Source organism: Myxocyprinus asiaticus, chromosome 10, assembly GCF_019703515.2.
Source record: "Myxocyprinus asiaticus isolate MX2 ecotype Aquarium Trade chromosome 10, UBuf_Myxa_2, whole genome shotgun sequence".
Taxonomy (NCBI): domain Eukaryota; kingdom Metazoa; phylum Chordata; class Actinopteri; order Cypriniformes; family Catostomidae; genus Myxocyprinus; species Myxocyprinus asiaticus.
Window position 1 is genome coordinate 28,542,648 of NC_059353.1, and position 144,179 is coordinate 28,686,826.

The window sequence follows — 144,179 nt, forward strand, 5'->3', positions numbered from 1 at the left end:
CTGTACATTTTTATTATCTGCTGCTATCACTTCCTTAATTAAGTGACCTTTTGTTGGTTAGCATCAGTTACAGGGGTTTAGCCCTATTAAAGCAATAATCACATCAGTGGCATAATTTCCATTTAATCAACGCACTCATTTTAGTACCATTGTCTCAGCACACAAGGGCACAGGGATGCATTGCATTAATAAACTTGGCATGGATGAATGTCTTCTCCGCCACCCAGACGATTCGACCCCTGTGCCAAGAGCAGAGGGGGTGAGTGGGCTGGTGAATGAGGGGGCTGGATATGCACATTAAGACACTGACACAATTCCCAAGAGACCGAGCTGGAAATTTACAGCCTGCAGAATTCCCTTTTTTCCTTGATTAACCTAGGTGAGGTTATTCAACAGTCACTGGCACACCCATTCCTACAAATTAACAATGCAATTAAATGGATTTACTCTACATACTCCAGATGTGCTGTGTATCAGTTTGTTCCTGTTGAGATAAAAAAAAGACTGGCTTGTATTAGGAGGGGAGATGACACATGAAATTCACATTCACTGTTGGTTCGAGGCGATGACAATGTGAATTTCAATTACTAGCATCAGCTATTATAGAGCTGGGCTGATGGAGGAAATCTCACTGGAAGACATTTACAAGGACGTGAGAATGTGTTGCAGAAGTACCTTTTCTTTCACATAATTACTCTCTAATTAACCATTAGTTATTCGATTAGCCCTTTTAATCCTTGAGTCATGGGTATGAGCTTCTAAATGGTGGCTAAGTCATTGGCAGGCTTGTGACGACTAATTAAAGCATGTGATGCACAAAATGGCCCATAGAGAGAATTTTGGGAAGGTCATTAATTTGTAATAAAAGTTGGATAATTTTGGCTCTAAATTATGATGAGCCACGTTTGTAGCCATTGTAAAATTGCAAATATATGCATACCTACCTGAATTAATTTTTGCGTTCAGTCATTGGACAACATGTCATCCTCCACTGCTAGTGACTTGCAGGACAGAAGAGTATTTTGCAGAATTACAGATTCTCATGCTAAATGTCTATTATAAATCAGGTAGTTTTGATGCCATGTTTAAAGCCACTGTAACATAACTGATATACTGATATACACTCACAGAACACTTTATTAGGAACACTATGGTCCTGATAAAGTGCCCGACGTGGTCTTCAGCTGTTGTAGCCCATCTGCCACATGGTTCAAAGTGTTGTGCATTCTGCTCACTATAATTGTATAGAGTGGTTATCTGAGTTACCGTACCTTTCTGTCAGCTCGAACCAGTCTGGCCATTCAGTGGTGGTTCTGGCTTACTTGGTGCCCTAGGCGAGATCCGATGTGGTGCCCCCCTTAATGCCCCTACGATGTTGACAACTTTTTATTACAAAACTATGCTTTAACACACAAAATATGTTAAAAGGATAGTTCACCCAAAACTGAAAATGTTCTCATCATTTACTCACCCTCATGCCATCCCAGATGTGTACACATTTCTCCTTTCTGCTAAACACAAGCAAAATTTTTTTAGAAAAATATCTCAACTTTGTGGCTCCGTTCAATGCAAGATTTAACAAGATCTAACCGCCGGAGTTTTATCGATTACTGTTATCCTGCCTTTTTGTGCTTTTTGGAGCTTCAAAGTTCTGGCCACCATTTTGTGGACCTACAGAGCCGAGATATTCTTCTAAAAATCTTCATTTGTATTTTGCAAAAGAAAGAAAGCCATGTTTCTGGAATGGCATGTGTAAATAATGAGAGAAAACTATCACTTTAAATAAAAATAACCAGACAATGAACATAGAAATAAATTAAATGAAATATATACATGTATATATATATACACCGAACAGCCACAACATAAAAACCACCTGCCTAATATTGTGTAGGTCCCACTCGTGCCACCAAAACAGTGCCAACCTGTTCTTCTCACCATAACTGTACATAGCGGTTAACCGCAGAGGTGGGTAGAGTAGCCAAAAACTGTTCTCAAGTAAAAGTACAATTACTTTAAAAAAAAAAAAATTCTCAAGTAGAAGTACTAACATAAATGATTACTTGAGTAAGATTAAGAAAGTATCCAATTAAAAGAGTACTCAAGTAGTGAGTAACTCGTTACTTTCACAAATGACATATAAACGTTATCTACCCTATATTCCATTACTTAATACACATTTAACATGTATTACAGAATTATTATTATTATTATTATTATTATTATTATTAATAATGGAAATTCTGTCATCATTCACCATCATGTTGTTCCAAATCCGTATGACTTTCTGTCTTCCATGCAACACAATAAAGAGATATTAGACAGAATGTTTGCCTGAGTCACTATTTACTTTCAGTGAATGTGTTTTTTTTTCCTTCATATTTTGAAAGTGAATGGTGACTGAGACGGTCAGTCTCTAACATTCTGTCTAACATATTTTGTGTTCCACAGAATACAGATGGTCACATGGGTTTGGAACAACATGAGGGTAGGGAAATGATGACAGAATATTAAATTATGGCTGAGCTATTACTTTAAAGGGATAGTTCACCCAAAAATTAAAATTCTCTCATCATTTACTCACCTTCGTGCCATCACAGATATGTATGACTTCCTTTCTTCTGCAGAACTCAAATTAAGATTTTTAGAAAAATGTTTCAGTGGCAAAATTTTGATGCTCCAAAAAGCATATAAATGGCAGCATAAAAGTAACCTATAAGACTCCAGTTGTTAATTCCATATCTTCAGAAGTGATATGAAGGTATTGGTGAGAAACAGATCAATATTTGTCATTTTTTGCTAGACATTGTTCTCCCTGCCCAGCAAGGGGCGATATGCAGAGAAGAATGTGAATCACCAAGAAACAGATCACTTTCACATTCTTCTTCTTAATGTCCCACAGGAACAATATATATTGCTGAAATATAAACCAAAGCAAGATCATGTTTTATTAATGCCTACTTTCACTATTTCATAGCTTTTAAAGCCCTCGTGGATTCTTATTTCAGTGTAGTTACAGTTTTCAGTGTCGAAAGAATTTAGATAATTAGTTCTGTACAGCAGTACAGCCGCTCTCTAAATGCAGAGTACACAGCCAGCGTAGGGCACCAACCCTGGTCACGGAACACTCGCTGTGTCTGAAAACGCCCCTATCCACTAAATAGTGCACTACTTCTTGTGTCTGCCATTTTGTAGCAGTGTCTGAATTCTGAGTGAGCCACTCGTTCCCTACTTTTGTTCATATACTCTTGCCCACTCTGCACTCTAATTTCGAGTGTATATTTAATTGCCCATAATCCACCATGGGGAAGACGTACAAGCTGGGAGTTTACTGCTTTCTTTCACTCCTGCAATGTTTTATTTCATGCTGAATGTATTCAATTAATTTTTGACAAATCATTACTTGATTAAAATAACATAACATAGAGAGAGACAAAACATACAGATACATTTTGCCATTAAGCTGAAGAATTCTTTATTTACTAAATAATTCACTGAGGTGATATTATTTTAACTCAGGAGACTGCACACAGTGGAAATGATAATTCTGTGGATGATTTAAATTTTCGGTTATAACGTGTGGGTTATGATAACTTTGGTGCTGTTTATGGTCGGATGAGGGCACTATGCGCCCAGAAACGCTACCCAGCTTGTATTGGCGTTTAAAAATACGAAAGTATAACAAATAAATACAATAATGTACATTTGATAAAATGTGTTTACTCATTACATTAAAATGACAAACAAAATGAAGATTGATTTTATTAATATGTTATTTAATAAGAATAACAAGGCAGGCCCAAGTATTTTAAAAGTTCATATGTGATGTTGTTTCTGCGACAGCCCCATATATATATATATATATATGTATATATATATATATACAGGTGCATCTCAATAAATTAGAATGTCGTGGAAAAGTTCATTTATTTCAGTAATTCAACTCAAATTGTGAAACTCGTGTATTAAATAAATTCAGTGCACACAGACTGAAGTAGTTTAAGTCTTTGGTTCTTTTAATTGTGATGATTTTGGCTCACATTTAACAAAAACCCACCAATTCACTATCTCAAAAAATTAGAATACATCATAAGACCAATTAAAAAAACATTTTTAGTGAATTGTTGGCCTTCTGGAAAGTATGTTCATTTACTGTATATGTACTCAACACTTGGTAGGGGCTCCTTTTGCTTTAATTACTGCCTCAATTCGGCGTGGCATGGAGGTGATCAGTTTGTGGCACTGCCGAGGTGGTATGGAAGCCCAGGTTTCTTTGACAGTGGCCTTCAGCTCATCTGCATTTTTTGGTCTCTTGTTTCTCATTTTCCTCTTGACAATACCCCATAGATTCTCTATGGGGTTCAGGTCTGGTGAGTTTGCTGGCCAGTCAAGCACACCAACACCATGGTCATTTAACCAACTTTTGGTGCTTTTGGCAGTGTGGGCAGGTGCCAAATCCTGCTGGAAAATGAAATCAGCATCTTTAAAAAGCTGGTCAGCAGAAGGAAGCATGAAGTGCTCCAAAATTTCTTGGTAAATGGGTGCAGTGACTTTGGTTTTCAAAAAACACAATGGACCAACACCAGCAGATGACATTGCACCCCAAATCATCACAGACTGTGGAAACAACACTGGACTTCAAGCAACTTGGGCTATGAACTTCTCCACCCTTCCTCCAGACTCTAGGACCTTGGTTTCCAAATGAAATACAAAACTTGCTCTCATCTGAAAAGAGGACTTTGGACCACTGGGCAACAGTCCAGTTCTTCTTGTCCTTAGCCCAGGTAAGACGCCTCTGACGTTGTCTGTGGTTCAGGAGTGACTTAACAAGAGGAATATGACAACTGTAGTCAAATTCTTTGACACGTCTGTGTGTGGTGGCTCTTGATGCCTTGACCCCAGCCTCAGTCCATTCCTTGTGAAGTTCACCCAAATTCTTGAATCGATTTTGCTTGACAATCCTCATAAGGCTGCGGTTCTCTTGGTTGGTTGTGCATCTTTTTCTTCCACACTTTTTCCTTCCACTCAACTTTCTGTTAAGATGCTTTGATACAGCACTCTGTGAACAGCCAGCTTCTTTGGCAATGAATGTTAGTGGCTTACCCTCCTTGTGAAGGGTGTCAATGATCGTCTTCTGGACAACTGTCAGATCAGCAGTCTTCCCCATGATTGTGTAGCCTAGTGAACCAAACTGAGAGACCATTTTGAAGGCTCAGGAAACCTTTGCAGGTGTTTTGAGTTGATTAGCTGATTGGCATGTCACCATATTCTAATTTTTTGAGATAGTGAATTGGTGGGTTTTTGTTAAATGTGAGCCAAAATCATCACAGTTAAAAGAACCAAAGACTTAAACTACTTCAGTCTGTGTGCATTGAATTTATTTAATACATGAGTTTCACAATTTGAGTTGAATTACTGAAATAAATGAACTTTTCCATGACATTCTAATTTATTGAGATGCACCTGTATATATATGGCAAATTATATTAACATTTATATTATATAAACATAACTTAAATTGCACAATTAAATTATAGTCAAATAAATAAAGAGAAAGGCAGAATACTTACAGATTGCTGCTTGTGCTAATACACCTAATCCCTCATTTAAAATGTAACCCTCCCCTCCTAGTTTTCATTGATGCAAGATCATCAATGACTTCAGGAATCACATGGTTGATACTAATTTTCTCAAGACCACTGAGGTGATCCTGTGTCATGGTGTACCTATACTGTTGATCATGTTTATCTTGTTTGTTCAGAATGTAAGAATGCGTTATGAACATCCATAATCCTAACCATATAGAGCCTTTAAAGCTGAGTAGCCTGACAGGAACAACTCAGGGCACATTTCTCCCATCACGATCTTGTGAGCTCGGAGCGGGGTGGCACGATTTGGGGCACCATTCTTCCATTGCGATCTTGCGAGCCAGGGCTGGGGCGACACAATTTGAGGCACCTTTCTCCCATCATGGTCTTGAGAGCTCTGTGCGGGGGCAGGTATTGCTTTTTTGAGTGCAATCTCTATAAAATCATTTTGAAAAATACTTCACAAATGACTTGGAAAAACAATTCATTGGTCAAAATAAGTGGGAAACCTAGTTTGACTAATGGACTATATTGCTTGGCAGAACAATACTTTATTCTGATTATTAATTATTGTTAATAAATGTAATTATTGAACATGGGTATCATTTATCATATTGTTGTTATGTTTTGCGTCATACCTTAGAACACCCCTTAACTGTGGTAAAATCACTATAATATACACCAATATCCATTGACAAACATATTGTGATGTTCTTGGAACTTGTGAATGTTGGTGCTCAGCTTTCTAATTCCAATGAAGCCCTCAACACAAAAAAAGTCATTTTGAGCCTTTTTATACAGAGCCATTGTAACATTGTGGTGGTTTTTGTTTACTGTGGTAATGTGTCTTTGCTCTTTGAAAGCCCCCAACCAAAGGTTATAAAAATACTATGTCTCTCTCCCTCACTCTGCTGTCAAGGTAATATCTCTTCTTTATGATCACAGAAACAGAAAACGTCAGTCTGATGTGTTCAGATTCTACCATTTATTACACTTATTAATTACATTCTTAAATAAAAATGCTCCACTGAACAGTTCTTGCATAGATATCTTACAATACCAATTTAAAAAAGAATTATGAAACAGACCAGTAACAAAAATAAATTTCGTCTTCTTCCTTAATAAAGAACATTACCATACTAACATTTTATCATACAAATAATAATATTTTAAACACTTTGTACAACAAAAGAACCAAAAAAGAAAAACACACAAGGAAAGAACTGAATAGAAAAACGGAGAGGAAGATTGTGAAGATTACAGGAAGTGAGGGGGTGGAGTGTTAGTGATGTGGCGAGGGAAAGTTGTGATGGTGGATATGAGGGTCCCTGCTCTAGCAAGAAACTACACGCTTCAGCATACAAATAGCAAAACGTCATCCCACTTCCATAGATATAAATCAAGATGGCACATAACTGTTCTATTTTTTTATTTTTTTATTATTATTTTTTAGATCCGTACCTGCTCTACCAAATGGTGGTGGTCTTTGAGAGCCATGTTTGTGTAAGAGAGAGATCACCTGTAAAGCATCAAGTCACTGAGGTCTCTTGTTGGCCGGTTGCTCTCTGGTTAGTGATGTTGAGAGACATTCATAGGTAAAATATCACTCCCTGACAGCTGGTAACACACAAGCCCTCTACAACTGCAGAATGGAACTGAATTTAAGCAGAGGAGCAAGGCTGTTTTAAATAACTGATCTAGGAACAGCTGACTGTGGTTCTGCACGTGCAGGGTGGGATAGATGGGGTGGGGCGTGAGGAACGTAAAAAGCCGAAGGGAAAGTCCTGGTGAATCCCTTATTTACTGACACATCAAATTTGGACAAACACACATACAAATGCACTTCAAGATGCAGTATATCTCAAGAAATATAAAGCCTTACAAATCCACCCTTACAGATCTCACCTCTTGTTGACTTTGTGAGAGAGTGAAAACCATATGGGTGAATTTTAGACAAGATACGCAGAATAGCGGACTTTACTTTTTTGATACACTGAGTATGTGTGAAGGCAATGGACCTAAGCAGACGTAAGCAGAATGGATTTCTGTGTTAAGTGAATTGAATGCGACAGTTCATGTAAGAATGTTTTGTACGAATGATTTACACATTTGTTCTGCTCTTGGTTCCTGAATATGGCTCAATGACAATAAAACATGTTACAATTTATGTTGCGTATTGAACCTTAAAGCTTACATATTAAATAAGCTGAAAAATTAAGTGTTCACATACTTCTGATAAGTGCATCTTGAAATGCTACAAAATGTTATGCAGACAATCAACAGCTGTCATTAAACAGACTAAGCTAGCAGTAACTATGACAAGTGTTAGTTATGGAGTGAAATAATTTTCAAAAAATTACATTAAAAACTGAAAAGATGTCTTAGTTGCCTCTGACCCTTTTCATAAAATCCCCTTGTGATGTTTCAAGCATTTTTTTTGTATAAAATTTAAAAAGCTGCCATAAGCCTCTTTGAAGCTATAAAGCAAACAGCTTGGAAAGGGATATTCACTGGAAGAGTGCCCAAATCACTAGTTCACAAAATTGTTCCCTTAGAATGTTTTCAAACATTCTTAACTCTCATGTAAAACACTCCTCTACGTCATTATCTTAATTTCGTATAGATAACTCGCAGTAGATAAGGTGGTCTTCTGTACAGTTCGCAATTCAGAATTGTGTTAGGAATTGAGAATAATGTGAGCTATCACTTTAAGACAACATTTTAACCAGTGTTTCGGCGATATTCAGAATGTTGTTTCTAAAGGCATGCGTGACCTTGAAAGTACTTCTTAAGACATCCTGCACTGACTATGCAGTAAACTAGAACCGATGCGACTAATTCGCTGTTTGCAACTTCACGGCTAGGGTTCTTCGACTTAGCATTCAAACCAACATGACCATTTTTTTACAAGCACACATACTAGAGACCATCCAATGGTCACACAGACGTTCAAGAACAAATTAAGAGGAGGCTGGTGGAGGGCAGAATCGGAGATATATACTGAGTTTAGAATAGAATCTAAAGTAAAATTTCTCTTTCTCTCTTTCAACACCCAGCAGTTTATTTGCAAATGCGTAAATCTTTGGGCAAAGTCTAAGTATGCATTGGATGCCTGTGCGATAGATGGCGTGTGGACCACTGCTGTTCATCTGAGAGTGAGAGAATGGGGTTTTCAAATGGCACTTGATATGTGAAGGGATTGTATGGCATGCTGCCTGCTAATGAATTTGATTTGCCAGTTCCATATTCATTTGGTTACGTGTGGAACATCTTGGCAAAAAAAGAGAAGGGATCTTCATTTGTAATTTTGCATTCAACATGGCTTTGAGCTGTATTTAAATATATGATATTTATATGTATATTTTCAATGTTTATTTGAAGACTGTGTTCAGTGGCTTCATTGTTCATCAGTGTCAGGGAAATGATATGATGCTATTTTTTGGTCTCTGCTTTCCTGCTGTTGTGTCCATATGGTGACTGTAGGAAGAAGCAGAATCTTCATTTTCTTAGGGAGCAAAAACTCATTAGAGTCACAGGAGGCCAGATCAGCGAGAAATAAATGTTGCTTTTCATCACAGCAATCTTTGAGTAAAATGGAAATGTAACCCTTTTGCTAAATTCAAAGCTGTTTTTCTAGATATCAGTCTTTCTAAATTGGTTTGACACATGAAGAATGCTGTACACTGTCCCACAGATTCCATTAATGTGGCAAGTTATTGACAATGTAATTATGATACTGTAGCAAAATGTCCTGCTGGCTGACTTTGCAGAAACTCATACATACAATCGTCACATACACATGCCGCTCCTCGTGGAAAGTGCCAAAAACCACAACTGATTGTACATTAGTGGAGATAAACCAATTCATCCCCCATTTCATCGAAGGTTTGGCATGACTTTGCAGTTCACTGGACAAAATAACAATTAGCTCGAGAAAACAAACCAAACCTAGGTTAAAAGAAATAAAAAATGGGCAAATCAATTGGATGGTTCAGAGTAAAATGCATTGACGGTGAGTGTGTGTGTTTGTATATGTGACAGAAGAGCTGCCTTCAGCAGGCCTCAAACCAAGAGAAAGACACCAACACTTCACTCTTAAGCAGTTCTGCACTAAGAGTTTTGGTATTGATTGTGTAGCTCCAGTCCCCTAAGGTATACTCTGGGAACGTTTAGTAGAGTCTGCGATGACTTCAAACATGTAACTGCTGAATCATAATGGCTTTCAATCTCCTCTCCACCCTCAGCAGCCAATAAATCAGTGGAGAAGAGGAGGGTCAGTGGAGAAACGCCCTGACTGCAGTGCCATGGCAGGCTTCACAACCTTGGGAACAATGATATATATTTTGTACCCATGATTTAGAAGCTGATTGTTAACACAGAGCTAGACCTAGGCCCGGTTTGACATAATTTACCAGAATACATCAACAAGCTCTCATTTTAAAGTCTGACGTCTGGATGGAATGCAATCCTACAAAACAACAATTGCTAAAACCCTGCTGTGAAGATTTTGGTGAAAAACAAATAATGCTGAGAGGCAAGCTGTGCATGTATGTGTGCAAGTGTGTGTATCTGTCTGAAAGAGGCTGCCATGCAGTGTTTTGTTTTAACGCTGTTCATTATCTTGGTAATTATTCTTCTACATTTTTTTGTTGTTGAGATTTTAGTTTTTTTCTCAGGAAAAGCCAGGAGCAAAAACACCATTCTATGTACTGTGTGTGTGTGTGTGTGTGAAAGAGTTTTTTAGTTTTTTTCTGAATTTTTTTTGTTTGCGGATTTTTTTCCCTCCTAGTTGTTTTTATTTTTTTTTTATTTTTTTTTTGTGTTGTTTTTGAGATTTTCTTTACTGTATGAAAAAAAGCACAGAGAACATTGAAAAAATCAGTGCAGACAATGGATACAAAACAGGCAAAGTTTGTCTGGGCTGATGCCACCAAGTTCTTTTGGATCCTGATCCCAGCATGTGCTCCACAATCTGAGAGTCAAACGTCCTGCTATCCATCCCCCCAAAGCCCTGGTTCAACACAGGGCTACACAGGTGCCAGTATCAACACAAAACCAAAGAGCTTTTCCAGTGTCAAGAGCATCACACAAGGTCCGTGCTGATGCCATGTTGCATTTGGTTTGCTTTTCCCAGATCAAATCAGAGCAAAGCAAAATGAAAAACAGAAGACATCTGTCCTTTCATACCAAGCCAACAATCCCGATCTTTTGGGGGTTTCTGTTTCTGTCTTTTTCAAACTTTTTCGCTTTCAGTGCCAAATAGCAGCCACTGAGTCGAACCTTGTGCATACTGAGAAGGGCTTACAATTCCCCCCATGGCCCATATGTGCACATTTATGCTTGTGTATGCAAAGCGAGTTTTTTTACTTTTCACAAGTTTAAGACAATTCAGCTCAGAAGGAAAACAAACCATCTTTTTAACACTGTCTTAAAAAAAAAAAACAAAGGCAAGAAAGTGTCGCTGCGCATCGTTTCAGTCACCAGTGAGGTGACAGATGTGAAGAGCAGAGAAGAGTTCGCTCCTGAGCGAAGAGTACAAGAAATCAGCACACATCCTGAGCATTGCCGATGCTGCATTTTCTTTTGTTTTGTTTTTTAAAGCAGAGCCTGCTTTTGGGGGTCAGGCGTTATGTTTGGCCGCTAGTTCCATTAGTAAATCCTCAGAATGTATTGGCAATGTTGTTTTCCGAGTTTGGTTGCTTGCTGTATACGACATAGCTGCAGGTTGGTTATTGTGATGTGGCCTTGATTGAAAAAGAAACAGAAGGAAGTTCCAGAATGTACAATGAGCAGGATTATCTAGTAGAACGCTCCTCTTATGTAATGAATGAGATGTACGTTTGGATTTTGTACATGATGTGTTGTTCACAAGTTTTTTTTATCCCATGCTTGTGGTGTTTTACTGTACAAAAGAGAATGAAGGAAAAAAAAAAGTGGTGTTTGGCAGTGTCTGACCTCCATGCTATGGCTTGGTAAGGCATGGCTAATCGCTGATGAAAAGGCTGGACTGTATTGAGAGCGTGTAGATTCCAACAACGTTTGCCCACACTGCCTCGCATATTCCTTGTGGTGAAGTTTGCGGCCAGACCCCTTGTGTGCACCCAGTGTCTGTTGTGAATGTTCTCATCTGGGTGGTGCACACCTGTTCTTCTCTTCGATCTCACTCTTTTAGTCTTTGTTTCTCTCTCTCTCTCTCTCTCTCTCTCTCTCTCTTCTCCCTCAGTCTTAGATATGTCGCTTCATGTGCAGAGCCAAGTGGTCAGACCTGGAGAAACATCTGTACAGAGAGAGAGAGAAAGAGAGAGTAAAAAACTGTTAGTTTCAAATCATTGATGGACATAGTTTACCTGATGGAAATAAAAACAGCTTAAACCAGTCAGAGATGGTAGTGAGACTCTTAGCTGGTCTCCCAGTGTAGCCAAGCTGGTGTTCACTGTTTGGACAGCTTGTCTCCAAAACCTGGTTCAAAGACAAGCTTGACCAGGTTGGAAGACCAGCAAACCAGCCTAAACAGTTTTATGTCCTGCAGGGTAGGAAACAGTTATCAGTGCACTAAAGAGGGCTGAAGAATTTCTTGGGAAGACGTGTGGCAGTCAGCACAGGCTTTGCAGATGGAACAGAGAAAACAACATTTGGCGTTTGAAAAAAATAAAAAAATAATTAAGCATAGCCAGCTTCTTGCTGTAAAACTGAAGACATATAGTTTCAAACTCATTTCTTGCCAATGCAGTTAGTAAGAAGGTCTGTGCCTAGACTTTGCTTGTGATAGAAATCATTTTGGGGAGTGTTGTTTGCATTAGGAAATAATTTCAAAGCTGGAGGTGAAATGGTATTTTTTAAACTGTACGGCTGCATTAGTTATGTAGCACTTGAGACATAGCGGTTGGTTTCTCGAAGTGGGCTGTGGGCTTTTTTGTGTCATAATCAATTGAGCTCACAAGCAACTCCTGCTGGTAGGTGCAATACATAACAGTGTTTAGAAAATATGGAGTTGTGATGCCATGTCTGCTTAATATTTATAGGCCTACAAGAATTACTATATTACATTCATATATTTGAATGTGAATCTTAACTTGAATGAATAAAACTCTGCAAAAACTGAGAGTGAGGGTGTAAGGAAAGGATAATTATAGTTTCAATTTGCCTCTAGCTGTATCCATTATTAATTAGTCAAAGAGCCACAGTGTTAGCTCCTCTGCTGCTTTTGGATGGGAAGCAGCCAAGATGGAAATTGGGGTAGGAGGAATATATATATATATATATATATATACATATATATATATATATATATATATATATATATATATATATATATACACACACAAACACACACACACACACACACACACACACACACACAGGTAGAGGTTTTTTAAATAAATCTTGAAGGTTCTCTACACAACATTATAGTGTCCAATATTTGAATTAACATCATAATCTCACACTTTCTTTCTCAGTATGCCCATTTCAAGGAAAATCCTTCGATCTTAATTCCAATTATCAGTCTTTACTGAATGTTTGTCCAATGAAAGCCTAAGGCATATTCACAGAGAGTGCCAGTTTTAGGTCCAACAAACCTCTAAATGAGCGAATCTCACAAAACCTGTCAAGAGCATGTCCAGGTCATATTTCACTCCAAAATCAGAACTAAATATTACTTAAAGGAAATGAAACCTATTTTTATGACCTATTTTAGATATATAAGATATTTTGCATTGTTTTCACAGTTCATGTCATGCTCCTATTTTATATTTGTTCGTGATTTGTGTATACAGCCTTTTAGGTATGTGTGTGGGGCAGGCTTTATGATCATTGTGGGGACCAAATGTCCCCAAAAGGATAGGTAAACCTGAAATCACCTACATTGTCAGGACAGTCCTCATGAGGAAATTGGCTTAATAAACCTACTAAATAATGTTTTAATATCTAAAATAGCTAAAAGGTTTCTGTAAGGGTTACGTTTAGAGGTAGGTATAGGGTTATGGGATAAAAAAATATCATTAGCTTAAATTAAAAACAAAAGTCAATAGTAAGTCCTCACCATGATAGAAAAACAAACGCGTGTGTGTGTGTGTGTGTGTGTGTGTGTGTGTGCGCGTGTGTAGAGGTAGAGCAGAGTGACTGGACAGATGGTCCTATGACTCACTGTAAGTGGCTGCTACACCAGCTGGCACACCCTTAGATCTCATATCCCCTCCCCCCACCTCTCACTCAACCCCTCTCGACACCCATCAGGGGGCTGGGCTTGATTAGGCAGGATTAATGATGGCCAATACACTGGTGTATGTGACTGTGAGACTGTATGACTGTATGTGTTGGCTGACTGTATTTACTGATAGACTGTCCATGACTGCCACTCCTTATAACCTATTGTGATAGTAATGCAAATAGTTATGCAATCAGTAATTACACTGAGAAGCTAGAAACAGTTTAGAGGTTGAACACTAAGAACTAAAGAATAGTTCACTCAGAAATAAAAATTGTCGTCATTTACTCTCCCTCATGTCATTCCACACCCATATGATCTTTGGTCTGTGGAACACAAAATTATATTTTAAATAATGTCAGCATCATCAAAAATGATTGGTTCTTGTGTCATGACGTTTGGTCATGAGACGAGCAAGAACCAATGAGGTGTGTGCTATTGACCTGTCACCATATTTGATTGGGGCTCTCTATACATGAGTTGATCAATGATATGATTTGAGAGCGAATAAATGACTGAATAATGATACATTTCGATCACTTCATCATCCAGAGTGATCAAATGTCTTCAAAACATTTGGAATATGGACAAGTCTGATGGACTACTTTTATGACACTTTAGAGAACTTTAAACTTTAAAGTGAGTAACTATTAACTGCTATTGTATGGAAATCAGTGATTGCGTGGGGCATTTTTAAAAAATGTATACTTTTGTGTTCCACAAAAGAAAGGAAGTCATATGGGTTTGAAACAACACGAGGGTGAGTAAAAAAAGGACTTTTCATATAAAGAGTTCCTACAACCATCTCCTAAAATCAGAGTAAAATTATAGGTTCATAAGAATAAAACCTAAACCCACCCCTTTTTGATTGGAAATCTTATTGGTTCATAGGAATGTTGTTCTAGGCCTAACAAGGATGTTGATCCAGGAACATGTCTTACTTGGCAAAATCAAGGTAATGGACAATTCTGCACATACTTTCAACAATGTGGATCTTGAAGCACCTTAAGCCAATGGTTTCTTCCATAATTAATTTAAAAGAAATGCTATTGGGCACCCTTCCTGCCTTCAGACTGTACAATACTGTCATCTTCCAACTTGCTAACACATTACTCTTGGCCGTTACCCCAGTGTAGAACCAGGGTTCCAGCGAATCCTTAAAATGTTAAGTTTCAGTTTCAGTTTCCCCAAATTTAAGGTCAGAAAAAGTCTTAACTATCTTAAATGATACAACAAAAGTCTTAATATAGTCATATAGTGATCGCTTGTCATAAATTTCCGATATATCCTAACATTTCCGATATATCCCAACTGTTGGTGATTATGACATAGTGTTGATGAAATATAACAATGTTTACTTTTAATTGTTTATATTGTAATATGTTGTAGATCATTGTAGGAATGCACATTTTATTTCCCTTATCTGTTTGAATGAGCAACTGGAAGCAATGAAGCGCAAACATTTCAAAAGTCCCCGGTGTATTTCAGCCTTTAAAATTAAAAGTTCCGCACTCTGAATCAATCTTTTTTTTTTTTTTTCTCCTAGTCATTGGCCTCTGTCTGGCTCTCCCCATCACAAGAAGGAAAGACTAAGAACGTTTAATATAGGCTACCAATTTTAAAAACTATTAGCAGATTAATTGCTTTTCTTTCAACACAGTATCGTATCAGTAAAATCCAATATTTGTCGACCTCTAATTTGTATTTATTTATATAATGGTACTTAAACCTAAAATTTTAATGTGATATAAATGTGGAAAATGTCTTAAATATTTTAAACTTGCATATAGCCTACCCTGTTTTACTGATAAGCACTGTTAAGGCAATGTTGAATGAGTGCCCCTGCCTGTTTAAGTAAGAGTCTGTGATACATGATTTATTTTGAAATTGGGTGGGTTTGTTTTGGGATGGGGATACAGTATTATTTGTATTTGTTCAGGTCTTAAAAAGTCTTAAATTTGATTTTAAAAACTCTGCAGCAACCCTGAGAATAATTGTAACACTGCACATGGACACTTTCACAACCCTACAACATTGCCATTCTCTCTTGTAATACTACTTCTATTGTTTCATTCTATTACTTTTCATGGACATACACCCATAATGCAATTCGGAACAGAAACTGTATTTGCGCACCCAAGAGGTTCTACAAGGTTTGGTATTAAGCCCAAATAAAAGCGAGAACCACAAGGCTTAAATTTATAAAGGCTACCCAGGGAATGATGGGGTCTATGTGTGGGATTCTGCAGCAGAGCTAAATTGCTTAGGCTACACTCCAAATTCGGAAGATGCACTTGTTTAAACCTGGCATCAGGGAGGGTGAACTGCCAATGTAGCTTTCTGTATCCAAGCCGGCTTCTCCTCCTTTTGTCATGCAATAGCTGCCAAACACTGAGTAATGAGTGTAGGGACACAGATTTCCCCATGCCTTCCCCCAGAGAGTTCACGTGCTCAGCTGCGCTCAAGGGAAAACAACGCTGTTCAGGTGTCAGCAGCAGTCTGCAGAACAGAGGCTGTCCCAGCAGCGACTCATCCACTGGGATCGGTGGAGATTCATTGTGATGGAGTAGCAAAGAAACATTCAATGGACAACTTTCAAAAGGCTGCGGCAAGGTTGGTTTGATGCCGCCGGTAAGACAGGGAGCCGTGTCTAATTGTGCTTCCACATGGAGCTGGCTCAGTAGGCATGCGGCCTCCACTGTGTAATTGCTGCCCGCATGCCAGACCTGGGTGACAGCTTTCTAATACTGTCACCTGACAGGCTATCACTCTTCCTCCCCATGCTAATGCAAATCTCTCTTTTTCTCTGCAGTCTCTGTGTCTCTGCACCTCTTTATCACCAACATGCACACAAACATGTTCGCCGCACTGCCTTGCAATCCATATCACACGTTTGTGTGTACCTTAAAATATTGGCCTTTAGATTGAAATAACTTGAGGTGAGAAGGCTGTTTCCCAATTTTCATACTTCTATGCACTAAAAGTATGCATAGTGTTATACTTCACTAGTGACTGGAAATCACATACTTTTTGAATATGTAGCCAGACAGTATGCCGGTATTGGGACATACTACAATGTCCACAGACCCCTTTGTCAATTATTGTTTGCATTGGAATGCAAGCATTAGCATCTAGCATCCATTACTTTAAAGTTAATTATTATCATTAAAGGTGAACAGTGTAGTTTCTGCGCCACTAGTGTCACCAAATGGAATTGCAAAAAAATGTACCTTTATAATGGTTTTCAAACAGGTTTCCTTAACGCTCCCCCATCTGCCATTGGTTGGGCAAACTTATAGTCCCATCCCAAACTCCAAAGGATATTTGGTTGACTGTGACAGGCTGGTTGGGACGCCCAAACAGAGCAATTTGATAGCTTCACAGTGTTTACAATTTTTGGGGGAATTAAACTATGAATGGATTACTTATCTAGCTTGTTAAGTTGGGATAGAGAAAAGGTGTGTTCTATATTAGCCCAAAAAGCACGCACAGATTTGCACTTCAAAAACCCACCACAAACAGTATTTCATCCAGGCACATTCGGAATATTTATTTTCAACATTTTATGATTTGGGACATACTAATCTCGCATACTATTTGGATACTATGCAAATTGGGATTAACTCTGCATTACTTCCTACAAAAATCACTTGCTAGCATATCTTTCTGTATGCAGTCAAACAAACTAATCAAATATGTTGTGTCTTTACTCAAAGATCTTTGTGCATCCATTTTGTCCTGTGTGTCTCCCCAGCTCTTTTATATTGCTATGCAACTCTCTTACCTTGGAATACACACCCATGTTTTTAACTTCTATTTCTCCCTGCACTCAAGCCAGAATGTGGGCACACACTGCACCAATGGGAGGATGGAGGAAAGTGGAACAGAATGTGAAAATGAGATGTTCGCAGTATTTCGGTAATGGGTATCACAGGACCAGACTGTGAATGAGTTATTCAGCTGGGAACTGGGCCTGTGCTAACTTACAATAAGCACAGTGCAGTACTGCTATGTGTGTGCAATCAGAGAGAAAAAAAATGGAAAACAAGGGAGAGAGAGAGAGAGGGATCAAGGGAGGGAGGAGACAATGTTTTTGTGGGAGAGAGTCTTGTAGTCTCATAACTGAAGGAATTTGTTTATGGGCTACTAGTGTTTAAAAGTGTATACTAGCAGTGTTAGGGAATTTAAAAAAAGGATTAAACGGTAAAATCTGTGCAGAAATATAGAGTGAGCAGGCTTTGCAGTTTAAGCAGTGTGTCACTTACCTGTCACAGTGGTTGCACTTGAAAGGTTTGGCACCGGTGTGTTTGCGGTAGTGCCTCGTCAGTTCGTCGCTTCGTGCAAAACGCCATTCACAGCCCTCCCAGGAACATTTGTAAGGCTTCTCACCTGCACACATAAACACATAATTTAATACCTGCCCCTGCCACTTACACACACCTGTACACAGATGGTGCACCTCTGGAGCGAGGCAGCAACTGTGCCACTGTAAGCACTGTCAGCAGTTCCATAATAAACATCATTCATTACTGTTTCTCTCAATCATGTATCCCTACTACCCAGCCAACCAATCAGATATTTCTCTTTATTTCCCACTCGACCAATCACATCTCCTGGGGTCTCCATGGCTGTGTTTGAAACTTGAAAAATGCTGCCTTCTTAGGCAGTATACAGAGGTGGGAAGGCATTAAGTCATGTCCGAATTCAATGTTTGTATAATGTCCTGTCAATTAAGGCCACATCCACACTAATACGTTTTTATTTGAAAAGCATATTTTTCTCTACGTTTTGGCCTTCTGTCCACACTCTCCTAAGTGGATACATTTGTAAATGCAGTCTTCGTGTTGTAGTGTGGACAGAAAAAATGGTGATATCTGAAAACAATTACGATTTGTTGTCATGTGATCCATTCAATCCAAAACAATCAAGATCAAGATGTAGCGGCATTGTTGTGCCTGCTTGTTAAAGATAAATGTTACTTTGTAAAACCTTCACAATGCATTCCTTCGAAGGTGACTCAGAATTGCTGTCCAGCGATGGAATACGAGAACAGCTGCGGTTCAGTCCGTACATGGAACGGTGACTTTTTGCATGCGCAGTAAGGGGATTTAAGAGTTTTCATATGTTTTAGTGTGGACGGGCAAATTTTGGAAAATGCTTGAAAACGGCAGTGTGGATGGAGAGTGTTTCGAAAACGAAAACGCATTTTTTAAATGTAGCCGGATTAATGTGGACGTAGCCTAAGGCCACAACCACACTAATCTGTTTTCGTTTGAAACGCATTGATTTTGCTACATTTACTCTTCACATCCACATTAGAACAGTGTTTTTCTCCACTAAAAATGTAGACTTTCGAAAATGCTCTCCGTTACCTGCATTTAGAAAAAGACGATGTTAGGAAACTGAATGGAGGTTTCAAATGGATTGGTGTGGCCGTGGCCCAAGATGCCTCCATCAGGTCTATTTTTGAAGGCAGCATAGATGTTTCCTTCACTGCCAATTCTGTGTGTGCAGTTTGCAGTTGGTTAAATAAAAATATCTGATGGATTGGTTGAAAGATGTAAATAAATTCATAAATGTCAATTTTTTTAAAACGTATAATTCCATTTCTATTAAAAATAAATAAGCATTGTATTCATTGATTTTTTGCTTTATTATGTTTAAAGCTCACTTTACATTGTTTTTGAACATTATGTTGAACATAATGTTTTTGAAAATGATGTGTGCCTGTTATGTTATTTACTGACAGGGCAGCAAAGTGGTGCCTTCGATTTCTGACACAGCCAGTGATTAAATCAAAGGGTCATTTGCTAGCTTTTTTTAAATTGAAGGGGGGCTGCCTTAATGTGTTCAGTCACCATAACAGAACTAATCTCTAACCCAAAGTCAAGCATCCAGAATGAAACAATTTCCACTAAATGTCCTCTACCTTCCAGATGAGCTCTGAAATTCAAATGAAGTTAAACAGATGGGGAAGGATACAGCAATTGTTCCACATGCTGTACTTTTAAGTCTACTGTTTAAATAAGGCCTTGAGTGAGGAGAAAAAGGGGGGAACTCAGTGCCTGCAGAGAGAGTCCTGGCACAGTGGCACTGTTTCTGGGGAACAGAACAGCTGCAGCCTGGGGCCTGGGTGGGAATGGGGAGGGTGTCAATGGCACTGATTCAGATCCGGAGGAGGTAAAGATAATTGGGGTCTTAATGACGCTTAATGGGAAACAATGCCATATTCACAGCACAAGAGCTGCCAGCTTCTACTGCTAACATTGTGTCCACCAATCTTCCTAACTAGAGCAAAGCCCTTTGCACACCTAACACAAATTTTAAATGCCACAATTAACATTTTGAATAGAAACAACGGATTCCTATGAAGCCAATTTACACTTAGAGCGAACATTTGCACACATTTGCATGCATTTGCATTTGCACGAGCGAAGGTTTTTTTTATAGAGAGTGTTTTTTTTTTTCTTTGCCCAGCGATGAAATGTCCTGACCAACAAAATATGAGCTTTGGATCATGTGTCAGGAGCTGCTGCACTAACCAAAACCAATGCAACTGGTGGCACCAAACCACAGAAAGCTATTTTGACCACTGAAATTAAATGCTGAAGTAACTCGATGAAGAAATCCAGAACCAGCAGTGAGGATGTGTATTTCATTTGCACCAAATGCCTTAAAAACTGAAAATAAATAAATAAATAAATAAATGAAAAATAAAATAAAAGAAAATTATATATATATATATATATATATATATATATATATATATATATATATATATATATATATATATATTATTTAAATAAATATCATATGGATTCTCTTAACATGTAAATGATATTGTAACATAACTGTCTTGCATTGCCTTTAAAAAAAACTCTCTGATCTTACATGGATTGTTTCATAATGTATTCCATATCGCTGCATTTTTTTGCTTTTTGCATTTGAGTTCTTTTATAATATTTTGTAGCATATTTGTCTTTGTATCACTTTGTTAAATAAACAACTTTACGGATCTTAAGTGTTTTTCTTTGCCAAATATTAATAATATTAATACGATTGCTGTGACTTGCAGTGTACTGTGTGCCTTTATATTCCAAAAACGTGGTGGTTTCTCCACAAAATTATGTAATCATTATTGCTGTGCTATCGTTAACGATTGTTAACAGCTGTGCTGTCGTTAACAGTAAATTATCTAAAGTTTTGTTGGTTGGGATTTTTGTTTTATTGCTTGCATTATACACACTACACTTCGTGCTCCTTTCCCATGCATCCGAATGTGGGAGACCGAAAACGCACACTGACCTCTTGGCTTAATTCAAAGAATACATATTTCAAAGCTGTGTGTTTTTATTGTTGCTGGCAAGTAAGTGAGACAGTATTTTCTAACATTTTGAACATTATTTGTTTTTTGGGAAATGTTTTTACTAAAACCAGACCCCTCCAGCATGACATCAGATCCTGGTCCGTTGCGTTGTTCAAAGCCTAGTGTGACCGCCCTTTAATTCGCAACATGCAGGGTTTTGAGCATATGTATAACAAGTAGGTATACGTGGCAATAATATACAATCGGTATTGTTCCAATTGACAACTTTTGTTTTAAAAGTCATTATGCGAGTGCATTACACAGTGATTTTAAACAAATGTCTTGTGTGCATTATATAGACTCTTGGAGCATTTAGATGTCGTTATGTTTAATTCATAACATGCAGGGTTTTGAACAAATGTATAATACAGGTAGATGTACATGGCAAAAAGATATACCATAATAAGTATTGTTCCAATTGACAAGGTTTGTTTTAACGGTCACTGTGTGCATTATGCAGTGATTTTATACCCTCAGACTGTGTCTACATGATAATACTGTCTGTCAACTTGTCCAGCAGGTGAATTGCAATAGTTTGTGAAACTGTCTTGAATTTTTTCTTCCTCATTGACCAAATCAACAACACACTTGTCATCACTGCTGTAGATTGTAGAGTGAAGTGTTTTCTTTTTTCGATCATCTCGCAAGAGAAATCGCTTGCTTGTCTTTCGTATCGTGATTCCTTGGTTGTTTACTTGTCAAGTTCTTCTTCTCATCCATCATAGGCGAAGGGCTGAAAGGTTATTTGCGGCACCTACCATACCGGGGTAAAATTGCTTGTTGATTAGCATCATCTATTGTAAAGGTGTGAATGTGCTTACAGCGATCATTCACCTCATTTTAATGTGAAAGTGCCATTCGTCTGCAATTGGTTTCTCATAATCGTATTGCGTTTGGTGTGCAAAGGCCTTAAAGCTCCGTTAAAGCTGCTCAATTGGAAATAGTCATTTACTAAATTGATGCCGACTGCACAGTGCAAGTTCATGGGACATCCCTGCTGAAAAGACAAATTTACATCTTTGTGAGAACTAAGTCTTTAAATAGCTTGACCAGCAAGGTCAACCAGCTTCACCAAAATGAATAAGATTTGCTGGTAAACATCTTGGTTATGCTAGTCCACTGCTAGACCAGCATAAACCAGTCTGGACTAGCATGGAAATAATAGCTGGCCTAAGATGGTCTTTTTAGCAGGGATGTGTCTGGTTCTCCAAGGCTGACTCTGGATACTGAAATAGAAAGACCAAAGAGATGGATAGAAATGATTACAGGCCATATGACACTATTTTCCTTTTCTTTTCTTTTTTAAAGAAAATATGAGCCAATTAGATGTGGAGAAAATGGAAGGTATTAGCTTTTGCTGTATTTTTTTTTATTGCAAAAATGTATGCAGTTGATATGAGTGCACATATTGCAGTTATGAAATCAAAATCTCTTCATCTTATTGTTTTTATCTAGTTTTTTTAAACTAGGGTTCTAGGTTTATGATGCAAGATTAGGTAAATTATGACAAGGATTACATAATTTCGGTTTTACCGCTATATTGCTCACTTGGTTCTCAAAGTCTCTAATGATGCAACACAAAGGAAAGAATGACATGGCAGCAGTGACAAGGAAAATTGTTGTGAAGCATCTGACCATTTCCTCTTTCCATCCCTTCATCCATATTTTTCTTTCATTAATTCTGATGACAAAGACAAGAGGATTTTCAAGTATAATGCAATTTACTTGCCCTTTTTTCCTTGCACTATTTCACCTTTGGGAATACTGCAAACAAGCAGTGGGCCAGATCACTTTTCTTTTACATCCCTCATCCTTCTCTACCACGTAAGATGCACACAAACAAACAGTGGGTCAAAGTGCCTTGAGGTTTATTTTATTATGTTTGCCTGTCCTTGAGCTTGTCCAATTTATAAAATCAGTTGGAGAAAATATTGCTGTGTCTGCTCTTGTGTCTGTGACTGCTACAAGTGCACAGGAAGAACGTCTCTGTGTCATTTGGAAAGTGACGGGGCCGCAGGTGTGAGATGGCAAACGTTTCACACTACACTCACAATAATTGGCCAAAGACCCCCTCAAACTCTCTCCCTCCTTATGCCATTACCCCCCTTATTTCTTTCCCTCTTTTGCTGTCTGACAGCAGTGAGGCAGGCTTGGACCTGCAACCACGGCAACAACAACACAGGCCAATTATAACTTGGAGAATCATGGATGCATGATGGAGTCGCCTAGCAACCGGCTGAGAGAAAGAGACAGTTAAAAGGATCCACAGAGAAAGAGTTATCCAGTTGGTCTCCAACCTATGGACACTCCGCAATACCAACCAATTATTGTTTGCTTTAGATATGCATGATGTAGTTGCCTGGCAACCTCAACCATACCCAAAGAGCTGAGGTTGTGGGGAAAGGTTGGATTGATTTGGCATATTGGAGCCTCAATTGGCATCTAGAGCTGCGAATAATCAACCTATTCGTTCTCTCTTCAGCTTTTAATGCTGTCTCCTAGCAACATACCCCTCCAAAATAGCAAACCCCTTCTCTTACGCCAATGTCCTAGGTGCAAATGCTGCAGTTAATTACATTTCCTCAGTCACCTCAAGACATTGTGAGCTATTACATTCTCTAAAGTTTAGCTTTCAGAGGTAGGGCCCAATCATCATCCATTAATTCTTCTCTAGTGGCTCATGTTGCATTTTAAAATGAGCTCTCTCAGATTCTAACCCACTTTCACCATCCAAATCCCATTCAGGGATGTACCATTAACTTCTGCAAACATTGTTGACAAAGCATAGCAGGACCATGTCATTACCACAGGGCTCTACAGTGCGAGCAGTTCACTCACATTTCTGAGTGAATTCTGAATGTGAATTGTTTTTGGCCGCACTAGTGACTTTTGACACCCGAACAAACTCTTGAACATAGGCTATGTATTTTATGTTCAGAATAAAAAAACTACCTTTTAGGAAAATTATGTTTCACATGGCGAATGATTGCTTTTCATTGCTTTTCTAAGACAAAAGAGAAAGTGTGTAAAATTTGTCCAAAATGGACGTGTTCATGGATTCCATCTACACTTTTTAATAGTTAGTCTATGTACACGTACATGGATGTCTTCTGAAATTCTGTCATATCTTGCTGTTTTTTTTAGCATTTCGTGCCATGAGCTTTGCATTTGTAAGATGGTGTGTCAAGTTAAAAATAGTTAAACTTTTAACAAAATTTCGAGATCCCTGTGTTCTATTCCAATCCATTGCCCTTTTTCAATGCATCCCAATGTGATATTAATTGAGATTATAATTGAGTCATGCAGATGTTGCTCGGTTATCTTGCAGGAGTGTCCAGTCAAGTAACTTAATGAATATTCATGAGCAATGCCTTCATCATAGTAGGATTTGTTAATTTGACAGCTAATTAACACACATTTAACGTCTACCTTTCAGCCAAAAAGATACGTGGCGAACAAAACATAACACAGCTAATTTTCATGGATAATGTCTTCACTTTAGATTGATTTGTAAATTACATTATACAAAAATGTGAGGTAATTCATGTGTGCTTTAGAGAAGATATACTGTCAAATTTATAACTTTCAACAATAAAAACATTAACAAATATTAAAGTATAATGATTAAGATCATCATATACAATTTGCTCAAACAGTTATGAATGTCAGTTATGAAAGTTTGATTCATATATTTTAATACATATATATTTTTATGTAAAAACTACTATTTGTATGTAATTTAAATAATGTTTTCATGTAATAACTACTGATTTATAATTATGATCTGCATTATACAATGACTAATGAAGGTTTTTATAAAGTGTTACCAATATCAAGTATATTCCTAATTTAACATTCGTTAAAAAACTGAACTTCGACTGTGGGCATGGAGTGCTCCTAAACACAAAGGTAGCAATGTTACCCTAGAGTTCTGTACCATGTAAGGTTCTCTTAAACCCTGTTGTAATCTTAATCTCCATGTTTCACTAATCTATGGAAATAATAACAGAATAAAGAGGATTAAGCTAATTAAATGAATTAATCCATCTCGTAATAAACACATTATGTAATAAGCCAGCAATCCAAAATGTCTCTTCTTGGTTTTGTTTTATTTTCCCCCTTTTCTTGCTGAATCTTATTTTCCCACCTTTCTTCAAAAGCAAGAGCGCCGTCTATATGCTAGAATCAGCCTGAAAGCAATTAGCATCACTAGCGTTCCCTGGAACCTGCCGAGTCAACAGCTGGCCACATGGGCCAGATACGCTGCATTGAGGCCACCGTCACAGTAGGTTTCAGGGGCATGGCAGAGTGAAACACACTCTCAAGTTCAGAAAGAGGGCAGAAACAGTGGCACCAGAGCGTGCAAGCCTGAATTATCTGGGAAACAAGATTAAGCCCAGTCGGTCTATCAACACCTTGCAATTACTGACTGCACTGGCAGGTTTTGAATGGTGTGGCTGGGCTCATTTTAGTTTGAGATTAAGGTGTAGAAGAGAGAAAGGTGAAATCTGCTTTAGGGCTGTGCTGCAAAAATCAAGTTATCTTTACAAGATCTCTTGTGACCCTTCCATAGTATCAGAACCTTGGCAAAGATGATTTTTGAACTCTGCAACTTCATATCATTACATGCAAAATTGCTACAAAGTACACAGCAGAGTTAGGTTTGGTATACCAGGAATGTTTGGTTTGGTTTCTCCAGAAAAGCTACCAAATACTACTAGACATGGACAAATACACATGATACGGTGTCTTTGGTGCAGTTTTAGTCACCTGTATGTGTCCTCTGGTGTGCCTTTAGATGGGAGCTTTTTGTGTAAACCTTCCTACAGCCATTAAACTGGCAACGATGGACCCTTTTTTTGTTCTCAGGGATGTCCCCTCCGCCTGCTGTCCCCAGTCCTCCTTCTCCATCACTCTGTGCTCGGCGGTTTGATGGTGAAGGTAGCGAATGTGTTGCCACTAGCTTTGCTGCCCCAAGACCCACTTTCTTGGCCACCAGTTTGAGTGTGAGTGTGCCATCGGCTGTGGCGGTAAGAGTCTGAGTGGGCTTAAAGAGGTGACGTCCCAACTCGGGTGAGGAAGGTGGTGTGAGGGATGTAACAGCGTTTAGCTGGGCAGGATTCACCCCTCCACTGGTCTCTTTCACCCCTGCCTCAGTGCTCTTGATACCGGCCGGGGCGTGGAGATTCTTTGGAAGGGACACAAGCAGAGGTGGCGGACTGGCTTCGTTAACTAAGGTGGGCAGCAAAGGGTCTATCAGGTCCTCGTCACTGTCTCCTTTTATAAAGGCTGGTGTAAGGAGGCAGTCGAGCTCCTCGTCAAAGAGTTCTGAAAGCCTTTTGGGCTCCGTCTGCAGGTACCTCTCCAGCTCCAAACATGTCTGCAAGGAAAAAGTGAAATTAAAAATGAGACCTAAACTTAGAATACTCAGAAGTCTAGTGATGTTTACTGATGTGTAATTTACAAAACACAGTAACTACACATTCTGTCTAAATCGAGTTAAGACTGAAATTAGGTCTCTTAAGGCCAGTTCACACTGCCCCAACAAACGCCAACAGACACCAACACTTTCAACATTCTAAAGTTGGCTGTTGTATTTAAAATGTTGGGAAACAAAACTGTCATGCTCACACTGATCCAACAAACTTGTGTCTTTGCATGTCGTTGTTGGACAAGGAAGAGGTTGCGAATGAAGCCAAACATGCGTGATTTAATACATACATATTAGGTGCAATTAATTAAAAGGGTCATGAAATGGAGAATCAAATTTTCCTTGATATTTAGACATATAAAAGGTAACTGTACTATAAAAACATACTGTACATTTCAGGACTCAAAACATCCTCCTCAGTCTAAAAAGATAATTTATAGTTGCCACCCTGCTGAAACGTCTCGTTTTGAAATCTGTCTGTTCGTGACATCATGAAACATTGCCCATTTGTATTTCCACATCAAACAACATGCATCATCGCACCCTTGACCCCACCCACTAGCGTGCAATTCAAGTGAAGAGAGCAGGCCTTCCGTGGCTAACTATTCCTAACATAACCCATCTGGACTATTTTGGATTATCTTGGAATATATTTATGCACTAGACAGACATCTTTGACCACTTGATACATATCTTGTGCCGCTTTTAAAAGATGCAGTGTCAAGTTACAACTCTGGACGGTAGAAGCAATTCTCTTTCATTTTGCTGCTACTTGTGTTGCTTTGAGCACAAACACATCATGGACACGTTCTTTCGCACATCTGCACTATTTTTAATTGTTGGTGTATGTAAACATAGGATGTCTTTGACGATGGACGTCTTCGACTGTTTCGGTGTGTTTCCGCCTCAGTGCGCCTCAGTGCAATTCAAGCTTTGCAAAGGAACTGTTACTGAATGAGGGGGCATCTAAAAACACTTCAAAAACCTAAGTAAACCGTTTCATGTATATTTCAAATGTCATGACTATTTGATAGTTTATGGTGCTGAGTGTTGACAGTTGTGCTTGAGATGAACAGTTTAATATATTCAGCTGCAATATGTTAGATGTGATTTGTGTAAACCCAGCAATTTTGTTTTATAATGTTCTTCTGATTAAGTTAGCTGGATTTGAGGGGTTGCATGATGTTAGCCAATCAGAACAGTGTACATTGAAGTTTTAAGGAGGCACTTAGGGCAAAACCGAGTGTTTCAGACATAGGGCCAAAAACAGGGTGGAAAATGATCATGTATTACTAATTTGTGACTGTTTTGATACAAAAAAAAACTTTCATAACATTATCAGTGGACCTCAGGGAAGATAATACAATTATAAAAAATAGCACTTCATGACCCCTTTAAACATGTTTAGCATGTAGAGACATTAAGCTATAAACTATTAAACACAACTACGTTTTGAGTTTTCTGGGAACTAATTCATTCTGAGAGACAGCAATTATAAAAAACATTATAAAAAATTAAATTTTATACAAGGTTTGTCCACAAAATGTGGGGAAAGTGAATATTTTATAATATTGCAGATATAAGTTAATATTATTGCAGATTTGCATTTAGTCCAGTGTTTGCAGTTTTTGTGTGATTTGACACCGTTTGAGAAATAAAGCTCAAACAATTTAGCTACAAAAATTGTATTAATCGTGACTGACAGTTGCGGCCACGCACGTTCATTTTCTATGAGCAGGCATTTACCTAATTTTAATGGCAACGGTTCGCGCTGAAGTCAGATTACGTCAGAGTGTGTTGGAAAATCATACCAGACTGCTCAAACATTCAAAGACACGACAAACGCAGATTGAACATGTTAAATCTGTGAAATCAGACATCAACGAATGGCAACAAATGCCAACAGGGTGAACACACTGATCCAACAAAACTTAACAAACGTGTTTGTTGGTGTTTGTTGGGGCAGTGTGAACTGGCCTTTAGGCCACATTCACCCTAACTTGTTTTAGTTTGAAAAGGCATGGATTTTGCTACATTTATGCCTCTCATCCACACTGGAACAGCGTTTTCTTCCATACCCCAATAAAAGAAAACCATTAAAGGTGTTTAAATGACCTTACATGTTTTTGGCTTATCAAGCATAATCACTGACCACGTTTACATGCACTTAAGAAAACTGTTTATTCCTGGGTCTTTGCACTAAATGGCATTCTGAAACGTCATGAAAACAAGAACACTGATTTCCTTATGCCTTTTAAGGGATTAAACCCAGGGACCCAGGTTTCTCCCGAAGAACGCAGCTTAATGTGGCCATGTAAACACAAAAGTGCCATTCTAACAGGTTTTTGATGAGTGCGCATTTGTGTGAACAGACCGGATAACAAATGTCATAGGATGGAGTCCAACAACAAGTTAACAAAGTGGAAAGAATTCAACATTTCTGGGAGTACAGTGGGAAAAGCACATTCACTATAAACTATACCCATTTATACACACCAATGGAAAATATAGACAGTCCCACACATTCAAGTATGGTACGCTGGGGGAATCCCAGTGTTTTACATAAGGGAAACCCCACTATTGAAGCGCAATTCTAATAAAAATTCAAGAAAAAGTTGGGTTACAAACTCAGCAACAACTCTGGATACCATATTTGTTATTTACACAAGCATTGCTGGGAACATACGTTGCTGTGGAGAAATCTGCATATTGACCTAGCTGCATGTATGTGGAAGTAAAGAGATTGCCGCTTATAAAGTGCATGTAAACCGGAACTCTGCTTTTTTGCAATAACTCGCTTTCTGGTGTTCATGTAAACATAGTCACTGTAAGATCAGGCATGATCATGCTCAATGTTGCCGTAGCTACTGCGTTTTGCCTTTGTTGGGCAGTTTATAAAGTACATGTTAAAGATATGTTCCGAGTTCAATACAAGTTAAGCTAAATCGACTGCATTTGTGGTATAATGTTGACTACCACAAAAATTCATTTCGATTCGTTCCTCCTTAAAAAAAGAACGAAAAATCAAGGTTACAGCGAGGCCCTTACAATGGAAGTGAATGAGGACAATTAAAGTGAACGTGGCCAATTTTTGGAGGGTTTAAACACAGAAATGTGAAGCTTATAATTTTCTAAAAACACTTGCATTAATTCTTCTGTTAAAACTTGTGTATTTTTTGAGCTGTAAATTTGTTTAAATTGTCATTTTTACAGTCATTTTAGGGTTTGTTGACATAACACTGTCATGATAATGAAGTTGTAAAATTGGCTATAACTTAACAGGAAAGGTTTGTAAGAAAAGGTTTGTAAGTGATTGTATCACACTAAAATCATGTTAACAGACACATCCTTTATGTCTTGTGGTTATACCTTTGAAAAAGTGAGTATTTTAACGTAAAAAATACTTCCATTGTAAATGCCTCACTGGAATCTCGATTTTTGCCTTTTTTTCTTTTTTTTTTAAAGAAAAGGAGGAACGAGTCAAAAATAAATTTTTGTGGTAATCATCATTATGCCACAAATGCTTTAGATTGAGCTTAACTTGTATTGAACCCTGAACAAAGTCTGAATCAACACTGTCAGCTACAGATGAATGTTCTACAATGAAACACACTTGCCACATCAACACGTTTCTGGTTAACTGCTTGGGGTTGGTTCAGTTGGTCACACTTTGGAAGGTGTAAATGATTACACCTGCTACATGGAGACTTTTGCACAGAAAAATTTGTGCAGCTGGGGGGCAGGATTTTCTAGGAGAGAAACTGAGCATTCATGGAATTTGTATTACTCTTGCTGCGGTTGAGGGAATAGTATTTACGTATCTGTGTGGCATAGCGTAATTCGTAAGGTGCTTTACTCCACCTTATTGTGCAAGAAATGACTGTATTATTTAAGATACATCTTTCCCTCACTTTGGTTTTTCCTCTGATGAATACTTTGGCAGACAGAGGGTGGATGGAAGAGAGAGAAAGACAGCACAATCATGGCTCATTGACTGCCTACTCAGCAGTTTCTTTTTCAGCGGTTTAACAACATTGTTCCCCAGTCACAGTGGCCAGTTTGAATATCAGAGACTTCTGTTTGGTGTGTTGCATAAAAGCACTTCAGCAGTCAAATGACAGTATAAATGTCAGGTGTAAATTACCGATGGCTTAAATGCACTACCTCAAAGGAATAGTTAACATTTTTTTTTTTTAATTATGTCCTAATTTACTCACCCTTTCATTGTATGGAAAAAAGATTAAATGAAAGTGAATGGTGACTGAAACTAACATCTCCTTTCGCGTTCTTCAGAAGAAATAAGGCAAATGGGTTTGGACCATAAATCAGAAGGCTTTCTTTAAGGTTACTCTTTCAAACAAAACCTCCAAAAGACCTTTCAGTTGCATTTCTAATGCAACACAATTCCAGCTACTGCTTCAGTCAAATATTGACCATTAAATTAAGCTGAAGCCAAATGGTTGCTGTGCACTTTCCTTGACCTTGCTGGTGACACTGAAAGAATGATACTGCTAATACTGTTGCTACAATTTGACTCATGTTATGCAACACAGATTGACTTCAACATATATTAAAATAACAAAAAATAGAAAAAAGTCCACTGCACCAGCTATAATTTACCCCTGCAATCTCTCCATGTGAGCTGTACGTTAATTTATGATTCTGCTCGGTACCTGCAAAGTACATTAATTATCCATACAGACAGAGGCTTTTTATCCATGTGTTAGACAGAGATCCTGGCTGCACTACTGGAATTATTCAATTCTGGTGCATTTTGTAGGGCTTATTACTCTAATAGATGCTCTGAGGACATGCCCAACACATATCAAACAGCTTAAAGAGATAGTTCACCCAAAAATAAAAATTCTGTCATCATATACTCACTCTCATGTTGTTCCAAATCTATATAACCTTCTTTCTTCCATGGAACAAAATAAATGTTAAGCATAATGTTAGCCTCAGTCACCATTCACTTTCAGTGCATCTTTTTTCTTCTTCCATACAATAAAAATTCTGACTGAGGCTAATATTTAGCCAGACAGCTCATTTTGTGTTCTACAGAAGAAAGAAAGTCATACCGAGGGTGAGTAAATTTTGACAGTTTAATTTTTTTTGGTGAATTATCTCTTTAAAGTAACATGCTATGGAGAGATGGTGAGAGGAAGACAGAAGTGTCAAAGAACTTACTGGCATAAGCGCTTTTAAGACAAATCTCAGTTATCTGAGCAACTACATGATATCAGTGCATTGCTGTAGCACAGAAACTAAAAGAAAATGGATGGATTAAGGTGGATCAACTCCATTCTGATCTGGTGTTCACTGATCTTTGCACTAGCTGCTACTATTGAGAGCCCCTTCGTATCCTGCTCACTACGCTCCATCTATTATAAATGTGGTGCCAGGGGGTTCACAGGCAGAGCTACGAGGCAATGTCAGACAAAGACGGGCAGAAAGAGAGGCGAGGGGGAGAATCGCAAAACTGTTATTAGCAAATGTGGCTGCAGTCCAAGCTAGACACAAAGAGGAAATTATCGCCAATCTCTGAGTCAGTTCCTCTCCCTGTCTCCGCTCCCTGCTTGGATAATAAAGTCGGCATATTATCTTAACTAATGTGTTTATTTCTCCACCCGCATCTAACAAACAGTTTTCTTCCCCTCACCCTCTATTTTTGGGGTTGAAATTATGATGATTTTTCTCTCATTCAAATAGATTTTAATTAAAGCATTTTGGCTTTCATCAGATGTCGTTTGAAGTTCTACCTCTTGATGCAAAACCGATCTCTCTCCTGCACTTCTCTTTCTCTCTCTCTCTCTCTCTCTCTCTCTCTCTCTCTCTCTCTCCCTACACAGCATGCGCTGATGACTAATTAGCCACTCAAACGACCCAGTAAAGAGAGGCTCTTTATTCAGTTAATTTGCTGATGGGAAACCTAAGTGTGTGTGTGTGTGTGTGTGTGTGTGTGCATCTGTGTATTTGTATGTGTGTAAGATGTAGTGATTAACCACTTCGCACGTACAATCAAACCAGTGAGATTACACTAGGCTGGGCTCAGAGACGTGCGATCAAACTGTTGTGATCTGCATTTGCACTGCTGTTTACTAGGAGAGAACGACTGAAGCGGGTGTCATAATGAAATAACTGCTCAAATATTATTTTCAACATCACAATATCATAATTTTTTTATGTTACATTCAAATAATCACAAAATACACGTTTAAAGCCGCTACCACTGTTACTGCTGTTTTCTGACGTCAAAAAAGAAGGTATAAATTAGTTAGTCCACTTGAGCTTTCTCCCAGTTCTCCAGTCACTCCACTTCCACTTCTCACCACTTCCAGTGCAACAAAGTGGAAGGGATAGCTTTTGAGAACCATCTTTACTGTGACTCAGAATCCCATGCAGCATTGCAATGTAAACAACATGGCAGCGCAAATATCTGCAATCACATTCGTAATCGCAAATTATCTATCATAATCGATCATTATAAACATCTTAACACCACATTATATGTTTAAAAATATTAAATTCCTTCCTTCAGTATTGCTGCTGTGAAGTGTAAGGCCACATTTTATTTTAATACAGAACGCATTAAATAACTCTTTCTGGAGGACTAATCAGTACAGTAGGAACTCACATGCGAAGAGGTTAAGAACAAGACTGTTGATTTAGTATTTATAGGGAAGACCGGGGCTAGTTGTCTCAAGGGCTATATCTCCATAACGATAAGATTTGGAGTCAAAAGTCGAATTGTGCAAAAATGTGTTTTCTCTAGCAGAGGTTTAGTATGTTGGTTTCAAACACCTAGTTTAAAACCTTAAATTAGAAAATAAATGTTTGTGTGAATTCTACCATCCAAAGCAAATTTTCACTATCATCATATTTTTGTTTTAGCTCTTGGGTAAACAATCGAATATTATCAAACACACTGGCATAGATTAAGGTAGGGTTCAACTTCAGGGTTTAATAAAAGGTCAATGTGTGTTTAATAAACTGTATATTTGGGGCTTGGTTAGCTCAGAATGTAAAGACACTGACTACCATACCTGGAGTCACAAGTTAGAATCCAGGGCGTGGTGAGTGACTCCAGTCAGGCTTCTTAAGCAACCAATTGGCCCGGTTGCTAGGATGGGTAGAGTCACGTTGGGTTAACCTCCTTGTCGCTATAATGTGGTTCTCGCTCTCGGTGGGGCGTGTGGTGAGCTGTGCGTGGATGCCGCGGAGAATAGCGCGGGCCTCCACACGCGCTACATCTCCGCGGAAATGTGCTCAACAAGCCATATGATATGATGCACGAATTGACGGTCTCAGACACAGAGGCTACTGAGATTCATCCTCTGCCTCCTGGATTCACTACACCACCACAAGGTCTTAGAGCGCATTGGGATTTGGGCATTCCAAATTGGGGAGAAAAGGGGATTAAAAAAATAAAAAAATAAACTGTATATTTTTTCCAAGGCATTTCAGTTAAAATGTTTAATAGCTTTTTTGTAGCCAAGACAAGTCATATGGCTATACAGAAATTGACTAACCTGAGAAATATTTACTGGAATTAAAAGTGTGACAACTAGTCTAGTTTTCTGCTATATTCATTAGGGGTGTAATGTAACAAATTTCTCACGGTTCGGTTTGTATCATGGTTGTAGGGTCACGGTTTCAGTACGGTTTGGTATTTGTTATGTTAAAAAAAAAAATTTGCTGCCAAATCCAAAGTAAAAATATTCTATTTGGTAACAAACACTTACAGAGATTTGCCCTCACTACAAATCGCCATGGTTTTACTACAGTAACCATAGTTTAACCATGGTATTTGTAGTAAAATCACAGTAACCACAAAATTAACATGGTTACTGTCATGGTTACAATACTATAGTAAAATCATGGTTACTATATGGAAACTACAGTATTACTGTTGTAAAACAATGGTTTATTGTATCAAAACTATGATTTCTGCCAAGAAATCAATGGTGACAGCAGTCCTTGTTACTTCAGTCATGGCTACTAAAATATTACTATAGTAAATTACTGAATAAAACCATGGTTAATTTTCATTAGTGTCCTTAACTAAAAAAACTTTTCTCTTTCAGAAGTAAAAAACTTTACTAACTCAACATTGAACTTAACACCTACATTTATGCTACATGCATCAACATAAAGTGCATTTCATACTCAACTCAACATATTCAACATTCAACATTCGGAAACCTTTACATCACTATAGAAGGAAAAACCTTGCTGTTAAAATGGATGCTAGAAGGGATATCGTAACGTAATACGAGTGTTTTAATCATACGCGGAAATCACACATCTTCATCAATGGAGTAGTGCAACACAACTTTGGCAATGAACACTCCAAGTGCTTTAGTTTAGTTGTCCGAACGAGTTCCTTAAAGACTGAAGGGAGTGTGTCTGTATGCAGTTTCGGGCTCACCTGCGGCTCTGTGTGTGCCGCATGCTATCTTTCCTCGGGTGATGTCGGCATAAATAATTAATCAAACATTGATGTATTACCAGTATACGGTATTCGCGTTGAGCAATGTCTGCAAACAGTGTCTGTTTTGTAAAGGTTTTATGACCATCGCTGTTGTGATTGACTGCAAAAAGAAAAAGTTCCCAGACAGGAGACATGAATGACGCAGGGGCTTCTCTATCTTGTGGATTGTTTTCTCAGCTTGCCATTTTCAACTTCACACTAACGTGTGCTGAACTGTGATGTCATCAACTGATGTAACATACTTACAGTTAATAGGACAGCTTCTCTCTGTAGAAAGTTGACCCACCTGAAACAGGCAGAGCGTGTCTACAGAGCAATACTGGTGCATTAGCGGAGGTTATAACTGTACATGTCTATTTGGCACTTCATTTTCTTTGCCAAACTGTATGATCCAGATGCGTCATTAAACTTGAGATGAACCGCGGTGCAAATGCCTACCGAACCATTGGTGGCAAACCATACAGTTTGTTTTTTTACCGAGAACCGTTACACCCCTAATATTTATGTTTGTTTTTGGGGGGGGGGGGGGGGAATGTAGGAACCACTGCTGCTATATATTGCATAAAAGGCTATACCTTTTAAGTTCCTGTAATATTTCTATAGTTCTATAGTTCCATCCATGTACCCAGGAGAGCTTTACCTTTCCTCTGGTAACGGATGATACCTAAAACCAATATTCTGATATAATAAACCTACAATGTGTAACATCCAGATTTTTTTTACTCTCCAAAGAATTTTACCCAGCTCAAGAACCCTGTATAGTGAAAATATTTATTGACAAGAAGAGTGTTCTTTGATGAGCCTAAGGTATAAATAATAAATGTTTTCAAACACATTAAATAAAAATTGTGTGCACAAAAATGAAGTCCTTTCCCATAAACCTGCCCCAAGCTCGAGCATTGCTACGCTGAATAGAGCACAAGTATCGTCAGTGATATGGCAATGAAATCTGTCTATAATGTTGCATTATTCCCTCCCCTGCAGTGTTTGTAACAATATCCCAGGGTGTCGATTAGCTCTTATACACCGATCAGCCACAACATTAAAACCACCTGCCTAATATTGTGTAGGTCCCCCTCGTGCCGCTAAAACAGCGCCACTTCTCACCACAATTGTACAGAGCAGTTATCTGAGTTACTGTAGACAGAACCGCCACTCACTGGATGTTTTTTGTTTTGGCACCATTCGGAGTATTCTACATACTGTTGTGTGTGAAAATCCGAGGAGATCAGCAGTTACAGAAATACTCAAACCAGCCCATCTGGCATCAACAATCATTCATGCGATTATCTAATCAGCCAATCATGTGGCAGCAGTGCAGTGCATAACATCATCCAGATACAGGTCAGGAGCTTCAGTTAATGCTCACATCAGCCATCAGAATGTGGAAAAAATGTGATCTCAGTGATTTGGAGCATGGCATGATTGCTGGTGCCAGATAGGCTGGTTTGAGTATTTCTGTAACTGCTGATCTGCTGGGATTTTCACACACAACAGTCTCTAGAACTACTAATGGTGCCAAAACAAAAAACATCCAGTGCGTGGCAGTTGTGTGGACGGAAATGCCTTGTTGATGAGAGAGGTCAACAGAGAATGGCCAGACTGGTTCAAACTGACAAAGTCTATGGTAACTTAGATAACCGCTCTGTACAATTGTGGTGAGAAGAATTTCATCTCAAAATGCTATTCTGAGATGCGGGTTGGCGCTGTTTTGGGGCACGAGGGGAACCTACACAATATTAGGCAGATGGCTTTAATGTTGTGGCTGATCGGTGTATATTCCCCAGACTATTAACCATTCTCCTTTAAGATTGGTATCTTTCTTTCATTTGTTGAAGGGCTTTTTGGCCTTTTTGCACACCAGAACATTAATTTATCTATATTATTTTATTTGGAGAATCTTTTAAGATGCCAGGAGAAACCTACAGTGGCTGCTGCACAATTACCTCAGTAATGGCACAACAATTACCCAGGAACCCTAAGAGATTTCTTGGCCCAAGTGACATGCACTCACCATCAACCTCAGGAAGTGTTGCAAAACACTATAGCCCATAAAGACCTCCCTCCAGGATCTGTCTGTCCATACACAGAAATGTGTATAGAGTGAGACTGAGCTGTAGTCAGGGGCATATCCTATCTGTACTGATGACATATAAACCATCATCACAGCAGGGTGGACATCAGATTCATCTGAGGCCCACATCATCTTGGATAGGATTTCATGGATATTGCACACCTTTTCCTGTTTGGTCCCTGCACCTGACCAGCTCAGCTCATGGAAGGGAGCTGTCACTGCTGTCCTGGTGCTGGAGTGTGGGGGTGACTAATGGTGGGGAGGCTGTGACGGGGTCTAGGGAGGGGGAAGTAAGTGTGGAAGAAAACAGCTGTCACACACACACTCGGCCGAAGGCTGAGTCTCTTCACTTCATCTACCATCATCGTCCCATTCCCCTTGCACCCCCGCTCCAGGACTGCTGACATTTAGACAATACAGTTACAGAATGGAACAATGCACAGTTTGTGATTTTCTGGGGACCTCAGTGCGTGTATGTCTGTTTTTGCAAGGACTTGCTTGGTATGTAGTTGATAACTGGCCATAAAGCCAATGAACTACAATCACTTACAAGCTTATTCCCATCAAAAGCCCCAACAAAGCATGAGAAAGAGTTCCAATAAAACAGTTAATAGCCAACAGAAAAGCTCTTATGTGAAAAGTAAACATGACTGTGATACAATACTGAGCGGCTGCCACACCTCCCTTTGATCTCGCTTGGGATGCTCCCCATCAAAGTGAGCCCAGTCAATAAACGACCGCTTCCATCGCAATCTCCTGTCTCACAAAAGAGATGTCAGCAACTTGCTTAGAGTCTATAGAGACATTATTGCATCTGGAAATGCTATCCAATCCTTCCCACTACCCGTCAGTCTCGCTAAACTGCAACATTTGGACAACAAACGATCGCTGCCAAAGTATTTGTGTGCCACTCACCACAAAGTGCAATCAAGGTAGGAAAACACTGGCCCCTCCGAGTACTCAATCCATTTCTCGCGTTTATACCACTACCTACAGCAGATTTGCCCCCCAGCCCCCTCCTATGAAATTTTAATCAGCAGTCTGTGATGGAGTGACTTTTTGCAGACTCTCCTGCTGTGTAATAGCCCTCCTCTTTCCCTATTTGTGCACCTGTGACATCCCTCCGACCCCCTCCTACACTTCAACCTCCTCCTGTCTTGTATTCTTGTATTTGCCAAAACACTGTGTTTCTCTGGAACACACACACACTCTCTAGGACGGCAAGGCAATTAGCGCCCCGGCGCCACTCTTTGGTCCCCTCTGCCCCACTTCAGGCCAGTCAGTCTGATAAACACAGATTATAAAAATTAATGAATGGCACAGACACATGCGAGAGATAAATGCTAACAGCTGTTAGCAGGGAAAGGACAGATTTGCTCTTTTAATTTGGGTGGATAATTTAATCCCGCTTCCCTTGGCCCTTGGCCACTGTTGCAGTGGATGAACCGAGTGGTTGGCAGCTCATTGCAGGTCATTTGTCAAGTCAGGGGCCCGTCCTCCAAGATGCAGCATTTGTTTTGCTGAGGAAAAATAAAACCTTGTCTTTATACTGTCGCTACACCAGCTAAAATGTAAAAGATGAAACCTGCAATCTGGTATGCTGAAATCAAAGGACACGAGGAAAATGTTTTACTCTAAGCAGACTGAGAATCAAATGTCTTGCCAGTGAGCATGAAGTTTGAGGATGTATTTACGCATTTAAGATCAGATGCTTTTAGCATATCTTTGTGTTTGAGCAGCAGAGAACGATCCTGAAAATTGTGTAATTTAAGTAAAAAACATGATGCTAGAACACCATTTGTCATTCTTCGGTGACACGCTAATGACCACCTGTCACAGATTTCTTCACTGCTGCTTTTGCTGCATCGCTGCAGAGGAAGCAGATATGTGTTGTATGGATTCAAGCTGAATATCTGTCATTAGGAGAGCCTAAGTAACATGTCCAAAAATTATCCATTTAAAGATCTCTGTAATATCCTTCCTCTGCCAAAACAGACACCAAAGCCCCATTGCAAAAAAATGCAGCGCTTGCCATGCTTTGCATGGTGAAATAAAAATGTGCCTCTCCAGGGCTGCAGTATAATGATGGAAAAATAAAAAAGGCCAATTACTCACTGAGGATGGTGTCCTATTAGCAAGCTGTCAAAACTGGACACTCAGTGACGAATGAGTGACTACAAATAAGCCCAAGGCTCTGGCAGCCCTACTGCCTAAATGTTTTTAGGGCCAGATTTACTGAGCAGCTATTTAGTGGAAGAAACCTCTGCCCCAGATTTCTCTGGAGAGAATACAAGACTTGGTTTTGTGTCCTGCATTTACATATAGGTTTTTTTATTGTTGTGGTTGCCTGGGAACCAGGCAATATTTAAATCCCTTGTGTACATCTGCAAATGTAACTAGCATTGCTTGTGAGGGAAGCATTCTGCACAAACAAAAAGCCCAGATTCAGGAGGCTTACACTTCAAATGCATTCACAGGCTTGTCATCAACTTCAAAATCACACCTGCATTCCACAGGTTCATTCTACTAGAAACAACACAACTTGATTGCAAACAAGTCAAGTTTTATATCATGAAGAGCAGTTTGAAATATTTTATTGTGGCATCTCAAACTGTTCATTATAATCAGAAATAAATTCTTAAGGCTAATTTATACTTAATGGGTGAACAGGCTTCTTTTTGTTAATCTAAAAATTTGACGAAATGCTGACATGCAAAATGTGCAAATTCCTGAAATTGTTGAACTTTGAAAGCTTGGCTATTTGCAGATTGTTGATGATTGGTTCAAATGAATGGAGATGACTTTGGACATGACATTATATATTTTCCTCAACAAACTCATTTTAAAACAATATGGCATAGTTTAAATGGGTTGCGTTAACCGACAATTATTTTTTTAAACATTGTTAAATATTGTTAAATATTTTGACAGATAAAAAAACAAAAAACAAAAAAAAAACAAGAAAACCATCTTAACCTAGTACATCAGTTTTGACTTTACTCTCTCGCTCACTCTCCCGCTATCCCACAAGTGGATATGCACAAGCGCCAGTCTGTACCTGGTAATATGCATCTCTTTTGACCAACTGTGTTCAGATTTCGAGGAGAGGGTCTGTGATTTCATGAATGCATGCATTAATAATTATGTCAATGTGTTACTGCATGATAATAAAGTGAAAAAAGTATAAGAACAAAAAGAAAGGCTTGAAAAGAAACACCTTGGTTTCACCACACTCACTTGGCCAGTCAAAAATCTATTATATATCTACTGTCATCTACAGTATATACCATTATAAAGGATGCTTTGCCCCTGAATGTAGCCCTAGTACTTATTAAATGTAAACAAGTATTAAGGATAAAAATAAATCATGATGGAAATTTTACAACTCAGTCCGCCAGAGTGACAGATAAATATTTTTTCCTAGCACAGCCTTTGTGTACAAATACAGGCTTCAATCCCCTAGGGTGTTTTAGATCCTTAAGAAGAAAAAAGTTAAATGGCTTTGGCCATTGTAAAATTAGGCTTTACAGTGAACATATTCAACATCTCAATTCCGCATACTCCGATCAGCCACAACATTAAAACCACCTGCCTAATATTGTGTAGTTCCCCCTCATGCCGCCAAAACAGCACCAACCCTCATCTCAGAATAGCATTCTGAGATGATATTATTCTCACCACAATTGTACAGAGCGGTTATCTGAGTTACCGTAGACTTTGTCCGTTCGAACCAATCTGGCCATTCTCTGCTGTCCTCTCTCATCAACAAGGCATTTTCGTCCACAGAACTGCCACTCACTGGATGTTTTTTGTTTTTGGCACCATTCGGAGGAAATTCTACAGACTCTTGTGCGACGGAAATGCCTTGTTGATGAGAGAGGTCAGCAGAGAATGGCCATTCTGGTTTGAACTGACAAAGTCTACAGTAACTCAGATAACTGCTCTGTACAATTGTGTTGAGAAGAATAGCATCTCAGAATGCTATTCTGAGATATGGGTTGGAGCTGTTTTGGCGGCACGAAGGGGGCCTACACAATATTAGGCAGGTGGTTTTAATGTTGTGGCTGATGAGTAAAGCTTGGCTTCATTTTTTTTTTCTATGATATTAATGCATTAGCCCATGGAGCACAGCCCCTTCAGGGTAGCAAGTCCTCTGTGCTATAGAGAGATCTTTTTTTATTTATTTTTTTATGTCTAGTGGCCTGTCTGCCTGCCAAACCTGTGAATAAGGGAGTGTCTGAGTGCTCTGTTATGTAATGACTGCCATGCCTAATATGAAGACATTAGCTGCAGTTTAAACCATAATGTCTTGAATATCTGTGTACTAAACTTGACCTTGCTCAAATATGTACTTGGAGTAATTGAATCACTGGCCCAGTCCCAATGCCCAGAGAAGGATCTTTTTTATTTGCATTCTTTAAGACACAACAAATCTGACAAGGGCAGTCAAGTCAAAGTCATACTTTAGGAAGTTAAACATGCTTTTCTGGAACTGTGGATCTGAAGGCAAAAGAACGTGCCACCCAAGAGTAATGATACTGAGATTTTCATTTTACCTCTCATTATTGCTCTCTGACCCAGAACAAAACATGTGGTAACTGGCTACTTAATGCTCTGTTCATGAGGAGCAATTAATCTGTCTGCCTGATATCTATCATGTTTCTAATCATGGAGTATTATATATCGATGAGGATAATGCCTGGATTCGTTCTCCTGATGTGGCTTCTCTTCGTAACTTCCGTTGAGTGCTTTCTATTTATTTTTTTTGTCATCCCAGCTTTGTTCAGATCTGTTCAGAATGAATATTACGTGACTCCACCGAGGCATCAGATACTTCACACAAGATGGCTTCTAAGTAGGGCTGGGTATTGATACAGATTTCCTGATTCGATTCAGATTCACAAGCTTTTGATTCAATTTGATTCCGATCTCGATTATATTTGATATTGATTCATATGGGTACATTTCTATTACAATGTCCAAGTTGCTTACATATAAAAGAAATTCTCTCTCAGCTAATGCTCTTAATTATAAAGGAACCTTCTAGGCAACCCTTCTTGGTACAATTAGAAAATATCAATTTTACAAATTATATTTTATCATTAGTTTTTCATCATATTGGTCACATTTTAGCTTTTGAAATTGCATATATTGTGTTACATTTTTGTTGTTTACTTGCATAATTTGTACTATTTACAAGTATTTATATTGATATTTAGAATACATGCTTAATTGGTACTGTCCCTTTAAGACTAGCGGCATCAGCCAGTAAGCGCATATAACAAGAGAAGACGTGCGCAATTTTTGTAGCACATCCATGTGTGATTAGAATTAAATGTTTCATTTTTTGTTGTTTTTAATCAACAATTGACTATAAAATACAGAAAGGATATTAAAAGAGACATTATTCAATGATGTATGGATCCGTCGATTTCGTCTTTGGACACACACAGAACGAGTTAAACCACACTTTTACTCTCAACACACAGTGAAATGACCTCTGTGCTAATGACTTCTTTTCCACTATACTGCTCAGTTACTGGTGAGTGAAATCTGAACATTTACTAGCCAGTGGATAATCATAGACCTTTTAAGTGGCATAGTGTGAGATTTGGTTGCACATGCGAGTGATTTACTTGCATTATAGAGGGTTGCCATGTAGAGCATGGGATTTAAGAATTGATATTGAGATTGCTCAAATGAAGATCGCGATCAGTCGGAAATTCGATATTTTTACCTACTACTGTAAGTGCTTGTAATGTCCCTCTTCTAGATGGCCATGAAAAGTACCATGCACATATAATTAAATGCACCATGAAAATATGAATTCTTAAATATAAAAATATTTTTAATTACAATTTCTAATTTAATATCTAATTTAATCACAGCCGTATTTTTCTGGCACAAAAACATTAAGGGTTTTTGAAGAAAATTAGGGTGACAACATCTAATTTGAACAGATAAATTGACACTAAATATGACTAAACAACTTTAAAACATAGTCGAGAGACAAAAAAAAAAAAAAAAAAAAAAAAACAATAATGAACAACAGCATTTGACTAAATATTCTGCTATTTAAAAAAAGAAGGTAGAGGGCCGTTGAGGATGAACAGTTTCACTAGCATGAATCAGACTTTCCAACACTACATATGAGAGTGAGGACCGTTTAGGAGAGTGTGTTTATTTATAGCCTCCGCTCGCTCAGTAATAAAGCTGCCTGCGCAATACAAAAGCTGCGTTATGTGATGAAAAGTAGCTTGTTACTGGAAAAGCTACACTATCATGTAAACACCTACGGTCATGCTACTAGTAGCACTAGTACTTCTTGTAAGTAAACCCCCAACTCCTGTACAGAGCACACTCTAGAAAGGCTAAGCTTGGCTTTGGGTTTCAGATTAGTGTAAACTCCATGTACTCATTACTGTGTCAATATTTACACTCACATAAAGCTAATTACATGTTGACCGTGTAATGCGATTTGCAAATTTGTTTTGAAATCCTCATCCTTTCCCTGCCCTCCATTTTCCTTCCCAGTCTTGCTTCTTGTTTTTTCCAGCTGCGCCTTGTGAGAGAGGGCCTCTCCAGTGCAGTTCCTGTTCCTGTGTCTCTCTCTGGCTGGTAAACACAGACCAGCTCCACTGGGAAATGAGAGGAAACAGACAGACAGGAACTCGGCCAGAGATGAGCACAACAGGCTTGGCAGCTGTTTCCATGGCAGGCACATTGTTGGGTTTTGAATTTTGAAAAGACAGCAGGACACAGGCTTGGGTCGTAATTGTGCGCTCTCTGTATCAGAAAGATACATTTGCCTGTTTCATTATCAAGTGAGCACAAGAGCAGTGAGACCGGAGTCTGTGGAAGCAATTCAGTTTGAAAATGTCCAAGTAACTGGTCAAATATTTTGTTTTATTCAACTCAGGTAGCCAATGGAAGTCATCTAACCATTTTTGGTGAGAAAATAAAAGCTAATGAAAATATTTGGCAGATTCGTCACTCAGTGGAGGAGTGCAGGGGCAGGAAAGCATTCATTAGCCATGGGTGTAAAAGTTTATGCATGTTGACAGCTCTTGAAGGAACATTAGGGACCCTTTTCAGTTCATTACATAAATGAGAGGTTTATTATGACAAGAACATTTGTGAGGTCAGCTTAAGTATGCCTCCTTAGAAAAAAAAGGAAATATGCACCCGTAGACTTTGGAATATTACAAAGACATTTATTTATGGACACATGTCCCATTTTTCTACAACATATCGAGTGTGCATGTAATGCGGAGCAAAAAGCAGTGCTAATCATGCAAGATGATAACAAAACTTTATCTGTACACTACCCTTAGAGGCAGGATTACTTAAAAGATGGATGTAACAGCTGGTAAAGAACAAACAATAAAACCTTACTGAGAACATTCACAAACTTGGCACCAAAGATCACCAGGCCAGTAATAATGCAAATATATGGAGTTGTGGGATATGTATTCATTTCACAGCCAAGTGTTGTCCACTGCAAACCCACTGTTAATCACACTTAGAGCACTAGCAAAGTAAATATTTACATATGACACTGCATTTCTGTTAGGGGTCTGGATTCTGTCATCATTCACTCACCCTCATATTTACATGTCTGCAGATTTGGGTGAACTATCCTCTTAATTCAAGTGTTATATATCTCAGAAGTTGTTTTTTTATTTTAGTTGTTCTGTAGCCCTTATAGGACAGACTCTTTACTAGCAGGCATGGCACGGTATCAGTACCATGATTCATCAAAGCTTATGAGAGAGTAAATCGTGACATTTACTTAAAGATATGCAAGGGACGCCTTCAATAATTTAGGACTGACAGTGAAATACCCTGTCTACAGACTTCTCCATCTGCATTCAGCCGCACAAGGAGACTTTAAGTCTGACATAGTGCAGCTGCAGCTAATGAATACCTCCATTTAAAGATGGAGGCGGCTTGGGCACCAACCAGCCTTTGGGTTTGCTTGTATGAGGCTGCTGAGAGCTATGTGTGTACACAAACACTGCTTTAACTCTAAGTATTGTGAGACTTCAGTAACAGAGGTCACAAAAGGGACAAAGAAGATGTGACAGAACAGAAAAGGCACTATGGTGTCTCTCAATAACTTCATAAGTAAATGTTTGTGAAGGACATAATCAGGGCTCCAGACTGTGACTAAAACTGTCGCATATGCGACCAAAAATAATTGATTGCGACAATAATTTAAAATCTAGTCGCCATTGGTGACAGTCGGGTTGTGTGCGTTCATATGCGGTTTCGTCAGATATTATCTTACATATTTAGAGCGTGCACCACCAGTGTGTCTCGAGCCACTTTTCACCCGTTCTGTTGTGATGAGCTCACTGAACGCGACAACAAACCCAGTGCGAGAGAGTCATGACCAATAGACTCTTTTGAACCGGGTCTTTTTCATGAATCACCTGAAAAGAACTGAGGGTTTGAACTCAGGAGCTCAGATTAGCAGTTTGAATCAGTCACTTTCTCAGCAAATCATCCGTCAGTGTGTTCACAACTGGAAGCGCAGACATTTCAAAATAGAAGTCCCATGTGTATTTCAGGCTTCTTTATAATTAAAAGTCCTGCACCACTATATATATATATATAGATAGATAGATAGATAGATAGATAGATAGATAGATAGATAGATCCAGCTTTTGACACTTAGGACCATTGAGGGACTCATACACAACTATTACACAAGGTGCAAACATTCATTGATGCTCAAGAAGGCAACATACTACTATATGCATACTATGTTTTATTTAAATATCTGCTTATGTAGATTCTGAAGGGCAGTTCAAAATAAAAAAAAAGTTTTATCTCTTATATTTGTATGAATTATGAAAGGGGTGTGAACATTTATGAGACAAAAGGGGAATCCAAACTTACGTATCATCTCAACTATATATACTGTTTATTAAACCTCTGATTAATGCGTTATCAGCTGTCTTCCTTATCTTCTGCTTTCTATCTTGTTTCTGAACAACAGTTTATATCAAGCAATTATATGATTTGGTGACTAAAAACAGCTATTTGGCTCCTTAATGTTTCAGTTAAGGAGCCAGTGGCTCCTAAGTCATTTTTTTAGTCTGGAGCCCTGATAATGCATTGTTGATAGTTTTCCCAGATGAACACAGTCACTATTAACCCTGATTAAACTCAATCAAGAACACCTGATGAATTTTCAGAGGGCACACAGATAAACTTGTTTTGGGAGGCAGTTGTGATTTGACAGACAAAGTGAGGTCTTTGAGATGCCAAATTACAATTAGCTTAAACAAGATTGGGTACATGATGACAAGCATTTTTATTGCTTCACTCACTATGACCCCACCTTGGTATTACGATGCATCTCGGGTGATCCGATCACATGTGGTCAGGTGAGACACATTGCTGTTTACACCTGGTCGCTTAAATGTGTCTCCTGTGACCACCTGTGTTCGGATTTGGAGGGGAGGGTCTCTGTTTCATGACGACATACATCAATCACTATGTCAGTGTCTTACTGCATGATATTAAAGCACGACAAAGTCAGAAAAGACAAAGAAAGTGTGAAAAATTGGCACGCTGTTTCTCCCAGATGTGGTTTAAATTTAATCTAAGATGAACCGCAACATGTCAAGCAAAATTATCTGTTATTTTAGTGGACTACCTGTATTAAAAGAGCTTCAGGTGTTCGTTCTTCTCATCTGTGTTGATATCCGACACACTAAAGAAGATCCGTGAAGTTCTGGTAATTGTGTATGTATTAGTTTTTTAATTTTCAGATTGGATGTTATTTCCTCATAAAGTTTAAAATCTTGTCTGAGTGAGGGGTGGCACTTCACTGCTCCAGGGATGCATACAGGACGGATTAGCGTTAACACCTCAAATGCAATGTGGTCAGGCGTTTTTGAACACATTTGTATGTTTTTTTTTATATCCAATCACAAAATGATTTTGACACTATTTAGACCTATATTTATTGCTGACCACATCTGATCGGATCACCCGAAATGCATCTTTATACCAGGTGGAAACGGGCTCTATTTAATATTAACCACTATTCATTTTTATCACATCTTTTTTTCCATACAGTGAAAGTGAATGGTGACTGAGGCTGAACATCTCGTTTGTGTTCCACAGAAGAGAAAAAGTCATAGGGGTTTCAAACAACATGAAGGTGAGCAAATTATGACAGATTTTTTTTTATTTTAGTTTTGTGTGTACTATCACTTTAATGCTTTTTACTAATCATATCTTAAATATTCCTCCCAAATATGCCAAAGAAAATTGTGCTTGGTGATATGATAATAATGGATAAAGTGGGTAAAGCAAGATGTGAATGAGTCCTCACCATAGATGTGCCAAATGGGGGATAATCCCACTGACAAAGGCAGTAAGACTGCAAGCTGGTAAGAGGCAAGCTGAGCCTCAGAAAACCGCTCTCCGTCTTCCTTTAACTGGATTTGCGGAGCGGGGCTGCTGTTTATCTGTGTACGGGGTCGGCTAATGGCCACTGGCTGGTGGCACTGGGGTAATCTAATCAGGATACAGTGATTTTCATTAAACCGCTCGGGCAGGATTATTCCCCGTCACAAGCCGATTGAAAGGGGACATTTTTAAATGGGGTTAACAGCTTGTTATAAGATTGGGAGCCTAAGAAAGGGATAGTAGTGATTGGGGGGGGGGGGGGGGGTCCTAATGTGCTGGATGAGAGGCTATTCTTCATTACTCAATGCAAAGAGAATGCATGGGGGGGGGTACAACAAATGGAAACAAAACAGAACAAGAGGAAGAACAGGAGGAAACAAAAGGGAGCTGGCAGTCAAGTAGCGAGCTGGAAGTGGGGGGCTGAGCTGGAGGGTGTTTTGTTTCATAAGATACATGGACCTCTGGGTATTATATAGGGCTCCAGTTACCATACTGTAACAGAGAAACATGACTAATAGGCCAAGTTCTCAGAGGGAGTCAGTTTCAGCTGCAGTGCCATTATCAGGCATCTGTAAAGGTCCATAATCCTAGGAGGCATAAAGAGGAGTCTTTATTTCACCAAGATGGAATGGTGGATTGTGGAACGGTTAAGAAGTCTCACCACTAGGCTGTCTGTGCCCAGCTAAAATCCAGCAATGTGTTTGAAGTTCTGTCAAAGATTCTGCTTGTTAAATAACTTTGACATATCAGGTCACACCGACCTCATATTAAAAGCAAGACTTCTCAAGGGAAGCTGATTGAGTTTCAGTTGTGCATATTACTGGACTACAATAGTCTTAATCTATGTATTTGTTAGGGATGTATCTGGATCAGTATCGGCTCCGATACTGAAGCTTTTAGACGGATCGGGTATCAGTCCGACGAGCCCGATCCAAATCCGATACTGTGTGTTAGTCATGTTCGTGACTGTCAAGCTCCAAAAATGACATAAAAGAACCATTAAAACACCATTAAAGCAGTTCATATGACTCATGAATTTTATTCAAAGCCACTTGAAGATGTGCAGTAGCTCTGTGAATCACAAATGGCTGTGTTTAATAAGTAAATATATAAAATGCACGCGCAGTGCCAGCGCGTTAGTGAATGGTGCTGCTCTGTTTACACACACACTCGCGGCTATTTTTAGCCTTCACGCGGTGCGCAGTATTTGAGCGCTTCTCAAGAACGACATCTCAGATGTAGATGCTCAATAGTTCGGTTCACTTGTAATATGCATTTAGAATGGCACCGGAGGTTGAGAATTTGAATAAAAAGCTAATTAAACTACTGTGAACTTGCCTACAAACAGACACATACAGGACTTCCTGGAGAGTTTAGAATGTCAAAATAAAATCGTGAGGGTTTAAAAATTGCACGATTTAAATATTACTGTTGTATTTAAAATTAAAATTAAGTCAATAATAATAATAATAATAATAATAACAATTTATTATTATTATTATTATTATTATTATTATTATTATTATTTTCATCATTAGTATTTGTTTACAGTTTATAACAATATTTAAGTTGAATGGGTTTCAAAAAATAAATGTGTAAATGAAAAGTGGACTGATGTCTTACAACTAAATTGAACAAAAAAGAGATCTCAATCCTTTAAAGTCCAGATGCAAGTTGAAACATTAAAAAAACAAAAAAAACAAAACACTTGTTTCTTTTCTACTGAAGACTTGAAGACTGGAATTACTGTTAATTTTGCTGCTACATTATCCAGTATACTAGTTAATAATAAAGTGTTTCTTAATAAGCTATAAATTTATATTGAAATAATGTGTAGTTAGAGGTTTGTTTTTCTTTACATATTAAAGAGTACTCCCAATTAGTTCCACACAATAATGTAAAGATATTCTAAACTATATGTGCATCCCTAGTATTTGTTATAATTATTAAGCAGACTTAAGTAGGATAATGCTAAATGTTTGAGTACTTGAGATCTACTTACATTTCCCTCAGTCTTTCTGGGCCTCCCTCAGCACTTGTGCACTATGCATTACAAGCGGGAAGCCACATGGAGAGAAGCTAAAATTAGCCTGGTTTGACAACTCTAGCACTGATGTGAAAGGGTAGTGTTCTGTTCTGTTATGTCACTGCAATTGCTTCAGATACCAGGGACCTTAAGGTTCACTGTGTTAGCCCTCTTTACATTGTCTGCCTCACTCTGCAGTATGGAGCCCCAGCCAAGGACTCAGAAGGTGTGCTCATTACCCCTATCCCACTGTGGGGACTATCAGTCAGGCTTCTCTGCTTTCTCTTTTCTGCTGTGTGGTATTAAAACCATGGGAACTGCCCATCTCGACAAGGAAGTGCAGGGGAGAAGTGAAGAGGCCAATCTTATTCAATGGCCTTAGAGTCCGTAGTAGGGACTCTCTGATTAATGGACTGTTCTTCTTTGCTAAATAAGATGCAATAGCAGTACTGTTAAATACAGTACAGGTTCTTTAGATGTTGCAATTCACTGTAGTCACCTCAATGTGCTCACAGTAGGGTTGTCACAATACCAACATTTCTGTAGTCAATATCAATACACTCAAAAAAATATATAATTTTAAGATGCATTCATTTGAATGTTTTTTTTTTTAAATTCTATCAAATTGATTTGAGTAATTTTTAAAAAAATAAAATAAACAAACCTTAATATTTAAAGTTATATTTATTTAATTTTGCTAAAAATTTCTGTTCCATTTGATGGAATTTTGTTATGAAATTGAAATGTGTAAATCTTAAAAATATGCTTAAATAGGGGCCTGGGTAGCTTAGTGGTAAAGACGCTGGCTACCACCCCTGGAGCTTGCTAGTTCAAATCCCAGGGCGTGCTGAGTGACTCCAGCCAGGTCTCCTAAGCAACTGAATTGGCCTGGTTGCTAGGGAGGGTAGAGTCACTTGGGGTAACCTCCTCGTGATCACTATAATGTGGTTCGTTAACAGTGGGGTATGTGGTGAGTTGAGCGTGGTTGCCACAGTGGATGGCGTGAAGCCGCCACACGTGCTATGTCTCCATGGCAGCACACTCAACAAGCCACGTGATAAGATGCACGGGTTGACGGTCTCAGACACGGATGCAACTGGGATTCTTCCTCCACCACCCAGACTGAGACAAATCACTACACAACCACGAGGACTTAAAAGCACATTGGGAACTGGCCATTCCAAATTGGGAGAAAAAGGAAAAAAATGTAAAAATAAAATATGCTTAAATATTTTTATTTTATTTTATCAGTGTTGTTTTACGATTCTTGATACCAATTTCAATACCACAGCAAAAATGAATATTTTTTAATAGTTTTATATATGTCTTATTAGAACGCACTCCTTTATAGTCTAAAATTAATGGAAATATCAACAAATTTCAATTAAAACAATAGAATGAATTTCTTTCAGTTCTTTTAGGTATCTATCAGCAGTAAAAAGTCTTCAGTTACCCATCAGAAAGTGAAAAGAGTAATCAAATGTAAAATTAAACTAGGCTACTTGAATTACTAGCAGTCATCACTGCATGATTATTAGATATACTACATGAATTTCAATGCCAATATACACATCATTAATATATATTATAATACACATTAATATTATAGCTAAGAGTGAGTGGTTCACTCTTTTTCTTGTCAATATTGTTGTGATATTTTTTTTTTATTATTATTTTTTAAAGTGCATTGATTGCTCGTCACAGAGCATTAGCACACATAATAGTGTTTGAAAGCAGCTGCACTTTCAGTAAGAATTGATCCATAACCTATACTACCAGTACTGTAGAAAGACTGGTATCATAATTTTTGTTTTTATTTAGGTATGGACTTCATTCCAAAGTACCTGTACTTTTGTCATCCCTAATTCATAGCTTGAAACCTTAAAACCGGTATGGCTACTGTTTGGTCAACAGTGTTTCCTCGTGCTATACATAACCCTGGGTGATTCTTTGTACTAAACCACAGGATGAGAGCATCAGGGAGAATGCGACAACAATTGACATGGAGCCCTCACAGAGAGGAAACACACTACACGTATCTGAGCTTCCTGTCCCATGCGAGTAGCAGGCATGATGACTCGGCCAGCCAGCTGAAAGGAAATGGAAAAGGAAATTGCATACGTGGGATACAGTGGTCCATGCCTTGATGAAAATGCTATGACTGTGCCTTGACTTGGAGCAGAGAGAAGTTATGTAACCCCACTAGGCCTTCGTGCTCTGTCTGCAATCGTGCTGATAAGCACATATAAAAAGATCGGCCCGGACAAATATTCTGGCCAGAGTCAGTGTGGACTAGTGTGAGCACGCTACCCTGAGGGGCATGGATATGGTAACCTGTCCAATCTCCAACTTAGCTACTGGATCAGGCTGCAGTGATGGACAAAGGCAGTTATGATAACAGGAATTCAAGACCCCCTCCCAATCCGGCAGCTGCCCTACCAGTCTTTGTGCTGCAGGGATTTTTCACGCACGAAAGGCTCCAAAACAAAATGAAGAATGCAGATTAGCAAAGCCGCTTAAAAAATTAAACAACTTGCTCGAGCCTGTTCGCAAGGCTCACCTCCAAGAGATAGGAGAAGGCTGACCGTTTCTGGTTTGTGTGATAACTGACTGTGAGGATTTCCAGCCCAATTTCTCAGTGCCAGTATAGACATCCCAGTTAATTGCCATCACTCACTTAAGTGCACGTAAATGGCTTTTTCATCCCTGCATCTGTCCTCTTTATAATTATCCTGCAGTGTGGTAATTACACACACTCTGCACAACTGGTATTTAATGGGACAACAAACTCCTTTGCTCTTTTCTAGTCTCCATTCCATTCTGCTTATATGTGAGAGCAAGGTAATCACAAATTCTGTTTTTGAAAGCCTGGCTCTGGGCCTATTTACAGAAATCACAGTTTTGCTACTTGCTGAAGGCTTCGCAAGAATATAAGTCAGAGTGATGAGGATGTTGTCTATCTTGAGTAGCGAGTTAGGGCTTTGACTACTGAAATAAAAAAATAGCAAAAGCAATCTCTCAGCCTTTGTTGATCTAGATGTCTGGAACTTCAAGGATTATTAATTGTTGACGTGAACATGAGAATCTACAATGAAACAATAGCCTCATGTAACTGTTAAAACACTGGCAAAAAGTGTACGTGTGTCATAGACACCTCAAATCAGATGTTTGCTTCACCGATATCTCCAATGATCGGATACTGCTCCAGTACATGCTTAGAATAAGTAGTCAGGAGCCGCTGCTGTGTTGTGAAGTCTCAATCTTTCTGGGCTGTCCTGTTTTCTCCACGTGGCTTTCAGCCCAGCTCATCTCTCTAACAACAGACACAAAGCCCTGCCACTCTACCAGTCAGCCATAAATGGAGTGATGTGGGCGAAGTGGGAGGGAGTATTTGATCATGAGCTGATGCATAAAAGCTTTTTTACATAAAACCACAGACCACTAGCTGGCGATTCTTAGTGATGACAAGACTATGTCTGGGTGAAATTCCTCTGTTTGAGTGAGACCAGTGTTGTACGCTTTGTTAAACAATAGAGGTCTTAGAACCAATATACTGTTTATCGATCACGAATCTCGGCAAAGATTCATGTTATATCAGTGTCACCTTCAAAAATGTAGACTCAAAAATCTCATGCACATGCATACACGCACACAAAGACACCTACGCAAATCCTGCCCACACACTCCCAGCGAAAGAATGACCTCATCCCCCACCTCCTCCCTCTACTCTGGAGCAGCTGGGCCAAGAGTGAGGTCACCTGAGACGGCGAGGGCCCGCCCCATCTGACTCACTCCCACACAGCTTTTTACTGTGATGGCACTTTGATCCCAATTACCAGCATCTGACAAGGCTGCTACGGTGACAGAGAAGGAAACCTAACTGGGACTTGATGAATGTTTTTGCAGTCTATTAATTCCCGACTACAATGGAAGCTGCGTAGAGGGAGACTTTTGCCAAGTGTGCATGCTGAATGTGGGCATCTAAAGTTGCGCTTGACTGCGTCGAACTCTGATGCAAGTTTTCCCTCTCTGGAGCTGCCGAGCTCACTCAAGAGTTTGGCTTTTTGAAGCCACAATGCTCACAGCTGGGGTGGGATAGCTGAACGGCAGGTGCCCCTGCTGCCATCACACCTGTTTGCACCACAGGGGGCCCCGTGCGGGAGCTTCGGCAATACACCTTGCCAAAATTCCTCAGCCCTCTCTGTCATTTCCCCTGATTATCACAAGGTCACAAAAGCAATGACAGCATAGTTGCTAGGACGAGGTAGTGACTCTGTGATGGATCGCATGCATTACCTCATAATTTTACTGGAATCTAGAGTGCAGTCGGGTGCATTTAGCACATTGCATCTGACAAAGTGGGTGATCTCATCCTGAATATCATAGAGCACGAGATGAGTCACAGGCACTCAAAATGTAGAATTGAGCTGTTGGCCTGTCTGAGGATTGCCTGAGGGGGAGGGTGGTGAAAGAGTGCAAGTGTCAGCATGATGCGCACATGTGTGCAGAGAAGTCTTGTCGAGGGGGTGCAGAGAGTCGTCTAGTCTCTGCTGGGTTTGCTCAGTGCAGTGGCCCTTGCTTAAAAGAACACACACACTGCTTGCTCCACTAAACCTAAGAGGATAAAAGAGGTACCCAGAAGGCATGTCTTAAAGTGGAGGGTCGCTGTGTAGACACATACTAAAACAAATCTTTAAACAACCATTCTGAAATGTGCGCTTACCTATGCACTTACCTATGCATTTACATTTCAGCACACACACACACAAACTGGCACTGGCGCACAGACAAGCCCCCATTCCAACAGAGCCTGGCTATTCCCCCAGGTATTCCCAGCAACATCACAGATTAAAATAGCAGCCGACCCACATAGCTGTACACTGGCTCATCCTCCCCTTCAGAGAAGGCAGACTTGTGTTCCAAAACTCTTAGCTATCTTGACTGCATACACCTTGCAAATGCTGTCATTTTTGTACCCTGATTCCACAGCTTTCACGGTGATGGTGAGAGTGCTGTCATACCAGACAGGTGCTTCGAGCAAATGGTGCTAAAAGAACACAATAACACTGCAGAAACACCAAGAAAATGAATAGTGCAGTTGTCTCATTTTTGTAAAGGCTAAATTATGTCAAGATGATAAAGACTTGAGAGTTGGGTGCAAATATTGGAAAGTGGGTCTCTGTTTCTGTGCAAAGGAAACTGAATGTCCCAATAAGCAGGACAAGTACTCCAAGGTCGCCAATCCTCAGCAGATGACCCATTTAACAGAGCCATAACAAACTAGAAGGACTAAGAGCAGCACGCTTGTTCTATCTCCTTCCCAAAAGCCCCCAGCAGGACTCGCAGAGCACAACCTTCAGGACAAAAGTGCATTTATAGTTTAGTGTGGATGTTTTGGGGAGATTATGTTTGTAGGGCAGCTCCAGATTCTGCTGCTCAACATAAAGTAAGATCTCACTATAACTCTTTTTAAGATGAAAAAGATTATTTTTCCTATCAGTGATTCTGTGATATGAATTGGACTTCATTTGTGTTTGATGGAAAAGTGGAGCATGCCAGCAATGTTAAACAGGTGGGTCTCACAGCAGAGCAAATCATAATTGCCAGAAAGGGAGACAGCAGTGCCTGTAGATTCTCAGCCAGAGCTATATCAGGCATACAGTATGGCACATGGCACAATTTACAGAGGGTCTGTTCGGCCTAAAATAAAAGGCTTAAAACAAAGCAATATGGTGCTTGTCCCAGCTTAGCAGCCATCACCAGTGGCTGTAACTACAGTAACTGTAACAGTAAGGCTGTTTGGTTGATAAATGGGGAGGATGTTGGCAGTTGTCCATGTGGCAGTAGTGATGTTTGGGGAAGAGGGGAAGCAAAGGCAGGTCTGCAGTGGGGAGTAGTGGAGAACCCCATTGGTAAACAAGGGCTTGGTTTCCTCCACCGAGTTGGCAGCGGATGAGGAGGGAGTGGTTAGTGCCAGAAGCCGCATGGACACCCTTTTAGGGATGCCGTGATTATGCGGTTTTACTATTAACCGTGATTATATATGTCAAGGTTAATTTAACCGTAAGAATTTAGGATCAACGGTTAAAACCCGTGAAATGCTTTATTTACACATGGCAATAATATTATATATAATGAATAAATATATAATATAAAAGTGTTATTCATAAGATTTTGTAAGACTAAATGTGAAAAACTCTTGTGAATGTGTAGGTACTGGAGCTGTAGCTATGGTGACAGACGGTGGCCGAGTGGTGCTTGATGACCAGGAGTCGCGGGCTGAACATGAACTTTCAATTCACGTGAAACTGGGGCTACACTCAAACTCTAAAATATAAAAGAGGAATCCGATCTACCAGACTCATATCCACCAAAAAAGTGGCTGTTTGGGAGCATTTAACTAACTGACTGAACACGACAGGTGTAAAAAATGCAGACAGAAGTCACAGAAAGATAAACAATCTACAAATGGGACAGGATACTCGACTAGTTGTCCAACAACAAACTAGTAAGTTTAATAATTTTTTGCTGTGATGATTTTAAAGTGATGAATTAAAAGATGCAACTTTGTAATGTTTAAGCGTGCTGACAACGCACGGTGCATTGCGTGTAGTTACTATCAGCGAGTAAACTTTGAAAAGTTGTGTCTTAAATCATCCTCATTATTTAAAGCATTGCTTGTGTATATTCACCATATTAAAAAATAAATGTCAATTTTAGTCGGACTTTAAATTGCCTGCTGTATGCAATTTTCCAGTTATTATGCATAGTCCACAGGTTTATTTGTAAGGTGTTGTGGACAGTATTTTTATGGTGTCTGTTGCCGATTCTTTATGTTGGGGTGTCTGACAGACAATGGATTGCTTTACTAAACTGTTGCAGAAGAAAAAAACTGTTGGATGTTGTAAACTACATGTTGCGCACCCACAAAAATCTTACACGTACACTTTTGAAGCACTCCGGTTACATTAGCACATCACTGAGCTCGGGATGCACATAAGTGGTGTTGTGCCCTAGATTGGAGCTTCCCTTATTACACACCTCCTATATATTTTTTGTGTATTTATCAGTTTCCTTATCATAGGGCTGCCCTTAGCGTCCAAATATCCCCCAGAAATATGTCCACTAAGACGTTCAGTTGTGATATGATATGCATTTTTTGCATCAGTGCTAATCTGCAAATAATTGTAAAACCGGTTAACCACTTTTAAAATTTGTCTCAGACGGTAATCTAACCGTGAAAATCTCATAACCGCGGCATCCCTACACCCTTTAGCGCCACATTTAGAAACTAGCTTTCGAAAAGCAAAACCGCCAACATTTGCTAACTCATCCTGCTTAAAGTCAACTCAAAGTGTGTTTGAGTGATGCTTCTCTTCTTATTGGAGCAAAGTGCCAGGCTTGTACAGTCTTCCACACCGCCAGGTTGTACACATACCGGTACTGTGTCTGGGTACCAGGTGGGCATCTGCCCTTTTTATGTTCTTCCCATGTAATTACTGAGCAGAGCTGTTTGTTAGGTGGAGGGCTTTGCAAGGGTGATATTCACCAATCATGCCTGCAGTTTTAGAGTCCTTTCACATGACTCGTGTCATGATGTCAACGCATCTCTCAACACAAACATTATACACTACTTTTACCTCCACATGAAAGTACAGCCAATAGTGTCAAGAAAGTGACAGAAAGTCATACGGGTTTGAAACAGAATGAGTAAATTATAAGAATTTAATTTTTGAGTGAACAATCCCTTTAATTTGCATAGAATATATAATGTGTATAATATAATGGTTGTTCTCTGAATGTAATGATATGCCTAATGATGTATCTAAATACTGTATGTACAGAATCTTTTGATTTTCCCAGGTCATGTAATGTTAGGCCTATGTGATTGAAACTGTAATCACTGGCTGAACTTCAAAAGGTCAGTGGCAAAGAGGGCCAAAGTTAAAATTGTTTGAACTTTAAGTTACTACGTTTGACTGTAAGCAACATAACGCTTAAGCGGCAAATTTCGCACCATTGAGTTCAGTGCATAGTATAAAGAAGTCATGTCATATGAGAGGGGCCTTTAGAGTATGGGAGAAAAGGAGAGAGAGAGAGAGAGAGAGAGAGAGAGAGAGAGAGAGAGAGAGAGAGAGAGAGAGAGAGAGAGAGAGAGAGAGAGAAAAAATGAGCAAGTGGAAATGAGCAAGCATAGTGAAACTGGTCTGGCACAACAGGAGTCTGGAGTGATGCCAGGGCATGTGGCCACAGGAGACAGAGACACAGATGACATGCAAATATATAAACACAAACGCTCTACACTCTACACATTAAAAACCATCCAAAAGGATACAGTTCAGTCCAGATCAAAAAGCAAATGGGGCATAATAATTAGGCTAATATATTTACATAATACATCTAAAACAAACCCTGCTATTTTTTGTAAACAATCCCAGTTTAGTTAACATCCCATTCTTAACTAGCCAAGTCAATGTGTCTTAAATCCCTCATTTCACATGGAGTTGTTTTAAGGTTTTCTTTAAGTCACAAAACATGCCCTAAAGGCAACTGTTGTAGGTCACTGTATTTGAATGGGTATTATTCATTGTATGTCACCATCACCAAAACAAACAATGAGCTCACCACTCCTGTTTGGCAGCTTGACAACAGGTGTTGGGTGATCCAGACCTGAGCTGCTTGCCACCCTGAAGTACAATCTGAAATCACAATCTCTATTAAACAAAAGACTCCAGATTCCTCTAGAGGAATTGGATTGCAATTCTGGAGGAATACTGTTGCTACAATCTCAGCATGTAAACAGTATTGACATTGATTATTTGAAAGTGATGGAAAGATATTGTTTTTTTGGTAACATTTTACAATAAGGTTGTATTTGTTAACTACGTTAGTTAACATGAACTGACAATAAACAATACTTTTAAAGCAATTGTTAATCTTAATTTCAACATTCAGAATACTTATAATTTTTTTTAATTAAGTTGTATACACACACTGAGCACTTCATTTACTGTACACACCTGTACACCTACTTATTCATGTGATTACCTGATCAGCCAATCATGTGGCAGCAGTGCAATGCATAAAATCAAGCAGATACTGGTCAGGAACTTCAGTTAATGTTCACGTCAACCATCAGAATGGTGGAAAACATTTGATCTCAATGATTTTGACCGTGGCATGATTGTTGGTGCCAGACGGGCTGGTTTGAGTATTTCTGTAACTACTGATCTCCTGGTATTTTCAAGCACAACAGTCTCTAGAGTTTACTCAGAATGGTGCAAAAACAAAAAACATCCAGTGAGCGGCAGTTCTGTGGATGGAAATGCCTTGCTGATAGAGGTCAACGGAGAATGGCCAGACTGGTTCGAGCTGACAGAAAGGCTATGGTAACTCAGATAACCACTCTGTACAATTGCAGTGAGCAGAATACACGCCAAACCTTGAGGCGGATGGGCTACAAAAGCAGAAGACTATGTCTGGCAGTTTATTTGGACCATAGTGTTCCTAATTATTTATTCGTATGACATTAAGCAGTTTGTAAAAGAACACAGCCAGCATTACATGGAAAGTTGTTTTAAGTTAAATATTGCACTGCCTCAGGAGTTGCTTCATGTAGCGCCTAAAGAATACCAATAAAGCATCTTATTGTATACTGATAAAGCATCTTTATCAGTGTTCCTAATAAAGTGCTCAGTGAGTTTGTAAACATTACATAATTCATTATAAACTAACAATTAACAGCTGTATTTTAGTAAATTAACATTAACCATGATTAATAAATGCTGTATAAAAGATATTGTTTATTCTTACAGTTGCTCATGATACCTAATAGATTTAATTGTTAACATATAGAAACTTATTGTAAAGTGTTACCTTGAGATTTACATGCAAGAGTAAGTCATGTACTTTAAGTGCTGTGATTTCAAACAATTTCATAGGCTATCTGCAACATATAAACATTTAGACAATCTGACAGCAGTCTTGGATATGCCTTATTCACATTCCCATCTGGACTGTGTCCGAGCAGGGAATTTCCAGAAGGCCAAACAGAGGCTAGAGAGAGTGTGGAAATGTCAGCACCCCTCCCCTCCTCAGGAGCACTTGAATAAACATGAGAGACATCCTTCACCTCTTCACATGAATCCCTCCTCTGCCTTCCTCTCTCGCACTTTCCTCTGTCTTGCTTCTCTCCATTTCTTTATCTCTACCATGGCAGTATGCAGGGCTACTTATAGCTGGTTAGTAATACACAAAATGCATTTATTTATTATTCATATGCCCTCTTGGTTTATGTAACATACTTTTGCAGAATACTGAGTAGCTCATTCTCAAACAGTGTTGAGGTACCATTTGCAATAAGGAAGTATTGATTTCCAATTTTCTGTATTTTCAGGGGTGTGTGAAAGAGATCATCAAGCTGTTAGTCTGAGTTTGTATGCGCGTGTGTGCACTTGCACTTAGAGAAAAATGGCTGGTTCCTCTTGGCCTGTTAATCAAATCCTTGAGTGGCTAAACTGCCTCTCCATCGAGAGGGCTCATGCATAAAGATGCATTCCAAACACACATCTTTCTCTTATCTTTTACTCTCTCTGTCTATCCCTGTGCTGCTTCTCTACTCCATAGGTTGATAGATTCTTGAGAAGCAGGCAGACAAATGACCCTCACCGTCCCCACCATCCACCAGATCCTCAATCATGGCCCCAGAAAAGCTCTTGATCCCTAAATAACAAGACCACCTCCATCAGCAATCACTCGCAGGCATGGGGATAATTAGCATGTCGCTCCCTGTCTGCAAACTGAAAGGGTGTCACGGTACGTGGTGTTGAGAGAATGACCAAAACGCAGATTGGCAACAATGATCTTTTTTTAAATAAACAGAAAAATCACCCCTGGAGTTGCGAGTTCAAATCCAGGGCATGCTGAGTGACTCCAGCCAGGTCTCCTAAGCAACCAAATTGGCCCGGTTGCTAGGGAGGGTAGAGTCACATGGGGTAACCTCCTCGTGGTCGCTACAATGTGTGGTTCTCGCTCTCGGTGGGGCGCATGGTGAGTTGTGAGTGGATGCACAACTCATCAAGCCACGTCATAAGATGTGCGGATTGACTGTCTCAGATGCGGAAGCAACTGAGATTTGTCCTCCGCCACCCGGATTGAGGCAAGTCACTATGCCACCACGAGGGCTTAGAGCGCATTGGGAACTGGGCATTCCAAATTGGGGAGAAAAGGGGAGAAGATAATAATAATAATAATAATAATAATAATAATAATAAACAGAAAACTAACATAACCAAAAACTCTCATGATGGAGAAAGAAGAAAAACAAATCCAAACTAGAATAACACTTGAATTTCTTGAACTTGACAGGGAAGGCAGACAGAAAACACAAGCACATGATGACAGGAGCAAATGAAACAATCCAGCACAGGACAGCATACAAGAGGAGATAATATAAGGAGAGAAATCAAACGAGTTAACAAGGAAGGCAGGTGAAACAAATTAACTAATAATATGCAGACAAGGAGGCGGGGTATGAGGCAAGACTGAGAGACACGTGGCAATATGGAACCAAAAAAAAGCCACGCGCTCTCACAGACACAAACACAAGAATGACACGAGCGCATATCGCCAGAAACTACAAGGAAACATGCACTCATGCCAAACGACAGATGAGACAAGAGAATGCACGGCAACGCCAACAAACGATGCCATGCACTCTCATACTAGACAAAACCTGAGCGTACACCGTGAAGCAAATACCATGTGATGCATGTAACAGGCGAAAAAACGAGATGGGACATCTGTGCGAGAGTTCAGCCACAAATAAACAGGCACCGGAGACATAAGCGGCCAAACCTCAGAACAACATGAAGACGGATGGCAACCCGGACGCGCAACGCAAAGCGAGCCCAACGTGAAGCGCACCCGAGATCGCGAGAGATTGACACAAACAACTGACACAAATGCATGCTACAAGGATGACATAAGTGCAATGCACTGATGCCAACAAACAAGACAAGAGTACGCATGACAATGCCAATAAGTCAAGCCATGTTCACACAAGACACAGACTATACAAGATATTAAACATGAGTGTCAGAGCTCAGCCACAAAGACAATAAAAACTCTGACCCCAGCTTAAGTGGGATATGTGAAAAAAAGAATTTCACTGTATATGTGCAAATGTATAATGTGTGATAAATAAATAAAATAAAAAAAAAATTAAAAAAACACAACCAAAATAAGTGGCTGAACCCTGACAAATGGTGGATGAGGGTAGGTCTGTTTAATTTAGCACGAACCATAACCTTTTAACTCAAAAACAATAGGAAAGATTCCTGCAATAACATTTCTACGATTTCTGGATTGTATTGTGTATCAGTGGCATTCTGTGAATCAAATGCACCCTGTGAATCATCTGCAGTTCTTCAGGCAGTATACAGTATGTGAACACGTTTCCTTGTGCCCCCAGCTATATAATGTATGTGACAATTGTAGGCTAACAATGAACACTCTCAGTGAAGATAAGCATGACACATTAGTGCTTCAGTGCTTGTGTGGCCTGTTTGTACTTCCAATCAAGAGCGAGATCACTTTCAGTGCTGATGATGTGAACTCTGAATTCAGAATTAGGACTGGCCCCTTCTGCCTTGCTGGAAATGGACAGGGAGTTTAACATCATCAGTGAATATTTATGCAAAAGCCTCAGCAAATCAGCATTTCTCGTCCCATCATTACTAATCTATAACATTAGTATATACAGTACATTTTCATGTATGATGTCATTATTAATATATTGGTTTTGGCTGGTCAGGGATATATAAGCTTGACTGAAACTACAGTGATTTCTTTAAATGCAGTCACACAAGCTTAATATTCAACTACTCCAGCTTATAAGAGTCTGGTATATTTCCTTTACATGGACATTCTTCACTATTGCACTCTTGTTATCATACTCGGTTCCTCACTTCTTTAAAATTACCTGGCTACGTTTGCATAATAAATACGAATTCTGACGGTTTCTTCTCTCATGAAATTTTAAAGGGAGAAATTTTAACACAAAAAACATCCCATACTACCATTAATTAAAAACAAAAAACATATAAAGGCAACAAGTGTTTGTTTAAATATGACATTATATATGAAAATGCATTTTTAGAGATTTTTCAGCACTTTGTTCAGCTCGTTTTCTCTGGAGATGCCAATTATCCTCAGTTTCTCATTTCACAAACCTTTGTTTGACTGTTCAAAATCCTACCAACTGCCAGTTTGATGTAATCTTTGATCTACCTCTAGCACTCAGAATAAATTATAGTGCAATTGCCAAATATCATGGTGAAATATATTTGGTAAACCTAGCACATAGTGTATATGAGGGAGAGCTAAGATTGTGCTTCAGATGCTAATTATCTTGTGAAAGCCATTTCACTTAAAAACGGATAATAACTAAAATCTCTGAATTATCATTGAGATGAGAATTGCCTTGTTTCCTCTATTTTTGTCACAGCTAGTTGTTTATCAGGTTGCCCAGACCTGTTGTGTAAGCTTGTGTTTACAGCTGTTTTAAACAAAGAGATGGAATTCTATATGTCAACATAAAATTGCTGGGTTGCATCAGAAGCAGCCTGTGCAAACGCTGTAGTCTGAGCCTTACTCAAATTTAACAGCAGAGTGTGACTGAAAGGTCCCTACTTCAAAGAGAGACCTGGTTCAGCCCTATACATGAAAGACCCTGCTGCACCTCACTACTGCCTAATTACTGTCAGCTGTCTGGGGGCTGACTGATCCACTGTGTCTGGGGCTCCGATAGAGAAACTCAGCCTTGCTTTTGCTGCAGTTACTGGCTTTCAACCAGTGCACACACCACATTCAATCTGAATCAAAAGAATAAGTAGACACTTCTGTTGTAATCTCAGACGATGACTTTACAGTTATTCAAACTGTCCAGAAAATCTAGACAGTGCTTTATTTTGATCTGTCCAGTCACTACACTGCAAAAAATAAGTTTGGAACAGACTCAATATCTTATGTCATTTTGGTTCTGGAGATGTATTTTGTATCTGAAAACAGGTAAGAATGTTTACATATTTTTACTGAGAAACAAGACCAAAATACTGAGTAAAAAAATTTTTTTTAGTGTAACAGGAAATAACCAGAACAATGGGCTTGTTTATGATGTCACATTGAAACCAACATACCGTAGGAGTTGACTCGTGTGTTGCCTGTACGCTGATCCCTGCCATTGTACAGGTCAATCAATGATCCAAAAGGAACCAAACAGCTTACAAGAGGTCAATAAAGTTGTAAAAAGTTCAAATAAATTGTAACTCACTAATAGGATTAGAAAGAGTGACAAGCACTTTCCATTGTGGGTCAACAGTATATAGCACTGCCATTGTGACTAATGGAGTCTGGTTCAGCAGGGGCAATTAAGGTCAAAGCTAAAGGAGGGACAGGAGTTGTCAGTGTAATTAAGCCTCCACAGATGCACTGTATATATGGATAAGATAACATTTGTGACCACTTATTTATCTTTAAGTGGGAGGCCTTATATTTTAACACATGCCTGAGCATCAACATGTGCTGAGAAACCTGTTATCACTTCATAGAGGGACCGGTTTGAGATAAAATGTCAAGGTGTTTCCTTCAATGTAAGGTCATCAAGTGAGGACACCACCACTGGAAAAAGTTTGTATGTTGAATCTAAAACGCAGCACAAGGCTTTGAGGCAATACAAGGAACCATCTTTGCCCGAACCCATACGTATGTTTCTTGTGTATGCTAAGTACCTTAGTATAGTATCTTGGTCTCTGAAGCCATCTTGGTTAGGAATGCACCGATACCATTTTTTCTCTCACGATCCAATTCCGATACCTGAACTCTCAGTATTGGCCGATACAGATCCTGCTCCAAAACCAGTGTTGTTTTTTTTCCTGATCGGGGGTACTCTTTTATATGTCAAGAGGCAAAAAACATCTAACTACACATTATTTAATTATAAAATAGAGAGAGAGAAAAAAACAAACAAACAAACAAAAAAAAAAACGATTACATAAAATATGTGTAGCCTATTAAGAAAAAACTTTTTCAGAATAGTCTAATGGATAGTGCTGCAGCAAAATGAATGGTCATTCCAGTGAATGTCTTCAGTATAAAAGAAGCCACTTCTCTTTTTTTCCAACTTGTATCTGAACCTCTTTTTTGTTAATAATAATAATAATAAATATGATTAGTGTTAATAATAACAACAACAGTAATCATAATAAATATTAGAATTTTATTATACAATAGTAATGTATTTCAGTCACAGTTTCTTAACTTTAAAGCCCTAGGGCTTTTATTTTGATGGAACATTCCAGGGAAACAGTGATCATAGAGTTTCTGTTTGTGGCATAGTTCACAATAGTTTAATATGCTTTTCATTAAAAATCTAGTGAATTGCTCCTCCTGATCCGATCTCAATGCATGTTATAAGTGAACCAAACTACTGAGCATCTACATGCATGTTATAAGCGTGTTATAAGCTAACCAAACTACTGAACATCTACATGAATGTTGTTCATGTGGAGCGCTGACATATTGTGTGCCGCTCTGAGAGCTAAAAACAGCAGCATGTCATGAGCCTGCGCAAGCTATGTGTGTGTGACACAACAGAGCACTGCTTATTTACTGAAGCGCGCTGCGCATGCAGACTATATATTTATTTATTAAACACAGCCTTTTGAGATCCACAAAGCTATCGTATGTCTTCAGGAGACTTGAAATAAAATACACGATTCATATGGACTACTTTAATGGTGCTTTTATGGTTCTTTTATTCCATTTTTGGAGCTTGACTGTAACGACCATGACTAACACACAGTTTCGGATTTAGATTGGGCTCGTCGGACCGATACCCGATCTGGTTAAAAACGGCAGGTATCGTAAAATGCATCCCTAATCATGGTGCTATTAACTCTGTGTTGAAACTTGGTAATGAAGTTTGCCCATCACCTTGGTTTCCAGGAGGTTCCCCAATCGCAAAATGAGACCAAAGAAGGGGTTTGGGAATTCTCTGAGCTGTCAGAAGATATACTGTGAGAAAGCAGCTGTGTTCTGTAGAGTATTACATAATGCACATTTCAGTGTTTGCGGCCAAGAGAAAGCTTGATTGCCTTCAGCTGGAGCGAGTTCAGTGTGGACAGTGAAGGAACATGAAAAAGGATATAAAGAAAGCAAAAGCAGGCCAACTGCCTGGTCTATTGGCTACATTGTGGAAATTAGAATGAAAGTAAAAGGGTTAGCTAGTGAGGGTGGTGGACTCCTGTGGTCAATTGTGGAGCCTCCATGGGCCTTTGGAACACTAGGCAGACTCAATGGAAATATATTTTTAATGGTCTCTTGTACATATACTGCCTCTACCCCAGCCTTCTCCTACTGACCCAACTATCCACACCTTTGTTTCTCAAAGTTACTGGGCTGTGAAATGTAAAAACTCACAGCACAGAATATGCAAGCAGTGTGATTCATTATCTTGTCAAACTGGGCTTCTCTGGGACAGACCGGGATCAACATTTGAGAGCTGCACTGCCTTCGCCTAAGATCTCTCTGGGGCTTACACGACCCTGCTCAGACGTGTTCCAGTTCTACTGACTGTGATGTGTTTCTGTGGGTCAGTCGTCTGCCCTCCAGCTGCCAGTCTTGAGAGTATAAGTTTACTACATGTTACATTCGATTTCTCAACCCCTAAGGATATGCAACAAAAACTATTGATAGAACAACTTGAATGAAAAAAAAAAAGAAAAAAGACAAGAGCACTGTAAGGACAGGTGTGCCAGGTTTGGTAGACACAGAAAGTGACCCATTTTCACTGTGGCCCAAAAAAAGCCCTGTCAGAGAACTACACACCAACAAAGGCCCATGTGGCACACTGGCTGATGGAGGACAGATGGATAGATTGAGACAAACAGACTCAGCCCCCCAATCCGTTTCTTAGGTGATCCATTCTAATTGGCCAGGCTGCCTTGACTGCCTCTAATGGTGTTGTTTACTGCCTCAGTCTCATTTCCCAGGCCACTCCACCTGCTCTTCCAACCTCCAGTGAGGAGCTCTGAGAGTCGTAATGGGTGGTACTGCTCAAGGGAGGGGGGCAACAGGGGCTCTGTTGTTGCACAAACAGCCGCTCTTTGAATTAACCTCGCTTGTGGGTCACTGGCGAAATAATACCTCCCTTCTCTGCCCCAAGAAAGGTTGGCGAGCTGTGATTACAGCGTGCCGCCCGTTTTGTCTTTTCCTCTGTGTTCTCTTCTCAGGCTCTTATTGACAGTGAGAAATAGCATCTTTGTTCAAGTTGGGAGAGATGGTGCCAGCGTCCGTTGTCCCTTGTGGGGAATGGGTGCGGTGCAAGTTGGGCCCTGAGAAGACTTCATTGCGGTTTGGCAGACAACCTCTCGTCATCCCCAAGAACATCACCTCATTCACCCTCCCCTCCGCGGCCAATTCGCCCCATCCCTGGTCACGGCCTGAGCTCTGAAACTCAATTCGCCAATATCGCATCCATTAAGGGCTGATTCATGCTCCACTCGCAAGGGGCCGAACACAGCTATCCGTCTTGTCTCCTGCTCAAATGGTGCTGTTTACCTTCCACTGTCAGATCTAGGGCTACTCTTTCAAACCATCCCAACCTGTAAAAGCATCAAGCTTTAACTGTGATGTCACTCATGGTAAAAAGCTTTTTTTTTTTTTTTTCATTCACTCATTTTAATCATCTTCAACTTTCTTCTGAGCAAGGCCTTTTCTCTTTTTTTCAAGGCAATACTTACTTTCTTGCCATCAAGTCTGACTTTTATTTTTTCCCATTCCATGTGATTGTCCCTCTCCTCAACTGATGCTAGCTTAGACTGTCTGTTGTCTTTGCCAGTGGTGTAAAAACACATCTGCAGGTTGCACAATCTCACATGAGCTTATTTCTTTTCAATCACTCCAAGGCCAGTAAACCAATCTTACCTCTGTCTCAGAATTTTACGTAAAAGAGTAGTAAGCAATCAAAAGTAAAATAAAATAAATAAATAAATAACAGCTCTCTCACTTTCTCTTGGGTTTTCTCTCACACTTGGCCAAATAAATGTAAAACAGCAGGCAAAACTGCAATCCAATGTGTACTTGGACTGCCAGTTCACCATGATGTCGAGAATGAACACCAGCTTAACCCATTGTTTGATATGACCATGATGCATTCATTAAAACCAGAATTAGCAGATGAACCAGACCTAATGTTCTAAGCACTGAGATGATATCGCCAGACCTGCATTTTCCTTTTATACTAGTGCCAATGTGCATGTATTTGCATTCTGACCAGATAATCTCTGTGTTGGTTTAGAAGTATCGGCTTAAGTGCTAGTCTGTTTCAGGTTCACACACCAGCGATAAATAACCACTCGCTGCATTTCCCTGCAGTTGAGCACATGGAATTGCAATGAGCTGAACACAGTCTGTGCGTGCGCGCAGAGGCGTGCGTCGCACATCTATTAACACAAGTCCTTCTTATCGTAGCTCCCAAATCATAAATCTAGGCATTAATTTACAGCATGTCCAAATCCCTATTATTTTAATCTGCAACTAGAAAACCAGTTGCTGTCCAACAACACGATGGATGCAATCTCCTGGTTTACATTGCTTTTATAAATAACCACACTTTAAAACGTGACCCTGGCACAGGTACGTGTCAATGCGCGTCTGTTTAAAAAACAAAACAAAAAGCGACATTCTCGCCTACGATTGAAGTGTGTTGATAACGTAGAGAATATACTACATATCATAAACATGTAAAACACCAATATTATCAGAGATTACTTTTACCCCCTTAAAAACCAGCAAATTATCACACATAAGTACACCAGCTTTGCTCAGAAGGAGAGATTGATTTTTTGGATGCATCTTCCTCACGTCCGCTCTGTCCTCACGCGCGCACCCTCGCGGCGGAGGTAATACATAATACATGACGATCGGGGACTGCATATCGTCGGGTTGAAATACACGAAGTAATCTGACAGATGCAAATGCATTATTTAATGACAAGTCGCTTATTGTTAGTCAAGCGCATGTTTTCTCTAACCAAATTATGTGCGCCTTAATAAATCACAAATTAGTTAATTACAAGAAGTGTAGGCTAAGCATACACATGAATCAAATCTTGGTATGTAAATAAACACATCTGATTCTGTCAGTGGCACCTATCTTAAGTATTCCTTTTTCATTATTTAAAGCATATTATAAAACTATTTCTTACAGTATAGAAAAAAAAAAGAAAAAAATAAGAAAAAGAAAGAAATAATCACATAAAAAATGGTTTTATCCACGAGCATTGCTAATGACTTCAATATGAAAGCAGAAAAAAAAAAAAAAAAAAAAAAAAAAAAAACTTGCATCATTGAGATGGTTGTAAGAGCCAGTAAGAGGAATCATTTGCAGAAGAAAGCCAGCGTGTTTAGGCATCTCTTATCTGCGCACGCTTTCAGTAAAGTTGTAAATGTCTCCATAAGATCCATGTGCGCACAAACACACGCCTTATTTATGAAATCTGCAGTGCAACTAACTAGCATGCACAAACTCTATCTCTCACCTGCTGCCAGTTCTCCTCCAGCGACGGCATCGCCGAGAAGTAGCCCGTGTCATGCACAAGCTGAAGTTCCTGAAAAATACTGTAATTCGCCAACACGTCCATGTTGATGCTCGCAAAAAAGAAAGCAACTTGCTTTGATCCCCAAGTGTGTTTTTTCTTTCTTTCTTAGCCCAGGGTCAAAAACAGAGAAAGCAAATGAATTCTTCAAATCTTCCGTGAAGTGTACTTTACAGTAGGTAATCTTAGGAATACAAGAGCGCAATAATAAAAAGGAAGGGGGTGGGGGGGAAATAGTTGTCACTTAATTGCAATCCCTGCGAGCTCTCAGATCCTCAGCCTGGGAGAGGGATGCAAACTCGGTGACATGAACTGTCCACCTATTTCCGCATTGCCCGATTGCTCTAGCTCTTTTGCGCTATAAATTCCAGGTAGCCTTTCTCTTGAATGCCGCTGATCACCAAGGAAAGTTGCTGGGTTCGCGCTGTCTCGCGAGCGAGAAGAAGCCGAGGGAGCTGAGGGGGGAGTGGCTTGTTGTCAATCAATTCCGTGCGTGACCATATAAGGCAACTAGAGTTGATGATCTCACTGGCGTGCAAGGAAGGCGTCGCTTAAATGGCCAAAGAGGAGGGTCCAAATTGGAATATTATAGCGCGATTGGCTCGTGACAGTTGTCAATCGGGTCGTAAATGGCAGTGAAAGGTGAGCTATTTTTAGAGAGCTATATAGCAGCGGCAGAGCGTTGGCGGCTCTCAGACTCATAGAGCCGGAGAGAACGCAACAAACAGAAGTGGAAGTTCAAGCGTTGCAGTTTGTAACGTGGGGTAATTCTGGGTTCTGTATGAAGTCATAGCAGTTGGGAAGGCAACATTAATGGTTACACCACAGAACCGTAAATAAAGTTGCACACTGTAGTTCAGAAAATAAGTCTTGTTTTGTTATGTAATATAGGCTACAGGCACAGGCAAATGCTTAAAAAAAAGTCTGCACACTAGGATTATGGGGTTCACAGACATTATAAGATCAGGACTACTTTAAACACTGTAATTCTGAAATAAGAGGCTTAGCACTTAGAAATAATAATTTTAGCACTTTTGATTGTGTTGCCAGTTGCCACAAAACGAAGCATCTATAATTGCAACTGTTTCAGCTGGCACTGATTTACTGGACTGATCTGGTTATTGTTGTGTAAAGGGTAATTGACTTATTGGGATACTTTTCACCCCTGTGTGGGAGCTAGAAACAGTTTTAAAAACGGTTTATTTCCTGAAATCCACATCAAAGCCAAAACCTTTAAGAATCCAGGCAAATGTTTTCATATCACTGACAGAACCTGTGTAGGTGGTATACTTACATATAGCAGTTGTGAACTATGGATACACCCGTTTAAATAAAAAGCACAAGCTTATAGAGTTTATTTCTAATGTTTTCTTGTCTTGTTGTAATTGTTATTTTCCTCACAGAAGTCTAATTTCATTTGCACCTCTGTTTTAACAGGTGAACCATTGATTATAAGAGTATGAGAATCATTGTAAAACCCAGCAAACAACCCAGATAGCACGTACAGATGTCTGTTTTAGAACTTTTCATCTGGAAAGCATTGCATTCTAATTAACCCTTAAATGCACAGTAATGTTCCCAAACACTCTTACATATTCAGGTCTTTAGAGACCCAGCACTTATATCTATCAAAAATTGATGTACAAAATGCCCAGATAGTGTACAATTAAATATATATATATATATATATATATATATATATATATATATATATATATATATATATATATTTCAAGACAATTAGAAAACAATAAAATAAATATATTTTGATGTTTTGTTTTTCATAAATTAAAGAGATAATGTAACAAATCAGGACAATACTAGAACAGGATTCATTATTTTCACAATGAACTTTCATGAGATGCAACTGGCTGTCAAACACATATTGAGCTACACATTAACACATAATCTACACATGTTTATGACTTATGTTTAGCTTATGTGGCTCTTATGTGTATTTTCTCAGGCAGTTGTTGAGTCTAAGTAGATGCACAACTTACATTATTTAAGTAGTACACCCAAATGACAATCATTTCATACTCATACACATAAGTTTACTTCGATACACTTTACATACTCATACACTTTCTCCGTCAAATAGCAATATAAAATTTAAATCAAGTCAATCACTGAAACATCTGTGCCACCTTGAGTAAGAAATAATATGTATATTATGTATGTGTAAACACATATAAAATACAAATAATTCACCATTGTTGATAATTCATTGTTGCACAGAAAGTCAACGTGATATAGTTTTTATGTATTTGTTTGAATATAGTACTAATTTCTCTTGTAATACACACACAAAAAAAGATAACCTGTGATAGTAAACTAAAATAGATATGAAATAATTATAAAAAAATATATAATTTATTGAAGTGCAAAAAAAAAAAAAAAAAAAAAAACCTCTTACATACCTCAGGTCTCTAGAGACCCTACACTCTTTTAGTACTTAAACCATTATAATTGTATTATTTATTTATTTATTTATTATTATTATTATTATTATTATTATTTAGCAATTTTGCCAGTTTTTATGTGTCACACTATTTATAAGAGATAGATTGAGGAATACTAAAGAGGTGTGGGCACAACTCCAAAAAATGGATGAAGTACAGGGGGTGGAATGAGGTCCCGGCTATCTAAAGACCCGAGGTATGCGTTTAAGGGTTAACATCTGCTAAACATCTTAAAGAGATCAGATTTACAAACATTCTAAATCATGAAAATCTCAAAAACATCAGCTGAATGTCTTATTGACATCTGAGAGGAAACGTCTTATAGATGTATTGCAGATGAGCAAACAACATAAAAAAAATACGTCTTCCAGATGTAAACACACACATCAAATTGACATCTGGGTGATGTATGTGTGCTATCAGGGAATCCAGCCAAGAACCAAAAACTGAATTAAAACAATACCTGATGATTCATAACATAAACAGACCTTATGTTATTCTATAAGTCACAATACAAGTGTGTGAGATGAGCTTTACAGGTGAAAAAAAAAAAAATATTATCAAGCAGTTTTTTCGTGCTCTGCATGTTCACTTTATATATGGGCTATAGACAAATGCTCTGTGTCCCATTCAAAACACACTTTAAACTACCAGATAAAGACACCCAGTAAAATTAAGTCACCTAATTTTCTTTCAGTAGACCTCTTCAAGCCATATATTTTTATATGTGTGTTCTCAAGGTAATAATTCAACAGTGCTGACTTAGAAGATTTGTTTTCCTATTTACTCTGTTATTAGTTTGGTAAGGTTCTGTTTAAAATTAGTTCCACGAGGCATTCAATTAATAAAAAATATTAAAGTACATGTTTGGTGTAATTTTAAAAGCAGAGAAAAAAGGAAAGCAAATGTTATTGTCAATAATTTATTAAATCATCTTTTTTGTTGTAATTTCTCATAGTATAACTGCAGCCAATACAGGTTAATTGTTCACTCTTAAATTATGAGTAAATAAAATTAATTCTGGCATGATGTTAGCTAGTAAGTTGAAAGTCAGCTTGAAATTTGCATTCACAATTATACTGAGCCTGTTGTTTTGATTGAAATTTACATTACTGAAATGACACCAAAAATAAAATGTTTATGTAAATGTAACTGGTGACAGGCAGTAGAAGTGTAAGCCTGTTTGTGCTACGTGAAAGAGTGTTTTAGTTGCAGTGAGTAATTGAGTTTGTATGTGCATTGTGCTTTCTGTCTCTTCCGTCCCTTTCCCAGGGGGACATTGGTCTTTGTCTCAGAGGAGTAGCGGGGCAGATGGTTGTTAGATTGGCTTTTTCAGGATATTTTCGCTATTGATTTTTACAGGTCTCCCTGCCAGAGAGAATTATTAGTGGGGGTAGAGGGGTTTGTGGATGGATGGAGGGGTGGAGGCTGTTCTGTAAGACACGATAGCCTCTCTGTCTCTAACAGAAGATACAAGGTGTTTGCAACCGAACGTCAACATGTATGCGATTTCGTATGTTGCAGACTCACGCAGCATAAGAGGGTCAGATGCTGGGAGACACAACTGCCTCTTGCTCATTGGCCAGAGAGCTCTGTTTAGGGACCGAGGATGCTGGAAAGCAGAGGCAGGTGTGTGCTTTGGCGTTATTGCACGGTGGATTAAGGGCAGGTGCAAGTCTGCCAGGCTCAGTGGCACAGCTGGGCAGTGTAAGCCCTGATGACTGGCTCATAACTCCCTCCTGTGGCTAACCCTCTGTCCCACCAAGTCTGAAACAGCTGGCTCCCACAGAGCCTAGCCCTGACCAGGGCAAAACCAACACCTTACAAACTGGGCCATGGTCACAGAACACAACACTAATAGGCTGCCCTGTGGTTCCTGCATCGCAGGTTCACAATTGAGGCTGAAGAGTTACATTTTACAGACACTTAAAGGGGGAAAAAAAAAGAGAAAATTGTCATAATTTATGATACTTCTGTCATTCCTAATTTGTGTAACTTTCTTTCTTCCATGGAACATGAAATGAGGTTTGGCAGAATGTTCACACTGCTCTTTTAAATCATTATTCATTGAACATCTTTACCTCTGGCATATTTGTGCATGCGCATATTCAAACTTGACTAGTCACAAAGTATTGTGCCTTGTCAATGAGACCAAACGGCACTGGTTCTCATGTGTCTTGCAAGCGAATACAATGCAGACACAAGCTACACTGCCCTAAATTACCAACCTTGTCTCATAGAATCAAGTTACTATACCAGAATATTTGTAAAATGAATTTTACATGGCTTATTGTATGTATTGCTGAGCAAACGAGTAAAAGGCATATTGTCAGTTCATAAACATTTACTTTTCACCCTGTTCCTCACACAATGCTATCTTCAACACAATCAAACGGAAAGTCAGCATGTTATTTCCAAAAGTTCCAGTACCCTAGGATCGCACACATTATTGCAACTTACTGACAAGCATCATCTCCACTCAGACATTTTCGCATCGGCTCAAGCATGTTTACCTTCCCTTGTGGTGCGACCGAAGCATGTTGCATTAGCAGAGTGGGAAACTTGAGTTCACATACAGCAATGAAACCAGGAAGTAATGCCGTTCGCGTAATAGGTTATGAGTGCGACTCGAAGGTTAAATGTTTCCCCCTAACATTACAGTTTTAGTCCACTGATGGTTAGGTTTAGGGTTTGAGTTGGGAGGTTCAGTTTATAAAATATGCATTCCTCTTCACTGTATTACATCCTGTACAACTGAAACAGCTCTTTTTTTGGTGCTCCTTTGTGGACATTTCACCTGGAAAATGGACTTCACATGTGCCCATACACCCAACAACACTTACCGCTTTGACCACTGAGGGCAGTGTCTCGAATTTCAGTAAGCACACCCAAAATTTAGCCAGGGTTCGACATAGAGCATTGTCATATGCTTGTCCCTTCGACAAGTAAATTGGTCATTCACTTGTCCAAGTAAAAAAGTTACTTGTCCGGAGAGAAAAAAGGACGAAAAGAAGAACAAAAGAAAAGCCTCCATCGCCATCATTTACAGCTAGTAGGGATCACATTAAGATCATAGTGCAGAAAGACGGTTTAACCTAGCGAATATAGGCCCACTGTGCCCCAAGCTCCGCAACATTTAACCGGACAATGTAGCTAGCTGCCACAGTTTCAATATGATTAATGACGTTAGCTAGAGTAAACGTGTTATTCCTGTCTCAATAGTCAGTTAGCCACTTATTTCCCAAGTTGAGAACATAGTCTAGACTAGTCAATCAGCTAGTCAACACAACTAAAATTAAAAGGATAGCAAATTACTTCCATTTAACTCCGTTTTCCTCCTCATACCACACCCAGTCAAATTCATCCTTCCAGGTAGGGATGAATTTCCTCTCCCTTTTAGAATCGTTACCTGCTGTGTTCGATTCAGTTGTCCACTTTTGGGATTTTGTCTTTTTACTATGTGCTTGCCTATTACTAGATTGATAACTAATTATTCTGATTGGTCAAGCATTGTTGTTTCTAAGCGACTGCTAGTTCTAACATGAGCATTTGTAAGACACCTCTGGCTTCCATTCTATGCAGCAGCCTACACACTTTTGATTATTTTCAACAGCAGAATAAGAATATGAAATTTGTAACAAGTGACACAGGCCTAGTCTATATCATACATATAGCTGGTTATTTTTTCTTTATTAATGTTTTAATGAGATTACTTATCCTTCGGCCAAGTAAAATTCTCTTCCACTTGCTCCTTCAAAAACCCACAAGAGTTTATGTTGAGCCCTGTTTTAGCCAAAGAAAAGTCAACCTACTGTTAACCAATTTCACTGTGAGATCATTGAAATCATATCTTATGACATCTAATCACTTTTACTATTGCGTATGACTTATAAGACGATACAGTTTAACATTTGCATTGCATAACCATCTACATTTACAAGCTTGTTTGAGTGCAGTGAAATTGCGTGTTAGCTCAACTGATAGAGCATTGCAATTGCGATGCAAAATACTGGGATAAGAGTCCTGAGGAGCACGAGAGTCATGAGATCAGGCTGCTAATTATGGTGGGGGTTTTTCTGTTTTGTTTTTTTAGCAGCATTCTTCAAAAATTCCACGAAAGAAAAGTCTAAAATAATGTTTAAAATAATATAAGGGTGATTAAATTATGACAGAATTTTCATTTTTGGGTGTACTACTATTTTAAACAGGGTGTTCAATCTATACGTTACTACTGTTTCCGATATTTGGGTGTCATGTAGATAATCCTGCTCTGTTTCATCCTTAATTAGTCATGTTTACAGTTATTGTTTTTCCCTCTTGGTGCCAAGGTGACATCATGTGAAACTGCTGCTGCTTGGATAGTCATGGCAACTGATCTGTTTGAGTAAACATGTGGCTGACTCTCCTCCCCTGTGGTTCATTGTGTCACTGGGATTCTCACAGATCGTAGCAGCTACAGGGTTGTACCATTACTGCACCCTGCTGCTCCACACACACAGGGGAGAACCTGGCGCCACTCCTGCTCACCCGGTCCAACTCCCTGGGCAACCCCTACAAACTAACCCCGGGGCGCTCTTCACCCAGCACCCCTCATCTGATGTTCTTCCCCCTGCCTCCAGTGTTTACATCACAGCCCTTCACCCTCTCATCTGTGACCTGTGATCACACTAGACTCTCTGACATCCTTTTCAGTGTTCTTGCACAGTGGGAGGTTATGGTTGTGAGCTCACAACACAGGAGAGTGTAGTCACTCACAGCGAGCAGAACATAAATGTTGGTGAGATGAAAAGGGAAGCCAAAGACAGACTCATTTTTAGTGATGATGAATTCTGCTCGCTCAGTTTGCAAACACAAGCTCGCTATGATAAGGCAATCCAAAAAGTTGTATTTCATGCACTGTGCAGTGTTTTACAGGCACATTAATTTGTCATCACTGATTTCATGCTAGACGCTGGACTTTCGTTTGGTTATAGATCAAACCCTAGTTGGCAGTGCAGTTGTTGCATACGTGGCAGAGTGTGGGAAGAGGAATCAGAGGATAAGTAAGAGGTTGCAGCATGAGATCATAGCACTCACACTGAGGTAGGAATGAAATTATGTCACTAGTGGGAATTGTCCCAATTAGGTTGGACTGGAGCTCTGCCACAGAGATGAAAACGTCCACTCGCATTAGATTGCCACTCCTGTAGACGCGTAGCGAGACTTCCCTTCTATCTCTCGCTTTCATGCTGTACCTCTTTTGCTTTCCTTCTCTCTCTTTCTAGTTCTCTGTGACTGTGTTGTTCTGTCCCATCTCATTCAGCTTTATTCGCTCCACTCTCTCTCTCTTTCTGTTTATGCTTGTGTACTAAGATGACCCTGACCTACAGCACCCTTTGCTCTCGCATAAGAGAACACCATTTATGAGGCTTTTGATTGAGGGAGGTAGAGGTGGGGATGTAAAAAGAAGAAGATGTAGCCCCCCCCCCCCACAACATTATTCTAATTTTTTTTGGAGGGGGCTCTGCTATGGCACAAAAAATGGTCCTCTTTGAAAAGAAGGTTTTTAGATTTGGAACCCTTGAAAACAGAATGATTAATTTAGCACAAGGAATAATACTTTGGAAGATAAAGGGAATACATTTATCTCCTCTCTCTCTTCCAGTCCCTCTGACTGCGTGCGGGAGAGCCAGGGAACCCTGAGGTACGGAGAATCGCGTAAATTCTGTCACAGTTAGAATCAGGGCGCATTGCTGCTCATCTACATCTCATCCAGAAACTCCTGACGAGAGTGTTACATATCTTTGCCTACATACCTTGCTTCCCTTACCTGATTTGTGAGCTAAATACACTTACTGAGAACTTTATTATGGTCCTAATAAAGTGCCCGACGTGGTCTTCTGCTGTTGTAGCTTAATGGACTCAAGGTTGTGCACTATATATATATATATATATATATATATATATATATATATACACACTGATCAGCCACAACATTAAAACCTTTGATAGGTGAAGAGAATTACATTTATTATCTCTTTACAATGACATCTGTCAAGGGGTGGAATATATTAGGCAGCAAGTGAACAGTCAGTTCTTGAATTTCATGTGTTGGAAGCAGGAAAAATTGGCAATCGTAAGGATTTGAACGACTTTGACAAGGGCCAAATTGTGATGGCTAGACGACTTGGTCAAATCATCTCCAAAACGGCAAGTCTTGTGGGGTGTTCCTGGTATGCAGTGGTTAGTACCTACCAAAAGTGGTCCAAGGAAGGAAAATTGGTGAACCGGCAACAGGGTCATGGGCGCCCAAGGCTCAATGATGTGTGTGGGGAGCGAAGGCTAGCCCGTCTGGTCCAATTCCACAGAAGAGTTACTGTAGCACAGATTGCTGAAAAACTTAATGCTGGCCATAATAGAAAGGTGTCATAACACACAGTGTATCGCAGCTGACCACAGACTGGTCAGAGTGCCCATGCTGACCCCTGTCCACCACTGAAAGCTCCTACAATGGGCACATGAGCGTCAGAACTAGACCATGGAGCAATGGAAGAAGGTGCCCTGGTCTGATGAATCACGTTTTCTTTTAGATCATGTGGACGGTCTCCAAATTCCCCAGATCTCAATCCGATTGAGCATCTATGGGATGTGCTGAACCAATAAGTCCGAACCATGGAGGCCCCACTTCGCAACTTACAGGACTTGAAGGATCTGCTACTAACATCTTGGTGCCAGATACCACAGGACACCTTCAGAGGTTTAGTGGAGTCCATGCCTTGATGGGTCAGAGCTGTTTTGGCGGCATGAGGGGGACCTACACAATATTAGGCAGGTGGTTTTAATGTTGTGACTGATACCGATCAGGTATATACAGTACTGTGCAAAAGTTTTAGGCACTTGTGAACAACTTTCAAAGTGAGGATTTTAAAAAATAATGACCAATTCTCCTTCTTACATCTGGACACAGTTTTTCTTGGTTGTTGGCACACAGCATGTTCCAAGCTTCTTGGAGAATTCGCCACAGTTCTTCTATCTATTTAGGCTGTCTCAATTGCTCTGTCTCTTCGTGTAATCCCAGACTGACACGATGTTCAGTGGGGGGCTCTGTGAGGGCTATGCCATCTGTTGCAGGGCTCCCTGTTCTTCTATTCTAATCTTTTCTATTTGCAAAAGTAATGTTTGGGAGTCTAACATTTATATTTCTTATTGACACACTAAAGTAGCAGGTATAAATAACCATCTTAAGACAAATGTTTTTGTGAAACATCTTATGTGCCTAAGACTTTTGCACAGTACCGTATATTTTAAGAAGTTTTGTTCAAAATCCAATTTGCTCAAAACTCTGAGGAGGCATGTGCAGTTCCAATATGTATAACGCTCTGCTATACTTAGACAGCATGCTGGAATATCCTGCTTCTTTTTGGTTTAGCATGTATGGAGTTAGGTTCTTTCAGTGCAGCTCCATTGATGTGGCACACTGGGCTGTAATCTTAGTAGTATGCTCTTTGAGGCTGACCGGTCAGTGTTTGTCATGCTCATGGCATTATGGGGGAGAGAAGAGTGGGCTGCACAGCCCAGCATCACATCCATCCATTTGACACATTTAGAACTCCCTCACACTGTCACCCCAAACACTCTCCTCCTCTTTTCTTTTATATCAAGCCCTTAATCACATTTTCAGACTGTTAGACTTCTCATCTAGTTCTGTTTTATAGCAAATTTTCTATTCTTTTTCTTTTGTGTTTTTTCATTGCACTCTTTTTTATAATTTATTTGCATCTATTCTCACTGTATTCTCTCACTCTTTTATCCCCCGTTTCACTGTACTTCCTCAATCATTGTCACTCAGAGCGTTTATGCCTATAAACGTTTGGTGTGCTTTCTTTCTCTCTGTCTCTCACCTCTTCTCTTTCTCGCTGTTTCTATCTCACAACTTTTATCCTGATCTGTCTCTGACTCAATGTTACCATGTGAGAATCTCAAGATAAAAACACACACACAGCAACACACTGACAATGAATTTCCCTCTATATACACATTTGCTATACCATGTGGAGGTGGCCGTCTTCTCCATTGCGTCGTCTCTGTGCATTATCTCTGCTCTACTGAGTGTAAATATTTAAATTAGCCTCCAGGAGCAGCGCTGGTAGCATCTCTGCAGACACCCCCACCCCACATCCCAACTTGCTTCACAACTGCCCACACTATCCATCCACCATGCAAATTATACAATTCGACTTTCAGGGGATTGTACATTTTTAAAAGGATTCTTTAGAGATAATGTTCCTTTTCTGTATCTGTTGAGGTTCATCTAGCATTACCAACATTGTCTTTTGGTGTCCCAAGTACAATTAGCCAAATGGCAATAAAAAAATAAATAAAAACATTTGTGAATGATATGTGAATCTGTAATAATGTGATAATGACAAAATTGATGTTTTGTCAGTGTTCCAGTAATAACCCTAATAAAAGTGTTCAAGCATCCTTCTGTTGCATTGATTACTACCTCAGGATGCTCACAACCCAATTTTTTGTTTGCGAGCAACTATATTTTCAATTTGTCTGTGTAACATTTGTGTTTTTTTAAATGTGTATATATTTATATGTAAAAAGAGTATGTTGTTTTGTTTCCCTGTAGAAGGATAGAAAACTCAAAATGAAAAACTTAAAATGAAAACTCTGTCATCATTTATAACATCATGAGATGTTAGGCAGAATGTTAGCCTCAGTCACCATTCATTTTCATTGTATGACAAAAAGATGCAATAAAAGTGAATGGTGAAAGGCTCCTTTTGTGTTCCATGGAAGAAATTCATACAGATTTGGAACAAAGGGTGGGTTAGTAAATTATGACAGAATTTTATTTTATTTATTTTTTTGGTAAACTATCCCTTTAATAAGAGCCCCTTCAAACCCCCAAATCATTTCTACAGAGGGAGAACCCCAATCTCACCATCATCATCATCATGATTAAAATGGGTAGAATGTATAGGGTGGGATATGGGCTGTTCAAAGCAGTCGTAACAACACCCCCCTTTTCTCACCATTCCTATTTGTGCGTTTACCAATGGGAGGACCACACTGAGCCTCAAGATATGAGTCCGGACACTTGCCTCAAACACACACACACACACACACACACACACATACACATTCTTTAAAGCAATATAGCACTCATCCAGCCAACAGCCACTGATATTGCTCCCCAGCCCCCCTGTGCTTGTGATTTTATTAATAATGGAGAAGGGGCAATATATCCTTCTGCCGTGGAAGGTATATGAGGTTAAGCATATTCTCTCGCTAATTCTACAATGAGATCTTAATAAAGAAAAGATGCACTTCAGTGCAAATAGCACGAGGCGAAGGCGCTTCGGCTGAATAGTTATAATAATGGTGTCTGTTAATTCTGATATTTACATAGAATTATAATGGATGGCTAACATCCCAAGAACATGCAAGCATTAAAGGAATAGTTCACTCAAAAATAATTTTTCTCATAATTTACTCGCCTTTATGCTCTCAAACTCATATGCCTTTCTTTCTTCTGCAGAACACAAACATTAAAAATATATTTTGAAGGAATTATGATGTCTGTTTGTCAGTGGGGTCCAAAAACCTTAAAGCTCCAAAAAGGACATAAAGGCAGCATAAAGGTAATCCATACGAATCGAGTGGTTTAATCCATGTTTTTTTTTTTGAAGACATACGATTGGTTTTGAGTGAGAAACAGACCAAAATGTGACTCCTTTTCACTATAAATCTTGACATCTGCAGTCTCCTTGGTGCGTTCATGAGAGAAACTGATTACATTTGCTAGCATTTGACACATGCGCAGAGCAGTCCATTTTTTTGCTTGAAAGTAGGAGTGTGCAGCGAAACCATTATCTGTATCTGTGTCTGTATTTGTAGCTATGGCAATATTATCTGTATCTGTATTTGGATGTTACCGGATGAGGGTGGGGCTTAAACAGGAAGTGTCTCAAAACTAAACGAAAAACCTATTTCTGTTTGCTCAGACTGTTTGCCTGTGTATGTTTGTGCTTGTTAATCAACAGATGTTTGAGTGTGTGTTAGTGTTAGTGTGTGGGAGCATGTCATCTGGGGGCACTGATACACACACACACACACACACACGCACACACATACTCACTCTGCTTTGGCACCCTGTGCTTGCAGTCGGATGGTGTTTGAGCCGGGGCCAAGACAAAGCTGTGCACTGGTGGACTGTCACTCCAGCTTGAATCTGTTCCTTGATCAAAGCCCTCCCCCCTCGGAGCTGGTCGGTCATACTCCGTCTCGCCTCTCTCCTCTCCCCAACCTTGACTCTTGACTCCAAGCCAGACGCATGGACACTGGGTCGCTGCACCACCATGCGGCCTGACACTTCCGAAAAGAGGGCGAGAGATTGCATTGTGAGATAGATGGAATACTGTTGGTCCCATTGAGACATGTTCTTTATGAAGTCATAAAAGCAGAAGCTATGGGCAGACTGTTCATCTATTAGAATGACCTTCCTTTTGATGATCAGCCCTTGTCAGCTGTGATTTTTATTGCCCAGGTAATAGCTGTTTATACATACACTGTATATATGGTCAATATAACCATGTAATTCCACATAACCATATAATTAGAATTATGCGGCCGTGTAGCGTAATCCCTCTGGTGGGCTGGGTTTTACAACGTGATTGACATTTTAAAATAAATCTTCTTGTTGGGTGTACTCACAGGAATTAATTATGTGCCAATTGTGTCTAACATTTTAATTTGGTGAGATTATACGAAGCATTAACCAGACCTTTATTAGTCATGGTTATTCAGTCATTTTCAGCCTAGAAATCTCATTTAAGTAAAGCCATTTTTGTTTCTTGCATTTTCTTTGACTTTTTTTTTTTTTTTTTTTTTGTGCTATTTTTCCAGGATTAGCCTGCAGTATTTACTCACACAGCATCCCCAAACTCCCATTAGAGGTTGGAGGAATCCCATCACGCTTTGCTTCTTTTCAGTCACTCAGCAAGATGCTCACCACATGACAGACTTGTGCACCATTACGTTAAGAGTGCTGTGAATGTTTGTCATAAAATAAATCCCAAATAAATGAATTCATAATTGGACATGGGGCTCACGCTGGGAAACAAACCCTGCACCAATGGTTACATTTGGTTTTGTGGGTTTGTCGCTTTGTGATGCCGTACATGTCAGTGTTTGTTGGGTGGGATGCTGAAGTGTTGCAGTTGGAAGTCCCAAGTGCCTAGGGAAAACATAGCATGTAGCTTTAGCACACTTGTTTCTCATTAGTAAGTGAGTTGTGTGGTTTGCTCTTGATGCTAGGCTGTATATTTGGCTCTAGCATTTAAAAAATTTTTTTTTAGTGTATTTAGTGTGTAACAGTATGGGTGTTGTCTGGTATGTCCGAGGCTGCAGGAGGGCTTCCTCAAAGGGTTCTTGGAGAGATCATGAACTGTATTTAAGCTTCTAGAGACAGGACACAGTGGTGTGCTCCTTCTCTTCTAGATAACACTTATTGTAACAACAGCTTACTAATGCCCTATGATGCCACCAACAAATCAACTTGTGCCATTGGCACTATTTTGCCCATTGGAGAAAGGTGCCTGACAATCTGACAAGCCCCTAAACCTACCTCTAATTCTACATTTATACTGCATTCTACTTAGTAAGTCTGAATTTCCATCTTCCTATTTGGAAAATTTAAATATAATGCCAGTTGAAGTTGGACTGAGAGATGGATTACATGAACATGGTGGTACCAATGGATATGTACAAAGTTAATGATAAACTTCCACTTTTAAGCAAATAGAATACATAAAGCTCCTACATGACAGTGCTCAACGGTAAGAAACACACACAATCGATTTATGATTGAAAGATTTATGTAATATTTTAGCAATGCATTTTTTGTAGAATGATCCCTTATGATGCAAAACATTACTGACTGATTTGTCATTTTTTAACCCATTTTAATGATAAAAGACATTCTCTCAATTTCAACAAAACCTCATGTTAGCTGGCTAGAAACTGTTGCCTTGGTGACAAGTTTAAATCAGCAGAATATTATCCAAGAAATTAAATTGTTTAAGTTTGCAAGGCATTAAAACACATTTAAAAGACTAATAGGTAAATTATATTAAGATACTGTATATTAAGAACAGCAGTGACCCGATGGGGCAAGTGACAGTTTTGTGATCTGGGCTGAACATGTTTGCCGAAATAGGTGTGAAAAATATGGTAAACTATTTTTTTCTGTTGATATTTGTATACTTACAAAATAAATGCTAGCATTGCCATTTTCTTTCTTTTTATGTCATTTTACAAGCATTGGACAACAGAAAACTATATGGTCGGAAGCCAGAGATATCAAGTAGGAATATCGCACATCCATCTTTGAATGGAATTCAGTTCACTCAATGCATTACCCCTAAGGCCTGTCAGGCAATACATGTGACACCTGTTTATTTGTAATATTGTTTTTGGTGGATCAAAAAATCGTTGTTTTTGGGAGTGGCCATTCTGATCACTGTTGTTCTTCACTGGAAGAAAAGAAACTTGAATTTGTTTTAATGTGAGTGGAGGGGGGAAGTCTTTGAGCAAATAGCGGCGCAGACGGGGTGTGCGTGGGTCGATAAGGCCTATATTTACTGATGGAGACAGGGCTACAAATCATTCATAGGAGGAGTTCATCAGAGCATTATAGATACACTCACTGATTCTCAGCTGGAGGGATTTAGGGGCCAGTCATTTTCTCAGCTCCCAGGGGTAAAAGGGAAGGTCACGGGCTACAGACTAGATAGCAAAAGGCTGCCTGGTTTTAGAATGAAGTTGAGAGGAGAAGAGAGAAAGTGAGAGAAAGACAGACAGTCAGAAAGTGCATTCTCAGCGGGGTCAGCATTAGTGCTGTGTTGGTGCTTCTTGTGCCAAGAAAAAGAATAAACAGCAGAAACAGAGAGGAAAGTGGAAACGTGGAAAAACCGGCTATGGAATACACACAGGGGGCCAAGAAGGGCATACATTTACAGTGAATTAAGCAGGAATGGAGGGAGGGGATGGACAGATAGAGAAAGTCAGCACAAGACAAGATTGTGAGTTTGAACATTTCTCCTCTAACCTCAGCTTGTCACTTGAAGGTTAATTTGATCACTTTAATTTTTCCGGTACTTGCTGCTATGATAAAGAAAAGAAACACCTGTTCAATCATGACTGAGGCATGACATTAAATAAATACATTGAAAACAAAATATTTGTCAGTTGTACAGCCAAACCATTATTTTCTTTAAAGCTTATACAATATGAAGCATCTTGTCATTTCTCATTTGAACATATGACGACTTTATTCCTCAGAAGAATTTTTTTTTTCAGAGGTTGCTCTTTCATAGCTCAAGAGAATTAATGGAGATCTCAGTTATGTTTCCATTAAGTTTCAGCTTCGTTTCTCCTACAGTTCCTTACAATTCTTCACATTCTGTACAGTAAGATTATAGACCTATAAAAGTCATGTGGATAGCATAGCACAGAAAATTTGTTTTTGAAAATATTTGGTGAGATATGTTCGCAGTCATATTTTCTGAATTTTAATTACAGACTTTGATATCTTATTAAATCTGAGCACAATCTCTTTCTAGAGAAAACGTGAAATTTCTGGAGAAGCAAAAGACTTAAATTGCTCTTAAATTGATTTGTCTTTCCTACAGGTCCATCTGTACTGAGGTTACCAGGGGTCAGTAGCTTAGGGATTGGTCTTTCAACAAGGGAGCCATGGCAACAACACCCAGCATGTTAGCTGCCAGGTATTGACCTCAATAACTGGTGGAGCACCTTTAAAAGCTGCCAGAGTCCTGACCCAGGAGCGGCCCAGATCAAAGGAGCAGTCCATCAATATCATCTTGACTGTCAGCCCACAGGAAACTTTTCAACATCACACTCAAACTCACCCACTGATCAGAGACAAAACCATTGTCAGATCATACCTGAATCTACTTTAATTTGTCATTGCACCCTTATTTTTTACCCTAGAGCACTAAGATACTTTGTAGAGTCAGATGTACCAAAGAAATGGAGAAGAAATGAGTGAAGATCTATGGAAAATGTAAGAACAAGAATATATTTTGGACTTCTTCACATTTTCACAGATCAAAGAATGCTAGTTTCAACTGGTGACGTTTTTCCTGTCATTTTGACCAAATGTAACTGAAACTTAAAGTTGAGAAGTATGAAATGGTAAATGTAAAGTTAAAGTTCAGTTCAAATGAGACTCTTGTGACTAGATTTAAGGCTCTTTTTGTTTAATCACCACCTTAACCTGCAACCCACCAGCCATATCGTTGTTACACGAGTCGGTAGAGAGCGCTTCTGAATGTATCGACCAAACACTGCTGTCCACATCGATAACCACTGCAGTCCAGCCGAGTATCTCTAGAGAAGCACAAACGTGGCAGATAAAGAGCTGCTTTTGCTCAACCAAGCTCACCTGAGCTTGTTTCCTTCCATTAAACAATTTGCAAGCATTATTGCCGTTTCTCAGGAACGTCACTCTAGCATTGTGTTTGAAGGTGATAAATGGATATTTCTAAAGTATAATTTACAGTGCTGATTTGTTGTTTTCAAACAAGTCTGAGTAAGGCTGACTCATTACAATGCTGCAAGAAAGGCTGCTGCAAACATTCAACATACATTTCATGTTATTTTAAAATAACATGTTCTTGTAGCTCAACTAGTAGAGCATGGTGCTATCAATGCCAAGGACATGGATTTGGTTCCCAGGGAACAACCATGCTGATAAAATGTATGCCTTGGATGCACTGCATAAATATGAATTTAATGTAAATTGGGTAGTAATAGTGAGGGAAAAGGTTGAGCAACATTGTAGGAAAATTGTACAGTGTTTGGTTAATCAAGGAGGAGAGGTTTTATTTGCAGCCATCAAAACCAAATTAACTTGTGTTTCAATGATTATCACATACATATCACATGCAATATGTCCAGTCAATCAACCAAATCTTGTCACTAAAATGGCTTGTAGCATTAGAGTTATTGGAGTTTGCATGAGAGATACCATCTAATCGCCTGGTATAATCCTCTCCTTTCAGGTCAATTCCATCTTCCTCCATATCTGTAATGCCTGAAAGTTTCTAATTAACATGTTCCAGTGTGTTGTTTTGCTCCTTCATCGTGTTCTAATTTGCCTAATGCTATGATCTCCCATTTGTTTTTTTTTTGTGGGCAAGCTAATTGAATCGCTTTTGATGTGTTTATATTTTTAGGGAGGGAGACCTGTAGTTACGTTCATTGTGCAAACTGGTGCTAATTTCTAAATGGAGCCAGTTAGCACCAGCTGCTTATTCAGAGCAACACAGCTCAAATAGGCAAATTGTATGCAATGGTGAAAACATGAGGGATGCACTTGAGAACTGAAACTAAGGGTTGATTGAGAGGAAGGAGGCTTAATAAAAAGGCTTCTTCCTCCTGGGGCTGGAGAGGCTAGTGTTGCTTTCAGCTGGCATTTGCTTCTTTCCAGTCCAAAGAAAAGTACTTCAGATGCATGACAAAAATAACGATTCTCGAGTGGGGATGGCAAGACCTGCTGATTTTCTCTTCATTCAGCGGGAGATCATCTGGAATGCTTTGCTGACATTACTTAACTCTTTTGTACCTTGGTTCATTCTATGCCACAAAATCGTTCAGTGGACCTGCACCTCAGTGCCCGGGGCCCAGCAAGTGTGCGTCACATTAGGCCTCTTCTGAGCTCCTGGATGAAAGCAAAAGCCAGGCTTATTTCTTTAATTCTTCATTTCATCATTTTGTTCCTTGCAGCCGTGTTCAGGAAGAAAGGCTTTCCAGTACTCTCCCAAGGGACGCTCATCGCCTAGCTTCTTTGCTAATGTGGTGCCGTCAATTGAAATGGTTTCCGCACCAATCTCAGACTTGGCAACTCTTGTGGTACTTTTTTGCCTTTTTGGGGGCCTTTGTTTTCTCTTGTGCATGAATGCATTCATAAATAAATTCAGAGATCCTACCCAAAATAAAATTGTGCTCCCCGCGTGCCCCCCTGTTTTTTTTTTTTCTGTTCTTTTTAAGTGTGTCGACAGGCAGGGGAACGGGGCTCATTTCATTAGCATTGACATTAGCAGATGCCACCGCAAGCCTCAGAACTACAAAGGCTCCAGGGTTCAAAGCTACTCTGCCTGGATAAACAGATCCACTGGAAAGAGAGAGAGAAAGAGAGAGAGAGAGAGAGAGAGAGAGAGAGGATAGGGAGAAAACCATCATAGTTCCAGCATGGAAGGGTTGCCACACGTTCTGATCATTTAGTGGTTCGTTGCTCTGCGTTCGCCCCCTTCACACTCTCCCTCCAGCAGAGAGTTTATTCATTTAAATAAACCCCCCTACTAATGTTCTATTTATTTTGGTACACCTTGGCCTTTGTTTTCTATTAAGAGTCTCAATCAATGTTGCTTAAATTGTGTGAAATTCATAGAGATACAGTGAGGACATAGGGTCATATCTGACAAGAGCTGTGCGTGAGAAAGAAATGACTGCAATTTATAGGGTCTATATGCACGCTTTTGAGAAAGGTTCTGAGAGTGCATGATTGTGTGTGTCTCTGTGGGGGCATGAGCTGTGGCTCTAATATTATAGTATTGTAGAGTTAATAAAGTGGTCTCCCTGATTTCCATACACAGTGTTTGCAGTGATTTGAGAGATGATTAGGTGACAGGATTATAATGAATTAGGGTGACCATATTCTGGTTTTCCATTTTTAACATGCGTGCACACACAATGAAGTATTAGACCAGATGCACATCATAATGCAACTAAAGCCGTAATCCCGGACATTTTCGCAAATTTATAAATCCCGGCCAGACGCTTTTTTAAGGTCCGAAAAAGAGGATATATCCGGGAAAAAGAGGACGTATGGTCATCCTAAATGAATAACTGTGCGCAAGAGGGCCACGGAGGAGAAAGCATTGCTCCTCTCCCTACTGTTTACAGGACCTATGAGACTGCAATCTAATATGTGATTAGCCCCTCTTGTTATTTATTCTCCGATTTTGAGTGGATTTCTATGTTTTGATAATATAATGTGAATTATTTATAGGCTTAATCTTTGCATTTCCTCTCCCTTTGCATGTCATTTCACAGTTTTCTCCAAAAGACAAAGATGTGTCATCAAGAATGCAAACTCGAATTTGTCAATAAAAAGTAGAGAAAATAATTTTTAAATAAAATGGATTCCACAAATAATGGACCCTTCTCACATTTCTGTGTTTGGAATGCTGAGGTAAATTATAACGGAGTAAACTTCTATAGCAGTGATTTGGAAACCACAGCAAAAAGTATTTTTGTGTTCCAATTTTCTCCAAATATTTCCACAACTTTCAAAGGAGGGGAAAAAATAGAGAGGGGTGGATTACAGAAGAGACGTTGCTACAATTATGGTCACTCCCTGAGCAATTGTATTAGAAACCTCATCAAATAGTTGTGACTAGTTTTGTAACTAGTTTTTACAATACGTATAATATTATATACACACACACACACACACACACACACACACACAAGGAAATGTAAAAACTTTTCTAGATTTACCTTGCTAAAAAAAGGCAGAAATCCAGAGCAAACTGCTCTCAGTTAGAAAAATCAATACCAAAATTAAATGTATGTTTTCAACTCTTCGAATTATTAAATAGAACACCTGTTTCATCAGACTCGTGCTTCCTACACACTGTCATTTTAAATAACTGAAAATATTGACTATATAGAGCCAAATATCATATCAGGAAAATTAAAACTAATATAACGGATAAAAATAGACCATGATGGACCATGATTGCCCAACCTCTGTATGTGACCTGTAAAGCTTGCACTTACTACAGTACGTGTCAGTGGCATTAAAGTCAGAAAATACAAAGAACAAGAAAACAGGTCAGGCCATGTGAGGTGAGAAACAAGCCACGCATCTCTATTCACATAATATCCATTCTAAATATCATGTGACAAGCACAAAACTCCAGCCAAATGAGAAAGTTTGTCATACAAATTTGATATTCAGCGAAGTACACCTGGACACAACAGGACTGAATAGTGTGAAGTATAGAAGTTTAAGAATTATTGTTTTTATGGCATCTGAACTTTTATGTTGTTATTTTATGTTATTGTATTTTATTTCTATGGCCATTAATTTAATACTAAAGGTAAAATTTTGGAGTCACCCTAGTCGAAGCCAGCCATGAGAGCAAGAGTGTCATCCTTTCAGCCACTTTAATGCCCCATCTGACCCGGTCTTAAATTAAAATCGTTACTGTGTAGCCTTGGAAATTTGTGATAATCGGACCTATTTGACGGAGGTTAATAACAGTTGATATGAGCAGATGAAAGGCGAATAGAAAGCACTGCTAATGCAGCTGATGACCTGCTGAACTACAGTGCTGATCTTAGTGAGTAATTTTGTTCGCTCAGTCCAAAACTTAACTCATGTACTGCTTCTACATGATAGTGATGCATAGAAAAACATACGTGATCTACAGTCACAGGATGTTGCTTTATGAATATTGCTCTGTTAAGTTGTTTTGTTTGCTGTCCCTTGTATACAGTATGTTTATTTATTTATTTATTTTTGTCTTTGTGCAGTAAGAGGAAAAGGAATTGTATTGTACTATATATAGACATGAATGTGGGTCTGCATTACAGTATATAAACTATTTTGATTTGTAGTGTAACACACACAAAAAAGCTTTTTGGATGAACTTGATTCAGTCATGGACAGTGGTTCCACATGTTTGAAATTAGTTTTCTTAACTTAATATTTCTATGCAATCTCAACACAAACACTTTACAACCCAACAAAATTAGATGTGTCAATTTTATTTCTTTATATACTAACTAGTGAATATAAATGTTACTGTAGTATGCTAAATACATGCTGGTTGGAAGCACTACAGAGTGGAGTTTAGTAACTATGCTATGATTAGCACAGCATTTGCTCAATGAAGCAAGCAGTCAATTTCAGGTCTGACACTACCTGTCCTCATCGTTAGCTCAAGCTAACCCACAAAGCTCCAACAATAACAGAAACTCAGAAACATTAAACACTAACAAGTATCCCCGTTTAATTTTATCTTGCAAAAAAAAAAAAAAAAAAAAAAAAACAATAACACTAAATTAACATTTTCTCTCCCTATTGAGTACCATGCAAAGCATGCTGGGAAATGGAATTCCCCTGCCCAGTGTCATCAATGCTACATTAACACCACAAAAAGTATTTATGTAATCCCAACTCAAATGAATTAAGTAAACTTTATTTTACAAATTTAAATGGATAATGCAATGAAATCAAGTTGTGAAATTTTATTCTAGAATTGTGTTGCTTTCATTTTTTCATTTTAATTAAGTAATATCACGAACTGTTCTGTGTTTCCCCTGTCTTCTAGAAACTTTTATTTTGAAATCTCCTTCTTCTCTACGCTTCCCAAGATGCACCATTATCATCCTCACCATCATCATTGTGTTCAGCTGTTTTGTGTTTACCTGCATTTGTGCTCCTGTTTAGACCGTCATGTTCAGTTATTCCTTGTCTAGTCTTGTCCATAGTAGCACAGAAGCTAAGTAGTTCTTTTGTTCATCAAGCCTTGTGTTATTTGTATTGGTATATTCATCTTCTCCATTAAATACTGCATTTGGGTTCACTAAATTCTCTCTCTCCTGGCTCATTGCTGACAGAAGACTAGATCCAACATGAACCCAGCAGTAAGACTTCTCCAGCTGCATCAGGGGAATCGTTCGCTGGAGGAATGTGTAGTGGAATTCTGTAAGTTGGCTAATGTGGTTGACTTAATTGATGTGGCTTTGAAGGACCTCTTTCGGGTTGGATTGAACGGGCCAGTGAAGTCCTTCATGACTTTATGGCATAAGCCCCTGGACCCTGGCCCAATTTGTTGATATGGCTTTGTTACTGAGTGGATCAGCCTTCAGTGTTAGAGCGATGGAGGAGGCCCCTTCCTCCAAGCCTTCCACGGCCTTGCCCGCCACGGCCAACGAGCCAATGCCCACGCCTGCCATGGTCAATGAGCCAGTTCTTGAAGCCTCATCCATCCCAGAGCCAGCTTTCATGCCAGCTTTTCGGGGGGGGGGGATTATGTCTCCAGTGGTCTCTGAGCTCCCTTCAACGGAGACCACTTTCGTCCCCAGCCTCGGTGGTTCTAGAGATCTCCATCATCGAGCCTCCCATGGCTCCATCTTCTGAGTCTCCCACAGCTGTGCTCATAGCCATCCAGAAGAGGAGAAAGGCTCGTACTCCCCTATCACTGCCCATGCTCATGACCATGGAGGTTGTTCCCCTATCACTGTCCATGCGCTTCCTCCAGCAGCTCCGCCCGCTCCTCCGCCTGAAATGCAAACATCTGAACTGCCCACTCCACCTTCGACTCCACCTCCTGAGACTCAACTCCCCGAGCCCCGTGTGGCAGCCTCTCCAGGCCTCCTGCCCCTGCCCCGTGGCAGCCTCCCCAGGCCTCCTGATCGTTCGCTGGCTCCTCCTTGGCCTCTTGACCATCTGACGGACTTCCATGGTGCCCCGGCTATCCGCCTGAGATCTCTTCCTCAGTATCGTCCTCATTTTGTGCGTCAGGATCCTGGTCATGAACTGTTCTGTTTCCCCTATCTTCTAGAGACTCTTTTTTTAAATCACCTTCAGTACATTTCCCAAGATGCACCATTATCATCCTCACCTGTCCTCCATTGTGTTTAGATGTTTCAGACTGTACTTCACAATCAAAGTATTGGCTTTTCAGCTTGCAGCTTCAGGTGTGTGTTTGTCTCTGACTCTATCTCTCTCACTGGCATTCTCGGCAGCCTTTTCAAGCCCATCTCCGTTGTCACTGTAACGAGACACAGGTATTACGTATCATTAATCAACAGGTGATGGCCCTTACCGCTTCCTCTCTCCCCAGTGACAGACATATGACCACGTCCCGCTCCACAGCAAATTAATCTCTTCAGTAATCAAAATACTTTTTGAATGTAACTGTATTCTAATTACAAATGATTTAAATTGTAACTGTAGTGGAATACAGTTACTTATATTTTGTATTTTAAATACGTAATCCCGTTACAGGTATTCCGTTTCTATTAGTAGCATAGAAGCTAAGTAGTTCTTTTGTTCATCAAGCCTTGTGTTATTTGTACTTGTATATTCATCTTCATTAAATACTGCATTTGGGTTCACTAACTTCTCTCTCTCCTGGCTCATTGCTGACACATAAATTGAACAAGCAGCAAAAATTATTTTTTTTTGAGTGGTAGTGGATCTGTAAAGTGTAGTGGATCTTTTGTTTTGCCAACCATACAAATACAATTGATTCAAACTGTAGAATGCAGTATTTTAAAATGTAACCCTTTCATACGTAACGTCACACATACAGTATTAAAGGAATAGTTCACCCAAAAATGAAAATTTGCTGATAATTTACTCACCCTCAGGCCATCCAAGATATATCTGAGTTTCTTTCTTCATCAAAACAGAATTTAAGACTTTTAGGATTTCATTTCAGGCCTCCTCCTCTAAACAATACAAGTGAATGTCCTCCATTTTTTGACGGTCCAAATTGCATATTTAGGGTGCATCAAAATAATCCACATGACTCCAGTTGACAAATAAAGTTCTTCTGAACCCAAACGATTGATTATTTTTAGAAACAAAACAATACTTATATACTTTTTAACTACAATTGTTCACTTCCCTACATCTCTGTGACGTGCGCTCATGAGAGGGATGACGTAAGCTCGTTGGTAAGGTCACGCATAACGTGGAGGAGGAGTCAGGAAGCGCTTCTCAGGAAGAGAAACTTGTGTTGTTCACAAACCAAAACAGTCCAAAACAATTTCAAAACAATATAAAATAATACAAACATTTTTTCCAAACAATATAAACAATGACGCGCTTCCTGACTCCTCCTCCACGTGACGCGTGTCCTTACCAACGAGCTTACGTCATCCCTCTCATGAGCGCACGTCACAGAGATGTACGGAAGCGAACATTTGTAGTTAAAAAGTCTGAGGGTGAGTAAATTATCAATAAATTTTCATTTTTGGGTGAACTATTCCTTTAATAACTGGGCCCTGCAGAGTAGCATCACACATATGTGTTTCTGCAACAGCTAGTTATGTTACAAGCTGCCAGATTCAAATCAGCTTTTGCGCTGTTTTTTTTTACACAGGCTGTGCTGGTCTAGCATCTCTAATTTATATTTGCTCAGTTACTCGAACAGTCTTTTAAACCACAGAAAGTTTATTTTATATTCATACATGCAACTCGTCACCAAAGTACCACAAAAAGTTTACAGCTCTTATACTCACAGTAAAATATCAAACGCGATCTTCCTCCAATGCGTGCTGTCATTTGTTTACATTAGTAGCGGTGGTCATTCGTCAAACAAACAGCTGCTCAAACAGTCTTTTCAAGCACAATATGTTTATTTTATGTAACAAACAGCCTAACTGTCACCAAAATACCATGATAACAGTTCACAGCTTTTATATGCACAGCCATCATATCTAAACACGATCTTCCCATGCACCCTGCCACGTCTGCTTTTTAGGTACAGATGCGGTTTTCATTCACGCAAACAGCAACTCAAACAGTCTTTTCAGACATATAATACATTTGTTTTCTGAAGCAGACAGCCAAACTGTTAGAAAAGCACTGCGATAAAAATTTAAAACTTGTATACTCGCAGTGAAAACATGCTGATCGTGCGTGCTTATCCGATGCATGCAGCCAAGTCTGTTTACATTAGCACTTGTCAAACACACACACATTTTGGTGCGGCTATCCTTATGATGACTCTCCATAGACATAATGATTTTTATACTGTACAAACTACAGATTCTATCCCTTAACCCTACCCCTAAACATAACCCTCACAAAAAACTCTGCATTTTTACATAAAAAAAAAAAAAACACACACAAAAAAAAACAACAACAACATAATTTAGTATGTTTTTAAGTGATTTGAATTATGGGGACACTAGAAATGTCCTCATAAATCACATTTATAGCATAATACCCTTGTAATTACCAGGTTGTAACCTAAAAAAAATTCCTCATATAATAATAAATAAATACTCCTCTACACTCTGCCCACCCCTACCAGCTGTGCAGTGTCACATGCAAAAATAATTCACTCCAGGGGGCACTGCAGGGGAATTTAGATCCAACTCATGAAAAGGTTAAGCTCTCTGTTTCAGTTAAATTTATGTGTATTGGACCCATAAATAAACTTTTGATGGCCTATTGCTACTCAAAAATGAAAATTAATTTGGCCAATGGGACATTCTATAAATTATTTTCTTTTGTGTTCTTCAGAAGAATGAAAATCATATGGGTTTGGAATGACACGAGGGTGATTAAATTGACAGAATTAAAAACTTTGGCTGAAATATTCCTTTATACACAACTTATCCAGACCTCAGCTATTGGACTTCACATTCACTTTGAAATTGATTTTGGGGTACTGGAGATTCTCCTCTAACATCACAAAAAGCCATCTGAGACCTAATGATCTGCAGCCATGTACACAGTTTATCTTCAGTCCATCAGTGTAATGAGTGGGAAGAGCTCCACGGAGTCAGCCCGCTGGGCCAAGGGATTCCATTAACAGGAAAATGGTGTGGCCATTGGAACTTTGTTCATAGCTCGGCAAACAGGTGTTTTCTTCTGTATTCATCAAGTTGTCCAGCTGCATGAGGTTAATGCTGCCAGATACAAGGTCATGCAGAAATGCATGCCTCTGGGTTATAGACTGTGTCATCAGACTTCTTGTCTGTGACCTGAGTAAAAACTGCCTTCAAAACCAAAAAGCACTAGGGTACTATCTGTTCGGTGATTAGTGAGCCCTAAATAAACCCTCAGATACAACCACGGTTGGGGAGTTACAGAATACATGTAACAGGATTACATATTTAAAATACAAAATATTTGTAACTGTATTCCACCAGAGTTACAATTTAAATTGTTGGTAATCAGAATACAGTTACATTCAAAGAGTATTTTAATTACTGAAGAGATTGCTTTGCATTTTATTGCCATTTTATTTCTTTATTTAATATGTAGTCTATTCAGATGGAAAACATGTATCCATATAAATGATACAATCCAAAGAGCATTTGAACAGCGGTGTAACACTTTCTTAAGATGTGTTACATTCATACAAGCAGACAGAGAAGTAAGTTTGAAGTAAGTTTGGAGCAGCAGAAATAGAAATAAACCTTGTGTAAAAAGTCATGTGAACATTTAGCTTTATGCTATTTCTATCCATTTTACATGCACCTGTTACCATGAGGCACAGTCATATTTTTTTATCAAGAAAATCCACGTCACATCATAAACTTTTTCCTCTAGTAAGACATTTGATATTAGGGCAAAAATCTTACTCTTGATAATATAATTTTTTTATTATTGTTTTCCTGTACAAATAGCTAAAAATCCCTAAAACAAGATCAGTTTGCATTATCTTGTTTTAGAAGAAACACTGCATAAGATGTTTAGGTTTTTCAGAGAATGTATTTTTAACATGTATATTTTGTCTTACTGTACTGGCAGATTTTTTATAGTCAAAACAAGTGAAAAAATCTACCAGTGCTGAAGAAGTAATCCAAAGTATTTAGATTACATTACTGACCTTAAATAATTTAATGGAATACATTATAAATTACATTTTACAGCATGTGTTCTGTAATCTTTTGTGGAATACATTTTAAAAGTAACCCTCCCAACCCTGGATAAAACATCTGTTTTATTGGCATTAGGGTTCATTATGTGATGAGCAGCAGCCTTTCTATCAGCATTGCTCTGGTCTGAAAGCATATTCAGACAGTCATCATAGACTCCAGCTCAGCCTAAACAGGGATACACCATCTCTGTTACCTCTGCTGAAGCTGTAACATACTAGCATTGTACTCCTGAAGGCCTGTGATAGGGTAAACCATGTTGGAGCTAATATTGTGTTATGTGTCAAACTGCAGGGAATGAGTTATTGATAAGAGTTTGCTTGAATTAAGAATCGTTTGGACCATTTAACTGGCTATGGAACACAAAGGAAAATATGTCTAACCTTGAGTTAGGAAAAGCTGAAATAGGGAGACAAATACACTTTATAATAATATCAGTTGGTATAATAGATACTGCAGGCCTACAGTGAGTACTACATTGCAGTAGAGAAAAAGTGGATGGCAAAACAGCAAGTGAAGCTAACTAATTCATAATGTGTTTTCCCCTATTTAATGGCCATGAGGGTCCCACCATGTGCATATATTGATGAGTTTAAAATGCATTCTAATGCCATGTCTGGGCTGTCAACACTTGTTGTTGTGGTTTGGTGGTAGTTCCCCTTGTGTAGTGCTAATGGAGGATGCTAAAAAAGAGATACAGTAATTAGGGGACCAAATAATGCTGCACTTAGACAACCACTGGGGGGTACAAAGGAAGGCTGGGTTGTGTGTTTTTGTGTGTGTTGGAGGAAGAAGCAGTGGCTAGGAAAGTGGAAGAGGGATTAACGGAGCTGATTTAAAGGGATTAGCAAATCCCACCGAATCCAAGGAGCCGCCACAGCCTCCTACCACACGCTCTCAACCCGTAATCCTTTTCAAGTGTGCCACAGAATTGGTGTTCCCTGTAATCTGCCTAATTCAAATCATGAAACCCAATACAGTTGACAACCTCTGTGAATGGGGGAAGATGGAAACAATGACTGTAAAATGCTCCTCAGCCAAAAATGGATTAGAACAGAAAGCAAGTGTTCCACTGTATCACTTTTCACAGATGGACCTCATGGAGATACTGGCTCCTTGAACCTCTCTAAGGAGACACTGTCATTTTCACAATTGAGACTGCTTGTCACTAAATGTCCTGGATCCATGAAACATGTCTCTGATTGCATTCATACCTTCTTGTCTCGTGCCCATACTAAAAGGGAGGGTGTGGATCTATGGTAATGTTCCCGATCCATCATTCAGATATCAAATCGCAGATAGCAATCGCTGCTGATAAGAGGGGCCTCAATGTGACTGCAGCCACTTAGAGAACAAAGGGAATGTGTGGCCATCAAAAATAATGGACCATGGGATACATATTCAGAATCGCAAGTACAAAAGATACATTAGCTCCTCAAATGGGGCTCGGAGGAGGCCGTCCTTGCTATTTGAGCAAAATGGGAAATTGAATTACATGAGCATTTGGCACATGCATTGGTAACATCACTTGAGGCACTGCCAAGTCCCACCCTCCTTCCGTTGGCCAAAGAGAAGCTTTTCGAGAGGAATGATTGGATGGCTTGAAGACCAATGGAGTCTCAGGTATCCCTTTAATGTGATGCACTGGAGGACTCGTGGTGCCTGTGGTAATTATTTTGATGGCCTTCTACTGGGAGTTGGGTGGTGGGGCAGCAGTAATTAATGTTGGGTTGATGGATCTGATGACTTCCTGCTCCAGGCATACTTTAGGGATTGCACAAGAATAAGAAAAAGCATCATCTCCAGAGGGAAAACCTTCCATAAGGTTAAATTATTGCAGAGAGGTGAGTGATAGCTCATATCCAAATAACAGGTGAATGTGAAATCAAGTGAAATCTCCAACTCAATTTTGGCTTTGTTTTTCTTTCAGCCCAGCTGAAAACCAGTAACGTTTTCAGAAAATAATAGCACAAAAGTTCATTTTGTTTTTTAAAATGGTAAATGGTCTGCACTTATATAGCACCTTTTTTAACCTTAGCAGTTCCAAAGTGCTATACACTGTGACTCATTCATACACATACACTCACACACCAATGACGACAGAGCTGCCTTGCAAGGCACTAGCCTGCCAATGGGAGCAACTTGGGGTTCAGTGTCTTGCCCAAGGACACTTTGGCATGTGGAGTTATGTGGGCCAGGAATTTAACTGCTAACCCTGTGATTAGTGGCCAACCTGCTCTACCACCTGAGCCACAGCTGCCCCATTATAGTTAGTTCACCCATAAATTAAAATTCTGTAATCATTTACTTACCCTTATGCGTTCCAATCCGGTATGACATCAAATGTTATGCAGAATGATAGTGCTGGGCTTTTTCATACAACGAAAGTGAATGGGGACGAATGATGTCAAACTCCAAAAATGACAACAAGCTTAACCCGTATGATCAAACAGGTGTAATTACATTATTCTGGGCTCAGAGGCATACGATCAAACCGGTGCGATCTGCATTCTTGCTGCAGTATACCAGTAGAGAGAGACTGAAGCGGTGAACCAGCTGCTCAAATAGTCTTTTCAACATCACAGTATCTTTCTTTTTTATGTTACAAACATTCAAACAATCACTAAATAAAAGTTAAAGCAGCGATGTGGCCATGTTTTCTGATGTAAAACAAATAATGCAAAAAGTAGTTAGTCCACTCGAGCCTTCTCCCATTCCACCTGTCACTCATTCTTATCACTTCCAGTGCAAAAAAATGTGGAAAGGCTAGGTTTTCAGAACCTTCTATGCTTCTATGCTTTACGAACTCAGAATCCCATGCTGCATTGCAGTGTAAACAATATGGCAATGCGTATAGTTGGCAAATGTGTTCGCAATCGCATCTTAACTATCATAATAAATCATCTAAAAATCATATTATATATTTGATAACATATAATCTTTCCTACTGTGAAGTGTAAGGTAAGATTTTTTTTTTTATAACAGCATGCATTAAAGTACTCACGATGGGGGATCCGTCAGTACATGATATGATACCACTGTGTGAGGAACAGACCGACATTTAAATTTTTATTCACTGATAATCTTTCCCTCCACTACAGTTCTCAGATCTCATTTGTGTGTATAAAAGTAGTAAGTGCATTCTCATACGCAGTGAGAATGTTTACTCCACTGATGGTTAGGTTTAGGGTTGGGCTTTGAGGAAAGTGATCACACTGTCATTCATATTTGTTTTGTCTTAAAAAAAATAACAACCAGTTGTAATTTAAAGACATTCCACACTGATCTCCTGATGAAAAAATATGCCAACTGCCTACAAAAACTGAACAATGAGATGTTTAATTGATTTGGAGATTAACGATCCAGGCCCTGCACTATTAGTTTTTAAATGTCACATCTCTCAAACCCTGCCCTTTGTGTCAGCAGCAAAGAATGAGAGCATGTTCATGTATGTGCACAGGTTAAGTTGTAACTATCTTCAAAGGTCTGTTATAGAGCACATTGTTACAAAACCAGTCACTGGTTCAGCCCAATCATGCTATTTATAGACCCTAATTCATGTATGAAATCAAAGGGATGCCAAGATTTTAAGCATTACCTCTAACAATGAGAAAGTCTTTGGGTGTCACAGTCTGTCTCCCTCATGTTCTTCAAGGACTCTTATTTTGAAGTTTTCCCCTGGACGACATCTCCCATAGTTCACTTCCCTCTTCACTTCCATCTGCTCCTCATCATCCTCACCTGTATTCCATTCCCTCATTTAGTTCCTTGTGTATAAATACCCTCTAGTTTTGTTCATCCATTGCCAGTCCTTGAAGTGTTACATTGTGTTGTTAGTTTGTGATGTATAGCTTTATAGTTTGTTCCACTCCAGCATTTGTTCCACTCCTGTGATTACTATTGTTGAGCTTTATTGTTTGTTCCACTCCAGCGTTTGTTCCACTCCAGCGTTTGTTTCACTGCAGTGTTTATTAGTATTTACTCATTCGTCTCCTCTCTTCCTCTCCAAGAACCAGCGTTACATTGGGCTTTGCTCTGTGTCCTCAAAATGTCAGATTCATCTATCTGTGGATGTCACCTAACTCTGCAGAGAGTGTCAGGGCATGCTGAAAAGAAAGTTTCTGTGGTTAAATGCACTCCTTTGCTTTAAGGCTTCCTAGTAAAAATGCATTTAGTGACCTGTGAAGGGGGTTAGAATTTTTTTTTCCAAGTGATCAGATAATATTCTCAGCAGGCTGGTTGAAAGCTTTGCCACAGTCAAATTCCTTTTGGCCTCAAACCCATGTTATAAAATGTTTGTGTCCAATCAATGCACACTGAGGCTTTGGAAATTCATCATAGGAGAGCATCAAGGGTCCTTCGCTGGTTTTACCTTACCCCTGTCTGGTGTTCAAAGGCCAGTCTTGAGAGGCTTACTTGGCCATTTCTCTGAAAGTCTGAATGGAGCATTGGCCACTGTTAGCTAATGAGCGCTTATTTAAACCACTCATGCATGCTTAGAACATTTGAAGGAGAGATATCCAACAGCTTTATGGGCACACAATGTCCTGGGAATAAACAAAGTCTTACTCTGACTTCATAGTGTTATAGAATATCTGGTCTACAGTCTAGATACAGTCTTCAGTCTAGAATCTTCAACATTGGGGTCTATATCATATGTATAAACAGAACTAATTGCATTATTGTCATAGCCTGTGCAAAATTGCCATGTAAATCTGCAATTGCAATAATCCACTCCTAAATTGTAGTGCTGTTAAAATGCTGAGCATGGTCAGAGTGATCTACAGTAGTAGAGGCAACTAAAGTGGCTATACTGTATGTTATAGTAAACATTACTTTCTTCGACACAACAATTATGGAGATGGGATTGTCATCTGTGTGTTTCCAATTGCTTGTCTGTGTTTTCATATTAACAGCATATTGATCTCAAGTTGCTGGAGCATGTAATGGAACCAGATACATAATGGCCATCATTGCTCCAATTCTATCGTGATGGTGTCATGTGCCTTCTGGGATCACAAGGTTGAAATATGCGGGACAGCTATAGGTTTTGTATTTGTACTGATCTCACTTTTAAGCTCTATCTCATATAAGGTCTGACAAGGTTTGCTTGGTACAAGACCGGGAAAAGGAGAACAAAACATTACGTTATGATGCTTGGTCTGCAGTTTTATTTTGTTTTTTAATCGTGGTAGTTTTGTTGATTATAATGGGAGCGATCTATTTTCAGGGTAGACATGGTGTCACATACATGCATAGGATATTTCTGAGTAAATAAATTCACAAATGGAAAAAGTATTTTAATTAAGCAACTCACATATTACAGTGTAAATTCAACAGTTAACACGATAATGTCATGCACATTACTTGTAATATATTAACCCAACACTAATGATAGCTTTATTTTAAAACCTTGTGAACTGCCTGTGGAGTCATCATTTTAAGGCATCATAAGTGCTCCCGATGCAAAGGCTATTTCGAAAGGTAGGTGTGACAAGGTTCTTTGTCTCTCTCAAGGAGGAAGCAGAAGCTGAATAACAATTGTACACACAAACCTCTTGTTTTATAGCAGAATGCTCCCCCTCACACAAACACACACACTTGTTGGAAGCTCAGCTCTCTCCTCCAGTGATCTGGATCGCCTTTAAATCACTCTCCGCTCTCACTGCAAATACAAAACAGCTGTTAGAGGTGATTTCCCACAGGTATCAACCCTTACTGCACTCACTCTCTCGGCCTCGCTCTCCACTGACGTCGCTAGGCCATGCCCCCATCACCACACACCCCCATCGCCTGACTCAGGCCAGGGAGCCATGCGGCCTGTCACTTATCCCCTCCCCCCCCATTTCTGGAGAGGAAATCCGCAACAGCCATCTGTGCCCCCGTCCTGTGGATCACCTTGAACTTAAAAGCCTGGAGAGCTAGATACCAACGGATGATTCACGCATTGGCATCTTTCATACGATGGGGCCACTGGAGCGGGCCGTGGTCCGAACAGTGGGTGAAAGCATGTCCCAACAGATAGTACCGAAGTGTCTGATGGCCAAACACTCCTTCTCGATTGTGCTGTACACTCAAGAGAGCTTGCAACTAATGTACAGCACAGGGCGTTCCTCCCTCTCCACAATCTGGGACAGTACCGCTCCCTACCCCTTATCCGATGCGTCCGTCTGCAAGATAATGGGAAGAGAGAAGTCAGGAGAGTGCAATAACTGTCCACTGCAAAGCACAGCTTTCACTTGCGTAAACGCCTGCTGACATGGCTCCGTCCACTGGACCAGATCTGGTGCCCCATTTTTAGTGAGATCAGTCAGTGGGCTGGTGACGATCGAATAATTAGGCACAAACCTACGATAATAGCCAGCTCCAGGAACTGTCTCACCTCCTTTTTGGTCTTAGGTCTCGGACAGGCTGCAATCACTGCGGTCTTATCAATTTGGGGCCGCACCTATCCATGACCCAAGTGGAAGCCCAGATACCATACTTCCACCCGTCCAATTGCACACTTCTTAGGGTTTGCCTTGAGTCCCGCCCATCTCAATGACTTCAGGACAGCCCTCAGATGCTGCAGGTGCCACTGCCAATCATTACTGAAAATTATGATGTCATCCAGATAGACAGCGGAGTAAGCAGCGTGCAGTCTGAGGATTTTGTCCATGAGCCGCTGAAACGTAGCTAGGGCCCCGAACAAAACCAAAAGGAAGGGTGACAAATTGGTGTAAGCCGAACGTTGAGGAAAATGCAGTTTTTTCACGGGACATGGGAGTTAAGGGGATCTGCCAATATCCCTTTTTCAAATCCAGTGTTCAAATAAAAGTGAGCCGCACCTAACCGCATTGTCTTTTCTATAATCCACACAGAACCAGACTGAGCCATCACTCTTCGGAACCAACACCACCGGGCTGGCCCAGTCACTGTGGGATTCTTCTATTACCACCATATCCAGCATGGCCTTTAATTCATCCCGAACCACTTTTTTTTGTGTTTGGGTAATCAATAGGGATGACTGCGTACCACTAACCTTGGAGGCATTTCGATATGGTGCTCTGTTAGATTCGTACGACCGGGAAGAGGTGTCACGTCGGAGAATTCTCTTTGCAACCTGGCAACCTCCGTGACTTGTGATGGTGAGAGGTGGTCTCTACATGTGACCAGTGTGACTCGATCGGTGGCTTTTAAGTTCACCTCCAGTCCGAGCTCCTCCCTCTCTGGAATCACCATCGCCAACATCATGGGAACTGCCTCCATCCATGGTTTTAAGATATTGAGTTGGTACATCTTTTACGCTCCACATCTATCTGTTTGTTTATCCTCATAATCGAGAGCGAGAAATCGCTGTGTGACCTCAAAGGGTCCTTGCCACTTGGCATTAATTTAGAGCTCGATGTGGGGAGTAATACGAAGACTTTATCTCCCAGTGCAAATTTCCATAGTCGAGTACCCCTATTATACAGCCGGCTTTGACATTCTTGAGCCTGGAGCAAATTCTCCGGTGTTTTTTGTCCCAGTGTGTGGAGTTTTGCTCTCAAGTCAAGAATGTATTGAATTTCATTTTTGCTGTTTGAAGGTCCCTCCTCCCAATTTTCCCATAGGACATCGAGCACGCTGTGCGATCAACACCCGACAATAATTCAAATGGGGAGAACCCCATGGAGGCTTGTGGGACCTCTCGTACTGCAAATAACAGGGTCTCGAGCCACTTGGTCCAATTTCGAGCATCTTTTTGCATGAACTCAAGAATCATATTGTTTAGTGTCTGATTAAATCATTTGACCAAGCCATCCATTTGGGGGTGGTAAACCCTCTTTTGTCTGCGCATCCTGCATCACTCGATACAACCGATCTTTAATAATGGCAAAGTACAGATATGTGAGTGCAATATCTGGCTGGAGGCATTGACCATCAATCACTTTCACTTGGTCAAAGGCATCCTCTGCGGGGAAACCTCTAAGTGCTGGGGAAGCCGGCAACTCCCCCTCCCTTACATCCTCCTGACATGAAGCTGATGTAGACTCCCTGGCTCCACCTCCCCAGCCAGTGAATCGCAAACCACACACCGATGCACTTCGTTACAGGACCCATCCACACAAAAGCAATAAATGCCAGCCAATTCATACCAAAGATTAGTGGATGGGTGAGGTGGGAACTAACCGCAGCCTCGACTATATGCTTTTTTCTCTGAAATTTAATGATGACCGTCACCAACAGGTAATCGTGAATATCCCCATGCACACACTTTACTCCTGCATCTGCCGGCTTGTATCCAACGCCTCGGATTGATTCAAGCTTTGGTGAATGGAGGTTTTATTACAACCTGAATCCACCAAGGCTTGACATATACCCCCCTTTATACTCACAGGCATCCGGTATGTTCCTGCTCAATTGGGGAGGCCTGTGGTGCGTGGGGGACCCGGACCACTGTCTCCACCTCCATCGTGGGGCATCGGTTCTGGAAATGCCTAGGTTCCCCGCAGCTCCAGCCGACTGGCCCAGACTTCATGCCCACATCCGCGGCAATGGATTCACCAGCCTGTAGAGGAGAACAGAGAGGAATAGATGAAGCCGTCGGGATGACTGGCCCCCGGAACCGGGAAGCCGGTTTTGGGACAAGAATTCCCTGTTGACGGGGAACAGGAACAGGTTGAGGGGAAGGAGAGGGGGATGGAAGAGAGATAGAGAGAGAGAAGAAGAAGGCTCGCCGACCCCCAAATACGCAGACATATGGTCCTCAGCCAGCTGAACCACCTCATCCAGCAATGCCGGTCGGTGGCACTGGACACACTCCGCTGTCCCTTCTGGTAGTTGGGCGATGAACTGCTCCATTACCACCAGATCGAGTAAATCTTCTGCGTCAAGATCTTCAGCCAGCATCCACCCTCGGCAGGCGTCATGGAGCTGTTGGGAGAAGGCAAACGGGCGGCCGTGCTCACCCAACGTCAGTGACCTGAAGTGCTGGCGATGCTGCTCTGGGCTACGACCAACCCATTGCAAGATGGCTCTTTTCAGATCCTCATACATCAGGAGGTTGTTGACCGGAAGTTGATGGACCGCGAGTTGGGCTCCCTCGGTTAACAGCGGAAGTAGGCGGACCACCCACTGGGTGCTCGGCCACTTCCATGCTTCGGCCGTTCATTGAAGAGCTCGATGAATGCCTCAGGGTCGTCTTGAGGTCCCATCTTGGTCAGCGTGACCTGTGGTACGGCCATTGGTGTGTCCGGGGTTGCGGCTAAAGACACCCCCTGGTGTACAAAGCTCGGTAGCACCTGCCGGTCCTCTGCTTGGGCTTGGAACAGTGCCTGGTACTGCTGTTCCTGTTCCATGCGTAGCTTGAGCAGAGTCTGATGTTGGGCTTTGTGAATGCTGGCGAGGGTCTTGATTACTTTGGCCAGCGGCAAGGACTCCATGACTGCATTTCTTCCTCCTAATTCCTGGGTTTTGGCACCACTATGACAAGGTTCTTTGTCTCTTTCAAGGAAGATGCGGAAGCTGGATAACAATTCAGTGTGAGTCTTTTATTTGTACACACAAATCTCTTGTTTTATAGCAGAATGCCCCCCTCACACATACACACACACACACTCGTTGGAAGCTCAGCTCTCTCTTTCCCCCGGCGGTCTGGATTGGCCTTTAAATCACTGTCCACTCTCACTACAAAAACAAAACCGCTGCTAGTGGTGATTTCCCACAGGTGCCAACCCTTACTGCACTCACTCTCTCTGCCTCGCTCTCCACAGACATCGCTCAGCCACGCCCCCATCACCACAGTAGACAACTTAATAATGCTGTCTCCTAAAATACCTTGTTTTAGCAAAATTCTAAGGCTGCTTCGTATGTATTGTTTACAGTGAAAGCTATCTAAGCACGAAGAGCTCAGTGAAAAAAGAAATCCAAGATGGCTCGACAGAGTGAGCAAAATGTTGATTATAAATCTATTTATTTTAGGGCCTGGTTAGCTCAGCGAGTATTGATGCTGAATACCACTCCTGGAGTCACGAGTTCGAATCCAGGTTGTGCTGAGTGACTCCAGCCAGGTCTCCTAAGCAGACAAATTGGCCCGGTTGCAGGGGGGGTAGAGTCACATGGGGTAACTTCCTTTTGGTCACGATTAGTGGTTCTCGCTCTCAGTGGGGTGCGTGGTAAGTTGTGCGTGGATCGCGGAGAGTAGCATGAGCCTCCACATGCTGGGGGTTGCTGCAGTGTCATGCACAACAAGCCATGTGATAAGATGCGTGGATTGACGGTCTCAGAAGTGGAGGCAACTGAGACTTGTCCTTCACCACCTGGATTGAGGTGAGTAACCGCACCACCACGAGGACCTACTAAGGCATTCCAAATTGGGGAGAAAAGGGGATAAAAAAATGAACATATAAAATAAAAAAAAAAAAAAAAAAAAAATCTATTTATTGCAGTACTGAAAACTATCAATAAAATAGTTCAATCTAAGTAGAATTTCACATATTTCTACTTACATATTTGTGTTTGCTATGTAAAAAGAAAGTGTCGAGTCTCCCATGCGGAGTGCTATTTGGGAATTGCTAACTAATGACCCGATGTGTCAGATAAATTCCATGTGTAACACTTTATAATAAGGATCCATTTGTTAATGAACTAACAATGAACAATACTTTTACAGCATTTGCTAATTTTAGTTAGTTAGTTTTAACATATACTAATACATTTTTAGTGTTGTATCAAAAGTTGCATTAGTTAACATTAGTTAATCCACAATGAACTAACATGAACTAACAATGAACAATTGTAACTTTTATCAACTAACATTAATTAATATTAATAAATGCTGTAAAAAATATATTGTTCATTGTTTGTTCATGATACCTAATACATTTACTAATGTTAACAAATGGAAACTTATTGTAAAGTGTTACGTTTCCACTTTGTCTTGATGTAGTTTGGTTAGTTAAAATAGCTTAGAGGTCAATGCATGTAACATCGGTAATTATAAAACATCAGTTAGCAGAATGTTAGGTTTGCAAGGATGGATCAGTCATCCTCTCCACAAAAAGTGAATGAGGTAGGGCAAATTAATTGATACAGCAAGAGATTGGTGCAATTGCTTAGGCTCCAGAGCAATTGGCCAAATTTTAGTCAGATACTATTTAAGAATATGTGCAGCCTAATTATTCTAGGATTCATATGTGTTTGTGTGTCTCAGTTGCTTCTTCTGTCTTTTCAGTGTAGTGAACCTTGTTCTGGAGAATCCACCCACTCACTACACACACAGTAATGAGAGGCATTCTGTGAGGAATAAAATTTGCAGTAAACTACCCACAGCCGCTGCAACTTTCCACACTGTTCATCGGCAGAACACTTCCAAACTGTATTCTGCCTCCACACCTTGTTTCTCTTTGCACTGCCTGTCTTCCCATGATCCCTCAGTCCTCCCCAACCCACCACCCCCATCTCACACCCTACCCTGTGCAGCACTGATGTTTCCAGCATAGGTTTTGAAAACTGGAAGTTGTGAAATCCTCCCGATTGGCCTTGCAGAATGGAGAGACAAACAAAAGGGGAGCTGAGAGTTGTTTTGAAGCCTGTTGAGATGAGAGTTGGCAGAGATTGAGGGAGCTATAGAGCAGGGGCTCAGCTGCTCCCTGGAGGTCTGGCAGAGAGATTTTTTGGGAGAAGGAGAAGGAGAGATCTGAATTGAGATCAAATGAGAGAGGAAAAGAGCGGAAGAAAAGCATAGCTTCGCCCTCAGTGACTGGCAGCAAAAATTGACAGAACTCTGTCATAGCCACGTTCTCTGTTTAAGGCTGGGATGAATTTCTGTCGTCCACTCTCACGCTCTTGTTAGTAAGCCTCCAGAGGGAACGGCTCCACCATGGCTAAGAAAAGCGAAGAGAGCTCAAACTCTACTACATCTAAAACCCTGTCTGAGCTACACAGAAAAATGCTGACTTTCTCATCAAGCAGTTTGAAGTAGGATTGTCACAATACCTTAATAATGTCTTACGGTACGATACCAGCTAAAGTATCACAATAGATTTGCAGGATTAGCATGCATAATGGCATAGCTATTCTGTTGTTATATTAATCCTTTACAGTTTCATAAAGATACTTTGTAATGTGGGCTGGCAACAAGGTAAATGAAGAGACGATGATGAAGTGTGATGATCCCAAGTGCAGTTTATTTACAGTGCTTTCAAACGTGAAACAAAACATAAACTTGACTTGACTTGACTACCAAACAACATTACATTAACAATACTCGACAATGGACAATGGCGAACATGAGGGTTAAATACTTGGACAAGGGAGAACACATGACAATGAAAACCAATGAACACTTACAACTCTAAACAAGATAACAAGACTGCTAACAACCTAATGAAACAATGAACCAATGAGGGCAAGACACAAGAACATAGGAAACACATGACAAGATCACATGACAAGGAAACAGGAACTATCATGGCATGGAACAAAAACACATACAACCCTGATATATCCCCACCTCTAGGGGTGGCTCCCAACACCCCAAAACAAAAACACATAGTTCAAGAGTGAGCTGGGGGGTGGGGGGGCGACTTGACGTGGTTATGTGGCATGACATGGAAACATGGTGAAACAAGGTGTGGGGCATGGCCTGGTGAGACAGGGCATGGAGCATGAGACCAGGGTGGAGCCCATGGGGGGTGGAGCCATGAGAGGCTCGAGGGGCGGAGCCATGGAAGGTGGAGCTGTGAGAGGCTCGAGGGGTGAAACCATGGAGAACTGGATACCCGGAGAGTAGCCGAAGACTCGAAGGGCCAGGGTGGGGCTGGAGGCAGGGTGGACCAAGGCAGCACTGGAGGCTCCGGGGAGCAAGGTGGAGTGGAGGATCGGAAGACTGAGGCGGAGCCGGTGGGGCTAAGGACCAAGTTGGAGCCGTAGGCATGGAGGTCCCCGGTGGAGCTGAAGGATCGGAGAGACGAGGTGTAGCCAGAGGATTGGAAAGCCAAGGCGGATCCAGGTGACCGACAGACCAAGGAGGAGCTGGAGGGATGAGGGACCCTGGTAAAGCCGACAGTAAAGGACCGGTAAAGGACCATGGTGGAGCCGAGGTGATATCGAGGGATCGACAGGCCAAGGCAGAGTCCAGGGCTCGGAGGGTCTAGGTGGAGTCGGAGGTTCGAAAGTTCTCCTTGTCTGGGATATCTCAGAGAGCGATGATCGAGCCGGTGGCTTGGGGGGAACCGGCTGATCAGGAGAACTCAGGATGGGCACAAGGGCGGGAACCAATTCAAACTCAAATAGCCGAGTGAGAGATGGCTCTGGAATGGACGAGGCTTGCAGCACTGGCTCTGGGATGGATGAGGAACTATCATGGCATGGAACAAAAACACATACAACCCCGACACACTTTACAATAAGGTTCCATTCATAAACATAAATAAATGCATAAATACATAAAAAAATGAAAAAAAAAAATACAATTGTTCATTGTTAGTTCATGTTAGTTCATAGTGCATTAACTATTGTTAACATATTCAACTTTTGATTTTAAAAATGAATTACTAAATGTTGAAATTAACATGGTAACACTTTACAATAAGGTTCCATTCATTAACATTAGTTAATGCATTAGGTATCATGAACTAACATTTAACAATACATTGTTTACAGTATTTATTAATCTTTGTTAATGTTAGTTAATAAAATTACTATTGTTCATTGTTAGTTCATGTTAGTTCATAGTGCATTAACTAATGTTAACATATACAAAATGTGATTTTAAAAATGTACTAGAATAGGTTGAAATTAACATTAACAAAGATTAATAAATGCTATAAAAGTATTGTTCAGTGTTAGGTTGTTAACTAATGTTAACAAATGGAACCTTATTGTAAAGTGTTACCATTAACCAAGATTAATAAATGCTGTTAAAGTATTGTTCATTGTTAGTTCATGTTAAAGCTGATGTAATTTCTACTAGCACCACCAAAGGGAGTTGTGCAGACTTAAGACTTTGCAAACTGAAATTTTGTTGGTCTATGCACACATGTATGAGATGGGGGTCTCTGGCCATTGTGTCTTGCCCTTGTATCAGCATTTTGAACCATGACGATTGCGTTTTTAAAACTATGTGTCAAGTTGAAAGTAGTTGCCTAAGAATGTGTAGTCACATTGGCTGCATTATCAATTTTTCCTTATTGGGAATATAATCAGAGTTTGCATAATTGGCTGCATTATCAATTTTTCCTTATTGGGAATATAATCAGAGTTTGCGTAAGTAGATGTGTTGGGGGGATTTGGCTATTGTAAATGTAACATTTTAATTTAATTCTGCTCAAATGAACAAAATGAACAAAATGACTTGAATAAAGATTCGTTCATTTTGCTGAACGAGACTCAAAGATTCAAGTCAGTAAAATGATCCGATCTTCCCATCACTACTATATAGGAATATTAACTTCCGTACATAAAACAGTAATCATGGTATCACCATAAATATGGTACTGCCTTTTGAAAAAAATTATTTTGAAGCTTAGGTACTGCAGCAGTACCTTGTTACTGGTATACCATGCAAAACTATTTTAAAAGAAACATTGGAGCATTTACTACACTTGGATTTAGCTTTGGGTCAAGCCTTGATCATAGGTTTAATATTTTCTCAAAGAAAAAGAACCCCTAGATCCCCAGGTCTATGCTACTGCAAACCCATTGTTTCTTGGTGTATTACAAAGCCCTTTTAGCCTCCACTTCCCCTGGGCCGTGTCACCTTGTCTACTTCTGTGCCCTTAACTCATGCTATGGCAGAGGTTGACTGCTGTGAGCATCTTATCTATTGATCCCGCCGGAAATCCAGCCGTGTTCGAGAAATATGTTACAAATTGCATTACGATGATGAACATTTTCCTCTGTAATGCTAATGCTGTTATGCAGGCAGCTTCATCAGATTCAATCAGCGGATACACAAGTCTAAAGCAAGACTGCTTTTTAAGCAGAAATCTAGGCAAATAGATTAAATTGCTTTCTGCGTACAATGGATCCATAATAAAGCTGATAATAAATAATATTAGAATGATTGTTAACGATGTTGTTACAACCATCAAAACACTTAATTCTGAGTCAATCCACCTTGGAGGCAGCCTGTCTCTAGGTATTGTTTATCATCCAACAAAACTGATACTATGGAAAGATGAAGGTATTACCATTTTTTGACTCTACTGTGATAGTAAGACCATGGAATCCTTAGAAGTACCTTACAGCAAGCTCAAATATCATAGTATATGAATATGGTAATAAAACAGTACCATGGAATTTCCACCTGATACCATTGCTTAACCATGGTGCCACCACTGTACCACAGTTTTGTTAGCTCAATGGGATTACTTGTCCTGCTCATTCACGAAATCCTGTAAATCTAACAGAATGTTCCTATCACATATTTCACCCTGCAACCGACTTTTCACATCCACCAAGACCGTCTTCTGTCGGACAAATTCCCCACATGTAGTCCATTCTCTACATCTTCCTCACCCTACTGGATTTGCTCTTATCTCCTCAGTGTAATATATATTCAGGCAGGAAGCTGCAGCCTCTGAGATTCTATCGCTTCCTGTGTGCCTTGTTTGAGTGAGTGACTGAACCTTCGTCCTATAAAGAAAAATTAGATCTGGGACTGGACCAGAGAATGAGAAATGTTATCTCAGAGATGGAGGGCCCAATCCGCCACCCTGTCGGTGTTTACCTGCCAGGTGACAACATGATAAGGCACTCAAAGCTGAAGAACAGTCCATCTCACTTCTGCTATCACTCTCCAATCGACACTGATACGACTTATTGTATTATACGAGCATTTAACAATTAGCTAATCATTAGTTCATTAGTAATTTATAGTGTGGCATGAGATGTTAAAAGGGATGGTTTTGCCTTGCTTTGATTAGAGGTGGCATTATGCTTACCATGTTATGTGCTACTGTTAATTTCCTCTGTAGATCTCTGATTGTTTGAAAACGTTTTTAACAATTTTCAAGGTTAAATTATGAGACACTTTTTCAAACAGACGAGGAATATGATGTTAAAAAAATATTAATGTCTGTAGTAATTAAGACAAATTGAGCCTTTAAGTCTTAATGTAGAAAGTGTTCCATTTAAATTTGATATCAATAAAGAAATGCATGCTCAGATTGCTTTTTGTTAATTTTCAACAATAAACAGAATTCAAATAGAGAGGGAAAGTAGTGTGATTAGCATAGTCCCACTTGATATCGACTAAAACACAAAGAGAGGGAATGAACCACAAAAAATGCTTTGTTTTCAACATAATTACAAATCAGTCTGTGTAAAAGGAAGCCTCTGTTTTATTTATGCTCATTCAGTTGTTGTCTCCTTTTTTTCACCCTGCTGAACAGTACCAGTCATGTTATTGTCAGCTTGTGTCTTCTGGATGTCTCTATTGATCTGAGATGTGGAGTTACTGGAATTCTGTTGTGGCCCCAAGCAGATACATGCTGAATTGGCTGTGACCAACCATTGGCTCAAAAATCTGGATGGATGAAAAAGGGCCAGAAGCTAGTGAAAAAACATAGGGTGGAGGATCACATACACTTTTAATTACGCACAGTCTTCAGGGACTTTTTTTAGCATCTGTGCTTATTAAGCCCAGAAGAGAACATTGTAAGATTACCTGCAGGTTGTCATCCGAGCTAGGCAGAAATCTGCTGTCGATGCTCAGGGACACAGTCTGCAAAATCTCGCTTTAGGGGACAACTTACACCAAATTATCAGGGCTTCTCTAGTGACAGAGGCCCCACTGGGGACACCAGAGTTAAAAGTGAGGGGGTGACATATGCAAAAAGAAAAGGGATGCAGAAAGAAAGAGGAATCATTATAAACAGGAAAAAGAAGCAATCTTAAAAGTATATACAGTAAGTAAATCTTATGAGTCATTAATATTACTTCGTCAAGTGTTCGCCCACTAGTCCTTTGCTGTAAGGCAGTTAAGTGGGTGCTAGCCATAGTAGATTACTGCTTACTGTTTGTGCATTTGTTCCAGACTGATCTCACAGTGAAATTGGGAACAGCAGGTTGACTTGTTTTTGACTAAAATTGGTCTGTGCTTACTGAAATGTGAAACACTGCCCCCAGTGGCCAAATCGGTAACTGTTGTTCTGCGTATGAGTACATGTGAGCTTCTTTTTCTGGGTGAAATGTCCATGGAGGGGCACCAAAGTTGTGTGCATATTTTACAAACTGAACCCCCTAACCCAACCCCCAAACCTAAACCTAACCATCAGTGGAGTAAAAAGTTTATTGTTTAATTTTATTATTTTAATTTAAGTGCTTGTCACTGATTATGCAAACACAGTTACTTCCTGGTTTCAATGTGGGATCCAAACTTGGGTCTCCCACACTGCTGACACAACATGCTTACGGTCGCACCACAGGGAAAGATGAACACACTGGGGCTGATGCAAAAATGTCTGATAGGAGATAGTGCTTGTCTGTGAGTCAGCATAATGTGGCCGATCCTAAGATATCGGAACTCTCGGAAACAGTCAAAGTGAATGATTGTCAGAATCTTCTGCTTGGTCTTAAAAGGATAGTCATGTCAAGACAAGTCATTTTTATTTGTATAGCACTTTTCACAACACACATCATTTCAAAGCAGCTTTACAGAAAATCATGCATTAACAGAATATGAAACTGTAATATCTATAAAGTCTTAGAGTCATCATTGTGTAGTTTGATTAAATATGATTATAAATTGTGTATAAAAATAAATAATTAAATAATAATTGTATTTAGAGCCCCAGTAAGCAAGCCGAAGGCGATTGTGGCAAGGAAAACAAAACTCCATAAGATGCTGGCTAATGGAGAAAAATAACCATGGGAGAAACCAGGCTCACTGTGGTGGCCAGTTCCCTTCTGGCTAAACAGCATGAATATAATGCCAATATTAGTTATTTATGTGAAGTGCAAGTCATGGTTTAAAATGAGTCAACTAAGTAAGTGTTAAGGGCCAGTGTTTAAACAAAGATTTTGTATGAACTAAGATTAATGACTAATGTCTTTGAAGTTCATCCTGGATTAACTGCAGAAGTTCACATAGATGCATTGTCCTTTGTTAGTTGGCTGATGAAGGCTTTTGTTGGCTATTAATTGATAGTCTATGTATTCTATTTTAAGAGTGTAGTCCATCATTAGGCCAAGGTGTTGCAGGCAGAGATCAGTGAGGTGCATTGCAATTCAACCGGCAGTACATTTTGGTGAGGTCTATTCTAAATCCAAGGTTCAGGCAGTGGCATATGAAATATCCCATGTTCAGGGTTGAGGAGTAATGGAATACATGTAACGGGAATATTTGTTCAAAATACAAATTATAAGTAACTGTATTCCACTACAGTTACAATTTAAATCATTGGTAATTAGAATACAGTTACATTCAAAAAGTATGGGTTTGATTACTGAAGAGATTACTTTGCATTTTATTGTCATTTGTTTCATTTAATATTTAGTCCTTTCAGATGGAAAACATTTATACATATAAATGATGCAATCCAAAGTGCATTTGAACAGCGGTGAAACAATTTCTTATGATGTGTTACATTCATACGAGCAGACAGAGAATTACGTTTGAAGTAAGTTTGGAGCAGAAGAAATATAAATAAACCTTGTGTAAATTGCCAGCTTTACACAAAGCTAAAATGCTATTTCTAGCCATTTTACATGCACAATACCAGGCACGATCATATTTTTTTATCATGAAAATTCACGTTGGATCATAATTACTTTTTTCTAGTAAGACCTTTGATATTAGGGCAAAAAGCATATTCTTGATAATAATTTGTATTGTTTTCCTGTAAAAATATCGAAAAATCCTTAAAACAAGATAAATTAGATTCATCTTGTTTTAGAAACAACATTGCATAAGATATTTAGGTTTTTCAGAGAATGTATTTTTAACATGTGTATTTTGTCTTACTGTACTGAGTTTTTATAGTCAAAACAAGTGAAAAAATCTACCAGTGCTGAAGAAGTAATCCAAAGTATTTAGAATATGTTACTGACCTTGAGTAATCTAACAAAATATGTTACAAATTTCATTTTACAGCATGTATTCTGTAATCTGTTGTGGAATAGTTTCAAAAGTAACCCTCCCAACCTTGCCCATGTCTTATGGTTGGAGTTGGCATCAGTTCATCCCCTGAAGTCCATTGTAATAAACTGAAGTGATGTCTGGCTGGCACCAGCTGCATTTAGTTGTCATCATTCAGAGACATGTAGCAGCGACACCAAGCATGAACGGAGCTGGATCTGGCCAGCTCTGGTAACCATGGGATATAAATCCCGAGGTTGAGAGAGGAAAACAAGTAGAATAATATTAGCGTAGATGCCATTCAATTTTTTGCAGCGTTATAGATCATGAGAAATGTTTCTGGTTCCGGCAGACCTAACTAAAGCAGCCTAATTGTGAGTTTTTGAATAAATTAGGTGTATGCCTGGCTAAATAGATGAGTCTTTAGTCTAGACTTAAACTGAGTGAGTGTGTCTGCGTGCCTTAACAGTGTTAGTGAGACTATTCCATAGTTTAGGAGCCAAATAGGAAAAGGATCTACCTCCTTTTGTGGATTTTGATATTCTATGAACTATTAACATACCAGAATTTTGCGATCAAAATGAATGTGATGGAATATAGCGTGATAGAAGGTCACTTAAGTATTGCAGAGATAGACCATTCAAAGCTTTGTACGTAGTCAACAAAATGTTACAATTAATACAAAATTTAATAGGAAGCCAATGTAACGATGATAAAATGGGGCTAATATGATCATATTCCTTTTTTCTTGTCAGCACTCTGGCTGTTGCATTTTGAATCAATTGAAGTTTATTCATTGAACTTGCTGGACATCTGTCACGTTTATGTGTTTGTTCTTGTTTTCATGTCTTTTATTTTAAAGTTTAGTTCCTGTTCCTGTTCAGGTCATGTGGTTTCATGTAATGTGATTTCTTAGCCAAGTCAAGTCAAGTTCAAGTTCATGTTTTTGTATTTTGTTCACGTTGGGAGTTACAGTTTTTGAATTTCATTATTGATAATAAACTGCACTTGGGTTCATCACATATCATCATCTTCATCGTCTTTGTCATTGCCAGCGACAACGTTACAGAATACCTGACCCACCAAAATGAATCCAGCAATCCAGCTTCTTCATTTACACCAGGGGAAACGATCCCTGGAAAATTATGTGGAGGACTTTTGCGCTCTGGCCTGCCGGGTGGACTTTAATGAAGTTGCCCTCGAGGACATTTTCCGGGTAGGATTGAATGAGCCAATCTCTTCCCTGATGCCTGGCGGTCGCAGTCCCCTCAATCTGGGTCAGTATATCGACCTTGCCCTGCAGATAAGTGGTTCTACGTTCACTGTGGGGGAGACGGATGCCAAGCCGGAGTTCCACGTCATGGCCGCCAAGCCCGAGTCCCACGTCATGGCTGCCGAGCCCGAGTCCCACGTCATGGCTGCCAAGCCCGAGTCCCACGTCATGGCCGCTGAGCCCTAGTCCCACGTCATGGCTGCCGAGCCAGGGTCCCACGTCATGGCCGCCGAGCCAGGGTCCCACGTCATGGTCGCAGAGCTTGTGCCACCTGCTGCCCCGGATCCTGAGTCTGCTCCATGCCATGTCACAGCCACTCCAGAGTCAGCTCCATGCCGTGTCACAGCCATGCCAGAGTCAGCTCCATGCCATGTCACAGCCATGCCAGAGTCAGCTCCATGCCGTGTCACAGCCACGCCAGAGTCAGCTCCATGCCATGTCACAGCCATGCCAGAGTCAGCTCCATGTCGTGTCACAGCCACACCAGAGTCAGCTCCATGCCGTATCACAGCCACGCCAGAGTCATTGCCATGTCACAGCCATGCCTGAGCCTGCTCCATGCCATGTCACAGCCACGCCTGAGCCTGCTCCATGCCATGTCACAGCAACGCCTGAGCCTGTCACAATAACGCCTCAGTCTGCTTCACGCCATGTCACAGCCGAACCTCAGTCTGCTCCATGCATGTCACAGCCAAGCCGCAGACTGCTCCATGCCATGACTCAGCCAAGCCCCAGATTGCTCCATGCCATGTCACAAGCAAGCCTTTGCTCCATGGTCCAGGCCCACCTCTGTTCCAAGGTCCAGGCCCGCCTCCGCTCCACGGACCAGGCCCGCCTCTGCTCTACGAGCCAGCGCTCATGCCTGCCACGGCCAATGAGTCATGTTTGCCATTGTCGCTTGTCAGGTATTGTGAATGTAACTTTGTTGGATTTTTCATGTCATGTCAAGTCAATTTTAGCCAAGTCAAGTCAAGTTAAAATCAAGTTCATGTTTTTGTATTTTGTTCACGTTGGGAGTTACGGTTTTTGGATTTCACGATTGTAAATAAACTGCACTTGGGTTCATTACACATCATCATCTTCATCATCTTTGTCATTGCCAGCGACAACGTTACAACATCCTCCCAGCAATGCATTACAATAATCTATTCTTGAGGTCACAAACGCATTAATTAGTTTTTCAGCATCAGCAACAGAGAGCTTGTGTCGTAACAGCAATATTTCTGAGGTGGAAGAATGCTGTTCTACACACATTGGAAATTTGATTTTCAAAGGAAAGATTGGTATCAAATATAACACCTAATTTCTTTGCTGTAGAAGATGGTGTAACAGTATATCCATTGAGAGTCAAATTCTATTTTAGCAGCTTATTTATAGAGGTTTTTGGTTAAATAATTAGTATCTCTGTTTTGACAGAATTGAGTAGAAGGAAATTTCTGGCCATCCAATCTTTGATTTCATTGATACACTCTGCTAATTTGGGAATTGTGAAATTTAGTTGGGTTTCGAAGAAATATAAAGTTGGGTATCGTCGGCATAACAGTGGAAACTTATTCCACGATTCCTGATAATATCTCCCAGGGGAAGGATAAAGTATATACAGTATATAAAAGGAGAAAAGCAGAGGCCCTAAAACTGATCCCTGTGGCATTTCATACTTAACTTTTGTTTGATTTGACAATTCCTCATTTACACAGACAAAGTGGTAGCGGCCTGCTAAATAGGACCTAAACCAAGCTAATGCAAGTCCACAAATACCAACATAATTTTCAAGCCTATTCAAGAGAATGTCGTGATCTATGGTGTTGAAGGCAGCACTAAGATCTAAAAGCACTAGAAAAGAAATGCAGACGCTATCAGATGATAATATCAAGTAATTTGTAACTCTGATAAGTGCAGTCTCTGTACTGTGATGGGGCCTAAATCCTGACTGAAATTGTTCATATATACTATTTCTCTGTAGAAATGAACATAGTTGGGAGGACACTGCCTTTTCTTGTAGTTTCGACATAAATGGTAGATTTGAAATTGGTCTGTAATTAGCCAGTTCTCTAGGACCAAGCTGTGACTTCTTAATAAGTGGTTTAATAACTGCCATTTTAAAGTTTCTTGGGATATATCCTAAGGATAGCGAGGAGTTAATAATATTAAGAAGAGGTTCTGAGATTACAGGGAATATCTCTTTTAAGAGCTTAGTTGGTATTGGATCTAACATACATGTTGTGGCTTTTGATTTTTTTGATAAGTTTTGTTAGTTTTTCATGACCTATGACAGCAAAGGACTGAAGTTGCTTGTGAGGAAAATTACGAGGTACTGTGACAGATGATTGCATAATTTCAATTTTATTTCTGATGATTTCGATTTTATCAGTAAATAAATTCATGAAGTCATTATTATTGTGCTGCGACGGAATATCTGGTTCAGTCGAGGCTTTATTCCAAACCAATTTAGCCACAGTAATGAATAAACACCTAGGATCATTATGGTTATTTTCTATGAATTTGCTAAAATATGTTGACTTGGCAGCTTTTAGTGCCTGTCTGTAGCTACAGACACTATCCTTCCATGCACTGCGAAATACCTCTAAATTTGTATTCTTCCACTTGCGCTCCATTTTCCAAGCTGCTCTCTTGAGAGCATAAGTGTGATCATTGTTCCATGGTACGGGGCTTTTTCTTTAATTTTCTTTCATCAATGGGGGGGTGACACTATCAAGAGTGCTAGAGAAGACTGTATTTATATTTTCTGTTATTACATCAAGTTCTTCTAGACTTTTTGGCTTATTGAGTATATGAGATAAATCTGGAAGATTATTATTGAAGCTATCTTTAGTGGTTGAAAGAATAGTTCTACCTGAATGATAGCGTGGTGTAGATTGAGTAACGTTAGCTGATCGCAGCATACAAGAAACAAGGTAATGATCTGAGATGTCATCGCTCTGCAGCAGAATTTCTATAGTATCAACATAAACTCCATATGGAAGAATTAAATCTAGTGTATGATTATGGCAATGAGTTTGTCCTGTCACATTTTGTCTGACTCCAAGAGAGTTGAGAATATCGATAAATGCTAATCCCAATGTGCCATTTTCATTATTTATGTGAATGTTGAAGTCACCAACAATTAAAGCTCTATCCACAGTAACTACTAGATCTGATAGAAAAATTGCAAATTCACCAAGGATATCAGAACACGGCCCGGGTGATCTATATAATGTAGCAAGAGCAAAAGACGACAGAGATTTTTTATTTGCATCTGACGGTCACATTAAGCATTATTAGTTCAATAGACTTAAACTTATATCCTGTCCTCTGAGTAATACCAAAAACTTCACTGTAAATTGCAGCAACACCTCCTCCTCCTGGATCCTTCAGACAAGGCTCATGTTTATAACAATAACCTGGGGGAGTAGATTCATTTAAACTAATATATTCTTCTGGTTTAAGCCAGGTTTTATTCAAACAGAGTGCATCCAAACTTTGATCTGGGGGCCAGAGCATATTACAGTGTCTGACATCGTTTTTGCAAGTTCACACACCTCTTTAACATTATCTCTAATGATCTCCGACTGGCAAAGCCAGACATCGTTAGTGCTGACATGAATAACAATTTTAAAAAATCTACGTTTAGCATTAGCCAGCACTTGTAAATTTGATCTGATGTCAGACACCTGAGCCCTGAAATGCATTTAACAAAAGTGGCAGTAGTCTCTATTTCCACGTTCCTTACAATAGAATCTCCTATAACAAGGGTGCTTTCAACATGATTCTTAGTGGGTGCATCACTGAGTGGGGTGAATCGATTGGAATCCTTAACAGGAACGGGAGAGTGGTGTCGCTTTGCTGAGCAAGTTTGCTGCCGAGACGTCACCCAAACGCCTGCTATGGGGACTCTACAGCCAGAACCAAAGTGTGTGTGTTGCTCGGTGTTCTACCCGCATCTGAAACAGTATCTACTGGCTTTTTTTCTCACTGACCTCCACTAGTGTTCAGATGCGTGTCTCTAACTCATTAACCTTCTCTGTCAGCCTGACTAATTCCTTGCATTTATCACATGTAAATCCCTCACTGCTGACGGAAGAAGCTATAGTAAACAAGTGGCATGCAATGCAGGAAGCAATAACATGAGCGGATGCCATGACTTACTGCAATTGTTTGTTGTTATTGTTATGGTTGTTCTTGAGGGGCAAGGGTTTGAGATCGATGTGAATCCCTCACACGACTGTTTTCTTTTGTTGTGGAGGTTCCTGATCAGCAGATGTTTGAGACTGATGCAATAATCTGTGTAAAACACAGAGCAGAAAACGAATGCACGCAGTTGAAAAGTGAGATGTTGACAAGGGGGAAAAAAGAAAAGAAAAAGAAAAGAAAACGGGTGCATGCAGTAGTATACATGCAGTTGAAATTATCCCCTGCATAGTTCACCCAAAAAATGACAATTGTGTAATAATTTACTCACCCTCATGTTGTTTCAAACCCGTATGACTTTCTTTCTTCCATGCACTTTCATTGTATGGAACAATTATGCAATGAAAGTGACTGAGGTTTGCCTAACATCTCCTTTTGTGTTCCACAGAAGAAAGAAAGTCATCCATTTGGAACAACATGGGGGTAAGTAAATGATGACAGAATTTTACTTTATGGGGGAAATCTTGCTGCTGCTGTTATCAGTGGTGCTAAGTGACAGCGATGTTCTCTCCTGCATCCAGATGCATGATCTATTTGCTCCGCTGTTGCAAAGCCCGTGCTCCTTTCTGGACAAATAGCAAAGTAAAATGCAAATAGATGTGTGCCCGCTAATGATTTACATCCACTGACTTGTTTATTAAATTAAAAAGTTATCTTTAACTCCCCCCTCCCCCCCCACCCCCAAATGTCCCCACCACTTTTTAAAACAAAGTGACAACCCCACCCCAGTCAAACTATTAAAATGATTGCTTGACATGATTTCTTACCAAAAAAAAAACAAACAAACAAAAAAAAAAAAAACAAACAAAAAAACTTGTCACTCACAATTACTTGTTCTATGACATGCAGGCACAACTGTATGCTAAAAACAGCTCTGCTTTAGAATGGGTGCCCTCAAAATAAAGGTATCCACATAACACAGACTTCAACAATGGAGGAGGACTTTGGGATGCGTGGAGAACTGTACTCTGCTGTAGCCAGGACTGTTCTCCTGCTGAGCTGTAGGCTCTGGTACTGGTGTATTCCCACCCCTGGTCCCCACCTCCTCCACCCGATCAGCCCATCCTGCAGACAGAAGAAGAAAGGGAGGAGGGATGAACTCTTTGTGAATAATTTATTCCACTCCTGTGCATGGCTGCTAGTGTATAGCCAGGCAGAAAGAGGACAAAACAGTTGGGGCAGTACCAGCTTCTACTAACCATTCCACACAGAATGACCCACTAGACTCGCACAAAGTATATGTATGAGAAAGTATATTGTGTATTTCGGTTTTCCTTTCCTATCATTGCCTAAATGGCATGTAAACTAATTCTAGGGCCGTAAGGCACTTATTTCATACCTTAATCCTGCACAGTTCCTTTCTGTGAGTCTGCAGAGAAATCAAGGTCAACTTGGACCTCCTACTGGGTGATAAAAGGTCTCTACCTGCCCACCACTCAGCTGGGTGCCAGACGCAGATAGTAATCAGGCCACGTCCTTACTCCCCTCTTCCTTGACGAAGACTTGTAACCATGCTGTCAGACATCTGTATGTTAAAATCATATTTATTTAGAGAAATGGGGGAAAAATCTCATGGAGATGATGATTTGATAGGAGAATCCATCAATAAACGTAGTTTTGAGATATGCAGGGATTTGATGTAGAATGAGATATGGCATATTATCTATTGCTGCTGTGGAGGAGATGAGCCAGAGGTTGTAAGAAGAATGAATAAACGCTCATTCACTAAAGCCATCAGTCTCTCTGTATTCTACATAGGATGTCAGGATGTCTGCTACATTAATGGGAAAATGGCCATGTGAGGGCAGGCTGGTCCCAGTGCCACAGAGAGAAGCATGAACAAGAGTTGATGTGGAATTCATGACTGCAGACGTCTGTCTCCTGTCTCCCGTCTTCACTTTTGGGTCCAATGACAGTGTCTGTTTGACTATTTCATGGCCTGGTGAATCAGACTCAATAGTTAATATTGCACTATAGAGTGTTGCTCTCACGTTTAAATGTGCTCCCTATTGAACTCTTGTTAGTTTTGTTTGTTTGGACGTCGGGTGCCACCTTTTGAGGGGGGTATATGTCACGTTTAAATGTGTTTTTATTCATGTTTTGTGTTCATGTCTTTTATTTTGAAAGTTTAGTTCCTGTTTCCTCTTTCTGGTCATGTGATATCCTGTTTCCCTCCATGTTCATGTGTCTTGTTCTCATTGGTTTATTGTCTTAACTCGTTATTAGACAGTGGTTCATGTTTTAGTAATCTTGTTATGTTCATTAGTCTTGTCATTGTTTGCCTGTCATGTGGTTACCCATGTCTATGTATTTAAGCCCTCATGTTTGCCATTGTCTTTGGTCGAGTATTGTTGGTGTAATGCTGTGCTACTCTTCATGCTATTAGTCAAGTTCATGTTTATGTCGCTTTGTTTTGATAATTTCACGCTGGGATTTCATGTTTAGATTTCACCTTGTAAATAAAACTGCACTTGGGTTCTCGCATAATCGTCCTCGTCCATTCCTGTGTTCAGCCTGTCCTGCCTGCTCTGTAACATTACAGTTGCAGGTAAAGGAAAAGGGTACCAGGGGTGGTGCTAGGGTCAGTGGTCACCTGTGGATGTGTAAATATGACATCTTTTGATGTAATATTGGAATATGATACACTTTGAATTTTTTAAATGTTACATAAAGGAGTCATTTTTTTATTTAATGAATCTTTCAATATCACTGAAGCTAAAACTAAAGACCCAACTAACCTTAGTCTCAGCCTCAGGTCAAAATTCCTTAAAAGCCATAGTGAAAAATAAATAAAGAACTTAGACCTTTTCAGCTTTCCATAGTCTGATTGTATAGTGACTTTTTTTTGTAATTGGATAACCAGGAATTTTTACGTTTTGTTTAGAGGTAAGCAGGTTGTTAAAGTGAGTGCTGGAAAGAAAAAAGCTAGTTTGATTTTCCGAAGTTTTCAAGGCTCATAGCATCATGACTTAAAGAGTTTTGCAAGAACCACATATGGCCAGGCTTGTGTCTTAAAGTTTTCCCACAAATTCCTTGAGGGCAACTGTATATTTCTCAGTTTTCAGAGTTAGGTTTCTAAAATAGTTAGTGCTTGTTACATCTGGATGGAGGGAACTCCTGACCACAGTCGATATCCACCAGACTTTATACCATATCCACAGATTAGTCTTAAAGACCAAACAATTGCAAAAATAATGACAGTTTTGAATGTTTTTTTTGTTTTTTTTAAAGTGACAAAATGTACCATGTATGATAATATGCTGATAAAGATAGGGTGAATGCTTGCTGAGAATACAGCTTTGTAAGAACTTCCCTTAGAGGCGGCAGTTGCATGTGATGGCAAAGCCCAACTCTCAGGTAAAGAGATAGACACTTATAAGAAAACTTATTGGCTATTTACCCCCATTGCTAAGGTCCCATTAATCTCCTGTTAAATAACTGAGAGCATTTTGGCTACCTATTTGCACATGTAGATAAATGATAAATTGGAGCCATAAATAACTTGCATAACATAACGATAGAGCAACATAATAAATGGCCGGCTTTCAGGCGAGAGATGGATCTCAAGGTTTAACAAAATTCGAACCCTAATGTGGCAGTGCTTGAGAAAATATACATGCCATTCTATATCACTTACGCCGCAGTCAAGGGTGGGAGTTCCTGTCTCCAAAGGCACTATACTATCAAAGTCATCATTCACCTCAGAGAGAGGCGTATGCTCTGTGCCAAAGCATTTTGGTCGCTCTGCTCATCTTTGCAATGGGCAGTGTGGGCAGATCGCATTACCAAAGCACTCATTGAGGAGAAAGCTCTTCAACTAATCCAATTGCTGGTGGAGTGTGGCAGCCATTCATCTGCACGGGGTGGAGGGTGGGAGGGTTGTATCGTTCGACGGGCCAACTAGAGTCCACTACTCATCCTGTTTCACTGATTACTTCTGTTGAGACAGTATTAGACACACACACACATATACACTGATCCATCACTGATAGCACCAGGCCTCAGGTATAAAAGGGAGAAAGATTGTGGCATCATTTTTCCAGAACCTTAGACAGGATGAGCATCAGAGTCATTAGTATGAGTCTACCGTGGCCAGGGTGTACTTAAGGGGGTAGCACACTGGATGCGGCAGGTGGACAGCATACAGCGCCTTAAAATTCAAAACCACAGATACCTATGAATGTATGCACAAAGCCCAACTTCAGGGGACAGCTCAAAAACCCACTCCAAAACCCAGTTCCCTATCTGTCACTCATTCGATGTTGTGTCGATGTAGTGACACTAGGGGTCACTCTTGGGAGCCCGAAACACCTCTGGTCTTTGATAAAAGGCCAATGAAAATTGGCGAGTGGTATTTGCATGCCACTCCCCCAGACATACGGGTATAAAAGGAGCTGGTATGCAACCACTCATTCAGATTTTCTCTTCGGAGCCGAACGGTCATGCTCACTGAGCTGAATTCTCACGACTGTTCATTCACCTCTGCTGGATCTGACGGCGCATTTCAGCGGCTTCTCCCTCCTCTGCACCGGTGCACTGCAGAGAACGCCCCCGGGCGCTTCGGCAGAAAAAAGAGAGTATATTTTCCTGAAAGAGTATATTTCTCTAAAAGAGTGGCACACATGGAAAGTCTTTTTAAAGACGCGTCTTTTTAAAGATGCCTTTCCGATTGTGTGTTATTCCTGGTTGCGGTCGTTACCTCTCAACTTCAGATGGTCACAATCGCTGGCTCCCCGCCTCGGTCCTTCTACCTACGGGTTTGAGGCCAGCGTGGCTAGCACTGGGGGCGATGTGGGGACTCCAATGGGATCGCCTCCGCCGGGTATCCCCCCGCGGACCTCCCAATTCCCAGCATGCTCGTCTGCCCCGACTGGACTTCCGGATGAGTCCGCCGGCTCATATCACGGCGAGTTCGACCTCTTGTTTGGAGCCCATGAAGCTGATGAGCTCTCGAGCGCAGCATCGGAGAGCGGGCTTGTCCAGTCAGACGCAGAAGCCTCAGCTGGGCTCCCCCCTTTGGGGTCGATTGCCCAGTCACAGGCAGATGCAGAGATGACAGACATGCTTACCCGGGCGGCCGCGAGCATCGGGCTAGAGTGGAACCCTCCACTCTCCCCTGAACCCTCGCGGCTCGATGATTGGTTCCTGGGCTCGTGGCGCCGCTCAAAGCAGCCACGCCCCGCTTTCTTCCCGGAAGTGCACGAGGAGTTGACCAAATCGTGGGAGGCACCTTTTACTGCCCGGTCCCGATTTCTCAGTTCCCCCGCCCTCACTACTCTCAATGGAGGGGCGGCCAGGGGCTATACAGCGATTCTCCTGGATGATAAGGCGCTTGCGGTGCACCTATGCCCGCAGTGCGCCGCCACCTGGCGCGGACACCCAAAGCTCCTGTCCAAGCCCTGTAGGGTCACGTCGTCCCTGACGGCCAAAGCCTACAGCGCTGCTGGACAAGCCGCCTCTGCCCTGCACGCCATGGCTCTCCTACAGGTCCACCAAGCCAAGGCGCTAATAGAACTGCATGAGGGTAGTTCCGCCCCAGATTTGATGCAGGAACTGCGCTTGGCGACCGACCTCGGTCTCCGAGTGATGAAGGTCACGGCGAGGTCTCTCAGGCAGACGATGTCCACATTAGTGGTCCAGGAGCGCCACCTTTGGCTCAACCTGGTCGAGATGGGTGAGGCTGACAAGACACGGTTCCTTGCTGCCCCATCTCCCAGGTAGGCCTATTTGGCGACACCGTCGAGGACTTTGCCCAGCATTTTTCGATGGTGAAGCAGCAGACAGAGGCTATCTGGCATATCCTGCCACGGTGCGGCTCAAGATCCTGCACCCCGTCTGCTCGTCGCCAAGGGCGTCCCCCTGCGGTGACTGCACCGGCTCCGCTGGAGCCCGCCCCTTTGGCCTGGCCCCGGCATGGAGCCCACCACAGGGAGCAGACGCCACCTGTCTCACAGCCGGCCGCTAAGAACCCACTAAGGTCATCAAAGCGCCCCTGAGACGGGTGACCCAGGGTCGATGAAACCCACTGCATTAGAGCTGGTAGTAAGACCACTCCATCCCCCGGTGGAGGGCCGGGTGGAGAATCTTTTGTTGCCATTTTATTTGATTTTACCACATGCCCAAGTGGCTGCGGTACCCAACAGTTCAGCAAAAGAGTGGTTTCCTCCTTCCCTGCGTCACATACCCAGTGTGAAAGGTCATCATCACGACCACCGTCCTCGGGTTTTTCCTTGCAGAATTGGCACTCCAGCGGCGGTCTCCCTGCCCCTGCGCGCCCAGCTATGGCACACATCTGCCCCCGATGTGACAGTCTCCACGGGTTATGAGGACAGGCCTCTTCCTCCCCCGTCCCAGGCTGTTCTGGGGGTGGTCACAAGGAGCCAGGTAAGTGCTTCGATGTCCCTCACAGCCACGACATGGTGTGGCACCTCGAGCTCCGCCCCACCGCGAGGCCCCACCTGCCGGTATGTCCGACGACGTTGTCCCTTTGGTCCCCCTTGCACAGAACTTGGATGCGTGGCTTGCGCTTTCCAATCCGTCGCGATGGCTGGTCCGGACCGTCCGACTCAGCTACGCGATTCACCAGACATCCGCCCAGGTTCAGCGGTATCCACTTCACCTTGGTGAAGGACGAAAACGCTGCTACCTTGCACGTGGAGATCGCTACCTCCTACGGAAGGGTGCAATAGAACCTGTCCCTCTGGCCGAGATGAAGAAGGGGTTTTACAGCCCCTACTTCATCGTACCAAAAAAAGGTGGTGGGTTGCAGCCAATCTTGGATCTGCGAGTACTGAACCGGGCTTTACACAGACTCCCGTTCAAGATGCTGACACAAAAACGCATTCTGGCGAGCGTCCGGCATCAAGATTGGTTCGCAGCGGTGGACCTGAAGGACGCGTACTTTCACATCTCGATTCTACCTCGACACAGACCCTTCCTGCAGTTTGCATTCGAGGGTCAGGCGTATCAGTACAAGGTCCTCCCTTTTGGCCTGTCCTTGTCCCCTCGTGTCTTTATGAAGTTCGCAGAGGCAGCCCTTGCCCCGTTAACGGAAGTGGGCATTCGCATTCTCAACTATCTTGACGATTGGCTAATCCTTGCTCACTCTCGGGACATGTTGTGTGCACACAGGGACTTGGTGCTCTCACACCTCAGCCGATTAGGGCTTCGGGTCAACTGGGAAAAGAGAAAGCTCCTCCCTGTTCAGAGCATCTCTTTCCTTGGTTTGGAGTTGGACTCAGTCTCTTTGACAGCACGCCTCATGAACGAGCACGCACAGTCAGTGCTGGCCTGTTTGAAGGCGTTCAAACAGAAAACAGCGGTTCCACTGAAACTCTTTCAGAGGTTCCTGGGGCATATGGCATCCTCAGCGGTGGCCACCCCACTCGGGTTGATGCATATGAGAACGCTTCAGCACTGGCTTCAGACTCGAGTCCCGAGATGGGCATGGCGCCACGGGACACATCGCGTGGTCATCACGCCAGTCTGTCACCATCTTTTCAGCCCTTGGACCGACCTCTCATTTCTACGGGCAGGTGTTCCACTAGAGCAGGTCTCCAGGCACATCGTGGTCACGACAGACGCCTCCAAAACGGGCTTGGGCGTTGTTTGCAATGGGCATGCAGCCGCCGGCTTATGGATGGGCTCATGACTGCGTTGGTACATCAACTGCCTCGAGTTGTTGGCAATTATGCTCGCCCTGCAGAGGTTCCAGCTGTTGATCCAGGGCAAGCACATGTTAGTTCGGACAGACAACATGGCAATGGTGGCATATGTCAAACGCCAAGGCAGTCTGCGCTCTCGTTGTATGTCACAACTCGCCGCCGTCTCCTCCTCTGGAGTCAGCAGCACTTCAAGTCTCTGCGAGCCACTCACATCCTGGGCAACCTCAACACTACAGCAGATGTGCTGTCACGACGGGTTACCCTCAGGGGAGAGTGGAGACTCCACTCCAGGTGGTCCAGCTGATCTGGAGTCAATTCTGACAGGCACAGGTAGACCTGTCCACCTCCCAAGAATCCTCCCACTGCCTGCTCTGGTATGCCCTGACCGAGGCTCCTCTCGGCATAGACGCGCTGGCTCACAGCTGTTAGCACCCTACTGGCCCACACAGCCCCCCCCCCCCCCCCCCGGGCAAATTCCTCTGAGGAAGGACCTTCTTTTTCAGGGACGGGGTACCATCTGGCACCCACGACCAGACCTCTGGAATCTCCATGTCTGGCCCCTGGATAGGACGCGGAAGACCTAAGCGGTGGTAGACACGATCACTCAGGCTAGGGCCCCCTCTATGAGGCACCTGTATGCCTTTAAGTGGCGTCTGTTTGCTAAGTGGTGTTCTTCCCTACGGGAAGACCCCAGAGATGCGCAGTCAGATCGGTGCTTTCCTTCCTGCAGGAGAGGTTGGAAGGGCGGCTGTCCCCTTCCACCTTGAAGGTGTACGTAGCTGCCATAGCAGCACACCACGACACAGTGGATGGTAAGTCCTTAGGGAAGCATGACCTGATCATCAGGTTCCCGAGAGGTGCCAGGAGGCTGAATCCTTCCAGACCATGCCTCGTTCCCTCAAGGGACCTGTCTGTAGTTCTTCAGGGTCTACAGAGAGCCCCCTTTGAGCCTTTGCAGTCAGCTTAGCTTAAGGCACTCTCCTTGAAGACTGCCCTCCTGACTGAGCTCACTTCCATCAAGAAGGTAGGAGACCTGGAAGCGTTCTCTGTCAGTGAAACGTGCCTGGAGTTCGGTCCAGGCTACTCTCACATGATCCTGAGACCCCGACTGGGCTATGTGCCCAAGGTTCCCATGACCCCTTTTAGGGACCAGGTGGTGAACCTGCGAGCGCTGCCCCAGGAGGAGGCAGACCCAGCCCTGTTGTTGCTGTGTCCAGTGCATGCTTTACGCATCTATTTGGATCGCACGCAGAGCTTTAGGATCTCTGAGCAGCTCTTTGTTTGCTTTGGTGGACAGTGGAAAGGAAGAGTCTCCAAAAAGAGGATCTCCCACTGGGTCATCGACGCAATCATGTTTGCATATCAGGCTCAGGACGTGCCAATCCCTGCGGTGTTACGAGCCCACTCCACCAGGAGTGTGGCAGCCTCCTGGGCCCTGACTAGTGGCACCTCTTTGGCAGACATCTGCAGAGCAGCGGGCTGGGCAACACCCAACACCTTTGAGAGGTTCTACAATCTCCGGGTTGAGCCGGTCTCGTCCTGTGTATTGGCAGGCACGAGCAGGTAAGTTCCGGGACAACTGGCCGGGTGTACCACTTGCGCATAGCTCCTTTCCCCACCCTTGAGGGAAGACGTGCGATCTTGACTCCCATTCGTGTTCACAGACTGTGATCCCTGGATGACTTTCCTCCTTAGCCCTCTGGCAGCTGAGTTTGCGGAGAAACTCACTGACTGGCCCAGTACGTGTGCTAATGAGCCCCTTTACCGAGGAAGGTGCTCCACATGTGCTGGTTCCCCGAAGGCGACCCCATGTGATATCTTCCTCAAAATTGTTTCCCTGATGGCAAACTGCATCTTCCTTGGGAAGAGGCCCCTCTGCCCCTGGTTGCCATGCTTTGTAGAAACTCCTCCCCCTTTGGGTAGGACCTACCATGAGACTTCTCCACATGACATACTTCCAACAAGACTCGGTAAGACCATGTGACATATTCCACTCAAAATACCCCCCCCCTTTTTGGGTGGGGTGTGGTCTCCGCGGTGTCTTCCCCTTGGGAGGGACACCCATCGACGCAGACACTTATGACTCCCAGTCAGTTAACAAATTCCACTCTTTTTGGGGAGAAAAGAGAGGGAAAAGAGGCCTCGGCTGGGCTAGCCTGTCCCTTTAGTTGGGCAGTTGACTTGTTCCTGATGGACCGTTCACTGCTCATAAGAGCATTGGGGGAGGTTACGTGATGGCCTGGTGCGCTGGCTACGAGGCACACAGCAGTCTGCCCATCACACACCACCAGTTCATGCAACACAGTTCAGCTAGTTGTGGCATTTTGTATAGGGACCCCTAGTGTCACTACATCGACACAACGTCGAGTGAGTGACAGATAGGGAACGTCCTGGTTACTTTCATAACCTCCGTTCCCTGATGGAGGGAACGAGACATTGTGTCCCTCTTGCCACAATGCTGAACTACCCGCTGAAATGGCCGGGACCTGGTCTCGGCTCCTCAACACAAAACCTGAATGAGTGGTTGCATACCAGCTCCTTTTATACCCATATGTCCGGGGGAGTTGCATACAAATTCCACTCGCCAATTCTCATTGGCCTTTTTTCAAAAAAGCAAAGGTGTTTGGGGCCCCAAGAGTGACCCCTAGTGTCACTACATCGACACAGCGTCTCGTTCCCTCCATCAGGGAATGGAGGTTACGAAAGTAACCAGGATGTTTTTTTGTACACCAACCTGAAAACTCATTGACATCACTTTGTTCATTCTTGAAGAAATGCAAAAAACTTCTATGTAACTTTTGTCTGTATAGTGATTCGATTCACTGTTGTGGAATGTGACCTCTATGCACCGCACCAACATGTTCTTTGTGCGAAACCTGTGCTTTGTCCTACCTGTGACACGACACGCTTTTTGTCAGGTGTGTGTCCCACTTTGCGGAGACACTCATGGCTGAAGCAGTGGGATGCAATGCCATTTGGTGCAAGCCTGTGAGGAGCTGTTTTGTTCATGGTTTCAGATTCCTCGGTTTTAGATCATGAAGTGGGACAGGGACAATTGAGAGCATCAGGACATGAAGATGAGTCCATACCTTCCATTTGCATTGTCTAACAGAACTCCATTACTGAAGCCTTTTCACCTGGCAACAGCTGTGAAGCTGGGCCGTTTGCCATCCTCATATTGATCGGGCCTGCACCCGCCTCCATTAGTGCCCCTGCCTGCCCCCTGAAGGAGGCAGACTGTCTGTAGGGAGCTATCACTGCCAATAAATTACCATAAAGGGCCTGCCATAAGAACAGTGTATCAGAGCACCATATGATACACACACATTAAACAACTTCACCTGCTGCAGATCCTCTAAAATCCAGTTCAGATCAAAGTTGTGTAAAAAAATGCTTCCGTAATGAATCAAGATCAGTACATTTGTAGGTCTTGTGTGCGTCTGGACAGAGTGTGACGTGCATTTCTCACTAGATTTTGACTGACCTGGATGCTAAGCACATACATAGCTGCACATGCTCGGAGAGGGCTGGGGTTGAAGTCTCATTAACATTTTATAACCTTCCTCCCTCTGAAGTTCTTTTTTTAATGGGACCTAATTACTACATGCATATTGATTCAACCCTTCCCCTGCACGTCCTGGGTGTAGTATCAACTCCCAAAATCAAATTAAGCGACTCGGCAACCCACCTTTGCATTTCATAGGAATGGCCTCTTTGCTGGCCTTTTTGAATGCTGCGACAGTAAGAAATGCTGCTTCAAAACACTGAAAGAAATTATTTAACCTTTTAATGCATGTGTTACATACTCGGGTACATACATATAACTCTCACAAATGGATCAACAAAATGCCCAGATAGTGTCAAATACTTAAAACATCTTCAAGAAAATTAGAAAGTAATAGAATTAAATATTTTCTGATATATTTTGAGGTTTTATTTTTCATATATAAAAGAGATGATTCAACAAATATAGAACATTCATTACTGCCACACTGAAATTTCATGAGACGGAACTGGCTGTCAAACACATATTGAGCTATACACATAACACATGATCTACACATAAGCTACACGTATATATTTTCTCAGGCACTTTTTGAGTCTAAATAGACAAATAACTTTTTCAGTAGTACACCCTAATTTCAGTAGTACACCCAAATGACAATAGCCAAATCATACTGTTCATGTGTTACACTTGCTATAGTTTACTTGCACATTGCTGCTTCGTCAAATAGCAATGTCAAATGCAAATCAAGTCAATCACTGACATATCAGCTTCACTGTGCATAAGAAATAGCATGTATAATATATACAGTATGTGTACATGCATATGGAATACTGATAATTCACCAGTCACACAGAAAATCAATGTGATATATTAGTCATTTGTATGAATATAGTACTCATTTGTCTTGTAAAAAAACTAATACATATATGTATATCCTGTGATATTTAACTTGTATAAATATGAAATAATAATAAAAATATGATATATAGAGGTGCAAAAAAAAAACAAAACAAACAAAAAAAACAGATACTATTAGATATCTAGGGTCTTTAATGACCCTATACACTTTTGGTAAGTAAGCAGTTATACTTTTTTTATTTTTTTCCAATTTTGCAAATGTTTTTTTTATAATTTTTTATTTTTTTATTTTTTACACTATTCAGAAGAGAAAGGTTGAGGAATACTAATAACTCAAAAAGAGGTGTGGGCATAAAAAAAAAAAAAAAAAAAATGAATGAGGTTCAGGGGGCGGAATGAGGTCACTAAAGACCCGAGATATGCATTAAAGGGTTAAATAGGATAAAATTAATGCCTTTGTTGTAAAAAATTTGAATTGTTGAAGCAGCTGAATTGAATCAGGATTAAGGGCTGAGGAGATAAACCCCTTTCCAGCCGTAATAAGGCCTGATTACCTCTGATGACTGTGCCGTAAATTAATGCCTGAAATGCCAGAAATGCATGAAAATTGACACTTAAACTGAAGCTGAGCTCATGAACCTAACAGCCCTGAAATCCCTGATATGCACAGTTGTATGTTTAATTTGTTGGTGTCTGTGCATGTAAAAACAAAATGGTCTCTTACAGAAATTGACCAGTGCTGCTGGTAAACACACACACATACACACATAGTACTTTTACATTTTTATAGGCTTTAATTTTTATAACAAATTGGAAAATAATTAAAACAATCCAAGCGTTTATTATGATACCTGTAACTTGTTTGTTGTTGCGTTCAACTTTAAATACACGTAGAGCATCACCTGTCTTTTGTAGCATGTGCACAACACTGAGAACAGTTGTGGTCAGAACACGTGGATACATGCTGCATGGAGCCAAGCGACAATCAGATATCGATATGGATCTTTTTTTAAACAATTAATTTAGGTTAAAATGTATATGAATGTACAGTGTGAGGAAAAGTTTATGTTTATAGATGCTGATCACCATTTCATTTAAGTTTTTCAACATTTTTAATCACCTTTCAGTTTTTGCAGTTCACTTTTGCAGTACAGATTTTTTATTTTTTAAAGTACAAATATTCCATGTAGTCTATTAATTAGTCTGAGTTAAAAAAAAAAAAGTACATACATTTTTTTTTAGATTAAATATAGCATACTGCAGGACACCATTGTCATTGCTTGAAATTATGAATACAGTATAATAAATGTTAAGTGCAAAAGATGTAATCAAACAAGAAATGTGGCAGAACTATATGCAAAAGTGAATTTAATGTAAAACAGAAACAAAAAGGTTGCATAAAATTTTAAATGTATGCAATTACTACTGTACAGTATATAAACTGACCTCTTAAAGATCAAATCTTTGCAGAAAGGTTAGTTTGGTGAGTTTGCAGATTAATTGCTTATATTTTCACTCTTAGTGACTGTGGCATGGGGGGCGTGGTCATGTGTCGGTCTGTGGGAGAGGGAGAGCGGTAAGGCTCGTCACCTGGCTCATAATTATCTCTAACACCTGTCTCTCATTATAGTGATGGCAGAGGGAGACTTAAAAGGCACGCCAGAGCATCAGAGAGGGAGAGAGAGTGACCTACAATTCCAGAGACAGCCACAAGTGTTTTTTGTTTATTATTTAGTCTGTTCCGATGGTTACCGTCGATTGTGTGTGTGAAGCTGAGAATTAAAAAGACTGACCTTGAATCTGCTTCGCTGTCTCCTGACTCCTCCATTGCCCTGAACTAAGAACTTGTTTCAGTGACTTTGCGTCTTTATGTTGGCCTAATCACCTCCTTCCCCATGTTATTCTTGAGAAAACATGGCAAGTCATACTCTTATAATTATGTATAATTATTATTCAGGAATTAGACAATTATTAAAAGATGTTTATGAATAGTTTTAGCATGTCACATTGATGGACACTGCTTGAAATTTCATGTCAACCACTAATGTGCTGTGTGCAAATAAAAATGTTGTTACCTCCTTTTCACAGAACCAGTAAATGGCTGAACCCCATTTCCATGCCTCTTCCTCTCCAGCTGACATAATCAAGGTCATTATGCATCCAAATTCTGCTATTGCTGTGTCCTGCCACACTAGTGCCTTCTCAGCATGCTGCTTCAGACCTCCAGGGGCAAGAGGAGGATCAGGGCCAGTGGAACTGGATAGAGGGGTTAGGAGAAGATAGAGTGGTAGCTTCTAAAGGTACCATAAATTCAATACTATGAAATAGAGAGCTCTCCCACTACCCAGCTCCCAAATGTTTGCAGGGCTTCATATATGGCAACATGAATAATGAGAGACACTTGCAGGGAACTCAATTTCTTTAGCGTTATGAGGTTGCGCCTATATCTGCTGAAAGCTGGAGGCAAGAGTGAAGGCCTTGTGGGAGGGCCAGAAGGCTTTGAACCACTCAGAAACTTCTTGCTATGGAAGATGCAGCTAGTGAAGCTGATGAGAGATAGTGTGAGAGGCAGAAGATGAGAAAGAGTAAAGGAAGTGTGAGAGAGACCATCACATTAAACCTTCCTCCCCCACCGTTCTCCGCTGGGTCCCCGATGAAGGCTTTCCCTCAAACGTGGGTAATTGCTTTCCCCCAACATATTCTGCATCTACCTCTTCCCCTTTATACGCAGTTGATCTCCCAATCTAGAGCATGCACAAAGAACCGCTGTAGAATAATGTAGCGCAGATGTCATCCTGCTTATCAGCGTGTTGGCACTGGGGCTGAGGAGTCAGCTAGCACTTTTATACATAACAACCCTTCAGAATCAGACAGAGGGATCTGTCGGTCCAGAGCAATAGAATGTGACAGGCTCCTGTCAGAGCGATGGATTTCCTCATTTGCCTGGGTTGAGTCAGAGTGAGCAGCCCGAGAGATAGAAGAAAAAAGCATTTCTCCAATTTCTCTCTCTCTTTAGTTCTCTTCTTATACACTTCCCCACTGTCATATATAGACGGAGAAAGCACATTATCCATTTGTCTTGCATTTTTATGTATTTTTTCCCTTAAGTGAGGGTAATTACACAGTAATGAGTGGTACAATGAAGTATGCTTTTCCATCACACCAGTCTCAGTGCCAGGCAAGTAGAAATAGCTGGGGGGCACGATCTACCAATGTCCCAAACTGTAAACACTTATTAAAACAGCTTATTAAAATGCAATTAGAGAAATGTGCTTGAAATCAGCACCTGGGCCTCGTTCTTTGTATAGTATACGTGGATTGCTGAGTTAGCTGGATTTAATTGTTTATGATTTGACATGATCCTGGATTGTTCCACTCATTGAAGCTAGTCTTGGAGTTGTTGTCATAGCAACCGGTCTGTAAACTCAAACCTGCTGGGGAGCAGGTTTATATAACATAAACAGGATTAGATTGCAGCTTTATAGGCAGAGATGATATCTGAAGTCTGTCCAGGCCATAGCCATTCCATTATTATGAGAGCACCTTATTGAGGCAATAATCATTTGTGTAATAATAATAATAATAATAATAATAATTTCTAATAATAATTCAAAACATAATAATAATGTATATAAGGTGAAGACTCAAAATCCTCAAAAATACATTGTGAGTTCGACAAAATCATAAATTTGTCATGAGTTTTGTGTGTGATGACTTTATTTGTATTGATTTGTATAAATAATGTAAATATATATTCATATACAGTATATACAGTATATGAATTTGGGGGGGGGGGGAGGGGGGGGGTTATATAATATGCATTCACTGTATTACAGCCTGTACAGCTTTGCATCACGTCAATACATCTCTGTCTAATTACCAAACAAGTGCTGCGTTGTTGATCATGGTTTTGAGTGTCAATATACACTGATCAGCTGCAACATTAAAACCACCGCCTAATATACCCTGCACTCTGACCCCAGCTTTGCTGGGATATGTGAAAAAAAATTATTTCACTGTATATGTGCAAATGTATAATGTGTGATAAATAAATACAGTTATTATTATTAATTATTATTATTATATTGTGTAGGTCCCACACATACTGTCAAAACAGCGCCAACTCGCATCTCAGAATAGCATTCTGAGATACTATTCTTCTCACCACAATTGTACAGAGCGGTTATCTGAGTTACCGTAGACTTTGTCAGTTCGAACCAGTCTGGCCATTCTCTGATGACCTCTCTCATCAAGGCGTTTACATCCGCAGAACTGCCCCTCACTGGATGTTTTTTGTTTTTGGCACAATTCAGAGTAAATTCTAGAGACAGTTGTGCATGAAAATCCCAGGAGATCAGCAGTTACAGAAATACTCAAACCAGCCCATCTGGCAGATGGGAGTTTTACTTACACAAACATGTTCTGAGGGCAGAACGAAATATGATTGGTTCACAAAGATAACCAATCAAAACGTAGAGGAGGCGGGTCCAAGATTTGAAAAACAGGCGGGATCAAGTAAAAAAAAATAAAAAAGTCTCAGCAGTGTTGGTAGTGGGAGCATGCTTCGGTTGGAAGAATTTGAGATGTGAGTACACTTTCTCCAAAGGTAAGTATTTTTTAAATGTTTATTTGGTAATCTGGGTAATCTGGGTTTAACTTTTTGAGCTATCTTGAGACAAAGAACACATTATTATTAGGCTAACAGCCGGTTAGCATTAGCTTAGATAGCATCATAACAGCTCTGCTCACCACAGAACATGTTGGACTAACTGAAGCACGGACACAAGTTTGGATGATAATGATTTAAATCTGAGGGACTGAATTCAAGCGACTGGTGATGGAGTAACAGAAAGCCAAAATCTAATCTGTTCTGTGGTGTGTTCAGCAGTTAGCTGTCGCTTAGCCACTGCTTTGCTTAGTTTTTCTTGGAGGAAACTGCGCTGTAAACATTATTAATCCCAGTGGTTAGCATTACTGGTGTAGGGTAATGCTGCTGCTCTTGGGGCAAGAAAACTGTGCTGTATTAATCCCAGTGGTTAGTATTACTGGTCTAGGGTAATGTTGCTGCTCTTGGGGCAGGACCACTGTGCTGTGAGCATTATTAATCCCAGTGGTTAGTGTTACTGGTGTAAGGTAATGCTGCTGCTCTTGGGGCAGGAAAACTGCGCTGTAGGCATTACTATTCCCAGTGGTTAGTGTTACTGGTGTAGGGTAATGCTGCTGCTCTTGGGGCAGGAAAACTGTGCTGTGAGCATTATTAATCCCAGTGGTTAGTGTTACTGGTGTAGGGTAATGCTGCTGCTCTTGGGGCAGGAAAACTGTGCTGTAGGCATTACTATTCCCAGTGGTTAGTGTTACTGGTGAAGGGAAATGCTGCTGCACTTGGGGCAGGACAACTGCGCTGTATTAATCCCAGTGTTTAGTATTACTGGTGTAGGGTAATGCTGCTGCTCTTGGGGCAGGAAAACTGCGCTGTATTAATCCCAGTGTTTAGTATTACTGGTGTAGGGTAATGCTGCTGCTCTTGGGGCAGGACAACTGCACTGTATTAATCCCAGTGTTTAGTATTACTGGTGTAGGGTAATGCTGCTGCTCTTGGGGCAGGAAAACTGCGCTGTATTAATCCCAGTGTTTAGTATTACTGGTGTAGTGTAATGCTGCTGCTCTTGGGGCAGGACAACTGCGCTGTATTAATCCCAGTGTTTAGTATTACTGGTGTAGGGTAATGCTGCTGCTCTTGGGGCAGGAAAACTGCGCTGTATTAATCCCAGTGGTTAGTATTAGTGGTGTAGGGTAATGCTGCTGCTCATGGGACGGGAGAGCTTATTTTAGTTTAACTTAATATTTGATGCTTTTTTAATATTGTTACCAATGTTCTCTATAAGGTAATGCTAATGTTTTTGAATAACACAAATGTTGTAGTATGCACACTATTAATTCTTATGATGGCTAAGCCAAGACCAACCACTATGTATGTTAATTAACACAGGTTTGTCCTCATTTATAACATATAATCTGTGTCATAATGTTTTTACATTGTATATAAATCACAGGCAGAGTTGGAGGTGAAGCCCTCAAAGCGCACAGTTAACTTAACAGTCCTTCAAACTTTGTGAAGGTAATAATGGAGTAGGAGTAGTAGTAACTTTAAAGGGAATACTGACACCAGTATCCTTGTTTTGTGGTTTTGAATCATAAAATTGTTATAATAGACCATAACAGTGTTGCAATTATCAATTCCAGGCGTTGTCCAGGCGTTAATTGAACTTCTGTAACAGCATGGTTAGAGAGTTGCTTTAATAATTCACAGGAACCGAATTTCCAATACATTAATTGTAAGAGTAAATGTATAACAATACAATGTATAAATAAAAAGTACATTTAATCATAGACAAGTTGTCTTGCCACTATGGGGTGTTCAGTTATACCAAAATAGGTCAATCCATTGTGTTAATAGCCCCTGAAGTTAGTGCTATGTTGTTTCACAAACAGTTTTGGAATATAATATACACTCACCATCCACTTTAATAGCTCATTCATGCATTTATCCAATCAGCCAATCATGTGGCAGCAGCACCCTGCATAAAATCATGCAGATACAGGTCAAGAGCTTTAATTAATGTTCACATCAATCATCAGAACGGGGAAAAATGTGATCTCTGTGACTTTAACCGTGGCATGTTTTTTGGTGCCAGATGGGCTGATTTGAGTATTTCAGAAACTGCTGAGCTCCTTAGAATTTCACGCACAACACAGAATGGTGTGGGGGGAAAAACATTGAGTGGGCGAAGATTCTGTGGGTGGAAAGGCCTTGTTGGTAAGAGAGGTCAGAGGAAAATGGCCAGATTTGTTCAAGCTGCCAGGAAGGATACAGCAAATGATCACTGTTTACAACCGTGGTGAGCAGAAAAGCATCTCAGCATGCACAAAACATTGAACCTTGAGGTGGATGGGCTACAACAGCAGCCAAGAACAAGAATCTGAGGCTATCATGGGCACAGACTCACCCAAACTGGACAGTTGAAGACTAGAAAAGGTGATTATTATTTTATTTTTTTTCAAATCTTCAACTGTCCAGTTTCTGTGAGCCTGTGTCCATGATAGCCTCAGATTCCCTTTCTTGTTTCACAGGAGTGGAACCTGATGTGGTCTTCTGCTGTTATAGCCCATCCACCTCAAGGTTCGATATTTTGTGCATGCTGAGATGCTTTGCTGTCACCAAGGCTGTAAATAGTGCTTAATTGAGTTACTGTATCTTTCCCAGGAGCTCAAACCAATCTGGCCATTCTCCTCTGATCTCTCTTATGAACAGGGCATTTCCACCCACAGAATTGTCACTTACTCAATAGTTTTTGTTTTTTGCACCATTCTGTGTAAACTCTAGATACTTTTGTGTGTGAAAATACCCAGGAGATCAGCAGTTTCTGAAATACTCAAACCAGCCCATCTGGCACCAACAACCATGCCACGGTTAAAGTCACAGATAAAAATGTTTTTTTCATTTTTGTGACTGATGTGAAGATTAACTGTAAGCTCTTGACCTGTATCTGCATGTTTTTGTTTTTTTACATTATGCTGCTGCCACATGATTGGCTAAATAGATAACTGCATGAATGTGCAAGTGTACAGGTGTTCTTAATAAAGTGGATGGAGAGTGTATCTGCACACTTCATCTTTCTTTGTTATTTACCTGTACTGCTTGTAAGTTTGACATTATTACAAATAATTGTGTTGTGTATAATTACTATATTTTAGATGAATGCAGTGATCTGGCTGGTGACATCATGTACCTGGCAGCAAAATTCATCCCCTAGAAAAGAGTGGGTCAAGCCTTGTTGGAAGAGGGGAATGTCCATGCAGCCATGGCCAAAACAGAAGACTGCAGGTAATTTAGTAACAATTTACTACTACACTTGAAATTAACTGAATGATTCAATGATTAATTGAACTGGAAAACTAAATAGATTTTGGTATTTTCAATTTCAGGAAGACCTTGAAAGCTGTAAAGAATGCTTTAGAGAGTAATTGGGAAACATTTGACCTGGCAAACACATGGTCTTGGGCCTGCTGTTATAAAAGGAACTTTTTCATTAATAGATGCATGTCTTGAAGAGAAAACGAGAGCACTGAAATCAAAAGACTCCACAGATAAGTAAGGTTTCCCCCACTTTATTTTTATATTTTCATTGTTTTAAATTATTGTTTTTTTTTGTTGTTGTTGTTGATGTTGATGTACATTGTTTAGCAGTACAAGAAAATAAACAAAGACATGATTTATTTTGATCTGCTTACAGTTATAGATGCTTGAAACCTCACTACACATACTTCGAGCCTGTTTATGATGCCTTTTTTTAAGAGAGAGAGAGAGACTCAATATGAGCAATAAGCAACAAGTAGTTCATTTATAGATTTCATTGTCATATCAGACGTTTTGCTTCTTTTTATATGCAATTTATGAATGGCAGTTGCCAAGGACAATTTAAATTGTGAAAATATTTTGTCTTTAATAAACACTGCAGTAGATACAAAGCTTCTGTAATTTTTTACTATGGTATTTACTACAGCTTAAACCAAATGAAAGTTGATGCTTTGTGTGGAATTCAATAGCTAAATCGGTGTGGTGTGAATGTATCAGTATCAGAGTGTGGTTTTCAACGATGTGCACCATTCACTGTAAAGCACTCAAAAAGTGCACTCTTTGACTTGACCAAATTTTCTATGCACTTAACATTATTCCATTTTTGTAAAGAACTTGTGAAATTTTAAACTGTTCTTGCCATTTGTCTTGTTTTTATTAATTCCTTTAAAGTTTTTATCAAATTCTGCCAAATGTGTTGAAACTAGTTTATGTGCCCTCTCCTAAAGCTTTTCCAGGCAGAGAGTGAGTGTGGCTGTTGATTCCTGACTGATAATGAAGTATGCAAATGGAACTCCTCTCCCAATACTATTACTCAGAAGTGCATAAGTGCATGGCCAAATGAGGTCATCCCTTTGTAGGTGGCATCCATAAACATCATGGGATGTGGATGTTCCTTAAGTAGTTGTTTTTGCCAAGGTGTCTGTACTACAGTTATCAAGGGTTGTTCATCACTTAATGGCTGATAAAACAAATGTTCTCCTTTAGCTCTGATGTGGCAAGTATATCCACACTGACACAGTCTTTTACATCAGTAAAAATGAGGGCATTGATGCTCTTTTTGATTATTCTTATATCCTCTGGTGTAATGTAGTATCGACGATTGTGTTTGTCCATATGTCCATGCCTTTCTGCCCAATCAACACCAAGACAGTCCTTGCTCAAGCCACATGTCAATGAAAGCCAGTAGTTCTGGGTCAACATGGTTTTTTTCACCCTCTTCTTGCATGTTGAAGTCATGTACAAAATACTGAAACACAGTGTGCACAACAGCATCTGAAAATCCAGCATCCTTGATTACAATGAAAGACATATAAGCCCTGCAAGAGTTAGCCCTGGTTTGGGTTGGTTTTCCTTTGCTACTTCCAGTTTCTTTGTTTGATCTCTCACATGCATAATAGTAGTAGTCCTTGTGAGTACATACAGGATATTTAAAATAGCTGTGAGTTTCCTCTTCCAATTTCTTGATATAAGACTGCATGAAGTCCTCTTCCTCAAAAACAACAACTTCTTGGATGACCTCAGGATCTGTAACCTTCTTCAGCTTTCGTTTAACACCTTCAGTCCAAATGTTCTCCATTATTTTTTTCTAAAAAGGAAATAAATCAAAATTAGAAGAGTATTCAAAGCCATATTCTGAAAACAATACAGTTCTTTTGACCAAAAAAAAAAAAAAAAGTAAAAAAATAACCATTTACAGAGTTTACTAACAAACAAATAAGATTATCCTTATAGAAGTAGAATGCCTACAACACAGTGTTTCTGCCCCAAGAGCAGCAGCATTACACTACACCAGTAATCCTAACTACTGGGATTAATAATGCTCACAGCACAGTTTACCTGCCCCAAGAGCAGCAGCATTACCCTACACCAGTAATACTAACCACTGGGATTAATACAGCGAAGTTTTCCTGCCTCAAGAGCAGCAGCATTACCCTAGACCAGTAATACTAACCACTGGGATTAGTACAGTGCAGTTTTCCTGCCCCAAGAGCAGCAGCATTACCCTACACCAGTAATACTAAACACTGGGATTAATACAGCGCAGTTTTCCTGCCCCAAGAGCAGCAGCATTACCCTACACCAGTAATACTAACCACTGGGATTAATACAGCGAAGTTTTCCTGCCTCAAGAGCAGCAGTATTACCCTACACCAGTTATACTAACCAATGGGATTAATAATGCTCACAGCACAGTTTTGCTGCCCCAAGAGCAGCAGCATTACACTATACCAGTAATACTAACCACTGGGATTAATAATGCTCTCAGCATTTTTCCTGCCCCAAGAGAAGCAGCATTACCCTAGACCAGTAGTACTAACCACTTGGATTAATACAGCACAGTTTTCTTGCCTCAAGAGCAGCAGCATTACATTACACCAGTAATACTAACCACTGGGATTAATAATGCCCACAGCAGTTTTCCTGCCCCAAGAGAAGCAGCATTACCCTACACCAGTTACACAAACCACTGGGGTTAATACAGCACAGTTTTCCTGCCCCAAGAGCAGCAGCATCACCCTAGACCAGTAGTACTAACCACTGGGATTAATACAGCACAGTTTTCTTGCCCCAAGAGCAGCAGCATTACCCTACACCAGTAATACTAACCACTGGGATTAATAATGTTTACAGCGCATATTTCCTAGAAGAAAAACTAAGCAAAACAATGCCTCAGCAATGCCTAACTGCTGAACACACCACAGAACAGATTAGATTTTGGCTTTCTGTCACTCCAACACCAGTCGCTCGAATTCAGTCCTTCAGATTTGAGTCATTATCATCCAAACTTGAGTCCAACATGTTCTGTGGTGAGCAGAGCTGTTATGATGCCACCTAAGCTAATGCTAACTGGCTGTTAGCCTAATAATAATGTGCTCTTTGACTCAAGCTAGCTCAAAAAGTTAAACCCAGATTACCCAGATTACTAAATAAACATAAAAAAAAAAATCTTACCTTTGGAGAAAGTGTACTCACGTCTCAAATTCTTCCAACCGACGCACGCTCCCACTACCAACATTGCTGAGACTTTTTTTTTTTACTTGATCCCTCCTGTTTTTCAAT

The 144,179-nt window shown here is 40.4% G+C and overlaps 1 protein-coding gene and 1 long non-coding RNA gene across 2 annotated transcripts; one reads left to right on the plus strand and one right to left on the minus strand.

The window, feature by feature from the left end:
* Positions 1 to 7,671: 7,671 nt before the first annotated feature.
* On the minus strand, positions 7,672 to 69,714 carry klf7b (Kruppel-like factor 7b). Its single transcript, XM_051708750.1, has 4 exons — positions 69,211 to 69,714; positions 25,931 to 26,540; positions 18,060 to 18,183; positions 7,672 to 11,865 (listed from the first exon to the last, which is right to left on the minus strand). The coding sequence occupies exons 1-4, from the start codon at positions 69,310 to 69,312 to the stop codon at positions 11,814 to 11,816; spliced, it is 888 nt and encodes a 295-aa protein (XP_051564710.1). The 5' UTR covers positions 69,313 to 69,714; the 3' UTR covers positions 7,672 to 11,813.
* A 67,812-nt stretch (positions 69,715 to 137,526) lies between these two features.
* LOC127447160 (uncharacterized) lies at positions 137,527 to 141,277 on the plus strand. Its single transcript, XR_007898344.1, has 3 exons — positions 137,527 to 137,585; positions 140,735 to 140,864; positions 140,966 to 141,277. It is a non-coding gene; the product is annotated as an uncharacterized LOC127447160 (long non-coding RNA).
* Positions 141,278 to 144,179: the final 2,902 nt, after the last annotated feature.

Excerpts from the sequence above, each read along its gene's own strand:
- klf7b (XM_051708750.1), bottom strand. The coding sequence starts at position 69,312 with ATGGACGTGTTGGCGAATTACAGTATTTTTCAGGAACTTCAGCTTGTG. Across the intron at positions 26,541-69,210 it reads TGGAGGAGAACTGGCAGCAG|ACATGTTTGGAGCTGGAGAG; the intron begins GTGAGAGATAGA and ends TTTTCCTTGCAG. Across the intron at positions 11,866-18,059 it reads AAGTGCAACCACTGTGACAG|ATGTTTCTCCAGGTCTGACC; the intron begins GTAAGTGACACA and ends CTCTCTGTACAG.